This window comes from Euphorbia lathyris, chromosome 7, assembly GCF_963576675.1.
Source record: "Euphorbia lathyris chromosome 7, ddEupLath1.1, whole genome shotgun sequence".
Lineage (NCBI taxonomy): Eukaryota > Viridiplantae > Streptophyta > Magnoliopsida > Malpighiales > Euphorbiaceae > Euphorbia > Euphorbia lathyris.
Genome location: NC_088916.1, coordinates 13214710 through 13358888, shown reverse-complemented (window position 1 = coordinate 13358888; position 144179 = coordinate 13214710). Strand labels below are relative to the sequence as shown.

The window sequence follows — 144179 nt, the reverse complement described above, 5'->3', positions numbered from 1 at the left end:
GGACCTGAAGTGCCTTAGGGACTACACGAAAAGCCGGTGTTAATTGGGAATGCCATAAGCAATTGTTACTCTAGTTCCAAATTTCCCATGCGACAATGCAAAACCTCTCCTATTCAATACACAATGGCAACTGCTTAAACTGAACTGTAACTAAATCTGTAAAATCCTAAAGGTTTGTCTGAACTAGAGACATCCTAATAGTGCGCCAGCAGTCCATCACGAACCGACACTCCACGAATAGATGGAACCAATGTTCGCCAAGCAAACCACATGTAACACACGTATCAGGCACCATCAATCCCCGAACCAGTAATCGATCTCACACAAGGATGTAATTTGAGCACAAACGCCACATGAATACCTTAACCTTTGACAAAAGTTGCATTTTCCATATTACGGCCCAATCCACCTTATCTTCGACCGACTGTAAGTTTCGCCATTAATCAAAGGCAAGGTGATACCATGACCAGACTAAGTACATTCCTTTTTTTCTTATAATGCCAAATCAACTTATCCTCCGACCCCCCCCATAGGCCATAGGTAATTTGAGTATATTCTCTACATCTCTTGGGCTAAACACTCCTTCCCCTAGCTCCAAATTCTAGCCACCATCCTCCCCATCAAGTAACTCGGCTACTGATTGCTCCTCAAAGCATGGGGCAACATAAGATCCAGGTCGAAAATCCATTTAATTCGGGATCCAGGGGTCCTTCCACACACGGAACGAACTTCCATCTCCAATGCGCTAGTGACACCCCCACGTAAGAATATACCTTGATTCCAAAATACTCCTCCATACAAGGCTGGAGTTACAACCTAATTGAGCCTACTAAAAAGTCCCACCATGGAAATATTTTGCTTTGATGACCTGACTTGCTAGAGCATTTGGTTTGGTAATCAAGTTCCACACTTGCTTCCTAAGGAACACTAGATTAAAGATTCCAGATGTCTAAAACCGAGACCATCATACTATTTCTTCACACGTAAAGTGTCCCATGAGGCCCAGTGTATACGCTTCCTCGATGTAGAAGAGCCCCACCAGAACAAATTCATCATCCACTAGAGCTCATCACACAACGCGACCGAGAGACAATAAATTCATACAATACGAGGGGATTACTTATGCCACCGACTAGAGAAGAATTTCCTTACCCTCTTGTGATAAGCACTTACTACTCCAACTAGATAGCCTCTTCCACATCCTATCCATCAGATACCTAAATACAACTCGTTTCTTCCTACCAATTAGAGAGGGTAGCCCCATACATATGACAGTATTAATCGGCACAAACATACCAAGTAGGGCTCAAACTTCATCCTAGGCCCAAATCACCATATTAGAGCTAGACATAATGCCGAATTTCTATAGATTCACTAACTGGCCAGAGTTGCTTCATACTGCTGGAGAACATCTTGTACCACAAAACACTCGCTCGTAGATGATCTAAAGAACAAGAAACTTTCATAAGCAAATGGCATATATGAGATCCTCAGACCTGAGATGTTTGCCCGTACACCATGAAGAGACCCTAAACTCTCGGGCTATCAGCCCTTCTGCACACAAAATAAACAAGTAAGGTGAGAGAGGGTCACCTTGCCAAATTCCTTTGTGTGGTTGCATAGGGCCCATCTTCTCATCGTTAATGAGAACTTGATACTTGACGGATGAAACACACTACATAATCCAATTAAGAAAAGTCATATAAAGCCCGTGTTACACATCATAGCTCTTAGGTATTCCCACTTGACCCTATCATAAGCCTTACTAATATCAATTTTAAGGACCATTCCCCACTCTTCCCTTTAATCTTACGCTTCATTGAGTGAACAAATTCAAATGATACAATGATATTATCTGAAATGGCTCTACCCGATATAAAAGTCGATTGCTCTTCGAAGATGACCTCAAGCAAGACCCCTTAAAGTTGATTAACAAGTACATTAGCCATAATCTTATACACGATATTACGTAGGGAGATCTATCGTAACTCCTTCATCGAGCTAGAGGACTCCACTCAGTATAAGATGTAAAAAGACCAGGACCATTTTGGGCCCAAAACTTTTGGTAGAATTCAGGATTTAAGCCGTTAGGACCCAAAGCCTTATCGGGGTGCATCGAAAATGTCGCAGTGTGGAACTCCTCGAGGGAAAATGGAGTAGTTAATTCAGTATTCATTACATCACTAACTCGAGACCCAATAACTGGAACCACCACGGGCTCTGATGTCTACAATCAGCTGCTGGAAATACCGCTGGACCACCTCCGCTAATTCACCATACGACTCAGCCCAAGACCCATCCTTACGTTGCAATCGAGCCACCTAGTTCACCCGCTTCCGCCTTATTGCTTGCCTGTGAAAATAGGCATTACTTCTGTCCCCTTTCCGTAGCTAGAACCCCTTAGCGCATTGATTCTAATAGTCCTATTCCTGCTACAATACTACATTAAGCTCCCTTTTATTCGCCTTTACCACTTCAGAGCCAATCAGGTTGGTCTTTATCATTAACTGAGCTAGTTCCCATTGAAGCTGGTGAAATTTATCAGTGAATTACTGATGATACCCGCCACTCCACTATTGCATTAACTTCTTACTATCCACAAGACGATCACATAAATTCAAATAAGAGTTCGAAATCCCTCTAAGTTGAACCCCTTCCACAAACTCCTTCTTCTTGAACCACCCATTCTCCACCTGAAAATGCCTTTTAACACGAGACCGAGAAGGGACCTTAATACGCAACTCGATAGGATGGTGGTCCGACATGGCAGCAAATAGACATCTGAGGGATGCCCCAGGGAATAAGGCCGACCAGTGAGGGTTAATCAGGTACCGATCTAGTCTTTCCTCCATAAACTTATCAGAACTGTGCCCCCGCTCTCATATAAATCTGTAGCCTGGTATTGGGAGGTCATTTAACTCACAAAAAATAACTACTTCCCTAAACCCTTGGAATAACCACTTTGGGTGAGGAGCTCCACCTTGTTTATTCGACGTAAAAAGTAAGTCATTGCAGTCCCCAATCAGACACTAAAGGAGTGGGGAACGACATTTAAGACCTCTCAACAGGTCCTATGACGCTTTCCGATTAATGCGATCCGATTACCCATAAAAATCCGTACATCTCAACTCGGGCAATAAGCCATCCACAACAGAAAAATCAATATGTGATTGAGAATACGATAAAACAGAAATTTGAATTTTATTACTCCAAAACAATGCTAGGCCTCCACTATGACCAATATAATCTACTACAAAACATGAAAACTCATCACCAATAAAACATTTAACAGAATCAATCTTATTCTAGCTAACAAGAGTTTCAATAAGAAAAATAAACGACAGCCTACGAGCTCTAACAATATTCTTTAGAGTATTAACTATGCGGGGGTTGCCCAGGCCCTGATAGTTCCAGTGTATACAAATCATTCCTGCCGACGAGGATATTCATCTAGCCCGATCGATGTAGAGTTGTCAGTGTAAGCACCATCTAATGATAGGCCTCCACTATGACCAATATAATCTACTACAAAACATGAAAACTCATCACCAATAAAACATTTAACAGAATCAATCTTATTCTAGCTAACAAGAGTTTCAATAAGAAAAATAAACGACAGCTTACGAGCTCTAACAATATTCTTTAGAGTATTAACTATGCGGGGGTTGCCCAGGCCTTGACAGTTCCAGTGTATACAAATCATTCCTGCCGACGAGGATATTCATCTAGCCCGATCGATGTAGAGTTATCAGTGTAAGCACCATCTAATGAGGTATGGGAATTAGTGCAATTGTCTGTTGAAACATGTGGAGGATAACTTATGTTTGTTGTGGAGCCGACAAACTCTCAACCCTCTCCCGCTTCTTTTCTTCATATAGCTCAATCTCATGTAAGTTAGGACTAGAGCCTTTCCAACAGTTTCCGACATAAAACCCACTGATATGTCATACACACGAACCCACATCGGCACATGGAATAATGGTATTTGAGACGGAACCAGCTCCGTAGCAAGGTGATGCACTACCAAAATCCGGTTTTCGAACGTCCATGGTCCCCCCACAATCACCTTCACCATATCGACCTCTGTAAAAAAAAATGAAACAAATATCGCTGCTCAACAATCTCTTTAATACGAATCCCGTGTTATGGGTTCTATAGAATGACAAGTTGCTTCATCATACTGATGAAATTCACTAAATGTTCCGAGACAAATCTTCTTACGAGACTAAGTTCAACTAGCGTCGCACTCAGATCACCTTCAGGCTGTTCAAACTCGAGCTCTGCCTCCTCATCATCGTGAAGCGAGAGGTCGGTGAAGCTCCGATCAACAGTAGTCATGTGAGATTGAAACTGTCAACAAGGAGAGGTAGTGTAGAGCTGGAGAGGTACTTTTTTACATCTTTCTAAAATGCGTAGAAATAATTAACAAAAAAAAATACGAAACTATTTTATTAACAAATTTATTTAAAATGTCTGGTATGACAGTTAAATAACCACCAAACTAACATTTAAAATTGATCTTATGTACATAAATGCAAATCTACACTTTCTAAAAAAAAAAATATATCATAATTTTGAAAAATTATTCGATAAAAAAGTTGTATCTAAGAAGTTTATAAAGGAGAACAACTTTATAATTAAAACGAAAAATGCTAACAATAAACGTGTAAAATAAATAAAATAAAAAATGTCACCCATCACATGTTTGGAAGTGGTTGGGCTGTTATTGTAGCACATATCTCTTCCATACTTTGATCTTAATTTTATAAAAAATATCGTTATGTAAAGATTTATTATCCCCCACATATAAATGCATAACAATTATGAAACTATTATTGTTAATAAAATAAAAAAATAAATAATTAAACTAATAATTTTATCTCCACTTTTGACCTTTACATAGAATCCATGTGGAAATCTCTCGGTATTAAAAGGCCGTCTGTCTTTCTTTCTCCATCCTCCGTTTCTCCCCCCATTTACTCTATCTATCTCCATGCCAAACAGCTGAGTTTGTCCCCTTCTTCCATACCTCACTTTCATATTTGTCTTCATCTCTTATTTAATTCCTCGCTTTTCCGCGGCTTTTTGACTGCTGATCTAGCGACCTAATCTCTGCTACAATCTGCAACTTCTCTTCCATTTCTGCTGCTCATGCTGTAAGTGCTTTTTTGAATCTATTTTCTTCTCTAATGTTCAAATCAAGATGAGATCCTCTGTTTTTCGATAATATTGTGTGATTGATCATTGCTGATATGGATTATTCAATTCGTTTTGTTTCTGATTTGCTGAATTTCGAATTGGAACGAACTCCTTACTCGAGATCTTATGTGACATTTGATTTTGTGAATTAAATGATTGAAACTGTTGTTAGACTTCACTAGATAGTCGATTGAGAAACCGAGAGATTCATTTTTGTTTTCTTCGTCTTAATATGAGGAAGAAAAGGATCCGGAATTTTTTTTTTTCTTTTTTAAAATTAATATTTGCTTGGATTTATTAGGAAAAAGATGATGTTGATTAGAGAGGGAGGGAGGAGAGGGGAAGAACCGTGTGGTAGAGTGTGGACAGTTGTAAAATTTTTTTAGTCAATTTCCCGCTGATTCTAGATTTTGATATTTTCAATACCCGCACTTTTGTGCGCGTGTATTTGCACATCCCAATTTCCGTATGGAAATTTTGTAATCTCTTCTTATCATGGGTCCCAATAAGATAGGTCCATGTTTATGCGATTCTGATTCTTCCTTAATTAATAGCAAACTGCAATGGCACATGCTCTGCCAGAATTAATGATAATAATATATTCATCCATTTCTTTATTAATATAAATAGTCAATCTCTCAACTAATTGTGGTATAATGATAATGTAAGCTAAGTTTATAGTAAGTTTGTATAATGATCTCAATTAATTGTGGTTTAGGGCTCAATTAATTTATTGGTAGGTAGTTGTAAATTTGACTCTAACTAAACCCTAATCGAGGTTAGAAATTTGTCCTGACCTTATAAGATTGAGTTTGATGTACCTTTAAACTTTTTGTAACATAAAAAAATAATAGCCTAGGGAAACTTTATCTATTTATTTTTATCACTTCTTATCGGAAGTGGATGTATCTCCATATGTAATTGCATGGTGGTTTTTAATGTCACATCATCAAAATTTTAATCTCACTTTTTAATAAATTTTTATCCTTCTAACTGTTTTATAATTGGCAATAATTTCAATTTATAAACGTAATTGATCTTTTAATATATGATATTTATATTGTTAAACTTAATTTATATTATTTTTATGCTCCATCATTAAATAGAATATATGAAATAATAGTAAAAAAATAAAGTAACCATAAGCTCGTTTCTATCAACAATCCTCTTTTCTTGTAAAAAAACAATGAAAACAATCCTATCTTCTTATAAATAAGTAAATTTACAATTTGGTGAATTATATTATGTCACATAAATATTTACATCTGACTTGCAATTTATTTTGCAATCCAATCAGTGAAAGCTTCAGTTTTAACATGTTTCACGATTTCATTACCAAAAATCATTTTCTTCTTTTTTCTTTTTTTCTTTTATTATTATTATTATTATTATTAACTTTTTAGAAAAAGCAAAACTTTTTTTTAATCTCAAATAATAATGTACAAATGAACCTTTTATTTCAAATAAATAATTACTTTTAAATAATAATATACACGCGTCCTTATATCAGGGTCACATGGACGATTTCCAATTCACATTTTGATATGCATGTTGTGATCCCATTTAAAAAAAATATAATAATGGAGATGTATAAGTCCGCACTATATATATCAAAATGTGCATGTTCTCCATTTGTCATGGAAATTTATCCATACCTAGTCCGCCTTATCGTTAAACCTACATTTCAAACTATGTAATAATAATATCATCAATTTATTATCATCATCATCATCAAATATAGAAAATTCAAAGTTTCCTATTAAAAAAAGTTAGTTAGGTTGAGTTTAGGAATAAATATGGGAAATTTATATAGAAACTCACTTTCTAAAAATTATCTACAATTATGTTAAATAATAATTTTGAATTATATTAAACTAAGTAAATCATTATTTTTAATACATTTTAAGGATAAAATTTATAAATTATGAGTCTAGAATATATTTTTCAAGGTTTAGAATTTATGAATTGGGTCTAGAATTTTCAAATTAGACTATAAAACCATACTTTATTTGTGATATATAGAAAAGAGTGACATATTTAGAATTAATTTTGGTAGCATAATTTAGTTGTAATTTTATACCTAATTATGATTTTTATATGTCATAATTAGGTATGAAATTACAACTAAATCATAATACCAAAATTAATTTTAACTATGTCACTCTTTTTTGTATATATTACAAATAAAGTATGATTTTATAGTCTAATTTAAAAATTCCAATGACCCCACTTTATAAATCTTAAACCTTAAAAAATATATTTTAGACCCATAATTTATAAACTTTAGTCTTTAAAATATAATAAAAATAATAATTTATTTAGTTTGATATAATTAAAATTATTATTTGATATAATTATAAATAATTTAAAAAAATCAATTTCTGTCTAAATTTCCTCCAGGTAGGTCTGGTCTGAGAGCCTGAATGGGTTGTGCTTAGACAAGATTCTTATGAGCAGGCCAGCCCAACAGAGTCAGTTAACAAGTCTATTCTAATTGCACATGGACTCCCTCACAAGTTGCAGAATTTAGTAGTTTATGATATTTGATGATTTCGATAGTTTTTTCAAGGCATAATACCTATTTGGATACCCAAACTAAAACTTGTAAGCCAATTAGGACATTAAACTATCAAAATCATCATTCAGTTGAACAATTTTAGACGCTTTTCTCCAAATTCATTTTGAGCCAACACATAGATCATTACAGTCCATGTCAAATAGTTACAGTTTTTTATTTTATGATAGCATAAGGACTCAATTGATGATTTTTGCTTAGTTTATAGACTTAATTGATGATTTTGATAGTTTAAGGTCCTAATTAACTTTGAAGTTTTAATTTAGGGGTTAAAATGAGTGTTATGCCTTTTCTCAATGCTTAAAGTATTATTTAGCCTTGACTTATTCACAATTTTTTCATTTGGTCCTTTATTTATTATTCGGTCTTATTTGGCCCCTAAACTATTCCAATTGGTGATATTTCATCAATTTGAAGTGAAATTTCACCAACTAAGATAGATCATGGTCAAATATGATCAAATAATAAATCATGAGGTTAATTAAAAAAATTTGGATAGATTGAGTGACAAATAATGATTTATTTATTTTTTTTCAATCCATTAACGCGCAAAAATATGTTCCAGAAAGTAATATTGCAAGTTTCCAGAAAGCTTTTCTTTTTTTAGAAGTCTTTTGTTAAATTATATAAATGTTCACCTTCGGGTCATGAGTTCGAATCACATCCGGATCTTGTGCGCATTTTTCTTTCTTCTTTAATGTAAGCTCATTTTACGCAAATTTTTTCTTAAAAAAATTATATAAATGTTCACAGAATAATGTATTCTTTGACTAGTGATATTTTGAAGTTGACGTTTAAGTGCATGTGGCAGGTTAGCATTTCAAAGTTGATTTAGTTCATCCTTTGGACCCATATTTTCAGACATTCAACGCTTCAGTTATACCAGCTTATCAAATGGCTTCTTCAGCGGTAAGAGATGAATCTTCAATTAAACCATCTAGTTGCTTTACTTTATTTTATTTCACAAATTTTATAAAAATCTCCAACTATCTGGACCTTCTATGCTTTAAGTATACTACAACTACAATGCATGATAAAACATTGTGTATGAATGAAGCCACAGACTCCGTATGGAGGAGTACTTAGCTTCCACCTAAACTAACAGTGCAAACTTAATTTTATGTTATATAATCACGTCCTATGATATAAGTACTAATTTAATTATCTTATGAGCTATTCGGGGCTAAACCACTATTCCTCGGGGTGGTGCCGGAGACTGGGAGGCTGCAGCCTTCTAGGCTCCAAGCTGTCTCCGCCCCTGGTTATATGAGAAGTTTTATCCAATGTTTAGTTTTCTTGTCAATCGCAAAAAATTTAATATTCTGAGCTATTTTACTTGTTTTAGGTTCAGTCAAATAAGAATATTAAGAGGTTGCATTCAAAGAAATCACATTCTTGGTGGTGGGATAGTCACGTAAGTCCCAAAAATTCAAGGTGGCTTGCTGAGAATCTTGAAGGTAAGCAATCATGTTGTGATTTTCATCCAAATTGGTATAGATTGTTAATATTATTACATGCAGTCAAAAAGAACTAGTTAGTGGTATTTTTCGTCCTTAAATTCTATAGTAATAGAACTGTACATGGCTCCTTGTTTGTGGTTGGATCCAATGAACGAGGAGGCTCGTAATAGAACTTTTTGTTGAAAAAAATTGAATAAAATATAATTAATTTAAATAATAACAAACATCTCATTCCATGAACAGTCGTGTTCATCCGTGAACAAACATGTACTTTGAGTTCTATTTATATAGAATGAAATTGTCAAATTGAGAGACTGGAGTCTTGACTGTTGTTGAAAAAATTATTCTAATACATTATGCTGCAATCTAGGTTGGCATCCCTTAATTTGATAATATGTAATTCTGTGACCGTTTTGTTTCTATTTTGTTGATTTTTCAAATGGGGAACACAAAAATGACAAAACTATCATTGACAGAAATGGACAGTAGTGTGAGACGCATGCTGAAGCTAATTGAAGAGGATGGAGATTCATTGGCTAAAAAGGCTCAGATGTATTATCTGAAGAGGCCGGAATTGATTTCTCTTGTGGAAGAGTTCTACCGCATGTACCGGTCTCTAGCTGAAAGATATGATCATGTGACCGGAGAACTAAAAAGGAATATACCATCAGACCTCTTATCCCAGGGCTCTGACAATGTTTCTGAAACATCTTCATTAGCTTCTCCAGTTCCGGAACAAAGGGGATCTCGTCGTAGATCCGGCCGCCGAGCTGCTGGCTTTGATTACTTTCTCGGGTCTCGTGGAAGTAGCTCAGATCTCCACAAGGAAGATGAATCATCCACTCTCACAGATTCTGAGACTGAATCCGATAATTCCTCTCTCCACAATTTTGCTCTGTTCGGAAATGGTGGCGATCATGCGCACAACACGAGAATAAATGAACTAGAAACTGAAGTGCGTGATATGAAGGAGAGAATCCAGGTGCAGCAGGAGGAGAATGGAGATTACGCACTTAGGCACGCGAGGCATGAACATTCTGAAGATCTTCTTGCTAGAATTTCAGAATATGAGCAAGATCTGAAGACTAGTAATCAGAGAATACGCGATTCTGAAGAAGAGGTGGCTAGATTGAAAGTTGAGCTCCAAAAGTATAAATCAATAGGTGAAAATGATAATAACATGGAGGAAAAACCCGAATCTGAAACTGAAACTGAAACTGAAACTGGAGAATCCGACAGAAAGATTCAGGCAATTGCAGAAGAACTCAGAATGACAAAAGAGAAGCTGCAAAATTCTGAAAAAGAAATTGTTAGTCTGAAACATCAGTTGGAAAGTGATGAAAGAATCTCTAGTTTGCAGGAGCAGCTTGCTTCGGCTCATAAAGACGTAAACACATGGAAAACGAAGTTGAATGCGGAAAAAAAGGAGGTTACCAAGCTACAGGAAAGAATTTCAAGGCTGAAATCAAGTTTAGCAGACAGGGATCATGAGGCCCGAGACTTGAAAATAGCAATATCTGATGCTGAGGAGAAGATATTTCCTGAAAAAGCTCAAATAAAGGCTGAAATATCCAAACTATTGGAAGAACGTTCTATCTTGCAGGAGCAGGTCAGAGAATTAGAGTCGCGCAACCGGTCTTTGGAGGATGAAATGAGAGTATTACAGGTTGAAAAGTCCGAAAAAGAAGAACGACACAGCTCTGAAATCAATAAGTTGAAGGAAGAAATCGCGGAACGAAATGGTCTTATAGTAAGTTTAAACAAAAGTATTGATGGTCTCAAGTTAGAGAGAGATGAAACTAATGTACAAGTAATTTCAATGGAAAAGCATCTGGAACAGCTGCACATGGAGCATGTCGAGCTGATAGCGCGAGCAGAAGAGGCGCGGAAATTGGCGGGGAAGTTACGAGCAAAGGCAAACGAGCTAGAGGAAGAGGTAGAAAGGCAACGGGGAATGATCGAAGAAGCAGCAGAGGAGAAAAGAGAGGCAATAAGGCAATTGTGTTTTTCACTAGAGCATTACAGGAATGGATATCAAAGGCTGAGGGCAGCGTTTATAGGACACAAGAGAGTTCCAGTTTTAGCAGTATGAGTAAGTATTGTATTTGTTTGCTGAGTTTACACAGTTCAGGTATTCTACTAGTTTACTTGAGAATGATAATAATATTATTATTATTATGAATAGAGAGAAAGAGAGTATTTATTATTTTTTGGCAAATTGAACTTCACTCTAGCAGGAATAATTTTATGTCTGTCTGAGGTTCTTCCTAATTTGTAAGGTTTGACATAAGTTATAAAACTTTAATTTTATTGCATAATATCACTAGAATTTAGCCTTAAATTTTTAAATCCATTATTACTTCTAATAATCAAATGTGTTATCTGGCCTTCAGGGGTCAAACGTTTCTAAGTAGAAACCAATATTATTTTTTTTTTAATAGATTGGTTTACCGCAATTTAACTCATTATTAACCATCAATTATTTCTAAAATGTTTACCGTGTTTAAATAGTTAAAAAAAACTCAGCCAAAATGTCAAAACCTAATCTGTCACCAGTAGTCCCTGCCAGTTTGGATGTTTGGCTTGGTCATGATGAGGTTGACTGCCTCTAGTGAGTTCGACGCTAGCACCAATTGTAGCCTGCCTCCCAAGTCAATTTGATGATGAGGAGAACCGGCGTTAAATTCCCCGTGTGTAACAGAGAGGGAATATCCTAGAGGACCTCCTCCTGCCATTAAGACGAATCCCTGATAGTCTCTAACTATGAACCTGAACGAGGTTGTATTGTCAATTGGTCTTAATGAAGCATCACAGTTCACTTTTATTTCTCCGGTAAGTGGGGGACCATTTTTCACGGGTAAATTACATATGTGGTGTACAACCTTTATCTATTTTCACATTTTGGTGTACAACCTTCAATTTTGCACACTAAAGTGTACAACCTTTTGGTGACCTCACACTAAAGTGTACATCAGGTAATTGTGACCGGTCAACCCGAAGTCAACGCGCCACATCACCATTTTTTACTCCTCTAGAAGTCAAAAAATGACCCATTTAATATGAAATTATTTTTATACCCTTTATTTTTTATATAATTACCAAAAAACACCATTTCTTTTTACTCCATTTTTTTTTTTGGCAATTTCTCTCTCAAAAGCTTCACTCTTTTTACCTTTTCTCTCTTTAAGTCCTATTGTACTTTGAAATTTACCCATCTCTCTTCATCTTCTTCGCTCTTCAAAATTATTTCTTTCTCTCTCTCCAAGTTTCTTTCCCTCTTAAATTTCTCTCTCTAACCTCTCTCTAGTTAAATCATAGCAATACCATTTTTGTCTCTTCAAAAAATCTCAGGTTCATATATCAAAACCATAATCAATTTGGTACTCCAACTAGAATTATCCTCCATTGTTACTGTAATAATCAAATATTTGGGTTCCATGAAGTTCACTCTTCTTCTTCCGTTTCTCCGTCTTCAATTGGCGGCCTTTCCATTTCTCATACTGTTCTGAACAATGGAGTTTTCAAGCACAATACTAACTCGATTCTCGCTAATGGCTCCCAGCGCCGTAACCAGGTAACCGCCCACTTCCCCTTTAGCTATTTTTGCGGTCTTTTCCAGATTTTTTTGTTTGTCTGTTTCAAAGCTGTAATCTCCGCTTTAGGTGTCCTATTTTTAGTCATCTAGCCACTAGCTGTACAGTTTATGAATATGGGTATTACCGTATACCGCCCTTTTTACAGCCTCCGTCCCCTACATACCCATTATGCCCTTTTCATTATTTTTCAAAAAAAATTGAAATCACCATCCTCTCTCCCGAACAAAGCACATAACAAAAAATTATGGCTCCGAGAACGTCGGAACACGAAAACTCCGAAGACGAGGTAATAATCTAATGTATTTTTAAATTTTTTAAATTTAATGTACTTTAATTTCTGTTTTTTTTAAATTTTGTCAGGGGCGGGTCACGGACCCGCCCTCTTACATGTGAAGACGGGTCCAGTGACCCGTCTATACTAAACTAGGGCGGGTCCTGGACCCGCCCTAGTCTTAAGCGGGGCGGGTCCGTGACCCGCCCCTGTCTAAAGGGAGGCGGGTTCTGGACCCGCCTCCCTTTACATGTTGGCGGGTCCTGGACCCGCCTGCCTATGTGCAGGAGGTTCGAGGACCCGTTTTGAGACTAATCTAAATGTAGTCCTTTTTTGCATGATAAAATTAAAAAAAACAATATGCTAACTATTAAATTTTTTTTTTTTTTAGTTTTTCGTTGTCTGTCCCGAAAATCGGGACAAAACACCAAATTTCATAACGGGACGGGTCTAGGACCCGCCGTCATTCAGACCATGGCGGGTCCAGGACCCGCCGGCCATTACAGCATGGCGGGTCCAGGACCCGCCATGAGTAAAAGCATGGACTCATGGCGGGTCCTGGACCCGCCATTCTATTACTCATGGCGGGTCCACGACCCGCCATGAGTAAATTCAACCAAAAATCTGTCTCGATTTTCGGGACAAAAAACTAAAAAAAAAAAAATTTAAAAACACATTTAAGTTAATTCACATACCGGAATGAGCCCTACTGTTTTTCCTTTACCTCCACGTCCAGCCATAATTAGTTCGGGTTCTTTTTCGGGTTTGAATTAATGTGTTTGGGAGTTAGAATGTGTATTTGAACTTAATTTTTCAAATGTAAAGGGGAAGGGTAAAAGTGTAATTTGGGGGCGGTATTTCTTGCTCCATTTAATTGTATTTCTTTTATCAATTTTTAAAAAATGATAATCTTATATATCTGCACCATATATATTTGTACTTTTAAAAATCAACTCCTTTATAACAGTAACAATGGAGGATAATTCTAGTTGGAGTACGAAATTGATTATGGTTTTGATGTATGAACCTGAGATTTTTTTGAAGAGATAAAAATGGTGTTGCTATGATTTAACTAGAGAGAGGTTAGAGAGAGAGAAATTTAAGAGAGAGAAAGAAATTTGGAGAGAGAGAAACAAATAAATTTGAAGAGTGAAGAAGATGAAGAGAAATGGGTAAATTTCAAAATCCCTTTAGAGAGAGATAGGACTTAGAGAGAGAAAAGGTAAAAAGAGTGGAAGCTTTAGAGAGAGAAATTGCAAAAAAAATGGAGGAAGAAGAAATGGTGTTTTTTTATAATTATATAAAGAATAAAGGGTACAAAAATAATTTCATATTAAATGGGTCATTTTTTGACTTTTAGAGAAGTCAAAATGGTGATGTGGCGCGTTGACTTCGGGTTGACCGGTCACAATTACCTGATGTACACTTTAGTGTGAGGTCACTAAAAGGTTGTACACTTTAATGTGCAAAATTAAAGGTTGTACACCAAAATGTGAAAATGGATAAAAGTTATACACCACGTATGTAATTTACCCTATTTTTCACCTAACTTTCATACAATTCCAACACACCAACTAACTTGCTGTACCATTCACACACTTATATTTTTAAATACGTGATACATTCTCACACTTAATCAACAATTCAATCAAATTGGATTCGTTTTGCTTTCTTTTTCTTCCAACCCTATGCTAGCAAACTCCGCGACACTCCTCCCATCCCATTTTCTCTTTTCTTCTTTCTCTCAAGTGCGGATTTGAAGCCTCTGATTACTAATCATTAATAAAAGTAACTAAATCTACTTGGATGAAGGAGAAAGAAGATTTTCTTCATTTTTTCTCCTTCCATTTATATTTCTGTTCCTACATTTTTAGTGTTTTAATATCCATACTTTTCATAGGATTATTTGCATTTGCCAGCTATAACTCTTTCATTTACATTTTTTTTTTCGGATTTAGTAAGAGTGGAAGCCTATTATCTTATACGTAGATCCATAGATCCGCGAGATTGCATTAATAGAAAAGATTCAAATTCGATTGGCTGAAAGAAACTAAATGATGACGATAAGTATGCAACTCCTTCCATGCGGATTTGGATTCAAAAGAAGTATGTGATTTGTCGTCTTTTTTATTTTAGTTGTACTTTTAATTCGTATATTATTTTAAACAAGTTCAGACCGTTAATAAATATTTTTAACCACTTTATGGAGCTAATATATTATATTTAAGCAAGTTGAGCATCTCCAATAGGGTGACATAGCTCTCTAAATTGTCAAATTTAACTAGCCATTTAGAGAGTGACCACTCCAACAAGGTGACGTGGCTCTGTAAACTAAATAACTAGCCATTTTCACTAGCTAAATTTTGCTAGTTTCTTTGGCTAGCTGTTTCTATTTTTTTTATTAATTCTTTCTCTTTTCTCTTTATATCTTTTTTCTACTTTTTCTTTTTTTCTTTAAATTTAATCACTTTTAATGATAAAATAATCAAATAGAGAGTCAAATAGCTAGCATAGTTGGAGCAAAACTTAAATTTGACTAGCTAAATTTGGCTAAACTAATATTTTATATTATTTTAGAGAGCCAAATAGCTAGTTAGTGTTGGAGATACTCAGCAAAATAGCTTTTCTTACCAAATTTAGGCCTCTAATTTTTAGCCTTTTCTAATTAATTAAGGATTAAACTCCTATTTGGTTGTGGTATTCAAAATTTTACCATTTGGCTCTTGTGATATTATTTTATAGTATTTTGCATCTTGTAGTATTCTCATAGGTGAAATTTAACCCATTTTATTTGGAAAACTAACCGGTTTATTAAAAAAAAAAATTCCACATTATGTAGATAAATAAGAAAAAAAAATTAATTCCTTATTTATCAATATATTAAATCTACATGGAAATTTTTTTAAATCAATTGTCACGTGTATATGTCATGTGTCAAAAATTATGTAATGTGATAAAAACATTTAACAAATTGGTTAGTTTTCTATCCAAATTGGGTTAAATGTCAGCGATATTTTGTGAAAAATACCCCCATTTTCAACATTGGCTCGTGTGGGATGTGCGCGGCGTGCTAAAGAATTGAATTCCAAAAATATGTTTATGAAAACGAATGAAATATGCGCCTTATAACTTGATTTCTAAAGGATCACGATGATTGGACGGGAAATTCAAAGATTGAGAAAATAATTTCCCTTGGGTTCCTAGTTACACTAAATGTAAGTTTAACTAGATTAAACCATTTGCTGGAGCTTGAATGAAAAACCACATAAAGAATTTTTTTTAATTTTTCCTTTATATGTATAATGTGTTTGGTTACAATAGGAAAGAAATGGAAGTGATTACAAACCAAAATAATTTATCAACTGCAAAAGGATTATCATTGGGTCGATTGAATCAGGTACCCCTAGAAAGGGGATGTCACCCGCAAAAAGATTATCAATTGCCAAGTCTTTCGGTAAAGAGTCCAGAATTGGAGGGTTTGCCTCGAGAGGATACCTCTAATATGTTCAAATCTACCCTCTTAGGAGGTCTCGGGATGAGGTCCTTCAACTTCAAGTGCTTGAGTGGAAACCTCCTTTAGATCCGAAGCTTTTTTACTCCTTTTCCCTAAAGGCATGAAGTTGAGCTATCATTAGTTCACAAATAGACATATTAGTAGAAGTACATGCGCGCAAAAAAAAAGGCAATATTAAAAAGTGAAATCACCTTTTTTTCAACTTTTGGAGGCCCTTATCCCCCTGTAAATGATCTTTCCCTCCCGATTTAAAAGGGGATTAGGGAGTAGGGAGGTTAGACCGAATCATATCTAGCATATCTAGATAAAACCACTGCCTTGAATACTCATGGAGCAACGCTAGCCCTGATTCTCCTCATCGGCCAGCTCCCGAATGGGCTCCTAAGTTTCGACACTATAATGAGCCTCATTCCACTTTGTTTCAAAAGGAAAGATTTCAAAATAAAGGCCTATGGGAACCTAAGGATTTTTTTCGGCCATAACCACTTCGGCTTGAAATCCTTTATGCTCTAAACCATTTTAGTAAAAACACCCTTCCATTGCTGTTCATCAGCCAATGGATCATATCATCCAAACCTTTCTTTATAGGTTTCTAACATGCTAGGAATAAGGCGCCAATCAAAGAGATGCCTAAATTCAAACACACTTTGCAAAAAGAAATGAGCTCCAGCCAGGCGTTAGGAGAAATATGGCAAGGATAGAGATCAGGGGCGGAACTAGGAGGGTTGGGGTGGGCTCGAGCTCCGACAGGCCGCCCGAAAATTGAGAATTTTTTTTTTTTAGTAATGGTGTCTGATAATATTTTGGAGAGAATTATATTGACTCTATGTAGTATTATTTCAATCTTTAAAGGTAGATGATATGATTAAGGATACTTATTTTTATTTGAGAGGTCCTATGTTCAACTCCCTCCAACCTCTCTCTGATTAACATTTGTAGCATCATTCACCACACCCCTGGCCAAAAGGAAGCGCATGTCCCATTTTAGAAATTGGAGGAACATTCCAATGCCTCTTGAAGTGGATTAAAAGCCCTTTGGTTTTCTGTGGGATGTTGAACAATGCATCTTTTTAGCCCTCATAAAGACAAGGTGGAGGGTACTCATAAACATCAAGGTGGAGGATACTCTTCAAGGTTACTATATATACGAGGTATAATGTTTATAAACCTTCTTTTTCTGAGTATCATCACTGCCTCAAGTTATTTATTTATTTTTGGTGGAAAAAAACTACCTTAATTTATTAACAGTTCTGCAAGTAACATTATGGGCAGACTCAGGAATATAGTATTCAATTTGTAGCAAAAATGGATTTTGATACTTGATGAAGATTTGATCATCCATCTCCTCTTTTGCATTATCATCTTTTAATAAATTAAACCTTTCTTGTTTGACAAGACCAGTATTAGCCCTTTATTGACCTGTTTTTATTGGAATTGACTTCAAAAACATCTCCTTTAGCCGTCATTCTGCTTATCTATATATGTTCATCAATACTGATTCAAGCAAACATCAAAAACATAAAATGGAGGTCCAAATCATTTCCAAGGAATGCATAAAACCTTGTTCATCAACACCTTCTCATCTCAAAACCTTCAAAATCTCTCTTTTGGATCAATTCATGCCTCCAATCTTCTATTCCACTGCTCTTTTCTATCCCAATTCAATCTCCCAAACATCACTTGTTCTAAAGCAATCCTTATCCAAAACATTAACTCAATTTTATCTACTTGCAGGAAAGATCAAAGACTATCTCTCCATTGATTGTAACGACGAAGGTGCACTTTACATTGAAGCCAAATCCAACATTCCTCTTTCTTCATATCTCACTCAACCTGACCTCACACTTCTCCCTAAACTCGTCCCTGATCTCTCCCCTTTCCTCCAAAACCCTATCGGAGCATTCCTCCTAATGATTCAACAAACAACATTTACTTGCGGAGCCTTAGCCCTAGGCCTTTCTGTTTCTCACATGGCTCTTGATGGAACTGCATTTGCTTCCTTCATCAAAGCTTGGGCTTTAACAGCTTCCTCCGCAGCTAAACAACTCACAAACCCTAATCTTGATGCCCCGATTACTTTCCCTCAGCGCAATTCCTTCCCGAAAGAAGCACTCTTTTCAGCTCTATGGAGTCCTTATTTGAAGAAAGGAAAGGTTATTGCAACGAGACTTATGTTCGTTGCATCTGCCTTAGATAAACTCAAGGCGGATGCTGCATCAAGTAGCGTGGAAAAGCCTTCGCGAGTGGAGGTTGTTTCAGCTGTTATATGTAAGAGTGTAATGGCTGCTTTCAATGCTCCACTTTCAATCACTCATGCTGTTAATGTTCGGGGAAAGGCTACACCGCCTTTCCCCAATTGTTCGCTGGGGAACTTCGTGTGGCTCGTGCCTGTAACATTCAGAGAAACGGATGGAGAAGTGAGTAGCCTTGTGTGGAAGATAAGGAATGCAGTAAGGAAAGTAGACAGTGATTTTGTGAAGAGAATTGGGGGTTTGGAGGTGTTTGAAGAGGTGAAAGTGATTGAAAGTGAAGTGTCTGAAGGGAAAGAAGTAATGTTGGTAACGAGTTGGTGTAATTTTGGTGTGTATAAGAATTCAGATTTTGGATGGGGGAATCCAACTTGGATAGCTCCATGTAGTAGAATTGATTCAGAAGAAATAGAGTTTAATAATGCGTGTATTCTGAATGATACTAAAATTGGGAATGGAATAGAAGCATGGGTTTATCTGCCTCAAGATGTTGCTGCTATTGTGGAGAAAGATGCTCATCTTCTTCAATATGCTTCCATTAATCCAACCCCCTTGTAAGCATCACCCATACTTACAAGTGGAGTGGAGGTTAAGTTCGGATCGTGTATTGTGTCAATTATTGGATTAGTATCAAATGAGTTAAATCTAATCCAATCTATAAACTTTCGTGTTATTATTGTGTTAATCTAATCGGGTTACTTTCGATTGCATGTCGATTGCATGTCGTGTTTTCAACTCGCATGTAATTTTACTATGGGAAAAGTACGAAAAAAATACATGTGGTTTGCCCATTTTGCAAACAGATGTACGTGCTTTAAAAGTTTACAAATAAAGATCTTTGTATGTTTTATTTACAAAACAAAGTATTGCAATTACACAGTTAAGTTCTGATTATAACTAAAGACATTTTTATTTTATAAAAAATTATTATTATATATCAGCAAAACATAACCTCCGAAAAAAACTTCCTAAATCGAAATAATAAATAATATGGTGGAATTTGACGTTTTTTACTAATCTGACAGTTTATGAACTAAATTGATATTTAAATTCATTTTACACCGTTTCAATTTGATTTTGGGATCTTTGTTTTGTCAATATATAATTATAATTGAAAAAAAAAACTAAAAAATGCTCTTATTGTCATCAATTACTTAAAAGTTTAATTTTAAATACTTTGTTTTATAAAAAAAAATATACCACATACCTCTATTTGCAAACTTTTAAACCACGGACCTCTATTTGCAAATAAGGTAAACCACAAGTATTTTTTTCATACTTTGCCCTTTTACTATTTATCGTGATATTTTACAGTGAGCTGCTAAATACCGCCATCAAATTCCTTTTCACCGCCACTTTTGGACTTTTTTGCCCTTCTCATAATTTTGATCAAAAACTGAAAATTCTGTCTCCAAAATCATAAACCAGAACAACAATAATTGAAATTATGAAAATAATTGATGTGTGACAATCCGAATCCCGAAAATGGATGATTACGATTCGGAAACATTAAGATTTACATCTTTTTATCAAAGAACTCATGAAAATAATACATCTGTTTCCATCATGGTGGGAATGGTATGCTGCATCCGTTCCCACCATGGCTGGAACCAGTGGCGGAACCAGGACCCCGGATGACCAGGGGCTCAAACATATCAGTAAAAAAAATTTCAAAACGTCAAAAAAATTTCAAATCAAAATTAACAGGGCGGTTGACGGTAAATTTTCAAAGTCCAGCTCGTTAGGGTTGGGCAAAAATTTTTAGCCTCCAACGCATTAAAACTGTACAAATATTATCATTTTTTTTAGAAACTAGCATTGAACTAATAGAAAATTAAACATGTTTACTTTTTTTAATGGTAAAGACATAATAAAATGAATATTAAATATATCTATTTTTTTAATGGTAAACGCATATTAAAAATGAATTCAAAAGTGTTATCAAAATAAAAATAAAGAGTGCATTTAAATTAATTAATAATGGTAACATGTTTTTATAATTATTGAAAAATAAAATAAAAATAAATAAAAACTTTTTAAAAGAAAATGAGGTTGTAGGGAGTTGAAAATATGACCTCTCAAATATAGATAAGCATCTTTAACTATCTCATCTATCTTTAAACATTGGAATAATACTACATAGAGTCAATATAATTCTCTCCAAAATATTACCGGACACCATTACTAAATTTTTTTTTTCTCAATTCGCCGGCCGCCTGCCGGGGCTCGAGCCCCCCTTAACCCCCCTTAGTTCCTCCCCTGGCTGGAACGGATGCGGCATACCGTTCCCGTCATGGTGGGAACAGATGCGGCATACCATTCCCACCATGGCGGGAACGGATGCGGCATCCGTTCCCACCATGGTGGGAATGGTATGCCGCATCCGTTTAGGCTAAATTTTAAATTTTCTCTCATTTTTTTTTCCAATTTTGACAAAAAAAATTTATGCCAAGGGCAAAATGGTCCAATGGATGCGATGATAAGGAATTTGGATGCGGTATATAGCAATACCCTATTTTATATCATATTTAGATTAAACGTATAACCATCTAAATGTCTGCTAGTATTAGGATTGTGCAATGTGTTTGCAAGTCATATGTAGTATCTCTACTAAGGACTATTTATAAAAAATATGAGAGGTTGGTATTCATAGGTTGGATTTTTAATTACTATAGTTATTGGTGAAATTTACCAAATTTGATATAAGATATAAATTTACTGATCAACTGTTTTGTGCCGATCACAAAATAATGTGATGGAAGCTACACTACATTTTTTTAAGGCAGTTGTTTTAGTCTTACAAAAAAAATAGTATATATCTCAACTTAACAAGTTACAATGGAGAAGTAATTTAGAAAAACTTGAATCTGGATCTTCAATATCATAGAGTAATAGTAGATAGTGATTGAAACTGTTTTTAGCACATTGAGAAAAACAATCCATCCAAAATTAACTTCACAGTTTTTTTTTCCAAGAATGCCTTTGTGATTTTTTGATGAGTCATATCTATGTGTGATAGCAGACAAAGTTCTTTTTCATTTCTATGAAAAAAACATGATGACACCAATATATGGAGACTAAGCACAATCACATATAGATAAGGAGAAATACAAGAAAGAATAAAAAAAAATTTCAAATAAAGTAACCATATAGTTATAGATTCATAAAAAAAATTATTTGATAAAGAAAAAGCAAAACAAGGTAAGGGGGTTACCATACAACTAAGGATAAAAAAAAAAGTTTTATTGGCGCTTAAGGCTTTGCTCTTTGTGAATGGGCTCCTTCAAGTCTCTAATCAACATTTACTTTCTTAATTTTCGTTTATTGATTTTTTTAGTGTTAAACATATTGAGATTGTTGATGAAATTTTATTAATGACCTCCATATTTTGTAAGGAAAAGTCTAAAAATAAATTTTGTATTTTGACCGATTTGTAAAAATAATTCATGTAGTTTAAAAGTTTGCAAATAGAGATCTGTTTTTTTTGCGGTTTACAAACTTAGTCATCTCTTTAAATATTGTTGTTATGACTATTTATTTCAAAAGGAGCAATTTGGAGCAATTAAAAAGATTCAAGGTCTGACATTGGGAGTGTGTAGACTGATAGACCACCGATTTCTAGGGAGAATGACGGCGAAGACGGCGAGGAGGAACCGCCGGATGCTAGCAGCGTTAGACGTTCGAGGAGGGAGAGGAAGATCCCAGTTTGGCAGAAAGACTATGTTTAGTTGGACTAGGATTTCTTTATTTATGAGTTATTAGTTTTCCCTATTTCTATTTAGTTAATTTAGCTTTCCTAATTATAGTAGCATTAGGATTATCTTGGCTATTTAAAGGCCTCGTAGGTAATGTTTTGAAGACAATGAATTCATTAATAAAATTTCAGTTTGCTCTTTGCTAGAAAAAGAGTTTGGTGTTTTGTTCGTTTCACCCCAAACGATCCCCGATTGATCGATTCCAAAAGTTAGGATCATATCACCTGGTGCTTTCATCGTGTTCTTTCTCTCCGCATTAATTCGCACTACTTTACGTCACCATGTCTAAAGGCGATGAGGGTAGGGCTATCACCTATGCCGAGTTTTCCGAATTAAAAACCGCACTCCTGGTTACCATTCAACACACCCTCGCTTCCTGTGTTGAGGATCTCAAACAACACAAGCCGCAACCAACCCACCACATCACCGGCGATAACAGCAACACCGGCGGACAGCTGTTCCGCTCCCTGAAGCTCGAACCACCCAGATTCATGGGCACCGACCCTCACGGGTGGTGTTTTCAGATTGAGGAGTTCTTTGACTTTCACAACACCTCGGCCGAGAATCGTCTTCGCGTTATCGCTCTCCATCTGGACGGCGAAGCATTGGAATGGTATAGGTGGATGAAAGCTAATAACATGTTCCACAGCTGGCGGGGCTTAATTGAAAAAATAAAGAAACGCTTCGGATCATCCCAATTCGAAGATTTTCAGGGCCAGCTTTACAAGCTCATGCAAACCAGCTCCTTCCAGGACTATCTCGCTCAGTTCGAAAAACTTATGAACAAAGTAACAGGTCTGACAGAACCTCAGCTTTTATCATGCTTTCTTTCAGGTTTGAAACCTTATCTCAGCCGACCGGTGCGTATTGCCCGACCGACATCCTTGCTAGAAGCTATTGATTTGGCCAAAGAGTATGAAGCTCGTGAAATTGAAAACAGATTCGACCGTACGGCCAGACCAGTGCCACGGCCTACTGCTCCGACTTCGGTTTTTTCCACCCCGGCAACCGAACCTATAAAAACAGTCGCTCCACCGGTGAAAACAAGTGACGGAAAAATACCGTTCCGACGAATATCATACAAAGAGATGAGGGATCGACGAGAAAAGGGTCTCTGTTTTAATTGTGACGAGCGTTTTACGCCAAACAATAAATGCAACGGACGATTTTTAATGCTCATCGGAGAAGAAACTGACACCCCTATACCTGAACCGGTTTATAACTTCGAAGAAGTTCCCCAAGAGGTCATACTTACAAGCGATATATCCAGTTTAACCTCACTCCAGGGCCATAATAATACACGCTCTATCCGCATCCGAGGGAAGTGCCGAAACCAGGACGTGATTATCCTTATTGATAGTGGAAGTACCCACAATTTCCTCAAACCGTCGGTGGCATCTCTCTTACGACTGCCCACTCAACCGTCGACCCCGTTCCATGTTTACGTGGGAAACGGAGATGCTTTAACATGCTCCACTCTCTGTCCCAAAGTGAAGCTTGACCTCCAAGGCACGGAATTCATCACGGATTTATTCGTCTTACCTATTAAAGGACCATACATAGTGTTCGACATTCAATGGTTACAACAATTGGGGAAAGTTTCCCATGATTATGTCCAGTTCACCATGGACTTTACCTGGCAAGGTAAGGAAGTACGCTTGTCCGGCGATACCGGCATTGAACCACAGGCCGTCTCTTTTTCGCAATTACAAGCGTGTATGCGGTCTAACAACATCAGCGGGATTTATGAATTGTATCAGCTCGATTCATCCACCTCTGTTACTGAAGAATTACCTGAGCTACAGATTGAGACATCAGTCACCCCTGAAATCCGCACTGTCTTACAGGAATTTTCATTACTATTTCGGCCACCAACCAAGCTGCCCCTTCCGCGACGTTTTGATCACCGAATACATCTACTGCCTGCTACAAATCCAGTCAATGTTCGACCTTTTCGTTACCCACACTTTCAGAAAAATGAAATAGAAAAAATGGTACGAGAGAACAAGGTTTATCCGAATCAGCCACAACCCTTTTTCGTCTCCCGTTTTACTCGTCAAAAAGAAAGACGGGACCTATCGCTTTTGCGTGGATTATCGGGCCTTAAATGCAGTAACGGTAAAGGATCATTTTCCTATTCCTACCATTGATGAACTATTTGACGAGTTGGGACATGCTACTATTTTTACCAAACTGGATCTCCGTGTGGGTTACTTCCAAATTCGAATGAAAGAAAGAGATGTATACAAAACTGCTTTCCGGACCCATGAAGGGCACTACGAGTTCTTGGTTATGCCTTTTGGCCTTTCCAATGCACCCTCCACCTTCCAGGCAACAATGAATACAATCCTAGCTCCGTTCCTGCGTAAATTTGTTACGCTGTTCTTTGATGACATCTTAATCTACAGTCGGACAGCGACGGAACATACAGAGCATCTGCGCGCAGTCCTCCAATGCTTGGAAGCTAATGAGTTTTACCTTAAACCCTCAAAATGTTTGATCGGAAGAGACACCATTGAGTACTTGGGCCATCTGATCACCAAAGATGGCGTTAAAGCTGACCCCGTCAAGATCGCTGATATGCTCGCCTGGCCAATTCCACTTAATATTAAACAGTTGAGAGGATTTCTGGGGCTCACAGGATACTATCGTCATTTCATTATTCATTACGCGACTATCGCAACTCCTTTGACAGATTTACTGAAAAAAGACGCCTTCCATTGGACCCCGGAAGCCGATGCCGCCTTCGTCGCTCTCAAAGCAGCAGTCATGACTACTCCCGTACTACGTCTGCCCGATTTTTCAGAGGTCTTTATTATTGAAACGGACGCCTCCAACGTAGGGATCGGGGCCGTATTACTTCAAAACGGGCATCCACTCGCTTTTTATAGCAAGAAGTTGGGTTTCCGGATGCAAGGTAGCTCCGCCTACTTGAAAGAGTTATATGCTCTCACAGAAGCCGTTAAGAAGTGGCGGCAGTATTTGCTTGGCAGATTCTTTATCATCCGTACCGATCATCGCAGCCTCAAAGACTTATTCAGTCAGGTTATTCAAACCCCCAACCAACAATTTTATGTTCGAAAATTACTAGGCTATGATATTCGAATTGAGTATAAAACAAGGGCAACTAATCTGGCAGCTAATGCTTTGTCACGGGTCAGCGAAGACGGAAGTGCAGAATCAATTCCCGGTTGTCTTCTATTGCTCAGCGGTCCGATTTCGCAATTTCACATTGAATTGCAACGAGAGAACACCACCTTACCTGATTTACAAGATCTCCATGCCAAATTCTTACTAAATAAATTGGGGCAGGGCTGGTCGATTAACAATGGCATCTTATGCTACAAAGGGCGCATGTACATCAGTCTATATTCGTCCCTACGCCTTACTCTTCTCGAGGAATTCCATTCTAGCAACTCCGCGGGCCATGTCGGGCAAAATCGCACCCTTGTGCGCCTATCCTCTCTGTTCTTTTGGCCCAATATGCGGAAGGATGTGTGTACTTTTGTGGAAAATTGCGTCATCTGTCAGAAAACAAAATATTCCACTCAGGCTCCGGCTGGTCTTTTGCAACCTCTCCCAATTCCGGAATTAGTACGGCAAGATGTTACTATGGACTTCATTGTCGGGCTTCCTAGTTCTCGGGGATTTACAATTTTGATGGTCGTCGTAGACCGTTTAACTAAATATGCGCATTTTGGTGCTCTAGGGGCTAGTTTCACGGCAACAATGGCAGCCCAATTATTTTTGGATATCGTAATCCGACACCATGGTTTCCCAGCGTCTATTATCTCAGATCGCGATCCCATATTTTTAAGCAATTTCTGGAAAAAGTTGTTTGAATTGAGTGGAACTAAGCTCAAATACAGCACTGCTTATCATCCGCAAACGGACGGACAAACGGAGGTAGTAAATCGAGGACTTGAGTAATACTTGCGGGCGTTTTGCTCACTCAAACCAAATTCTTGGTACTCTTTTTTAAGTTGGGCGGAATTTTCTTACAACTCTAATTTCAACCATAATGCCCGAACCAGTCCATTTCAGGCCTTGTATGGGCGGCATCCTCCTGTTATTCCGTCCTATACTCCGAACAGCTCTAACATACATGCTGTCAATGATGATTTACTAACTCGTGATCAGCTTTTGCGTGATCTCAAGGAAACATTGCGCGTATCCCAGCAGCGCATGAAGCAATTGGCCGACGGGCATAGAAGGGAACTTGAATTTAAAATCGGTGAACTCATCTTGGTAAAATTGCAGCCGTATAAGCAGAAATCTCTAGCTCGACGAATGAGTCATAAACTGCCCCCCCCCCCCCCCCCCCCGGTATTATGGACCCTATGAGGTCTTAGAACGGATTGGAGCTGTCGCTTACCGATTGAAACTACCGTCCGATTCAAAAATTCACGACGTCTTTCACGTCTCTCGCCTCAAACTTTTTCATGGTGATTCTTCTTATCCTGCTGACTCTGTACCTCTACCAGCAGACACAGTACAGTCAGAGTTAACTTCGGTGGGAATTATTGGAGTTTGGCCTGCAATGGGTCTAGGGGAAGGCGATAAAGAGCTGTTAATCCAATGGAAAGGGCAAGATCTTGAAGATGCAACTTGGGTATCTGTTTCCACCTTTAAACAAGACTTTCCAGAATTCAACCTTGAGGACAAGGTGCTTGTTGAAGCAGCGGCAAATGATAGACCACCGATTTCTAGGGAGAATGACGGCGAAGACGGCGAGGAGGAACCGCCGGATGCTAGCAGCGTTAGATGTTCGAGGAGGGAGAGGAAGATCCCAGTTTGGCAGAAAGACTATGTTTAGTTGGACTAGGATTTCTTTATTTATGAGTTATTAGTTTTCCCTATTTCTATTTAGTTAATTTAGCTTTCCTAATTATAGTAGCATTAGGATTATCTTGGCTATTTAAAGGCCTCGTAGGTAATGTTTTGAAGAGAAGGAATTCATTAATAAAATTTCAGTTTGCTCTTTGCTAGAAAAAGAGTTTGGTGTTTTTTTCGTTTCACCCCAAACGATCCCCGATTGATCGATTCCAAAAGTTAGAGTCGTATCATAGACCTACCCTTACCTAAACCTTTTCCTACCAAAAATAAGATTCAAGGTCTAACTTTGTAAAACTAAAAACAAATTAAAAAGATTCAAGGTCTAACTTTGCAAAACTAAAAACAAAGACGAAATCTAGAAATATATGAAGGGTATTAATGTAATTTCAAAACTTTAATTATTCTAAAAAATGAAAAAACCAAGATCTTGTTCAGCTATAAATCTATGGGAAGTATTCATTCAGTAATGAAAAATGGATTCAAAGGCTCCCAAAATTGTAGTCTCAGAAAGTGAAGGCTCTTCTGATGTTGGGATAATAGGAAATGAGCAACAACTAACATCTGCCTCTAACAACACCATGCCATCGCAGCAGATACCTTCCTTCAGATCATATCTTAGTATGCTCTTTGGTCATAACATCGACGAACAAAACTTATCCGCGCTGTTTCAACCACCACCTCCTTCCGATAAGACCATAGGTACGTCTTACATCATTTTCTGAATGTCCTTTCAGATGAGAAATTCTTTGATTTGTAACATTTAAACGCGGACACAGTCTATTTTTTGGGCTCCATAGCTTCAAAAGGTGTTTACACGTACTGAAAACACACTTTACTATAATACAATTATAGCAGAATCAATTTATTCATGCTTCCACCGCTATACTCTAGGACTACTCCTTCCTTATAACTCTGGATTGTTACAATCCTAATAATATCCTCATTTTATAGTAAGAAATTGTTATTTGGTTCATATTTGGTATGTTTTCATTCATAATATGGTAATTACAATCCTAATAATATCCTCATTTTATTTATAAGTTGTATTGTACTACCTTAAATTAATTAAAATGAGACATGTTATATTTGGTATATTTGGTTGATATCTGGTATATATTTTCATTCATAAAATGTTAATCACAATCCTATAATAATATCCTGATTTTATTTATAAGTTGTATTACCTTAAATTGAGACAGGTTATATTTAGTATATTTGGTATATTTTCATTCATAAAATGCTAATTACAATCCTAATAATATCCTCATTTTATTTAAAAGTTTTACTATATTAAATTAATTTAAAATGGTAATTACACAATATTAGAGATGTTTCAGACTTTGATTGATCTAATAAACTTCTTGTACAATTTGCAGTAAAATAGGACAGTCCCCTTAACATCCAGGACAATTTATCCGCACCATTTCAACCAAATGTGAGCTCCCATGATACGAAAGGGGCTGCAGTTGAGGACCGGATTGAAGCGGAAACCGTTGGTGGGGACGTTGCTGCTGTTAATGACGTTGCTGCTGTGAATGATGACAGGATTATTAACCCCGGCTCAGCAATACAGCGACCGGCAAGGAGCATTAAACCATCTCGCTATCTGAGATCTGATTACATTAACTAGGCTCAACTAGTTAGGATTAAGTTTTTTTTTCCTAATCTGTTTAGGAGTGGATTTATATTGATCCTTGTCTATTTAAACTCGTGCTTTGCTTAACTTTATATTATAGAATTTATCAATCTATTTTGCTATTCTCCGAAAGTTGTGAAAAGTTTGGTGTTTCGTTTCCTTTCACCCAAAAGGAAACAATCTGATAAGACGTATCATCCCACAATTTTACTAACCTAGGTACAACCATTTCAGGTGAGAAATTCTATCTCATCTCAACTGTATTGTATTGGTAGTTAAGAGTTTTTAAACATGATCTTTCAGGTGAGAAATTCTTTAATTGTAAAGTTTTAAAGTTATAATGCAATAAATTAATTTAAAAAGAGATGTTATATTTGATATATTATCTAATTAGTAATTGAGATGCTTAACCTTGCAGATTGAGCGATTTGAAGAAAGAATAGAATATTTAAAGGGTGTTGTTATTTACCGCCTCCATTTAGATAATTTTACCTTTTTCATAAAAATTTCAAAACTGAAAAATTTGAATTTAAAAATAAAAACTGAAATTTGGCCTAAGCGGGCGCCGGATCCGTCCAACCTATTGGTTTGGTTGGGTGGGTGTTGGATCCGCTCAGCCCATCGTTCCATTTTTAGCGATGAAAATGTAAAATTTTTTACATTTTTGTGACGAAAATTACAAATTCGTCACAAAAAACATACATTATTTTCATAATTATTTTTTACTAAAATACATAAATTCTAATGTTTACAACTTGTAATCATCCATTCTTGGGATTTAGGTTGTCATACATTAATTATTTTCATAATTTCAATTATTATTATTTGAGTTTGTGATTTCGGAGAAAGAATTTTTAGCTTTTAATCAAAATTATGATAAGAGTAAAAATGTTCAAATAGAGACGGTAACTTTGGATGGTATTTAATAATTCACTATTTAAATCACGTGAGTTTATGAAAAGAGTATGATTTGAAGGCAATTCGATAAATTGCCATTTTTGGACCCATTGCATGGAAATGGCCCCGCCAGCAAAACACACGAAACGGTTGGGTCATTTTAGCAAAATTCGGCTTTTAAAAACTTTCAATTTCCTATTTTTTCTTTTCAGATTTCATGATTTTCTTTCCTATTTTACTATTTTTTTTTTGCTTTTGACTTTAGAATTTCTTTTCCCATTTTCTAATCAGGATTGATTTTTCGGGGTTTTATAGATAAAAATATATATATATTTCTTTTTTTGGTAGACAAGGAAGGCTCAAGGCCCGAAAAAGAAAAGCAAAAAAAATAGGGTAAAGTTCAAATAAAACCCCTGTGGTTTCATTAATTTTCAGATAAAGGACCGTGGTTTACTTTTTGTCAAAACAAGGATTGAGGTTTCAAACTTGGATTAATGGTACTAAAACCATCTTTAACGACCTGAAAATGAAAATTTTCAAGAATTAAAGTTGTTCAATGTCATATTTTCTATGGAACTACATTTTCGATTTTCGAAAATCATCTTTTTTGGAACTTTCTCTCTCTAAACACTAACTTTCTCTCTCTTTACCAAACATCATCTAAACAATCTCAAAATAAAAAAGTTGAAGAATTAAAGTTGCTTAGAATATCAGTAGTTCTTAAAATATGTCATTTTTGAAGTCGTCAAAGGTGATTTTAATAGTATCAATCGAAAAAATCCTTATTTTGTTAAAGTTAAAAACTCCAATCCTCGTTTTGACAAAAAGTAAACCACAGTCCTTTATCTGAAAATTAGTGAAACCATAGGGGTTTTATTTGAACTTTACCCAAAAAAATATATATTTTTAATGTTTATGGTGAGAAGTAATTTTATCTCTAATATTTAAAATAGTGTAATTTTATCTTTTAATATTGGTACCAAGAGTAATTTTATTTTTAATGTTGTCCAATTTTAGAAATAATTCATCAAATTCTCTTCTCGATCACGAATCTTGTCATCTACATTTCACATATGAGTCATTTTCATCACTTATTAGTGACAGATCATATAATTAGATTTTGAAAAAAATTTATAAAATATACTTTCTATTTTACAAATTGGACAAAAAAAAAATTCAAAATTTGTCGCCGAATGATAAATATTAACATCCAATTCTATCATTAAATCACATAAAATATGAATTTTTTTTTAAATGAACCGATATGTAATTGGTGCAGAATAAACAACAAAATACATGTGTTTTATAATAATGTCTGGAATTGACCAAATTTGTCAATGTTAGGGGCAAAATTGCTCTTTACTACCAACGTTAGGGGTAAAATTACATATTTTTAGACATTAATGATAAAATTGTTTCTGGCTGTAAATGTTAGAGGTATTTTTACACATTTATCCATTTTACCTATTTAAAGTAGGGCTATAAATGAGTTGAGCCGCTCATGAGCGGTTTGGTGGTCGGCTCGATAAAAGCTCGGCTCGCCTCGACTCGATTTATAAACGAGCCGCTCGTGAGCACGATTTACTGGCTCGGTTCGTAAATGAACCGAGCTTGAACAAGCCATGTTTGGGAATTAGCTATTAGCTGTTAGCTGCTAGCTGATTACATTAGTTGTTAACTGATTACATTAGCTGATTTAACTAGCTGATTTGACTAGCTGTTTGTGTAAAAATTAGCTGATTGATAATAGCGGTTTGTGCAAAAAGACGAATAAGGGCATTTTTTTTAATACATAAAAATATATTTAAAATAATTAGGGTTAAAGAAATCCATTAATTTTAATATTGCAAAATGCTAATTGAAAAAGCTCCTAAAAGGAGCTTTTTCTAAATTAGCGTTTTCATCCCAAAACTCTCTCCCAAACCTCTCTCCACCAAACACTCCAATCAACGGTTTTAGTGGTTAAAACCACACTTTTTATCCCAAAACGCTCTTTACCAAACATGTTCTTTATAATTATTTACCCTAAATTATAATGGAGTAGGAGTGAGGAGAAAAGCAACCAATTAAAAATAGAAAACAATAACTAATTAGGAATAAAGAATGGGAAAATCAAAATATCCTACAGGAGAAGCGAAATTAGGTGTTAATTAAATTAAAATAAGAATTTATAATTGGTAAAGCTTGTATTTAGGAAATGGAAATTAGGTAAATGAATAAAGTGAATAGATACTCCTAAAAGTTCAAAATCTTTCCAGATTGAACGAGGAAGAATATTATTATTATATATACATACATACTCCTACTTCCATATTTCCAACACACTCCGACGATCGATCCCCTGCCTGAACAACAACACAGCTTCAGTTGTTTCTCCGATCCAATCGGGTAATAATAGAGACATCATAATACTCCTATCTATCTTGATGAAATCAAATCTAGTTGATTTCAGACATGATTTAGATTATTTCACTGTCTGTTCTTCCTGCTAAATCATGATTTTGATATACATATCCATTTATTTTTTTGACTGGAACGATATAATTAAATTGAAGAACATGACTCAAGAAGTAATAAATTTATGCAATTGGTTTCTAAAATTGTTAATTTTTGGGTACTTTTTCCAAATTTGAAAATCCTTTTATTTGTGGTAGACCAAAGAGAAGAGATGGAGCAAGTTAGGAAGACTGAGAAGACGAAATTAAGAATTCCTGAAAAAGGTGAAATGAATAGTGAAAATGTTGGATGAACGTTCTATTTTGCAGGAGAAGGTGAGAGAATTAGAGTCACAAAACCAATCTTTAAAGAATGAAATTAAAGTATTACAGATTGAAAAGTCTGATAAGGAAGAAAGACACAGTTTAAGGAAATAGTGATAAAATGCCCTTAATATTAAGGATTAAGAACAATTTTATCCTTAACGTCTAAAATGATATAATGAGTGATAAAATAACGTACATATCAAGTATAAATGACAAAATTCACAATTAAGGAAATAGTTTGATAAATTAATTTTCAACTTGCAAACTTTAAAGATAAAATTGTTTTTTACGGCTAAATTTAAAGATAAAATTGCATCATTTTAGACGTGAGGGGTAAAATTAATATTAGTATATCAGACGAATTTATTAGAATGGCAAAAATGACTTAAAAAAGATGAAATCTAGAAATATATCAAGGGTATTATTGTAATTTCAAAATTTTAATTATTCTAAAAAAATATGAAAAAACCAAGATCTTGTTCTCCTATAAATCTTGGAAAATATATGTTAGTATTCAGTAATAAAAAAAAAAAAAAAATGGATTCTAAGGCTCCCAAATTTGTTGTGTCCGAAACTAAAGCCTCTTCTCATGTGGGATAGGCAATGAGAAAGAAGTAAAATCCGGGTCTAACAACACCATGCCATTGCGACAGTGTTTTTTTAACGAACCTTCATTCAGATCATATTTTAATATGCTCGTTGGTCATAACATCGAGGAACTACAAATGTTCAACTTATCGACACCTCTTTCCCATAAGAGTATAGGTACGTCTTAGATCATTTTCCGAGTCTCATTTTTTGGAACTCGTGGCTTTAAAACGTATTTACATGTACTGAAATCACACTTTACTGTAATACAACCATAGCAGAATAAATTTATTCATACTTCCACCACTATACTCTAGGACTACTTTTTTCTTATAGCTCATAATTGTTACAATCCTAATAATATCCTGAATTTATGGCAAGAAATTGTTATTTGGTTGATATTTGGTATGTTTTCATTCATAATATGGTAATTACAATCCTAATAATATCCTGAATTTATGGCAAGAAATTGTTATTTGGTTGATATTTGGTATGTTTTCATTCATAATATGGTAATTACAATCCTAATAATATCCTGATTTTACTTAAAAGTTGTACTACCTTAAATTAATTTAAAATAAGACCGGTCATATTTAGTATATTTGGTATATTTTCATTCATAAAATGGTAATTACAATCCTAATGATATCCCAGTGAGATTACAATTTTTAATTACAGAGTATTAGAGATATTTGAGAGTTTGATTGATCTAATTAACTTGTTGTATGATTTGCAGTGAAACGGGACAGTCCCCTTAACATCCAGGGCAACTTATCCACACCATTTCAACCAAAGGTGAGCTCTCGTGATGCGGAAGGGGCTGCAGTTGAGTCCCGGACTGAAGCAGAAACCGTCGGTGGGGATGTGGCTGCTGTTAATGCCACTGCTGATCTGAATGATGACGGGATTACTAACGCCGGCTCAGCAATACAGCGATCTGCAAGGAGCATTAAACCGTCTCGCTATCTGGGGCCCGATTATATTAACTAGGCCCAATTAGTTAGGATTAATCTCTTTTTTCCTTTGTCTAGTTAGTTTACATTTATCCGACTTATTTAAACTCTTGCTTTGTTTAACTTTAGATTATCGAATTTATCAATCTGTTTTGCTATTCTCTAAAAGTTGAGAAAAGTTTGGTGTATGGTCCTTCCATCCAAAAAGAAACAATCTGACACTCCGTAAGGTTTATCATCCCACAATTTTACTAGCCTGGGTACAGCCATTTCAGGTGAGAAATTCTATCTCAACTGTTTTGTATTGAATTCTGAATTACATTATTATATCTCAACCATTTTATATTGGTTGTTAAGAGTTATTAAACATGACCTTTCAAATGAGAAATTTTTTAATTTGTAACGTTTAAAATTGATCCAAATTCATTCTTTGTACCTCACGGCTTTAAAACAAGTTTACACATATCGAAATCAGAGTTTACTATAACACAGTCATAACAAAATCACTATGTGATCTCCATTTTAAACGTGAGATTCAATTTACTTATGCTTCCATCCACGGCTGTACTCTACGACTAGTCCTTCCTTATAATTGGATTTTTACAATCCTAATAATATCTTGATTTTATAGCAAGAAATTATTATTTGATTTATAATTAATATATTTTCAGACATAAAATGGTATTTGAATCTTAACAAAATTCTAATAATATCCTGATTTTATTTAAAAGTTGTAGTGCAATAAATTAATTTAAAAAGATATGTTATATTTGATATATTATATGATTAGTAATTGAAATGTTTAACTATTGTAGATTGAGTCAGAACTTACCGAGCTGCCATTTGAAGAAAGAACAGAATATTTGAAATCACTTGGAGTGTACAGAAAAGTATGATTTGATGGCAATTCGATAAATTTTGACAAGTTGCATAGTTGCGGGCAGGGGCGGAGCCAGGGGGGTAAGGGAGGGTCTCCCGGCCCTCTGGAACACCCTTGACGATCAGTGGTTCAGTCCCGAGCAGCCCCCAAAATAGTTAAAATTAGTACTTATAATGTAGAATGTGATTACATGACATAGAACTAAATTTGCATAGTTGGTTGTAGTGATAATTAAAGGAATCTCTACATCCAATTAGTCTTATGTTCGAATCTCCCTCGTCATCCAATGGTAGAAAAAACAAAGTAAAGCTTACTTTGTAAAAAACAAAGTATGGAAGGCACCGTAAGTATCATTTTTAATCATTATTAATCTCATTCTCCTTTATTATTTTTAATTGTATTTTTTTAGTTACAAAATTCATGACCGAGAAGACAATTTGATGAATAATTTCTCCAATTGACCAAACTTGTCAACGTTAGGGATAAAATTGCTCTTGGCTGCCAACGTTAAGGGTAAAATTGCACCATCTTAGACGTTAGGGGTAAAATTGTTCTTAGGTGTAAACATTAGAGTATTTTTGCACCTTATCCTTACTTTATATTGAATCTCAGTTGTTTTGTACCTTAATGTTTCCAATTATGATCAAATTTACCCTTATATTATAAAAAAATTGAAAATTTTGATTTGACTATTATGAATCAAAGCCTTAAGTCGTTATTAAGAAGAAGAAAAAATCTTCATGTAATAGAGCCCCTTCGGACTTTGAGCTCTGGCTCCGCCACTGATTGCGGGTTTTTTTTACGGTTTTTAAACCCTATTTTGAATGGAAATGGACCCGCGAGCAATACACACCGATTCGCTGTGATGGTTGGGTCTTTTTAGCAAACTTCGACCTTTAAAGCTTTCAATTTCCTGTTTTGTGTTTTGAGCGATTTTAGAGTTTTCTTTCCAATTTTACTATTTTACTTGCCTTAGATATGACAATAAAATTGACCTCGTTTGATGAAAAATTGTTTAACCGAATTGGGGGATTCAATTTCATTTTATACGAGTAGTTTTTTTCGGTTTTCGGTTTCGATTCGGTTTTAAATAAAAAAAAAAAATTTGAAAGTTCCGATTAACCGAGCGGTTTATATATATTTATATTATATACTTCATTTTTATTATTGTCAAATATTTTTCCCTTCCCGCCCTATTTTATCACTATCATTTTTTTGTTTTGTTAAATCAAAATTATCAATTTATTTATGTATTCAATAAGAGAAATAACCATTTAATCTTTTCTAAAAAAATTTATTATCTCATTTCAATTTTTTTTCTTAAATTTAATTGTCAATATACATACTACTTTGTAAAAAAAACAAATTACCTGAAAAATAATATATTTATAGCAAATAGCATATTAAACTCTGAACTTTGGCTGCTTTAAGGATTAAGCTCCTGATCATTTATTTTTCCACATTGAATCTTTGATCATTGATTTTATTATGGATAGACTCTTATTTAACTTTAGAATCATCAAATCGATATTCTCATCTCCTAAACTCGACGGAAAAATTAAATAAGGGCCAAATCCATAACAAAATCAATGATAAAGGGCTCAATGTGAAAAAATAATCGATCGGGAGTTTAATCCTTAAAACAGCCGAAGTTTAATTATATTGTTTGCCTATATTTATTTACTTTTTCAATTTTACATGACATAAATGCGTGTTATTTTAGTACATAAATAATTCTACTTAGTATATAGTCGCTACTACTGCACTACCAACTTAGCTTTTATGTAGAAAATATTGCAATTTTAAATAACCTTTACGAGTTGGTGCAATTTCAAACCTAGTTGATTAAAAATGAGTTCTTTTCATTGACACGAAATGTGCAACTTCAACCATATTGAGTGGCCAGAACAGTGGAGGTTGGAGCGAGGATAGAACAAGAAATTACATATAAAAAACCTCATTTCTGTCAATTAAGCTCGAAACTATACCAATTGATAAACGTTAGGTTTAAAATTGCACTATTTTATGCATAAACGCGGATTGCTCTCTCCTAATAACCATATGACTAAATTTGTACCTTATCCTTTATAATAATAATAAAAATCATCTGACCTGCAACTTAAAAAAAAAAGTAGAATGAATATATGGGGGCCCAAATTATCATCTCGCCCCGGGCCTCTAAAAGGTCAGGAGCGGCCCTGGCTTCCACGGTTGTACTCTAGGACTAGTCCTTCTTATAATTGGATTTTTACAATCCTAATAATATCTTGATTTTATAGCAAGAAATTATTATTTGATTTATAATTAATATATTTTCAGACATAAAATGGTATTTGAATCTTAACAAAATTCTAATAATATCCTGATTTTATTTAAAAGTTGTAGTGCAATAAATTAATTTAAAAAGATATGTTATATTTGATATATTATATGATTAGTAATTGAAATGTTTAACTATTGTAGATTGAGTCAGAACTTACCGAGCTGCCATTTGAAGAAAGAACAGAATATTTGAAATCACTTGGAGTGTACAGAAAAGTATGATTTGATGGCAATTCGATAAATTTTGACAAGTTGCATAGTTGCGGGCAAGGGCGGAGCCATGGGGGTAAGGGAGGGTCTCCCGACCCTCCGGAACACCCTTGACGATCAGTGGTTCAGTCCTGAGCAGCCCCCAAAATAGTTAAAATTAGTACTTATAATGTAGAATGTGATTACATGACATAGAACTAAATTTGCATAGTTGGTTGTAGTGATAATTAAAGGAATCTCTACATCCAATTAGGGATAAAATTGCTCTTGGCTGCCAACGTTAAGGGTAAAATTGAACAATCCATATGACTATTTTGAATGGAAATGGACCCGCGAGCAATACACACCGATTTGTTTAGCAAACTTGGACCTTTAAAGCTTTCAATCTCTACTTAGGAATAATAATATTAGTAAAGTAATTGAGAGGAATAAAAGTTAAAATTCCTTCCTGATTCAATATACATAATACTCCTACTTGCATATTTTGCAGTACATCCAATTCAATCCAATCCAATTCAATCCAATCCAATCGGGTAATAATAGAGACATACAACTATCAAAGGTGCTGAAATTGGCAAGCAAAAGGGATTGAAGAAGGAGCAGAGGAGCATTTATAGGGAGGCAATAAGGCAATTAAAGGGATGGATATCAAAGGCTCAGGGGAGCATCTGCCAGTATATGACTATTGTGTTTGTGTTGCTGTTTTCTGAGTTTGCATAGTTTCTATTAGTTTCTTTGAGAACGATAATTACTATTATGATTTTGGTGTGTCAATGTCCATATGAATGAATAGAGAGCACTAATAGGTCTTTTCGTAGCCTAAACATGTGTTCAATATCACTACAAATTAATTAGTATCAACTTCACATTTTGACTCAGAACATCTTTGCCTTTAACCACCAAGCTCAAACTACATCTCTTTCATCAGTTAGTATAAATATATGCGTAATTATAAAACCAACAACTCTGCTGCAACCCGAGTTATGAGTTGTTTATCTTCTCCATCTTCCTAGATGAATTTTCAGCAATGAAATTGAGTTGCCACCGCTGTTAAAAAGTGTAAAGTTTAATGGTCAATACCGTTAAGAATTGACAATGTTAAAATGGGCAAACCTCAGTGGCCATGGGTATAATTTACCCAATTTTGTTCCATTTCACTGTCTATTTTCTAGGTGTATTAAATTATTAATTCCTAGCTGCAATTAGTGGTGAATATAGGATTTACATGTATGTGTGTAATTTTTTTTTTTTTCTAAATCGAACTTGTTTATATTTTTTCAGTATATATACGTGTTATACTTTGAGTGGTCAAGAACCATTTTGAAGTACTAATATAAAACTTGTCAAAATTAAGCTACATTTGTTTAAGATTCTTAACATGTAACAAAATTTGATCTAATAGAAAAACTGGAATTTATGGAGGACTAATAGACCAAAAAATTAGAAATTTGGATTTAAAAATTACCTAACAGGCCAAAATATTTACAAATTTGGATTTAACTAGGGTTAACAGGCCAAAGAAAAATTAGAATTTTGGATTTAGAGATGATCTAACAAAAATCCAGTCAATGTTCGACCTTTTCGTTACCCACACCTTCCGCGGCGTTTTGATCACCGAATACATCTACTGCCTGCTACAAATCCAGTCAATGTTCGACCTTTTCGTTACCCACACTTTCAGAAAAATGAAATAGAAAAAATGGTACGAGAGATGCTTGAAGAAGGTATTATCCGAATCAGCCACAGCCCTTTTTCGTCTCCCGTTTTACTCGTCAAAAAGAAAGACGAGACCTATCGCTTTTGCGTGGATTATCGGGCCTTAAATGCAGTAACGGTAAAGGATAATTTTCCTATTCCTACCATTGATGAACTATTTGACGAGTTGGGACATGCTACTATTTTTACCAAACTGGATCTCCGTGCGGGTTACTTCCAAATTCGAATGAAAGAAAGAGATGTATACAAAACTGCTTTCCGGACCCATGAAGGGTACTACGAGTTCTTGGTTATGCCTTTTGGCCTTTCCAATGCACCCTCCACCTTCCAGGCAACAATGAATACAATCCTAGCTCCGTTCCTGCGTAAATTTGTTACGCTGTTCTTTGATGACATCTTAATCTACAATCGGACAGCGACGGAACATACAGAGCATCTGCGCGCAGTCCTCCAATGCTTGAAAGCTAATGAGTTTTACCTTAAACCCTCAAAATGTTTGATCGGAAGAGACACCATTGAGTACTTGGGCCATCTGATCACCAAAGATGGCGTTAAAGCTGACCCCGTCAAGATCGCTGATATGCTCACCTGGCCAATTCCACTTAATATTAAACAGTTGAGAGGATTTATGGGGCTCACAGGATACTATCGTCGTTTCATTATTCATTACGCGACTATCGCAGCTCCTTTGACAGATTTACTGAAAAAAGACGCCTTCCATTGGACCCCGGAAGCCGATGCCGCCTTCGTCGCTCTCAAAGCAACAGTCACGACTACTCCCGTACTACGTCTGCCCGATTTTTCAGAGGTCTTTATTATTGAAACGGACGCCTCCAACATAGGGATCGGGGCCGTATTACTTCAAAACGGGCATCCACTCGCTTTTTATAGCAAGAAGTTGGGTTTCCGGATGCAAGGTAGCTCCGCCTACTTGAAAGAGTTATATGCTCTCACAGAAGCCGTTAAGAAGTGGCGGCAGTATTTGCTTGGCAGATTCTTTATCATCCGTACCGATCATCGCAGCCTCAAAGACTTATTCAGTCAGGTTATTCAAACCCCCGACCAACAAATTTATGTTCGAAAATTACTAGGCTATGATTTTCGAATTGAGTATAAAATAGGGGCAACTAATCTGGCGGCTGATGCTTTGTCACGGGTCAGCGAAGACGGAAGCGCAGAATCAATTCCCGGTTGTCTTCTATTGCTCAGCGGTCCGATTTCGCAATTTCACATTGAATTGCAACGAGAGAACACCACCTTACCTGATTTACAAGATCTCCATGCCAAATTCTTACTAAATAAATTGGGGCAGGGCTGGTCGATTAACAACGACATCTTATGCTACAAAGGGCGCATGTACATCAGTCCATATCCGTCCCTACTCTTCTCGAGGAATTCCATTCCAGCAACTCCGCGGGCCATGTCGGGCAAAAACGCACCCTTGTGCGCCTATCCTATCTGTTCTTTTGGCCCAATATGTGGAAGGATGTGTGTACTTTTGTGGAAAATTGCGTCATCTGTCAGAAAACAAAATATTCCACTCAGGCTTCGGCTGGTCTTTTGCAACCTCTCCCAATTCCGGAATTAGTATGGCAAGATGTTACTATGGACTTCATTGTCGGGCTTCCTAGTTCTCGGGGATTTACAGTTTTGATGGTCGTCGTAGACCGTTTAACTAAATATGCGCATTTTGGTGCTCTAGGGGCTAGTTTCACGGCAACAATGGCAGCCCAATTATTTGTGGATATCGTAATCCGACACCATGGTTTCCCAGCGTCTATTATCTTAGATCGCGATCCCATATTTTTAAGCAATTTCTGGAAAAAGTTGTTTGAATTGAGTGGAACTAAGCTCAAATACAGCACTGCTTATCATCCGCAAACGGACGGACAAACGGAGGTAGTAAATCGAGGACTTGAGCAATACTTGCGGGCGTTTTGCTCACTCAAACCAAATTCTTGGTACTCTTTTTTAAGTTGGGCGGAATTTTCTTACAACTCTAATTTCAACCATAATACCCGAACCAGTCCATTTCAGGCCTTGTATGGGCGACATCCTCCTGTTATTCTGTCCTATACTCCGAACAGCTCTAACATACATGCTGTCATTGATGATTTACTAACTCGAGATCAGCTTTTGCGTGATCTCAAGGAAACATTGCGCGTATCCTAGTAGCGCATGAAGCAATTGGCCGACGGGCATAGAAGGGAACTTGAATTTAAAATCGGTGAACTCGTCTTGGTAAAATTGCAGCCGTATAAGCAGAAATCTCTAGCTCGACGAATGAGTCATAAACTGCCCCCCCCCCCGGTATTATGGACCCTATGAGGTCTTAGAATGGATTGGAGCTGTCGCTTACCGATTGAAACTACCGTCCGATTCAAAAATTCACGACGTCTTTCATGTCTCTCGCCTCAAACTTTTTCATGGTGATTCTTCTTATCCTGCTGACTCTGTACCTCTACCAGCAGACACAGTACAGTCAGTTAACTCCGGTGGGAATTATTGGATTTCGGGCTGCAATGGGTCTAGGGGAAGGCGAGAAAGAGCTGTTAATCCAATGGAAAGGGCAAGGTCTTGAAGATGCAACTTGGGTATCTGTTTCCACCTTTAAACAAGACTTTCCAGAATTCAACCTTGAGGACAAGGTGCTTGTTGAAGCAGCGGCAAATGATACACCACCGATTTCTAGGGAGAATGACGGCGAAGACGGCGAGGAGGAACCGTCGGATGCTAGCAGCGTTAGACGTTTGAGGAGGGAGAGGAAGATCCCAGTTTGGCAGAAAGACTATGTTTAGTTGGATTAGGATTAGGATTTCTTTATTTACGAGTTATTAGTTTTCCCTATTTCTATTTAGTTAATTTAGCTTTCCTAATTATAGTAGCATTAGGATTATCTTGGCTATTTAAAGGCCTCGTAGGTAATGTTTTGAAGACAAAGAATTCATTAATAAAATTTCAGTTTGCTCTTTGCTAGAAAAAGAGTTTGGTGTTTTGTTCGTTTCACCCCAAATGATCCCCGATTGATCGATTCCAAAAGTTAAGGTCGTATCATAGACCTGCCCTTACCTAAACCTTTTCCTACCAAAAAAAAAGATTCAAGGTCTAACTTTGAAAAACTAAAAACAAATTAAAAAGATTCAAGGTCTAACTTTGCAAAACTAAAAACAAAGACGAAATCTAGAAATATATGAAGGGTATTGATGTAATTTCAAAACTTTAATTATTCTAAAAAATGAAAAAACCAAGATCTTGTTCATCTATAAATCTATGGGAAGTATTCATTCAGTAATGAAAAATGGATTCAAAGTCTCCCAAAACTGTAGTCTCAGAAAGTGAAGGCTCTTCTGATGTTGGGATAATAGGAAATGAGCAACAACTAACATCTGCCTCTAACAACACCATGCCATCGCAGCAGATACCTTCCTTCAGATCATATCTTAGTATGCTCTTTGGTCATAACATCGACGAACAAAACTTATCCGCGCTGTTTCAACCACCACCTCCTTCCGATAAGACCATAGGTACGTCTTACATCATTTTCTGAATGTCCTTTCAGATGAGAAATTCTTTGATTTGTAACATTTAAAAGCGGACGCAGTCTATTTTTTGGGCTTCATAGCTTCAAAAGGTGTTTACACGTACTGAAAACACACTTTACTGTAATACAACCATAGCAGAATCAATTTATTCATGCTTTCACCGCTATACTCTAGGACTACTCCTTCCTTATAACTCTGGATTGTTACAATCCTAATATATAATATCCTCATTTTATACTAAGGAATTGTTATTTGGTGGTATGTTTTCATTCATAATATGGTAATTGCAATCCTAATAATATCCTTATTTTATTTAAAAGTTGCACTACCTTAAATTAATTTAAAATGAGATAGGTTATATTTGGTATATTTTCATTCATAAAATGGTAATTACAATCCTAATAATATGCTCGTGACATTTCAACTTTTAATTACAGAATATTAGAGATATTTCAGACTTTCATTGATCTAATTAACTTCTTGTACGATTTGTAGTGAAATGGGACAGTCCCCTTAACATCCAGGGCAACTTATCCACACCATTTCAACCAAATTTGAGCTCTCGTGATGCGGAAAGGGCTGCAGTTGACAACCGGGCTGAAGCAGAAACCGTTGGTGGGGACGTGGCTGCTGTTAATGACGTTGCTGCTGTGAATGATGACCGGATTACTAACGCTGGCTCAGCAATACGGCGATCGGCAAGGAGTATTAAACCGTCTCGCTATCTCGGCCCCGATTATATTAACTAGGCTGAACTAGTTAAGATTAATCTCTTTTTTACTTATGTTTAGGAGTACGAAGTTTATTTTCCTTTGTCTAGTTAGTTTACATTTATTCCGCTATTTAAACTTTTACTTTGTTTAACTTTAATTATCGAATTTATCAATCCTTTTTGCTATTCTGTAAAAGTTGAGATAAGGTGTATCATCCGAAAATTTCACTAGCCTTGGTACAACCATTTCAGCTGAGAAATTCTATCTCAACTGTTTTGTATTGAATTGTGAATTACATTATTATATCTCAACTGCTTTGTATTGGTTGTTAAGAGTTATAAAACATGACATTTCAGGTGGGAAATTCTTTAATTTATAACATTCAAAAGTCGATCCAATTTCATTTTTAGACATCACAGTTTTAAAACATGTTTACACATATTATGATACAACAGTAAAATCACTATCTAATCTCCATTTCAAATGTGAAATTCAATTTATTCATACTTCCACTCTAGGACTAGTCCTTCCTCAGAACTGGATTTTTACAATCCTAATAATATCCTGATTTTATCGCAAGAAATTATTACTTGGTTTATATTTAATATATTTTCAAGCATAATATGGTATTTGAATCTTAACAATATCCTAATAATATAGTGCAATAAATTAATTTAAAAAGAGATGTTATATTTGATATATTATCTTATTAGTAATTGAGATATTTAACTATTGCAGATTGAGTCAGAACTTACAAAGCTGCCATTTGAAGATGAAAGAACAGAATATTTGAAATCATTTGGAGTGTACGGAAAAGTATGATGGCAATTTGATAAATTCTGACAAGTTCCATAGTTGCGGGTTTTTTGCAATTTTTAAACCCTATTTTGCATGAAAATAGACCCGCAAGCAATACACACCGATTCGCTGTGACGGTTGGGTCTTTTTAGCAAATTTCGACCTTTAAAACTTTCAATTTCCTGTTTTGTTTTCAGCGATTTTACGATTTTCTTTCCTATTTTACTTATCTTGGACATAATAAATCTTGTTTGTAAATGTTAGGTAAAATTTTATACTGAAAAAATTGTTTACCGAACTGAGGGATTCAATTTCATTTTATATAAGTAGATTTTTCGGTTTTCGGTCTCGATTCGGTTTTAAATATTAAAAAAAAAATTGAAAGCTTCGATTAACCAGCCGTTTATATATATTTATATTACATACTTCATTTGTTTCATTATAATATTACAGTTGAGTGGGAGTGAGTAGGAAGCAAGTAATTAGAAATAGAAAACAATAACTAATTAGGAATAAAGAATTAATTAACCAAATACTGGGAAAATCAAAACATCCTACATGAGAAGCGAAATTAGCTCATAATTAAATTAAAATAACAATTTCTAATTGGTAAAGTGACTAAGTAGGAAATAAAAATTACCTAAATGAATAAAGTGAATAGATATTATTAATTCCTAATTGATAGAGTGCCTATTTAGGAACAAAAAAGGTTAAAATCCCGTCCAGATTCAACATACTCCTATTATTCCATATGTTGCAGATCCAACAGACAGACGGTCCCCTGAATAACACAGCTTCAGTTGTTTCTCCAATCCAATCGGGTAATAATAGAGACATACAAACTATCAAAATATTCCTATATTTTGTCTGTTCTTCCTGCTAAATCATGGCTTGCTATACGATCCATTTTTCTTTAATTACTACTTGACTGGAACGATATAATAATTAAGTAATTTAAGCAATTGGTTTCTAAAATTGTACATGGACTCAAATTGGATTCCCTCAGAATAATCGTGATCATTTATTTCATATTTTTTGACTTATTATCTTTTGCTCTTATTTTAATTAATTCTTTAAAAATTCAGTTGATTTTCTAAAAAGTTCAGAGAGTTCAAAGAGTTTTTTTTTTTTTTTTACTTTTTCCTATTTTTAATTTCCTTTTACCTTTTGGGTTTTGGTAGGTACACCACAGAACATCAAAAAGATGGAGCAAGTTGTATCATTTAGAGTAACATCACGAGAACTGCAAAGGAATATTCAATCTCAAGGCTCAAGTGCTTCTGTTTCTGTTTCTGATAGTTCGTCTGCCCCCAATTATGCAGTTCTATTAGGGCATGGTGGCAATCATACACTCAAGACCAAAGTAACTGAAGTATCTGATGCTGCTGAGAAGATAATATTTCCTCAAAAAGCTCAAATTAGGGCTCGAATTCTCAAAATATTGGATGAACGTTCTATTTTACAGGAGCAGGTCAGAGAATTAGAGTCGCAAAACCAATTTTTAAAGAATGAGAATAGAGTATTACAGATTGAGAAGTCGGAAAAGGAAGAAAGACACAGTTTCCAAATCAATCAGCTGAAGGAAGAAATCGTAGGTTTAAACAAAAGTAATGATGGTCTCAAGTTGAAGATAGACGAGATGAATGGACTAGTTATTTCACTGAATAAAATGAATAAGCATATGCAACAACTGCACATGGAGCGTGTTCAGCTGATATCCGGAGCAAAAGAGGCGCTGAAATTGGTGGGCAAATTACGATCAAAAGCGAAAGAGCTAGAGGAAGAGGTAGAAAGGCAACGAGTAGTGATCGAAGAAGGAGCAGAGGAGAAAAGGGAGGCAATAAGGCAATTGTGTTTCTCAATAGAGCATTACAGGGATGGATATCACAGGCTTCAGGGAGCATTTATAGAGCACAATAGAGTTTAGTTTAGGTTTTGGCAGTATGACTATTGTGTTTGTGTTGCTGTTTTCTGAGTTTGCATAGTTCGGTCGGGTCTTCTATTAGTTTCTTTGAGAACGATAATTACTATCATGATTTTGGTGTGTCAAGTCCATATGAATAGAAAGAGCAGTAATAGGTGTTTCGTAGCCTAAACATGTGTTCTTCCTAATTTGTAAGATAAAGGGCAACCCGGTGCACTACACGCCCCCACTAAGCGAGATTCCGGGGAGGGGTCCCACCACAAAAGGTATAATACTTCAATTTGTTATAAGAAAATCAATAGACTCTAATTTTATTGGAATTAAGGGTCAATTTGGCCCACATATTCAGTTTAATCCAAATTGAAATTTAGGTATCAGCACGTAGTACTGAAGTTGGCAATATTTGACAAATTAATCCAAATACAATCAATTTCAATGCTTAAATTGTCAAATCTTAGGGTAATTTGTCAAATATTACAACTTCAGGACTGAGTTGATGCTTAAACTTTGATTTAACTAAACTGAACCTATCTTAGAGGCCAAATTGACCCTTAATTCAATTATTGCATAAAAACTCAATATCACTAGAAATTAGTATTAAGCCCACATTTCAACCAAAAAATTGATAGCAGTTAAGCTGATTTTTGTGAAACTGTTTCTAAGTTTAAAAAGGGGCAAAACTTTGTTTGATTAAAATCAAGGTACTCAACTTAAAATGACTAGTAGTATGAACAATAGAGCTCAAAATGAAAAAGTTGCAACTAAAACGAACATCCATCCCTACGATACAATATGCACAAACTATGAGCAATCCTAGAAGCTCTGAGTAACTGAACCAAGATGTATTCAAGCAAATACCCGTGGAGATGACTCAGTAGAATATTCAGAACATCTTTGCCTTTAACCACCAAGCTCAAACTATCATCTGCATAGACATCTCTTTCATCAGTATAAATATGCGTAGTTACAAAACAAACAACTCTGCTGCAACCCGAGTTATGAGGTAACTCGGCTGCGAGCCGAGTTGTTTATCTTCTCCATCTTCCTAGATGAATTTTCAGCAATGAAAATACCTATTACTGACCTTAATTTCTTGCAAATCTTAAGCATGCATCAGCAATGTGCTTCAAAATGTAAGGAAAGGAAGGTTTTTTATTTAATCATCCCAAGCACTATCTGCTACACCGATTTTGATGTTTGACGAGGCCATCATGAACCTGTACTTATCTTCAATGTTTATGGGAGTGGATGCTACCAACTTCGATACACCATTCCGGGCTTCCTTTTGTAAAATTGCTGCTTCTCTCTCTTTCTTTCTTGCAATCTGAACATCAAAAGCATTTATTTTGAATAATAATACAAAGAACAAATGCGACTCAAAAGTCAAAACACTTTGAACATAAAACTCAATATGATCGATTAAATGTAATTTGTAAGAATGTATCTCTGCATAAACAATCTTTATACCTTCCCAGTTGCAAATGTCATTGTGCTTCCAGATTCTACATCTGCTATTGCTTTCTTTATTTGTGCCACTAAGATCTAAAAATATCAAGTCCACATTTAAATGAAATATACATATATATATTCATTTATGCAATAATATTAGGGAGAATTAGAAACAAATAGAAAGGAAAACAAAAGATACCATATCACGATCAGTATAAAATGAAGTGGCTTGGCCTGCTGATCCTGCCCGACCTGTCCTTCCAACCCGATGTACATAATCTTCCATTGTCTATAATCGAGGTAGCCATTAACTGAAGCTTCAGGTTTGCTATTTCGGAATGATATTAACAGTGACTCAAATATACAAGCATTTAAGATGCTAACAAAATAGTGGCAAGAAGCACAACCACAAAGTTAGCAATGATGTAAATCCCAACAAAATGGTTCTGGCTAGTCATTAAATGCTGAGTTCAAATGCAGGACACTTCTAAGACTATGCACTGGTTGATAGGCAGTCCATAAACCAAATACATTTTCCAAACATGTGTATGTGCAAAAACTTTGTCTCAAGTGTAACTATACTTCAGCTATTAAACAAATTTCTGCCCGAAATACCTTTGGAAGATCAAGATTAATCACATGAGCAACACCTGTGACATCCAATCCACGAGATGCAACATCAGTGGCAACCTGCGAAAAAAAACAAGGGTCACTCAGCAAAAAAAAAAAGACCATAGCTTGATCTGTGACGCATTATGCCACGATGAAATTCCAAATCAAAACCACATTGCAAAACAATCACGAGAGAGGGAGAGAGGGGGACATAGGGAGGGAAAGAGGGAGGACAAAACTAAAAAGACATGCTTTTGAGCCCATGTAAGCACACAAAGAAAGCATGTAATAAGCCAGGTACAAATTCTTTCAAGTAGAATAATTTCCAATAGATAGCTACTAAATAGAGGGCGAGCCTTGGCGCAACGGTAAATGTTGTTGTCGTGTGACTGAGAGGTCACGGGTTCGAGTCTTAGGAGTGGCCTCTTGCCAAAAAAAATGGTAGGGGAAGGCTTGCCCCCAGTACTCCCTTGTGGTGGGACCCCTCCTCGGCTCTCGCTTAGCGGGGACGCGTAGTGTACCGGGCTGCCCTTTTAGATAGCTACTAAATCTAAATATAAACATTGCAGGTGAAAAGATGGGTGAAATACCAATCACACATAAGATAGTAATAGTGCAAGAGACTGAAACCATGGAATTTATCTATTCCACATCATATGCGTTATACATGACAATCACTTGCATGGACTATATCAGAGCAAACATTAAAAAAAAAAAACAGAACATAAAATTGACGTTACCAAAATATTAGTAGAGCCACTCCTAAAATTGTTCAAAGCAGCCTCTCTCTCACTTTGACTACGGCCACCATGAAGAGCGACAGCAAGTAAACCTTGAGCCACCAGACATTCAGCAACTTCATCACATCTTGCCTACATGCACTCCATTTCAAAGATTAGGACTTTACAAAAGAAACTTGCATAAGTTATCTCATAAGCATAATAGATCATTAGGAAAATGAAGATCAAGTAGAAACAGAAAATGCAAACAAAATATGCCAGGTGCACTCATCATACTATGTCAGCCTCTAGAAAAAAAAAAAAAAAGGAGCAAGGAACTATCAGTTGTGCTGCCAATAGTTTTATATTCACTCAAATAACTGAGGAGTTGAAATTATATAGACCATTGGATCTAAACTTTTAGCACGAGCATACCAATTTAATATTACTTTTTCTGTGGGTGGGTGGGAGTGAGTGATGAACATAACAGTTATAATTAGGGTAAATTACAACCATGGCCACTGAACTTTACCAATTTTCACGGTATGGCTACTGAACTTCAAAATGTAACATAAAAGTCACTGAACTTTACACTTTGTTACATCAGTGGCCACTAAACTTCAATCAATTCCTCAAAGTGATAGTTTACGGCCCCAAAATAAAAGATTCCAAGAATTAATGATATTCTAAGCAACCTTCATTCTTGAAATTTTTTATTTTGAGGTCATTTAGGTGTTGTTTGGAGAAGAGAGAAAGTGGATTTTTAGAGAGAGAGAGCTCCAAAACTGGTGATTTTAGAAAATAAAAAATGTGGTTTCATGGTAAATGTTGTTCTGAACAACTTTAACTCTTGAATATTTTCATTTTGAGGTCATTAAGGGTCATTTTGAGGAGTTAGTTAAAGTTTAGTGGCCACACAGTGAAAATTGGTAAAGTTCAGTAGTTTTTATGTTACATTTTGAAGTTCAGTGGCCATACAGTGAAAATTGGTAAAGTTCAGTAGCCATGGGTGTAATTTACCCATTATAATTAGATTGTCCTGCATTTTAAAGAGAATTGATTGATGGAATGCATGCAAGGAAACAAAGTCTACATGAAAATAAGTAAATAACTCACGTACCTTCCTTTCCACAAACACTACAGTTAAGGGCAAGGGAACACCAGATTCTTCAGCCTGAGATGCGTGATCAACGAGCAAGGCGAGAAGGCAATCAATCTACACCATGTTAAATGCTGTCACAACTCTACTACCAACTCCATAAGTGTAATAGTAGCATGGATGGAAATTATAACTGAATGAATCAGACAAATTAACAGGAAAAAGGAAATAGCCTATAAATATTTATTTGACTATGGGCTAGCAATTTAAACATTCTACATTTAACTCAAATTACAAGTTCACAAGCAACATCACTTTCTATCTGATGCATCTAATCTAGCATCATTATCCTTTTGTTTTTATCCAAAGTTGTCTAAATCTAAAACACTAATAAGGTGTAAAAACAAATGAGGTAGTAATACCATAATACAAGATTCAACAAATAATAAAGAAATCCAGCTTCTCACTTTAATATAACAAAGAATAACTAACAATACGTAAAGGGGCTAATCACAAAAAAAATCATGAACTCAAACCTTTTTTTTCTAAATTTAGCACATACCAGAACATCTTTATCATAAGAAACAATGTACTTTCAGATTGACTTCAGTGTTAACAGAAACAAAAAGTTTCACTTCAATTTTTGAAATTTTAACATTCAGCCATTTAAATGAAAAATAGTATGAAACATGAGTATATTTCTATGTTCGTTTTGTGTCTAAAAATTCACTCATTCAACTAATATTTTCTATGTTTCTGACTCATAAAATCAATTTGAAAAGATGAGAATTTATTTTATATTTTAAAAAAGAAAAGAAAAGAAAGAAAGATCATTGTTTTAGAAAGACCAATCATTCCTTCAACACTACCAAATCACAAAATTATTTTCTATCAGTTTGTTTCAAAACTTCTCTAACAAAATCATGTCATTTCTTATTTCACCAAGTTCTTTTATTTTACATTTTCCAAATGTTAAACATGAAATGAATTTTTCGTTTGTTCATACATAAAATTGTTGAAATTTTTTATAAAACGTTTTGTTTGTGCAAAAGTGAATCTAAAACTACATTGTGTTTCATGATAAAGTCTTTTTCTTTATGGTAAATTCATGATTTTAGTAATTAGTCCTATATAAAAAGATAACTGAACTGTGAACTTTAAACACCACATGCACAGGAAAATATATTTCTTCTGTAATATAAGAAACTTACTTTCTCACTATCAGAAACTTTTCTGAGAGTTTGAGATACATTTGCTGTTGGGCTGCTTACTTTTCCAACCTTAACTTGCACAGGGGAAGTTAAGTACTCCTGAAGTTGGGAATAAAAATCAGCAAATATACTTCCATGGATTCTTCATGACAAAATGAGCTTAATGAAGTGCCAAGAAATATCAGTGTATATTGCATCTAGGGAACTCCCAAACACCCACCAGAAAAGATTCGGAAAAATAGGATCATAATTGTCAACCAATGTTCAAAAAATTGAGCCAATCAGGTAAACCTCAAAATAGAAAGAAAAAAATTGTTTAAACTATAAAGCTGTTGCGAATAATATATTGCAACACAAGCAGAAACACAAGGCACCAAAGTTCAAAGCTCTGCTAATATATACACACACATGTATGTATATATATATATATATATATATATATAGAGAGAGAGAGAGAGAGATGAACATGATTCAAACCAGAGGTTGAGACAACTTGAAGTTAAATTGGCACACATGGAATTGAAAGATGAACCTATTTGACAAGACTGTTCATTGGACATCAGATGTTCTGATACGTGACAATGCAGCAAACATGCATCTTCCTTGTATCTTTTATGATATTCAATTTCCTCTTTCATGCATACTGTGTCATAATAATGCGACAGATACAGGAAGCTAACCTGGGCTAGTATCTCAATCTCTGTAGGCATAGTTGCACTAAAAAGCAGAGTTTGATGCTTTTGGGGAAGATTATGCAGAACCTGAAACAGCAAACCATTATCAAGTCCTCACCTAGCCTTACAGATACGTAATCCAAGAACTTGAAACTTACAGCTAAAATATCCAGTTACACCAAAAAAAGGCACATTGATAAACATGAAAACTAGGAAAGAGCAATGATCTTTTTTCTAAACTATTAGGAGGGAAACGGAAAAAAGCGAAAAACAAAATCAGCATATTTGAACTGCAGTTTACAGGACAACCTAAACTCGATGATGCCCTTGTCCAGATGATCCCAAAGAGAAGTTTGTTGTTCATCTTGGCATTTTCAGTTGCAATATTTTATTTCCTTATACAAAGACTTTACCTGGTTTTTATCTTATCTTCTTTTTTTATCTCTATTGGCCCCACACAATAAAAAGCTGCCCATTCTTATGAAGACTGTTTATCCCTAGGGTAATCGTTTTAAGTCTACACATGTCAAATATGGTAACAACAACAACAACAATAAGCTGCATGATTAAGTTAATCAACCAATAGAAATGGACATCAAAACTAGAAATTTATGTTGTTCATCTTGGCATTTTCAGTTCCAATATTTTATTTCCTTATACAAAGACTTTACCTGGCTTTTATCCTATCTTATTTTTTTTATCTCCATTGCCCCCACACAATAAAAAGTTGCCCATTCTTATGAAGACAGTTTATCCCTATCGTAATCGTTTTAAGTCTACACGTGTCAAATATGATAACAACAACAACAATAAGCTGCATCATTAATTTAATCAACCAATAGAAATGGACATCAAAACTAGAAATTTATGTTTCAGAATAAAATTTTGGTTTCATTTACCTCTCTAATTTGTGGTTCAAACCCCATATCAAGCATTCTGTCAGCTTCATCCAGAACAATAAATGAAATTCTAGAAAGGGAAGTGTTTCCTTGTTGTAAATGATCAATAAATCTTCCTGGAGTAGCAACGATTATATCCACTCCTGCTCGTAGCTCCGACCTCTATAATTGCACCCAGAGAGAGAAGCCAAGAAAGGAAAATTTGAAACTATTATACATTTGAATAATAAACCAGAAAATAGAACGTCAAGCACTGATCCCTACTGAAATGCAGATGGAAAAAAGTTGTTTCAGCATCCAAATTATAACATGAATAGGTTTCACTAAAACTGAACAAGTGCTCTCCTATTCTACTGCTTCCAGCAAGACAGTTTTTCGAGCAAGATAACATGGATACAACTACTTTCTTGTATCACATTACTTGTCAAGAATGAATTCAATCAGTCACTGAAAGAAAAAAGTAATCATCACTGTTATTTACCTGGTCAGCTATGTTTGTTCCACCAACAACTATTGCAGTTCTGAAGGAATCTAGAGATCTGCTAAAACATTTGACCTGTACACGTGATAATGTTACTCAACATGGCATTAATTGATTATCTATATACATAAGAGAATAGATATCACACCTCTTTTTCTATCTGCTGGGCTAATTCCCTTGTAGGAGCCAATACCAAAGCCAGTGGTCCATCACCACGCTGAATGGCGGGTTGAGCCAAGCAATGCTGCAGCTCGACACAATAAAGCCATTTAAGAATGGAAAGCAAGCATAATATCAACGTCAGCATTAAAAATTCATGACACTATACCTGTATCATTGGAATGGTGAATGCAGCAGTTTTGCCACTACCAGTTTCAGCACAAGCCAAAAGATCTATTCCACTAAGAGCCACTGTCATGGCTTGGGCTTGAATTGAAGTTGGGGAAGCATATCCATGATCTTTAATATCCTTCATGATGCTTTGGTGCAAACACTAACACAAGTATAATACATTCTTAGTTCCATAAAATAGTACGCCATAATCAGTCATAGCAACAGAAACAGTAATAAAAATGCAATTTATCAGCGATAAGAAAACAAAAGTTACCATGTCCTCAAACGATTCAATTGGTGCGGGTGCAGGAGACGAGCCTGAAGCAACGGTAACTTCGACATTAAGCCTTTCACGAACATCTTCAATCTACAGGTAAATTCAGCGAAGCAAAATTATTCAAGCACAAACGAAAGCATTTGAAAATATCACAGATCAACTGAAACTTCCATTCGACGAATAAAATATAAATCAAAATAAACAAAAATTGAAATCGCATGCAAATGAGACGCGATAATAAGAAAAGAAAAAATGTAAAACAATGATCAGAAGCAATCGGAGAAAACTGAAAAAGGAAGTTGAAATCAAGCCTAAAAACAGGTAAACTGAAATGAACCTGCAATTCATTCAATCGAAGAACGCGGTCCGAGGGTGTCCACTGAGGGATAACGGCATCAGGAACAGAGGAGGTTCTGGGAGAGAAAGCGGAGGAGGAGGAACGGCGAGATAGAGAGTTCCAAGTGGAAGTACTAGAGGTGGTTTTAGAGTGGCCATTTGAAGAGGCGGAACGGGAGAGCTTTCCAGTGTGATCACTGTCCAGCGTTACTGTGGTGGTGGCGGCGGCGGCGGCGGCGGTGGCGGAGCTTGAGTTTCTGAGGTGCGGAGGTACATACGACATCGTCAGGTTTGTTTTTCACAGGAGTTGAGAGCAACAGAGTGAAACTGAGATGGCTGATCGATGGTTTCAGATATGATATGATGTGAGATACGAAGCTTGAATATGTGGTGGCACCTACTGACTTGCACAATTACCATTTCCACTTGGATTGGGCCAGGTTCTTATGGTTTTAAAACCAATAAATTTTTTATAAAAAATTACTAAATATGTCATATTTGTTATGAAATATTTATTAATTAGGTTATAAATATTTAATGAAGGTTGGTTAAAAAAAAAAATATTTAATGAATGTCCATCAAATTAAATGGATGTTTACCAACTATTAAACATGTATTAAATATATATATGTTATGGTTAAAGATAAATGTAATTAAAACTATTTATTTCGTAAGTCTAACACTATAAATAGGTTTATCTCATCGTTTGTAATACACACTAATATTAAGGTTTTTATACACTTATTATTTTTTTCTCAATCTAAGTTCTTCATTATAATATATTAATATCCATATATATTTTTACACATATTTATTAATCTATATATAAGTATAGTTATAATAACACTATAATTCGGTCATTTTATTACAATATTTTAAATTTTATTTCAACCAATACCTCAATTTTTTTTATAGTAAATACCATTTTGTTTATATATATTGAGGTGTGACAATAGTAGTGTGCTTCTTAGGATTGTATATAAAACAAAAAAAATTATAAATGAGGGGTTGGGGATTAATGACCCTACTCTGATGCTTAAATTAGTAGAAAGAGAATAATATTGAAAAGTATGCAACTTAAATGAACAGAATAATGTTACCTTTTAGTGTATTGTCTACCTTTTATTTATAGAAGAATTGGATTATGTGTCCTGAATGAGCTATAGCCTCCACATGACAGCTGCTTAATGGTGAGAGTCTGATGTCAACCTAAAACAATTGTACCGACCTTAATTGTGGTTCCTAAATTGAGGCGTACAATCCAGATAGAATGTGTGTGACTTTTAGTCTTTCTTGACTAGTCCACGTGGTGTTTAAAGATTACAACAATTGAGGGAGGAAATTTCTCATTAGACAAAGTGTAGTATGATTAATTATGTATGATATATATATATATATATATATATATATATATATATTTCAAAATAACAAAACCTCTCTTTTGTTTTTTCCTTTTGTATTTCAAAATACTTTTTTTTATCACTAAATGAATCGGGAAATTTTTATTCCTGTTATGTGATTCGGGTGCTACTGGTAACATTATGTCTTTAACAATTTTCTAAAATGAGACTTTCAGACATAGAACCAGCAATAATTCCCTAAAACTTTTAGTAAAATATTTAATTGAAGTTATAGAAGATTTCTATATAAGAAATTGGTAGAGGTGAGATGAACTATTATCATTACGAAGGTGCTAGTATGAGCTACCAAGGAAAACTTAACTTGTGGATGTGGATAAGGAAAATTCTCCCCCATGTGTATGGCATAGAGTAACAAGTAATCTTTGATCATCTCAAAAATTTCAGATGACATTATCTCTCCTTCTAAAGCTTGGAAGACATCTCCAGTTCTGGCACCAACTATAATGGTTGGGGCAGTTGTATAGACGATATTCCCAAGTCCATTATATCGTGAAATCATCTTAGGGAGGAAGTTCACAAAGGCATTCGAGTCTTTTAGACTCAAGATTCTTGTGATTCTGCTTATAAGTTGATCATTTATCCACTAGTATGAGGAATGTAAGAAGTCCTTGTAATAGTGTAAGGAATTTGAGATGTTTGGGTAATGATGAAAGTGTTGGTTACTGTTGCTGAGGTAATGGCTCTAGTCACACCAGTATTTATACATATTGAACTCATGATGACTTCTCAGGTCCACATTCACCTCACCCATGATAACATAAGAAAATGTTTTCCAAAGATTTGGATGACTTCTTGGATGGTCCAATTCTGTGCTCCATTGATGTTCCTGTAAGATAAAGATTTTCGGGTCCAGATGAGGGATTCTACGACTCTCAAGTCAACTCTAATCTAGTTAAGTGAAATAGTAATAGTGCATAAAGAGTAAAGTTGTATATAACATGTAAATTTTGAGGAAGTCAGACCTTTTATATAGGAGTATGAGTCATATTCAGAATAGAAACAAATTGACATTATCTATTTATTTAGGAAATAATACTCAAAAAGGCAGGTGTATTTAGCAGATAATTGTGACCGTCAAAAACTCCTAATCTATCTATCTATACTATATATAATTACGGAAGCAGAGAGAAATGAGAAGAAGTGTTTTAGAGGTCTTTTTGATAGTTGTCAACGTAGTAAAAAATCAGATTAAAAATATTTAATTAATTAAAAATAACAAATTTATATTTATAATATATTAAATAATTACTAGCCTATTAATTAAAATAATAAAAGAAAACAAAAGTTACGGGAAGTTGAAAAAACACAAAGTAAAGAAAATCCAAAAGTCACAAATAAACTTCTATATAAAGCATGATAGATAGTATTCCACCATTATATTCATTAGTTTACAATAGATAGTATTATATTTTTGAAGGTAAATATTCGATTTTTTTTCATATGTTGTAGTTATTTTGTTCTCAATTATGTTGTTGTTTTATTTTTATTAAACAATAGTTGTTATAATTTCATCTTTCAGATTCATTTCTGTTGTTACCCAGGTTCTATACATCTCGCTATCTTATCCATGTTTTCTTTTTTATTTGTCTTTTTTTTCCAAATTGATAGCTTCAATTGAAGAAATCCGATAGAAATAGAAGATGCATGAACTAAAACCGGAAAACACAAAAGTGTCAAAAATTACAAGAAATTCTTATGTTTCTCAAGGTAATTATTCGATTTTTTTTCATATGTTGTAGTTATTTTTGTTCTCAATTGTGTTGTTGTTTTCTTTTTATTAAACAATGGTTGTTATAGTTTCATTTTTCAGAGATGAAATTCCATTTCTGTCGTTACCCAGGTTCCATACCTCTCGCTACCTTATCCATGTTTTCTTTTTTATTTGTCTTTTTTTTTCAAAATGACTAAAATAAAGATTTTGTAAATTTGTATTCTTTTTTAGTATATGTTGCTAGGTGTTATCGTTTCGATTGCTAACTCTTAACTAAAATTTAGATTTTCGGTTTTATATGAACTCAATTTTTGGCTTTCTCAATTGTGCTGTTGTTTTATTTTTATTAAACAATTGTTGTTATAGTTTCATCTTTCAGAGATGAAATTTCATTTCTGTCGTTATCTAGATTCCATACCTCTCGCTACCTTATCTATGTTTTCTTTTTTATTTATTTATTTTTCAAAATGACTAAAATAAAGATTTTGTATATTTGCATTCTTTTTTAGTATATGTTCCTAGGTGTTATCGTTTTGATTGTTAACTCTAACTAAAATTTAGATTTTCGGCTTTTTATGAACTCAATTTTTAGTTTTAATTGAAGTTAGATTAATTTTTCTAATTCGGAACATGTTGAAATCCACTCATTTTTTTAGTTTGAGTTTAGCTAATTGATATGGATTGTATTTTTTATTTTTATGCATTTTGGTACAAATAGATATAAAGTTTCACACGATAGTTGTTCATTGAAGTTTGAGACATATTAAATAAAATATTAAAGAGATATTGGAATATTATACTTACAATGAAGTTTATTTCAATATAAATTATGTTATATTATTATTATTATCAAGAAGTTATTTTTTCCCAATTTTCTAGACAATGAGATTGTAAGCGTCTAATACGCTTGATAAGATGATTATTCTTGAAGAATGTGGATTATGCTAGATACGAATTCAAAATCAAGGTAAATAAAAATAAATTTTGATGCTCAAAATCCTAAAAATGTACATTAATTATGGATATTGAGATAATTGCTTTTGCAACATTGGCTTATATAATTTTTAACTATTATATTATGGTTCGTACAAAATTGTTAGTATTTCAAGAGTTTTTAACAGATGAAAATGAAATATGATCATAGGAAAAATTATTGAAAAATATTAATTAAGAAAACATTATCATTTGAATCTCTTCAAATTCTCAAATGTTGAGCATAATGATTCTAATTAATATAATTAATTTCACATATTAATTATAAAATATATTTTTTTTGTACTGAGTGGTTACAATTTAACTAAAATTAATTTATGGATTTAATACTTCATTAAGAAAAAATAAAATGTTTAATTAATGGGTAAAAAATATTTTCACTCTCCTCTTTATACGCTTATGTCTCGATATTCTCTCTTATTTTCAAAAAAAAACCCCCGAGAGGAACATGGTTCTCTCCTAATTATCTTTTTCGTCCTTCATTTTTTTTTCAATTCTTTTGTTTTTTTTCTTACTTACAAAATTCAAGAATATATAATTATTAGAAAATATTAATAAAGACAAATAAGTGATATCTACGAGTATGGCTGATATTCTATATAGTGAAAGAATGAAGAACAATTGATTGAATGTCTTGATGAGATATTACGAGATGAAAATATGAGAAATCATCATCTTAAACTGATTCAATTAGATATATTGGTTTATTGTAGCAGAATGAATAATTAAATTCGAATACTTGGTGATCATGAAATTCCATCAACCAAAATAATTATCATCAAGATGAATTTGTGACTAATTCTTACGAATTTTATTTTTTTATATGTAACATATTGAATTGATAAAGTTTCTTCATATGCAACATTAGAAATGTATTGATTGTAATAGTTTATAGAATAATATATTGATGTTGCTTTCATTTTAATATAGATTGTAATTCTTTTGTATCGTAGATATAATATTTAATTTTAATTGTAGTTTAATTCAATTTTTGTTTAACCTATATTGTAATTCTTTTGTATCGTAATTATAATATTTAATTTTAATTATAGTTTAATTCAATTTTTGGTTTTTTATTATATTCTAATATATTTCTTAATTAATCTACTATTTTATTATTATTGTTTCACAGAATATTTGGAATATGAAAATGTATTAAAATTCCTAAAAAGTACAAATCATTGAATTTTGTAAAAATAAATAAATTATTCATCTTTAGTTTAAATTCTATAAAAAAAAGTAGTCAATTATTTTTAAAATTAATTTAATTTGAATTATCATTAAAAAAATATATATTAATTTCAAATATATATAATATAAATTTTTTTCATAGCATGATATAAAATTATTTAAAAGTAAATATGTCAAATTATTTATTTCTAAATTATATAAAAGTTTCATACCTCGTGCATCGCACGGGTTTTCGACTAGTTAGAATAAGATTGAAATATCATAATCAGGAAGAAACACGTTTCTAGAAGAACCAATTGAATATTCGGATTAGACAAGAAGGACTTAATTAACTATTAAGATGGATCACCATATATGGATCCGAATCTAAAACATTCACCTTTTTTCTATCAGTGTTTAATATTTTGCATTCTGCTACAATACCTTTTTAGAAGCTGAAGATGCAATTTCAGAGGGCCTAGGTGATAAAGATTCAGATGAAGATGAAGATTTTTTAGATGATATAAATAGTGGCTCGGATGGAAGTGAGGACCTCTAGGGGTTGATAAAGGTGTACATTTGGGTGGTGATGAGGATCGAGAAGGTCTTCTAGGTGGTGATGAGGACTATATTGGGTCATCAAATTTAGACAGTATTAATGAAGATTCTGAAGATGAAGACGAAGATGGAGTACCAAGGAGTAGAAGGAGGGTGAATTATGATCCAGAGTGTGAAGAGCCTATGTTTGAGATCGGATGATATTCAAGAGTGTGTATAAGTTTAGAGAAGCAGTGGGTAAGTATTTAGTACAAAGGGGTGCAAAACTGAAGCTGAAACGCAATGACTGGTTTAAGGTTTTGGCTAAGTGTGTTGGGAAAAAAGATTGTCTTTGGAAACTGTTTGCCAGTTTGGACACAGAGACAAATGATTTCAAGGTGAAGACTTATTATCCGAAACATACTTGTAGTAGGACAAATAGGAACAAACGTTGTGACTCTAAGTTTATACCAAATTACTTTAAGGATAAAATTGTTGATACTCCAAACATCAGGCTTTGGAAACTATAAGAGCTGGTGAAGGAAAAACTTGAAGTGTATGTTGGGAAGACCATGTATAGTAGAGCGAAGTACATTGTCATGAAGCAGTTCGTGGGTGATTATAGAGAAGAATACAAGCGATTATATGACTATAGAGATGAGATCTTGAGGTCTAATCCTGGTTCAACACGTGTGGTTCTTGCTGACACTAAAGATATACCTATTAGGCACATATTTAGAGGTTTTTATGTGTGCTTCAAAGCTATGAAGGAAGGGTTCAAGCAAGGTTGCAAAAGATGTATAGGCATGGATGGTTGCTTTCTTAAAGGTATTTGTAAGGGTCAACTATTGTCTGTAGTTTGTAAAGATGCAAACAATCAAATGTTTCCCATAGCATAGGCAGTGGTTGATGGGTGTGAGATAAAAGAAATATGGACATGGTTTATCAAGCTTATACAAGCAGATTTAGAGTTGGGTGATGGGGCAAAATTTATACTAATGACTGATATGCAGAAGGTACATACTTATACCCTATTTATGACTTATTATTATGTATGTTACTTGGAATATTAATGTGGTATATTGATGTGAATATTGATGTGCTATATTGATGTGTGTATATTGATGTGTTATATTGATGTATGTATATTGTTGTGATATACTAATAGGGTTTGATTCCAGCAATAACAGAAGTGTTGCCTGAAGCTACACATGGGATGTGTGCTAGACATGTCTTGTCTAATTGGGGTAAGGAGTGGATGGGACTTGAGAGGAGAACATATTTTTGGAAGATTTATAAGTTTACTTTTAAGGCTTAATTAAGAGACAATATGGCTGAACTTTTTAAGTTAGGTGGGAAACCAGCTGTGACAGATTTGTTGAATTATGACAAGGAAAATAGTGCAGTGTATACTTCCCATTTGACACATCTGATTCTATAGATAACAATATTTGTGAAACTTTCAATGGTTGGATTCTAGGTGCTAGGCATAAGAGTATAATTTCTATGTTAGAGGAAATAAGAATCCAATGTATGGATAGACATGTAGACTTAAGGGTATTTCTAAATAACAAATGGATAACTAACATATCCCCAATGGCCTTAAAATGTCTAACAAAAAACACAAGTGCATCTATGAGGTGTCAAATTGAGTGGAATGGGGATTCAGTGTTTGAGGTGATTGATAGGGAGTATATGCACGTAGTTGATTTGAGGAAAATGATATGCTCATGTAGATACTGGGGAGTGAAGGGCATTCCATGTCCCCATGCCATTGCTGCCATGCATAAGGCCGAGATAGAACACATTAAACATATGAGTAACTAGTATGGAGGGAAAAATATACTCAGATATATGCCCATTTCATTCAACCAGTTTGGAACATGAAGATGTGGCCAGAGAGCACGCATCCACCAACCGAGCCTATAGAAATAAAGAAAATGTCGGGGAGACCTAAGAAGAATAGAAAAAGGACAAAGATGAAGTTAAGAAGGTAGGGAAGCTGCCTAGGACATGATCTATCATGACATGCTCTCACTACAAAATGAAAGGCCATAATAAAAAGGGTTGTGCATTAAGAAAGCAACAAGCAGCATCTTAGGTAATGTCAGATAACTTGTATTTATAGGAGATAGTACAATACAATTATTTAGTTTGTTAGTTTGTGATGCAGGGCGATTCTGTTGATTTAATGCAAGGTCCATGGTCTCTTATTTTTTTCTGGATTGAAATTTTATTACCAATGCAATACTAATTTAGACAAAAACCGTATATAAAACAATTCAAACCAGGTGCTAGAATTTTCAATTTCAATAGGAAGTATCCAAACATTCTTTCACTCAATATCAGTCCATTTTTCGACTTTAACTTAATCTCACTCTTAAGAGCATAAGGATAAAGCTTCTATATATGATTTTTGGAAGAAAATTGATCTTCTTCGAGTTCTCTATCCTCATGTATACATTAAATAATCAATATACAAGCCATATATACCATGTTTGTTGCTTACGCAACAACAAATCAATTTTCACTAAATAATCCATGATGTGCTTACTAAACAGAACCATAAGAAATGTAGATTTTTGCAAAGATCATGACAAATCCATTAAAAACCAAACAAATTACATATTTCTATTCCCAAATTTCATATGAAATACAACTAAGTGCTCTTTAACCAATTACAAATTGCAAATGACAAATTAAAAATCTATTTCAACTACTCTTTAACCACATTCCTACTAGCAATCCCAAGATGAACACAAATAAGAACTTCTTCCATTCTCTTCTAATATTGTGACATTCCTCATCGTTGCTTTGCCTTTTAACCATCCTATCTTCCCCCCATCTTTCTCTTTCACCCGGTTCAACAGCCCACCAATGACGTTTCTATTATGTGGAGTAACTGCTGTATCAAACCATCTAAAATATCCACAACACCTTTCAGACTGCAATTCATCAATTAAAAATAAGCTAATCAATTATACAGGTAATTAGTCAAGAATCAATTGATTAAACCCCAATCAATAACAAGATAATTGATTATACAATGTAATTCATCAAGAACCAATTAATCAATAAACCCATTCAATAACAACTAACCTCGTAATTTGGGCATCCGTGAAATCGTCTCCCTAGATTTTCAGGTTTCCAACACACTTTCAGTACTGCGAATTCACCACCATAACAAATATAAGGATTTGTCTCCATAAAATCGGTAAGAAGAAGAGTAAGAAGTCAGAAGTCGAAGAAGAAGAAGAAGAAGAAGAAGAAGAAGAAGAAGAAGAAGAATAAGAAACGTGTAAACTAATGAGGGAGAAGAAGAAATAATTGTTGAAGTTCAGGGGATGTGAATTTTTCAATGATGAGGAAGAGGAATAAAAAAAGAGAAATTAGGGATTTATTCCCGTTTTTTTTACCGTTGAAGGAGGAGCCTATTTTCCTCTTCTTCACGCGCCTTAAAATGTTGGAGTCTCCAACATCTGCCATGTCAGTGCCATGTTATATTATTGTGGCTAGATGTAGGTGAAAAAGGGACTTGAAGTGGCTAAGTGAAACACCATTAAGTTTGAGTGGTCAAGTGATAGAAATGTCTAAGTTCAGGGGGTTGGGGAGGGGTTAAGCCATTAAAAAAATACTATTTCTTTAAATTAAAGGAGTGATTGATATAAAAGGATCTATTGTGTGACTTTATCTCTACAATGGTAATCTTTTCTTCATCTTCAATAGTATTTTTTATTTGAGTACCTCCATACAACCATTGTTGGTTTGTATATGCTTTTGGGCCAGTTTCTTATATGAACAAAAGAGAAAAAATATGTACATAAAAAAATGGGGACGATTGAGGTAAGGGACTCGAGACAAGGCATTCACCATTGTTTTTGCATCAGATTCAACGAGCCGAAGATTCACACATTGCATATGTTACATAATACAATGTAATCAATTTTTCATTGTTAGTTTAAAATATTGTGTTATTGTTAATTTTTTGTTACTTGATATGTTGGTTTATGAATAATCTATATATAATATAAAACAGTAATGATGGAGCTGAGGTGTCACTTCCTCCTTTTTTACTGATAAAAAATAGAATATCATATATAATATATAGATTTTAATTATATAGTTATATTTATCTATAAAAAGATTATTTTATTCGTACTATATCTAAGAGTTCTACAGAATTTAGATTAATCCCTAAAATCTCTTTAATTCTCTGCATATCTATCTATATATAATATCTATTACTACTATTAAAGCAGAAACCTCACTTGCCATGTGTCACTCTAATAGTAATTGAACTGATGTGTCAATTTCATACCATTTTTTGATTAATTATTATTTAATTTATATTCTCTCCGTTCTCTCTCCCATTTCTCTGTTTCGCCCACTTCGCCCACTTCTTCACCCTCATGTCCATCCTCACTCAACTGCCTATGCTTCCACTTCCCTTCTGGCTCCACCAAATGTTCCTATGCTTCCACTTCCCTTCTGGCTCCACCAAATGTTTCAATAGCTTCTCTGCTCTCTTTGTAACTGCTGGTAAGATTCTTCCTCAAACAAAAACCTCTCTTTCTTTCTTTATTTTTATATGCATTTTTTCAGATTGTCTTTCCATCTTCTTTTCAATTTCGCTGCTATTTTCTCTCATCAATTTCTTCCTGTGTTCTTCAATGATATTACCAAACACCCGACTCAATTCATCTCTGATATACTCTAATTTACCTTTCGTTCCACTGATCACCTGAAATAACTCTACCGACGGAAACAAATCAGCGATCCCAAAACCTCCGGTGATCACCGAAGCTTCTTTCATCAAAGCAATAACCAGATCCTGATCCTCACATTTGTCGCCAAAAGCAGCCTTACAAATTACATCGTTAATTAGCTCGAAAACTCTTTCCGTCAAATTGATAGGTTTTCCGACAGATAATCGGATCGATTGAATGAATTTCTCAACTTCATCTTCACGAAGTTGTCTGAATGATTCAACTCTTTTAGGCCCTAAAAGTTCAACCAAACAGACTCTTTTCATCTTCTTTTCTACTATTTTGTTGCTTGAGGACATCATGTCTAAGGTATTTCTCCTCTCTCCTCTTTCTTCTCCGTCATTTTAGATTACAGATTGATCTTTCTTCTGCACATGCATTTCTGTTTGCGATTGCGGTGTGGAATTGGGGAAAAACCTGTAGATTTATATGTTAGGAGTCTCACTTTTTGATTATGCTACTTCACTGGTGTTCGTTTGCAGGTTTTATTTTGAATTATTCTTGATGTGTTTTCTTCTCAATTGTTCTTCATCTGTGTTTTCTAACTCTTCATTTTGCAGCTTTCGACTGGAACTCCACTCCTGATGCTCGCAAAGCTGCTGTCAGTTTTCTCAAATCGGTACGTACTTACCCTCACCTCTCTTATTCTCGCTTTTCCCTTGCTCTTTCGATCGTCTCATGGGAAGTTTTAAATATTTATTCTCTACGGTGATGAGAACTGGTTCAAAGTAGTTAATTGACTTCTGGTTAGTACCGATGATTTTGTAGAGTTTCGGGGGTTAGGTTGTTTTAACTATCTATTCAAACCTTGCTGCGAAGTTTCATGTTAGTGTTAAAAGCATGTACGCCCAATTTTTTTTGTGGGTGTTCTATCAATTGTATTTGAATTTTAATTGTTCTTTGTGGATTGAACTTGATTGATGTTTTACCTTTGTCAGCAGGGAGTAAGCCATGGGCTGCTTCGTCAAAGAAGCTCTGATCTTATCTCATTCAGTCCCAATTTCAGGTGCCTTTTCTTCTATTTCACTGCAAATTGCTATATTCTAAAGGTTTAAAATCATGAATATCTTTAAGCATTTGAGTTGGATGGACATTTTAATTAATGAGTATATGAGCTTTAAGTATTTTGATCTTTAATTACACATGTTTTGGTCTTTTGATATTTGTGCAGAACAGCTTTATGTTTTGGTCTTTTGATATTTGTGCAGAACAGCTTTATTAATTATACATTTATATGATGGTTTGTTGAGTCTCAATTGGATGAAATGGAAGGTCTTTATCTTTTAATTCTTAAAGTAGGTCCTTGATACAAGTTAAAGCAAAGTTTGTTTTGCAAAAATTAACACCAAAATTTATCTTTTGAGGCTAAATACATACACCACAGTAAGTAACTTACTGTGAATGCTCATTTTGCGACTGATTCTGCAAAAAAAAAGTTATTTGACTTCAGTTTCCCAAATGTATGCATGAAGGATGTTATGAACAAGTGAATTAGATGTTTGTATGGATTTTTTTGTTTCTTTCACAGTAGAGTTTGCTCAATCGGAAAGAGCCTGCAGTTTTGCTAGGTTGCTGGAAAGATGATTGAAGTTAGTGGAGTCTACTTTAATGTTTCTAAATCAATTAACATACTTTTTGGCTTATCAAATATAAGTCATGCAGCCTCATATTTCTAGGATGAATGTGCTTTCTTACAAGCACTAGGAACTACTCTTCATATTCATATTTATCACATCTATTATCTAAGGAGCTACTCTTCATATACATACACCTACTACATTTATTTGTTTTTCCTAAAAATAAATGATTAGTCATTGCTTATAAAGTTATTTATGATTAGTCATTGCTGAGACATGAGGATGAGATGAAAGACCTAGAGAGTTTATGCAATCATATTGTTGCCAAAATGTACCAGGGTGGAGCTGGTCCTGACATGGGTGGTGGCATAGACTATGATGGTACCTCTGCTGGTAGCAGTTGTGCAGGTCCTAAGATTGAAGAAGTTGAGGTCCTAAGATTGAAGAAGTTGATTAAGCTGCAGTGTTTTTGAGGTCCTAAGATTGAAGAAGTTGATTAAGCTACAGTGTTTTTTTGGTCCTTAACTTGGATTTCATTAAGTCGTTAAGGATTTCATTAGTTTTAAGTTAAGGATTTCATTAGTTTTAAGATTCTGTTTTTGTATGTTACGAATTTTCATAATTGCTACTTAGGGTAGCTAAGTGGAAGATCCATTTCGGATTCTCAAGTAATGTTCACGTTTTATTAGTTTTTTTTATGCTTCTTATACTCTTTATATGTACAACATATTTGAACTCCAAATCCTAATTATCTTAAATGGCTATGTTGTGCATAGTGTTTATCATTGTTTGCACTTGAAATATACAAACTAAATAAATACTTTTTACTCAAGGGCATAGGAAATGGATCCATAATAAGTAGATTAAAAAAATATATGTTTTTAATGATCATTAGAATTAGAAAGGGTTCCAGCGGTGGTTTTAGGGGGAAGGGAATGGATGGAAGGGGAAAAAGAAACTCAGGTGCATAACAAAGATTTCTGCCTGTGGTTTCCAGGAAGGGGGGAAAGGACATAAAAAAATGATGTTTTATAATTTACTAAATAAAATTTAACTTAATACCATATGTTTTAATATATAACCATCATAGACATTTTTTTAATAATATGAAATATAATATGCTTGCAATAAAGGATAGACTATTGTATAATAGAATTTTTTTTACAGAAATTAGTCCATCTATATTTTTTACTAAACAAATTATAATAAAATCCATCGGGTTTATATATTTCTTAAATATTTTATAGGATAATTTTCATATGTTAGTAAGATATTAAGAAAAAAAATCCGTGTAAAATCCCGTGCATTGCGCGGGTGTAAAGCTATGAAGGTCTTCTGGGATTTGGTTGGTGCATATAGAGCAATACAATCTTTCATACCCAATAAATAGTTGGGATAATGTACCAAAATAAGTCTACGGATTTTAGGGTAGTATCAATTTAGGCTCAACGTACAAAATAGAATCAATATAGGTTTAACAATTTAAGTCACGATAACAGAACGAGACACGTAATATATTACTCCGTTAAGTTCTGCCAATTGTACGTGGAGGGAGAAATCAAAACTTAACGGAGTAATAGGAATGACGTGTCCAATCCGTTATCGAGGCCTAAATTGGTACTTTTTTTAAACGTTAAGCCTATATTGATGTTATTTTGTACGTGGAGCCTAAATTGATATTTCTCCAAAAATCATAGACTTATTTTGATACCTTATCCCTAAATATTTTAGACAACTTCACAACAATAATTTGTAATTAACTTATATATCTTAAACATAATCGATGTTTCGAAACTCTGATATTAGAAAGCAATTTTGGATGTGTAATGTGCTTATAGAAAAACTGTAAAAACGTTAATTCAAACTGTAAAAAATATATTTTTTTAATAATTTCAAATACAGGTGAAGTTAAAAACGTATTTTTAACCGAATTAGATGTTCAAAACTTACTAATTTGGTCATTAGTGGCTTAATGAAACCAAAAATAAATGATCAGGGGTGTAATGTATCCAAATAAAAGTTCAATGACTTAATGAACCAAAAAATAAAATATCAAGGGCCTAATGATATTTTTTACCTAAAAAAAAAAGCCATAACCGTCAATCTAGATAGATAATAAATTTAAATTTAAAAAAAAAAGATAAACATCAATATTCAAACATGTGATTAATATGGATTGAACTTGTGAATTAATAAAAACGTAGGAACTAACCATATAGTCTATCCAATAAGTTTAATCCAATAATCTCACCATAACCGTCAATGTAGATAGCTAATAAATTTAAATTAAAAATAAGATAAACATCAATCTATCTAAAAAACCATCCATATAAAATTTACCAATTTTAATTTTAAAATAACTCTTGAAATATAAATCTATATATACTATTTATGGGTTCATCATTTTATTACATTTTTTTTATATTCATTCCAAACATCTGTACTTTGAAGCTCAAAAAAAGTAATGGCTCCAAAATACGATTTCGTCTCTGACATTAATGCGACTAAAGAAAAATGGAGGTTCAAAGCTCGAATCATAAGACTATGGAACATCTCACAACAGAAAAATGAGGGATTAGGCATGGTATTTTTAGATGAACAGGTAATTTTTTCAAACTCTTAACATAATCATAATTTTAACCTGTTTATTTTGTGGTTATGCTTAAATAAATTTATTTTCATGAAAAATAGGATTCAACTATTGAAGCTCAATTGTATCAAAATTGTCTCAAAAAGTTTGTGGATGTTTTAGAAGAAGGAAATACATATGCCTTTGAGAGTTTCCAGTGATTGAGAATGGAGGAAAATATAGGGCGTCAACGCATAAATACAAGTTAAGGTTCATGTATAAAACATGTGTATAAGAAATAGATTGTCCACAAATTAAAAAGTCTTTTTTTTTGATTTTACATCAATAAATGACGTTCTCTCAAAAACAGTGGATCTTAATTTTTTTATTGGTAAGTTTGTGAATTTCAAACAATATTATTATTATCATTATTATTATTATTAATTATATTTAATTTTCTTATATCTTTTATTGGTTGTCAGATATAATAGCAGTGGTACTGTCTATTAGTGAAATGGTTAGTTATTCCAAAAATGGAAAAGAAACACAAAGACTGCATGCAATTTTGATGGACCATCAGTAAGAAACAATACAATTTTTTTTTTTATCATTTATCATTTTTTGAAATACGAATTAATTAAACTTGGATTGGTAGTTTGCCACTTGATTGGTAGTTTGCTACCACAACATGGATCACAACCAAAGTTTGCACAACTTTACATACATGATACAGAGAATGAGATTTCTAACAGAGCGGGATCTTTTTGGTACGTTATTATATGTTTTATCATTACTGTAGCAGAATTAATTTTTTTTATCTAATTGTTACCTTTTTCAATATATCAATCCAGTTCTCGAAATTCGAAGAAACGTTTTGATGAATCCATCATTAAGGACCTAAAAGTTATGCTGGACGAGTACAATGTTTTAGCACAGTCATTTAGAGTAGCCAGGGATAGATTGTCTGGTGATGAATATCTAGAGGTAAAATTAAGATTGATTGGAGGTAGGAAAACAGATGGGCGAAGGTACAACATGCCAAGTGCTTCGGAAGTTGCGGGTTTAATAGTGGGAGATGTTGATACTTCAGAAACATGTAGAGACATTATAATCGAGACTAAGAATGGTATGTTGAAGCGTATTAATGAGTTACATCCATCTTATCTGCCTATGCAGTATCCATTGCTTTTTCCATTAGGCCGGGATGGATTTCGAAAAGATATTTTGTTTAACAATAATAAGAATGGAAAAAGGGAAACAATTAGTATGCGGGAGTTTTTCTGTTATCGAATACAACAAAGAAACAATGAACGATCATCTATTTTGAATTCACGGAAGTTGTTTCAGCAATTTTTGGTTGATTCTTACACAATGATAGAGGCCGAAAGGTTGAGCTACATTAGGAACCATCAAAAAAAATTGAGAGCAGATTTATATAAAAGGCTATCAGATGCAATACTGAAAGGCGAAACCAACCCATCCTCAAGTGGGAAAAGAATCATTCTACCATCATCATACGTTGGTGGTGCAAGGTGCGTGTACTCTTAAATTATAAAAAAATTCAAAATTGAGTTAATGTTTTTCATTTAGTTGTTAAATTTCAAATATTACATATAACATTATCTAACAAAATCTTAACTAATATAAGTGTTTGATATTAACCTTAGGTACATGATGCAAAATTATCAAGATGTGATGGCAATGTCGTTGGACTGGATATCCTGATATTTTCATCACTTTCACATGCAACTCAAAATGGGTGGAAATACAAAGATTCATTGACAAAGAAGGCTTAAAAGCAGAAGATAGACCAGATATAATAACAAGAGTTTTCAAGATGAAGTTGGATAAGTTGGTTCATGACTTGAAAAATGATAAAGTATTTGGAAGGATAAAAGCTCGTAAGTCCTTATTTTTTATAATATTATAATTTAGAACATTTCAATAATGAGTATTCTTACACATGTTTGTACATGACAAATTTTCCAGTTATGTATACAATTGAATTCCAAAAATGTGGCCTGCCACATGCACATATGTTGTTGTTCTTGCATCCAAAAGATAAGCATCTGTCAGGAAAAGATATTGACAAGATCATTTCAGCAGAAATTCCAGAACCGGGTGAGAATCCTCAATTACATGAGTTGGTTAAAAAGTTCATGCTACATGGCCCTTGTGGTGTTTCAAATAACAAATCACCATGCATGAAAGATGGAAAATGTTCCAAGCGCTTTCCAAAGAAATTTAATAAGGAGACAAGTGTTGATGAAAATGGATATCCGTTGTACATGAGAAGAGATAATGGAAGAACAATATTGAAAAACAAAATTCTTCTCGACAATAGATATGTTGTGCCATACAATCAGCAGTTGTTATTGAAATATGATGCGCATATTAATGTGGAATGGTGCAATCAACATAGAGCAATCAAATATTTGTTCAAGTACATAAACAAGGGGAATGATCGAATAACTACTGCTTTTTACCAACAAAAGGGAAATGCTGGTGATGGCATCGAGGATGAAGTTAAAATGTATTATGATTGTAGATACATTTCTCCTTGTGAGGCAGCATGGAGAATATTTGCATTTCACATTAACTACCGTGAACCGGCTGTCGAAAGACTCAGTTTCCATCTTCCAAATGAACAAAGTATTGTGTTTAATGACGATGAGCCAATTGAGGATGTTGTTAGAAGAGGTAATGACGCTGGAACCATGTTTTTGCAATGGATGAGAGCAAATGAAGAATATACAAAAGCGCGAGAGTTAACTTATGTTGAATTTCCAAATAAGTTTGTGTGGAAAGAAGTGGAAGTAATTGACCCTACATCCAGTATAAAAAAGAAGATCAAGAAATGGTGTCCTAGAAAGCGTGGGCTAAGTGTTGGAAGAATATTTTACGTTCATCCAGGAGCAGGTGAGTTGTATTATCTCAGAATATTGTTGAATATTATGAAAGGCCCAACCAAATATGATGACATAAGAACTGTGAATAATATCTTATACCCTACTTTCAAAGAGGCTTGCTTTGCATTGGGTTTACTGGATGATGACAAAGAGTACGTATATGCAATTCAAGAAGCATCCTTCTGGGGAACATGCCATTTTCTTCGTTTATTGTTTACTTCTCTATTGTTCTCAAATTGCATTACAAGTCCGGAATCAGTTTGGAATCAAACATGGCATTTACTTTTCGATGACATCTTATATCGCCAACGAAGGCTCCTTAATAACCAAGGTAATACATTTATAATGCATTGCTTTAATTTATCTTTACTTATATTTAAATTCAAAAATTCCACATAAAAACATAGTAGGATTGATATCAACATTGCATTGTTTATTTAGAAAATCAAAATGAATCAAATATATGATAATAGAAATGAAAACCATGATCCGATAAATAACACTTTTATTTTCTGTATCATGTTTTGTTTTCTAGATTTGCAAATGGATGATGAGCAGTTAAAAAACTTCACACTTTCTGAGATAGAGAAAAATCTGAATAGAAATGGCAAAAGCTTAAGAGATTACCCTTCATTACCATTCCCAGATGCATGCCTAATTGAGGAAGGAAGAAATAGTCTCATTCAAGATGAACTTGGTTATGATAGAGAGTTGTTGGAAGAAGAAAGTGACCATCTTATGTTGTCTTTAAATAGTGATCAAAAAATGGTGTTCGAAACAATTATCAAGGAAATTGGATCGAAAAATGGTGGATTCTTTTTTGTTTATGGATTTGGAGGAACTGGGAAGACATTCATATGAAGGACTTTGTCATCTTTCCTTAGAGCTAAAGGTGATATTGTCCTAACAGTAGCATCAAGTGGAATTGCGCCTCTCCTTATGCCTGGTGGTCGAACTGCACATTCTCGATTTGGTATACCCATACTAATCACTGAAGATTCTACTTGCAACATCAAATAAGGAAGCCCATTAGCTGAACTACTCATTAAAGCACAACTCCTATGGTTCATAAACATTGTTTTGAAGCATTTGATAGGACTTTACGTGATATCATGCGATTCCAAAATAGTAATAGCATGGCTTTGCCTTTTGGTGGAAAGGTTGTTGTTTTGGGTGGAGATTTTAGACAAATATTGCCTGTTATTCCAAAAGCTAGCAGACAGAACATAGTATCATCTACAATAAATTCATCTTACTTGTGGAGATATTGTAAAGTACTTCAGTTAACCGAGAACATGAGGCTTCAAAGTCGAGATTCAAATACTGATACAGAAGAATTAAGATCTTTTTCTGAATGGATCTTAAGCATTGGTGATGGAAAAATTGGTGGGGAAAATGACGGAGAAGCTACATTCGATATACCCAAAGAATTACTCATCAAAGATGTTGATGATCCTATTGGAGCCATTGTCAAAAGTACATATCCAGGTATCATTGAAAACATTCAAGATCCAATATACTTACAAGAACGTGCCATTCTTGCACCTACATTGGATATTGTTAACAAGGTGAATGAGTATATGTTGTCTGGATGGCCAGGAGAAGAAATATGTTACTCGAGTTCAGATTCTATCTGCAAAGTTGAAAGTCATTCAAATAGTCATGAAGATGTGTATACTCCTGAATTTTTTAATACTATTAATTCTTCAGGATTGCCTAATCACAAGTTGACATTAAAGATTGGAATACCTGTTATGCTACTTCGTAATATTGATCAGACTCTTGGGCTATGTAATGGTACCCGATTGGTGGTAACACAATTGGGAAAACATGTGATTGAAGCATCGAAAATTACAGGATGTAACATTGGTCAAAAGGTTTTCATACCTCGGCTTACTTTGACTCCATCAGACATCAAATTGCCATTTCGATTTCAACGAAGACAATATCCCTTAGTTGTTTGCTTTGCTATGACTATCAATAAAAGTCAAGGCCAATCACTTGCACATGTTGGATTATATCTTCCACGTCCTATTTTTAGCCATGGTCAAATGTATGTTGCGGTTTCAAGAGTCACAATAAAAAAAGGATTGAAAATTCTTATTTTTGACGAGGAAGATAATACATCTAATTGTACCCAAAATGTAGTGTTTAAAGAAGTACTTAATAATATAGACTGATTCTTAAAATACAATTTATTGAATTACTTTTATTTAGTGTACAAATAATTTTAAATTATTGTTTAAATAAATAAATTTAAAAAATTTATACATGAATAATTTTAATAGATAATACAATTGATTTTAGAATTTATTTTTTAAAAAATAAAATTCGTGCGTTGCACGGGTCTACAGCTAGTATAATATAAAACAGTAACGTTGGAGCTGAGGTGTCACTTCCTCCTTTTTTTACTGATAAAAAAATATAATATAATATATAATATATTAATTTTAATTATATTATTATATTTATCTATAAAAATATTATTTAATGTAAATGTGAAAATAAAATAATAATATTTAATTTTTGTTAATATTTATATGTTAGGATGAATCCGTGCATCGCACGGGCCAAAAACTAGTTCAATTATACTTCAAAAAAAATCGATTGAGAATTTTCAAATTATTTTATATCTATTTGATGAGCTATATCTTTTCTACCTCCATCAAATCAAAACTACATAAATAAATAAAAATAAAACAAAAGTTGCTACAACATACATGTATATAAATAGTTCATCATTTTAACAATTTTTATCGTTGCCAAACAATATATATATATATATATATATGTATATATATATATGGAGGAGTTTTCAATGGTGAGTCTCCACCCATGGTGAGTCAATAGGTGACCTGCTATAGCAGGTTACCAAGTTAGCTAAATACATATTTCTCTCTCCATGATAAATACCATTACGTTTTTTAATAAAGGTTATTACGTTTTTAAAAAAAAAGTTTCTCTCACCAAATTAAATTCTTCTTCTTCACCATCGCTATACCTCTGGTGTCTGGTTCTATAATAATTTTTGTATTAATCTTACTCATGGATACTAAATTCATATCTTTCTTTACGGTCTTTTTATGTTAATTTTTCTGATTGATTCGAGATCCATATCGTTATAATAAATACATATCATTCTTGTTAATTTTTTTCTGGCTGATTCGAAATATATATCGTTAACACCTCTGATTCGAAATATAATACATGGAAGGTATTTCGATTTCCTTTGATTCATAAATCGATTTTGGTTTCTGATTACGACCACCATTTTTATTAGTAACTTCATTCAAGTTCATGAAGTTGAAGATAAGCTTATGGATTTAAGTTGATTTATATAATTATGTATTCGGTTAATTTCTGATTTGGGATATACAATTAGAATTGGAAATTTGGGATTGGAGTATGATCAAGAAGATGTCTACATGGAAGTGATAAAACTATGGGTATATAAAGGTGTTGATGCTTCAATTATGAAAACTGCAACAATTTGTAACGAGGAATATGATCAAGAAGACGTATACATATTTTGCAGAAATTTGAAACATAAGTATGAAGAAGATGTCTTTTTATGCCATATATATCAGAATCGTATAACTATCAATAAAATCTATATACTATTTTAACGATGTAATCTCTTTATGTAATATGTCTCACTCAATTGTTCACAATTGTTTCTGATTTGAGTATGAGTTGCAAATTGTTTAATTAAATGAAACATATCCTTTTTTTTGTATTGTTTTTTTAAGTTACTAAAAAAATAACAACCATGAGATATAACATTGCTAAATTATGTTGTAGCTAATATTAAATGAGCAATGAAAAGGTACAACAAGTAAAGATTGACATTCGATGAACTAATCAATATTGCTATCAGAGTTCTCTTCCAAATCGTCATCCTTAAATTTATGACAATTCCTTGAATCATGACCAGTCCGACCACACGTTTTACAATGGTTAGGAGTATTTCTTTTTATTTTGGTCTGGCCTTTGTTTTGGGGTTTTGATGAAGAAGCAACCTGCTTTGATTTCAGCGTAGTAGCCACAGTAGGTCGACCCCTTGGTTTGCTAACAGTGGAGTCCAAAACAGGATCATGAAACGTTCCTTCAGCATTTTGACGATGTTGGGTCTCGTCCTCTGCGGGGTATTTGGACAATTCCACATTCAATGCAGATACAACTTGCATAGCCCTTTGAAAAGGTTTGTCTGATTTTGAAGCAAGGTATGAAGTTATACCACAATTCTTTGAAAGTGATCCGTACCTCAAATTTCTAGCTGATTCTGGATGAGGGTACTTTCTTTCCTCAGGGTTGGTTAAATAATCAAAATGTTTAGCATCTTTCAGCCAACGACGATTGACCAAACAATCAGGGAAATTCAGTATCTCCAAACTCTTCATAGATGCAAAAATATGTCTGCATGGAATTCCTTTCGTCTCAAATGAATAGCAATCGCATTGAATTGTTGCTCGATCATCGGAAATCGTAACCGTGCGCTTTGCCACTTTACCCCCGAATGGTTTTACATTACAAACAGCTTGATTCTCCTCACGGTCTATGATGGTAACATATTTTTCCGAGCATTGCATCTCCCGCTTTATCCTTTTATAAATTTCCCTGGTGAAAATTGAAGAAACATCATCCTCCACACTTGGCATCGAAGTTTGGTTGGGAAATGTTTCGGTCATATTGGTTCTATAGTGCTCTTCCATCTCGTTGAAGTGTAACATTGACAGAGAAAACTCAAAGTGTTTGAAAAACTTCCACAATGATACTTTGTTATCCAAGTCTTTTTTCAACAAAGAATTCATTGACTCGCATCGGCCCGTAGCTTTTGCACCGCCAAAATAATGACCACGAAGAAAAGTGTCTGCCCACTGCTTTCTAGTTGCATAATGTGCCTCTATCCATGCATTGGCTTCCAAATTGTATTCTTTTACCATCCCATTCCATTTAATCTCCCATTCGGCCTCTTCGTAGTATCTAGTGTGTTACAAAAAAATATAAACCGCGTTATCAGTATTGAAACCAGTAATGAAATTAGTATCAAAGGGATCGTAAACTTAAAACCATAAATATAATTTTTTTACCTGAAAATAAACTTTCTAAAATCTGTATTGAAACCTGAGGCTTTAATATGTGCAACTGCATTTTTCAATATGTGCCACGAGCAAATACGACGTGGAATTCCCGGCATTATAGCTTCTAGTGCTTTACTCATTGATCTGCAACCGTCCGTTAGTACTGTTTTCGGCATCTTGCCATCCATACACTCTAAAAATGTTTCCAATAGCCAAACATAATTTTCTGATGTCTCGTCTTAGAGGAGTGCAGATCCAAACACACATGTCTTGTCATGATTGTTTGATCCAAGTAGAATAACCAATGGTTTTCCGTACCTGTAAGGAGTATTATGAATCAGATACAAAGAAGAGATCCAATAGTAAAAACTTATTAGATTTTATTGTAACTAAGAAGGGGTTTATGAAAACATACCTGTTAGTCTTGTAAGTAGCATCAAAAGACAAACAATCGCCAAACAATTTGTAATCAATTTGGCAACTCCCGTCAGACCAGAATAAATTTCTTAGTCGTCTATCCTCATCTACCTCATACTTGTAGAAAAACTTATCATCTGCTCCTTTTTTCGATTCAAGTAAACACATCGCTCTTTTTGTGTCGGTATCATCCAAATTTGAATTATCTTTTGCAATTGCCCTGTACAGGTCTTTTTTCAGGAATCCTAAATCTTTCCAATTACCATTTACTTCTATAAAGTAATTGTAACATTGAAATGTATTAATTCCAGCTCTCTTCATCGAAAATGCTTGCTCCTTAGTAGGATCATCTATTTTTCTGTGAGACCTCAGAAATATTTTTTCGCTCGATACTGCTAGTTTGTGTGTATGGCTGGTATTGAAGCATTTAACTATCCAATTTTTATTTACCTTATCGATATTAATTCTGAATTTCGCTGCACACATCAATCTTGTTACAGGACGTACTTCCCGAATCCTATTTTTTGTATTACAATATTTTGGTTCTCGTTTACCTTCGCACGAGCAAACCCAACTTCTAACAACTATATCATTGTTTTTGTCTTTCCTTTTTAACTTTTTCCTAACACTAAACCCCACCAGCTTTGCATATAACATATAAAAAGACTCAGCTTGTTCAACACTTACAAGTCTCTTGTTATCGAAGTCCGATAACTGTATATCCATTGGATCTTTGTTGATTTCCAAAAAATCGAGCAGGCTATTCCACTCTTCAATATCTGGTTCGATCCATTTTCCGTCCGCCCCTGTTTCTACAACCAACTCATCTTCGTTGACATCGGTCGTCTCTTCCTCATGTCTTCCATCATTACTATTTTGGACATTGCGGTCTTCACAATCAGCATGCTGTTTTGAGCTCTCCATATCCTTTCCACAATTGTATTTGAAATGAAATTTGTTGATAAAATGTTTACAGTAATCCAATTTACTGTTTGTGTTTATTTTAAATTCAAATTTTCGCGAGCCCCAACGTTATTAATGGACAGTTGTGTCGACATTAATTACATATTGTAACCCCCCCAAAACACCTCTAATATTAGTATATGTAGAATGATTTCAATAATTTGAATTGGATGGGTTGGTTTGAGTTGTTTCAATTACAAGAGAGAGGTTGGGGTTTCGAACCCCCTGAATCTGAAATGTTAAATTGTGCTTTTATATAAAGACGACTTTTTAGAACGGTTTCTCTAATTTGCCTCCTATTTATGCAAATAAACTAAATTAAGACATACAAATTGATGTGGGTAAATTATTAATGTTATTAGTCTCACTAATATTTAATTAACATATTAAAAAGAACGGAGCGAGTCGTTACAATGTTTATGTTAAATATTTTTTATTTTCAAATAAGTGTATTTATTTTAACATAATTGAATTATTTAAGTAGTGGGGAAATAAGACTCAGCAATTTGTGATGCATTAAGAATAAATAGTAAAAAAAAAACATATATCAAAACGATTCCAATTATACATACTACCAATTAATTCACACGTTGTAATTCATGCACAATAGCTTACAAAAAAACACAATAACAATTGTAATTTAAATAAACGATTGTGCTTTTTCTAATAGTTCGGTTTTCCTCTTATTATAGTCCGACTTCGCAATCCACCAAGCTATTCGACATCTTTCTTTATTGGAGTTGAACTACAAAACAAACGGAAGAAAAATAGAATTAATAAAGTGTAGTGTATTTAAAAAAAAATGAATTCTCAATGACTATTATAAATATTACCTGAAAAGTACTTGAATCAACCTGACAATGCTTGATCATAAATAAAATCACAAAAACTCCACAGTCGAAATTATTTGGTTGTCTAGGAATATTTCTTCCACGGACAATTGCAAAGCTAGCGAAGTTGTAATTTGCGGGTTTGCTTTTTAGTTGTTCCTTGAAGCCCATGTCTAACGCGCGTAACTACATTTATTAATATACATTATTTCATAAGAAGATAATAATTGTTTTTTGAACTGAAGTAGTATTAAAAATCAAATAAAACTTACAATTCCAACAATCAACGTCTTATGATATATTGGTGTGTCGGGACGAGCAAACGAGTCCCAAACTTCTACTACTCCCTTGTCAATCATAATCCGGGATAGAATGAAGTGATTTTTATGTAAAATAGGGATATAAATCTGATAGACGTCTTCTACATTAGAATTTATATAAGAATTATATACAAAATTTGAACTTATATCTATGTAGGTGCTTACTTCATTGCACTCGTCAAGTAGACCCGTGTAGCGCTCGAAATATCTCATACGTTCCCAAGATTTGGACAATGGTAGATTATGTTGAGGCAAGTGCTCTTTCTGTGTTTGGAGAAATATAAAAGGTTGGTACCAACAATGACATGTAAGTGTATCACAACAAAAATAATAATAAAAAAAGCCTACCGTAATTCTTGCTGGTAGATACCAGTTTATTTTACCACCATTTTTTGAGGTTGACCTTGCATGTTTTGTTAATATTGATGACACCATTGTAACAACCTGTTAATATGTAAAAAGATCAGCATCATATCTTGTATGCAATATTTTAGATATTTATTTACAAATAATACCTCAACTTCCAATTCTTCATTTGGTCCGAGAAAACGAAAATCAAACCGACTTAGTAAACAAATATCGGTTTGAGCTATAATTTCGTTGTATTAGATGAAATTAAACCTTTTTTAGAAAACCATAACAACTCCAATGATTAATGTAAAAAGAAATTGCAAAAAGAGTTTTAAAATTATACCTGGAACTTGCATTTGAGAAGATGTATTCCAATAAAGGTATTTCTTTAGGAGATGTTTTGTGTTTTAAATTAAAATCTGAAAATGTCACAACTCTAGGAACTTCTGTCTGAAGTTTGTTGTTTACAGCTTCATTAGTAACTCCATCTATTTGAGAATCACATCTTTTACGGTTAACTGTTGCTTTGATTCGCCTACTCAAAGGTGACACCCTCCTTTCAACTGAACTTTGCCATTTCTTGTCATTAGCCATTTTCGAATTCTTACAAATAGGTATGTATGGATTATGTGGATGAATAGGTATGTATCTATATGTTTTGGTATTGTATATGGTTTGATTCCTTGTTATTTTAAAAATAAGAAAGTTTTAATTGCTAAAGTATTGATTGAATAAAAAAATGCACAACTTCCTATATATGAGTTATTTACAGCCTTTTTTTAATGTGACTCTTCGTTTTTCTTGGTTACATTTAGGTAAAAAATCGAATAGTATTTGAAAGTTGGTGGTTAATTTCACAATTATGATAAATGGAGTACATCTTTATAAATTTTCACATTTACCAATAAGAAGGCGTCTTCGAATTTATATTTATGGCACCACATAAAAAAACTGCACTCATAAAAGTATGTTCGGTCAAATTAAAAGATAATATTAGGAAAAAAAAGATTTGATAAACAAGCGACTCGAACATGTGATCTGACGCTTAGAATTGGTATGTATTAACAGCTGAACTGGGAACGATTATTGTCTAGGTTGCATTTAAGAAGTATAACATAAGATACACGAGTACATCTAAAACAGAATTACAACAAAATAATGGAATTAAGTTTAAGATAATATATATTTTTTTTTTTAATTTTGAGGTCATGAAACCTTATCGTAACCTAACACCGTCGTACTTAACGTATATTTGTGTGAATAATTAAGTAATAGTCATGATCTCCATACAAAAGTCCCTAGGGTTTCTCAGCTCGTTATTCGGACGATTGTGTTCTATATTTATTTTATCAATCATTTATCTAATAATATATATTTTATTTTAATTTTGAGGTCATGAAACCGTATCGTAACCTAACACCGTCGTACTTAACGTATCTTTGTGTGAATAATTAAGTAATAATCATGATCTCAATACAAAAGTCCCTAGGATTTCTCAGCTCGTTAATTGAACGATTGTGTTCTATATCCTACATTTATCAAACATTTTTTGTATCATGATTTATAAAAAAAAATTAATTGGAATTTAATCACTGTGAATGTAAAAAATAATCAAATGTATATTGTCCCCTCCTCATATTCAAAGTTAAAAAAATAAATCTAAAAAATATTAAGTCAAAGAGCTAGCATAGTTGGAGGAAAACATAATTATAGTAGTAGTATTTTATTTAGATTTTCTTAGCTTGGTTTGTTAATCAATTGGTGTTACTATTAATTAATTGCTCCCTTACTTCAAAATTCGAATGCATTAATTTCACAAATACATTAAATGCAAATCAGAACGCATCCATATGAAACGTGTTCATTAATTCATAAAGGAAGACGTCTTATACTAAAGAGTAAAATAATATAAGTGAACTTAGGAGAAAAAAATTTCCAACAAGGGGACTCGAAACAGTGACCTAAGGATTCATGAGGACGTGTTATACCAACAGATCTACGATTAATGACTATCGTAAAAAATAGCGCGGTATATAACAAGGAAAACCTTCATACGTACACTCACAAATATATGGAGATTGTTTCAATTGCAATTAATGTTCAAATCTTTTTTTTTCTATTAATATTTATTATTTCGGCATATGGAAAAAGTTGCATACATCTATATATAATATAAAACAGTAACGATGGAGCTGAGGTGTCACTTCCTCCTTTTTTACTGATAAAAAATATAATATAAAATATAATAATATATTAACTTTAGTTATATTATTATATTTATTTATAAAAAGATTATTTTATCCGTACTATATCTAAGAGTTCTACAGAATTTAAATTAATCCCTAAAATCTCTCTAATTCTCTGCATATCTATATCTAATAGTTCTACATAATTTAAATTAGTCCCTAAAATCTCTCTAATTCTCTGCATATATATATATTAAAACAGTAACGATGGAGCTGAGATGTCGTTTCCTCAATTTTTACTGATTAAAAATAATATTTTTTATTTATCTTTTTATCTTTTATTTTTTTATTTTCTTTTTCAAAAAAATTTGGCCGAAAATCTACTTCTTACAGTTATAAAAATTCAAATACTAAAAATAGAATCCCAACAATCCCAATAATAAACTTCCACCATCTTCCAAAAGATCAAGCTAACAATAATAAAAATAGTTCCAATAAACTTCCACCATCTTCCAAGGGATCAAGCTGACGTTAACTCCTTTTTTTTTTTTGTTGATTAGTATAAATTATATTCTTCATTTATCTTTTTCTTCTATTTTTGCTAATATTAATAATAAAAAAAAACAATTCCAATTTAATGAGAGTAATTACATGATCTCATTAATATCTATATAGATTTACGGATAACTAATAACTGGATCCTTCTCTTGGGTAATGGAGAGGTAATCAAATTAACTAAATTTGCTAATAAAGGAAGTGCTGCCCATGCTGATATTAAAATCGTTTCTTCCATTGATTTATTAGACAAAGCTAATGGATAAACCATGTGCCAACTTTTAATTAAATGGAGTTCAATACGAAACTGAACCAGCTGAAATTTCGGGGTATCTGTTTATTAATTTTATCATTCATAATATTTGATTTTTATTAGAATTGTAGAATTTTAATTTGAAGATAAGTTTATATTGGTGATAATATGAGATCTTATTAATCTCTTAATATCTTGATTAATGAAGTGAATATTATCTACAAATTTTGTCAACAGTTTATATTTCCCTGAAGACTTCTTCTCCGACTAAGACTCTAACTCCTCTTTTAATTTGTTTATGATGATGCTATAAAATTCTTTTCAATATCAAATTTATCTCGGCAAGCAGGTTATGCATCTTTCTTCCTTTTTTATTCTGTATTCAGTTTTTGTTCTTTTTCGTTTTAGATTCACTTTTTTTTGGTCCTTTTTTGTTTTCTATTTCAGTGAGAAGTTCAAAGTGGTTGGTTTCTATTAGCAAATCACCATTGTTGTTTTTTCAGCTTTATGTTTGTTTTCCTGTTTTTATGTTCAGGAACAACCCCCACATGTCTACAACAACCCCTCACATGTCTGCTCCTCAAGCCACTTCTAACCCACCTCATTCTTATCTTCTAAATCAATGTTTAATGTATAATTCAATTGTTTTAAATTTTTGGGTTATTTGGTTAATGGAGGTGGGTTTCCTGCGATTAAAAGTTTGAATGTTGGGGTTTGGATTTGCAGGTGAGATGGATTAGCTAAATGCTATGGCCAACGGACTCCATGTTTTCTCCTATGGTGATGATCCTGAAATTCGTTTAGAGTGCAGACCAACTGATTGAAGTAAGTTCACTAAGCAGATTTTCTATTTTGGTATGCATAGATCTTGCTTTTATAATGAACTACCGTTTTTAGGAGTACTAGATATATTATGCTTAGCCTTTGAACTGGTGGCATGCTTAATTCATTCCATTATTCAATCTTTCGCAGTTTTTTAGTGTTTTATTTAGCATTTTCAGGAGTTTAAATATTCTGCCACTAAACCTCTCTCTAATTTTTTTTTTCTTATAGTCTCTTTTTCCTGATTTTACAGAATCGAATCAATGTTGGTTCAATTAATTTGGGATTTTAGGTTTCGAAATGGATTCCAGCATTCTTCAGGTTAGATTAAAATCCATTATGCGTTTTAGATATAGCTTTCACAAGAAGTATATTACTAATTTGGTTTTATTTATTTTACGTGATGAGTCGCAATTCATATGAATTTCTTAATATCTCTTTTTATTTTCCTATTCTACCTTTTGAAAGGCTGCTCCCTATTTCACTTTTCAGTCTCTTTGAGTTCCTATTTATTAATTGATAGGGACCGTTAATTCTTATAGATTATTCACTTGAATGCTTTCATGATTGGTGAAGTTAGAATTTAATCTAAGTATTTCTTTTACTTACTGGTTGCATTAGTTTTAATTTTTACGACTACACTTTATAATTTGTTTTTGTTATTAGTTTAACAGAATGGATAAATAATCTAATTTTCTATTTTTTTTTTTTTTTTTTTTTTTGCAGATGAAGTTCAAGAGATGGGGGATAAGTAGAGTTCATGAGCTGAGAGAAAATATTTAAAACAAATCCAAGAGTATATTTCAAAGACATATTAATAGAGTTGTTCATTTTAAGTCTTATTTCAGAGTGATTCACTCAAAGTGAGTTCATCGTGTTTTTTTTTTCTTTTAGTGTTCTCACTTCCCTTTATTTTCAAGTAAGATGTTCTATTGAATTACTTTTAAAATTTTGAAAAACATTAAAGTAGTATGTGCAATTATGAAAGGAATTTTTGGTTATATATGGCGCAAATATAGGCAACAAAGTTGATCTTCTGGATGATGGTTATAGATGGCCCAAATATGAGTAGAAAGTTCTCAAAGCCAATTCGTATCCAATCGTAATGTTCAATAGTATTTTAGCAGCCATAATAAATTGAACAAAAACTATACTTTGATTTTTTTTTAACGTTCAACCTGTCACAGTTTAAAATTCTTTATTTAGTATCCTTATTGAAATTGGTTAGGTTTCTATGGCTTTTGATATACTTTTATTGTGTTTATGAAGGGTTCCAAATGACATTTAGCAAAAATATGCCTAAAAAATAGTTCATCAATTTATTTATATCCAATTTGTTTATTAATTGAATGCAAAGATATATATTTGCAAGAAGAGAAAATCAAATTAATTGTAATCAAGAGATAAACCAAATCCCTAATAGATTACTTTAAATATTGTTTATTTTAACTAATCACTTATATATTAATTAATCAATTGTCATTTATTTATTTTAAAATTTTAATTAACTATAGATATGTATATTATAAATTTAAATAACTCTTCAGTTTTTCAAAAAGTCAGTGATAAATACGTTTTGATATATTGAATTAATTCATTCTTGAGTTATTTGGATATATTTTTTCAAAAGAGTCCTTGAGATATTAATAATTTAATAGTTTGCTATTTAATCTTTGGAAAAAATTTAAATTTGATTTTTTCTGCTTTTACTTTCATATGTTTAAATTATAGTTAATAAATATATAATTATTTTAGAAAGTTATCTTAAAATCGTCTCAATTAAATGAGTTATATATATACATGGTTTTCATATATTTATTATATTTACATTGCTTCCGTTTTACTTGCAAATAGTATTTCACTACTATTTAAAATTTAACATATAATATTAATTATTTTAATAAATCAAATATATATTAATTGTTTTAATAAATTAAATATATAGAGTACATATACATAATTAATAGTAGAATACAAAATCTATCTATATATAATATAAAACAGTAACGATGGAACTGAGGTGTCACTTCGTCCTTTTTTACTGATAAAAAATATAATATAATATATAATATATTAATTTTAATTCTATTATTATATTTATCTATTAAAAAAATTATTTTATCCGTACTATATCTAAGAGTTCTATAGAATTTAAATTAATCCATAAAATCTCTCTAATTCTCTAATTCGCTACATATCTATATATTATATAAAACAGTAACGATGGAACTGAGGTGTCACTTCCTCATTTTTTACTGATAAAAAACATAATATAATATATAATATATTAATTTTAATTCTATTATTATATTTATCTATAAAAAGATTATTTAAAGTAAATGTGAAAATAAAATAATAATATTTAATTTATATAGTACCTTTATGTCATTAATTGTAATTATTACATTATATTTTTATTAATATTTATATATTAAAATGAATCCGTGCATCGCACGGGCCAAAAACTAGTTTTGACATTATGATTGTTCAAATCTAATTAAAATAAAAATTTATAAAATTTGCTGAAAAGGGGAATCGAACACATGACCTTAAGAATCAAGGGGAGTCACTATACCATCAGGACAATGAGTTATTTCTGTTTATGCTTACACCGATTTATCTAAGACGACTTTTTAATTCCTTTTGTTTTAATAATATTTTTTTTATTTCATGTGCAATTAAGGTCTTATTGCCTTCTATATTAAAAAAAGGTTTTATTGACTAGGCTTAAATAACGTATCATAACGTGAATAATTAAGTAATAATCACTATATCCATATAATAATATAGTTTTTTTTAACTTTTATTTGAAGTCATGAAACCTTATCGTAATAATCAAGTAATAATTAAGTAATAATCACTAGCTCCATAAAAAACTCCCTAGGGTTTCTCAGCTCGTTAATTAAACGATTATGTTCTATATTCATCTAATAATATTTTTATTTTTATTTTGAGGTCACGAAACCTTATCGTAACCTAACACCATCGGACTTGACAAATCTTGGTCTGACTAATTAAGTAATAATCACGATATCCATACAAAAGTCCCTAGGGTTTCTCAGCTCGTTATTCGGACGATTGTGTTCTATATTTATTTTATCAATCATTTATCTAATAATATATATATTTTTTAAAATTTTGAGGTCATGAAACCTTATCGTAACCTAACACCGTCGTACTTAACGTATCTTTGTTTGAATAATTAAGTAATAATCACGATATACATACAAAAGTCTCTAGGGTTTCTCAGCTCATTATTCGAACGATTGTGTTCTATATCCATATAATAATATAGCTTTTTTAACTTTTATTTGAAGTCATGAAACCTTATCGTAACAATCAAGTAATAATTAAGTAATAATCACTAGCTCCATAAAAAAACTCCCTAGGGTTTCTCAGCTCGTTAATTAAACGATTATGTTCTATATTCATCTAATAATATTTTTATTTTAATTTTAAGGTCACGAAACCTTATCGTAACCTAACACCATCGGGCTTGACAAATCTTGATCTGACTAATTAAGTAATAATCACGATATCCATACAAAAGTCCCTAGGGTTTCTCAGCTCATTATTCGGACGATTGTGTTCTATATTTATTTTATCAATCATTTATCTAATAATATATATATTTTTTAAAATTTTGAGGTCATGAAACCTTATCGTAACCTAACACCGTCGTACTTATCGTATCTTTGTTTGAATAATTAAGTAATAATCACGATATACATACAAAAGTCCCTAGGGTTTCTCAGCTCATTATTCGAACGATTGTGTTCTATATCCATATAATAATATAGCTTTTTTAACTTTTATTTGAAGTCATGAAACCTTATCGTAATAATCAAGTAATAATTAAGTAATAATCACTAGCTCCATAAAAAACTCCCTAGGGTTTCTTAGCTCGTTAATTAAACGATTATGTTCTATATTCATCTAACAATATTTTTATTTTTATTTTGAGGTCATGAAACCTTATCGTAACCTAACACCATCGGGCTTGACATATCTTGGTCTGACTAATTAAGTAATAATCACGATATCCATACAAAACTCCCTAGGGTTTCTCAGATCGTTATTCGAACGATTGTGTTCTATATTTATTTTATCAATCATTTATCTAATAATATTTTTTTTAATATCGAGGTCATGAAACCTTATCGTAACCTAACACCGTCGTACTTAACGTATCTTTGTTTGAATAATTAAGTAATAATCACGATCTACATACAAAAGTCCCTAGGGTTTCTCAGCTCATTATTCGAACGATTGTGTTCTATATCCATATAATAATATAGTTTTTTTAACTTTTATTTGAAGTCATGAAACCTTATCGTAATAATCAAGTAATAATTAAGTAATAATCACTAGCTCCATAAAAAACTCCCTATGGTTTCTCAGCTCGTTAATTAAACGATTATGTTCTATATTCATCTAATAATATTTTTATTTTTATTTTGAGGTCATGAAACCTTATCGTAACCTAACACCATCGGGCTTGACATATCTTGGTCTGACTAATTAAGTAATAATCACGATATCCATACAAAACTCCCTAGGGTTTCTCAGATCGTTATTCGAACGATTATGTTCTATATTCATCTAATAATATTTTTATTTTAATTTTGAGGTCACGAAACCTTATCGTAACCTAAAACCGTCTAACGTAATTAATTAATAATCATGATCTACTTACAAAAGTCATTATGGTTTCTCAGCTCGTTATTTGAATGATTATGTTCTGTAATTATTTTCTCAATCCTTTTGTTTAATAATATTTTATTTAACATAATAATTATAATAACAATTTATAAATCATAAGGGTTTTTTTTAACTTATAAATATAAATTAATTGGTGTGAATAATTGCTCCCTTACCTCAATTTCGAATTCACATTATATATAAAAATATACTGCTTGGATTTCAGAAATACATTTAATGCAACATGGATCGCATTTACATTTATAACTGGAAAACTAAAACACATATGAAGGCGTCTTCTAATTGGCGAACGCTTACCATATTAAATTAGCAATTCATTTATTTTAACGCCACATTAATGACATTCATAAATAGCACGGTATATAACAAGGAAAACCTTCATACGTACACTCACAAATATATTAGATTGTTTCGATTGCAATTAATGTTCAAATCTTTTTTTTTCTATTAATATTTATTATTTCGGCATATGGAAAAAGTTGCATACATTTTGACATTATGGTTGTTCAAATTTAATTAAAATAAAAATTTATAAAATTTGCTGAAAAAGGGAATCAAACACATGACCTTAAGATTCAAGGGGAGTCACTATACCATCAGGACAATGAGCTATTTCTGTTTATGCTTACACCGATTTATCTAAGACGACTTTTTAATTCCTTTTGTTTTAATAATATTTTCTTTATTTCATGTGCAATTAAGGTCTTATTGCCTTCTATATTAAAAAAAGGTTTTATTGCCTTGCGTAGGGTTAAATAACGTACCATAACGTGAATAATTAAGTAATAATCACGATATCCATATAATATAGTTTTTTTTAACTTTTATTTGAAGTCATGAAACCTTATCGTAACAATCAAGTAATAATTAAGTAATAATCACTAGCTCCATAAAAAGCTCCCTAGGGTTTCTCAGCTCGTTAATTAAACGATTATGTTCTATATTCATCTAATAATATTTTTATTTTAATTTTGAGGTCACGAAACCTTATCGTAACCTAACACCATCGGGCTTGACAAATCTTGGTCTGACTAATTAAGTAATAATCACGATATCCATACAAAAGTCCCTAGGGTTTCTCAGCTCGTTATTCGGACGATTGTGTTCTATATTTATTTTATCAATCATTTATCTAATAATATATATATTTTTTAAAATTTTGAGGTCATGAAACCTTATCGTAACCTAACACCGTCGTACTTAACGTATCTTTGTTTGAATAATTAAGTAATAATCACGATATACATACAAAAGTCCCTAGGGTTTCTCAGCTCATTATTCGAACGATTGTGTTCTATATCCATATAATAATATAGCTTTTTTAACTTTTATTTGAAGTCATGAAACCTTATCGTAATAATCAAGTAATAATTAAGTAATAATCACTAGCTCCATAAAAAACTCCCTAGGGTTTCTCAGCTCGTTAATTAAACGATTATGTTCTATATTCATCTAATAATATTTTTATTTTTATTTTAAGGTCACGAAACCTTATCGTAACCTAACACCATCGGGCTTGACAAATCTTGGTCTGACTAATTAAGTAATAATCACGATATCCATACAAAAGTCCCTAGGGTTTCTCAGCTCGTTATTCAGACGATTGTGTTCTATATTTATTTTATCAATCATTTATCTAATAATATATATATATTTTAAAATTTTGAGGTCATGAAACCTTATCGTAACCTAACACCGTCGTACTTAACGTATCTTTGTTTGAATAATTAAGTAATAATCACGATATACATACAAAAGTCTCTAGGGTTTCTCAGCTCATTATTCGAACGATTGTGTTCTATATCCATATAATAATATAGCTTTTTTAACTTTTATTTGAAGTCATGAAACCTTATCGTAACAATCAAGTAATAATTAAGTAATAATCACTAGCTCCATAAAAAAACTCCCTAGGGTTTCTCAGCTCGTTAATTAAACGATTATGTTCTATATTCATCTAATAATATTTTTATTTTAATTTTAAGGTCACGAAACCTTATCGTAACCTAACACCATCGGGCTTGACAAATCTTGATCTGACTAATTAAGTAATAATCACGATATCCATACAAAAGTCCCTAGGGTTTCTCAGCTCATTATTCGGACGATTGTGTTCTATATTTATTTTATCAATCATTTATCTAATAATATATATATTTTTTAAAATTTTGAGGTCATGAAACCTTATCGTAACCTAACACCGTCGTACTTATCGTATCTTTGTTTGAATAATTAAGTAATAATCACGATATACATACAAAAGTCCCTAGGGTTTCTCAGCTCATTATTCGAACGATTGTGTTCTATATCCATATAATAATATAGCTTTTTTAACTTTTATTTGAAGTCATGAAACCTTATCGTAATAATCAAGTAATAATTAAGTAATAATCACTAGCTCCATAAAAAACTCCCTAGGGTTTCTTAGCTCGTTAATTAAACGATTATGTTCTATATTCATCTAACAATATTTTTATTTTTATTTTGAGGTCATGAAACCTTATCGTAACCTAACACCATCGGGCTTGACATATCTTGGTCTGACTAATTAAGTAATAATCACGATATCCATACAAAACTCCCTAGGGTTTCTCAGATCGTTATTCGAACGATTGTGTTCTATATTTATTTTATCAATCATTTATCTAATAATATTTTTTTTAATATCGAGGTCATGAAACCTTATCGTAACCTAACACCGTCGTACTTAACGTATCTTTGTTTGAATAATTAAGTAATAATCACGATCTACATACAAAAGTCCCTAGGGTTTCTCAGCTCATTATTCGAACGATTGTGTTCTATATCCATATAATAATATAGTTTTTTTAACTTTTATTTGAAGTCATGAAACCTTATCGTAATAATCAAGTAATAATTAAGTAATAATCACTAGCTCCATAAAAAACTCCCTATGGTTTCTCAGCTCGTTAATTAAACGATTATGTTCTATATTCATCTAATAATATTTTTATTTTTATTTTGAGGTCATGAAACCTTATCGTAACCTAACACCATCGGGCTTGACATATCTTGGTCTGACTAATTAAGTAATAATCACGATATCCATACAAAACTCCCTAGGGTTTCTCAGATCGTTATTCGAACGATTATGTTCTATATTCATCTAATAATATTTTTATTTTAATTTTGAGGTCACGAAACCTTATCGTAACCTAAAACCGTCTAACGTAATTAATTAATAATCATGATCTACTTACAAAAGTCATTATGGTTTCTCAGCTCGTTATTTGAATGATTATGTTCTGTAATTATTTTCTCAATCCTTTTGTTTAATAATATTTTATTTAACATAATAATTATAATAACAATTTATAAATCATAAGGGTTTTTTTTAACTTATAAATATAAATTAATTGGTGTGAATAATTGCTCCCTTACCTCAATTTCGAATTCACATTATATATAAAAATATACTGCTTGGATTTCAGAAATACATTTAATGCAACATGGATCGCATTTACATTTATAACTGGAAAACTAAAACACATATGAAGGCGTCTTCTAATTGGCGAACGCTTACCATATTAAATTAGCAATTCATTTATTTTAACGCCACATTAATGACATTCATAAATAGCACGGTATATAACAAGGAAAACCTTCATACGTACACTCACAAATATATTAGATTGTTTCAATTGCAATTAATGTTCAAATCTTTTTTTTTCTATTAATATTTATTATTTCGGCATATGGAAAAAGTTGCATACATTTTGACATTATGGTTGTTCAAATTTAATTAAAATAAAAATTTATAAAATTTGCTGAAAAAGGGAATCAAACACATGACCTTAAGATTCAAGGGGAGTCACTATACCATCAGGACAATGAGCTATTTCTGTTTATGCTTACACCGATTTATCTAAGACGACTTTTTAATTCCTTTTGTTTTAATAATATTTTCTTTATTTCATGTGCAATTAAGGTCTTATTGCCTTCTATATTAAAAAAAGGTTTTATTGCCTTGCGTAGGGTTAAATAACGTACCATAACGTGAATAATTAAGTAATAATCACGATATCCATATAATATAGTTTTTTTTAACTTTTATTTGAAGTCATGAAACCTTATCGTAACAATCAAGTAATAATTAAGTAATAATCACTAGCTCCATAAAAAGCTCCCTAGGGTTTCTCAGCTCGTTAATTAAACGATTATGTTCTATATTCATCTAATAATATTTTTATTTTAATTTTGAGGTCACGAAACCTTATCGTAACCTAACACCATCGGGCTTGACAAATCTTGGTCTGACTAATTAAGTAATAATCACGATATCCATACAAAAGTCCCTAGGGTTTCTCAGCTCGTTATTCGGACGATTGTGTTCTATATTTATTTTATCAATCATTTATCTAATAATATATATATTTTTTAAAATTTTGAGGTCATGAAACCTTATCGTAACCTAACACCGTCGTACTTAACGTATCTTTGTTTGAATAATTAAGTAATAATCACGATATACATACAAAAGTCCCTAGGGTTTCTCAGCTCATTATTCGAACGATTGTGTTCTATATCCATATAATAATATAGCTTTTTTAACTTTTATTTGAAGTCATGAAACCTTATCGTAATAATCAAGTAATAATTAAGTAATAATCACTAGCTCCATAAAAAACTCCCTAGGGTTTCTCAGCTCGTTAATTAAACGATTATGTTCTATATTCATCTAATAATATTTTTATTTTTATTTTAAGGTCACGAAACCTTATCGTAACCTAACACCATCGGGCTTGACAAATCTTGGTCTGACTAATTAAGTAATAATCACGATATCCATACAAAAGTCCCTAGGGTTTCTCAGCTCGTTATTCAGACGATTGTGTTCTATATTTATTTTATCAATCATTTATCTAATAATATATATATATTTTAAAATTTTGTGGTCATGAAACCTTATCGTAACCTAACACCGTCGTACTTAACGTATCTTTGTTTCAATAATTAAGTAATAATCACGATATACATACAAAAGTCCCTATGGTTTCTGAGCTCATTATTCGAACGATTGTGTTCTATATCCATATAATAATATAGCTTTTTTAACTTTTATTTGAAGTCATGAAACCTTATCGTAATAATCAAGTAATAATTAAGTAATAATCACTAGCTCCATAAAAAAACTCCCTAGGGTTTCTCAGCTCGTTAATTAAACGATTATGTTCTATATTCATCTAACAATATTTTTATTTTAATTTTGAGGTCATGAAACCTTATCGTAACCTAACACCATCGGGCTTGACATATCTTGGTCTGACTAATTAAGTAATAATCACGATATCCATACAAAACTCCCTAGGATTTCTCAGATCGTTATTCGAACGATTGTGTTCTATATTTATTTTATCAATCATTTATCTAATTATATATATATTTTTTAAAATTTTGAGGTCATGAAACCTTATCGTAACCTAACACCGTCGTACTTATCGTATCTTTGTTTGAATAATTAAGTAATAATCACGATATACATACAAAAGTCCCTAGGGTTTCTCAGCTCATTATTCGAACGATTGTGTTCTATATCCATATAATAATATAGCTTTTTTAACTTTTATTTGAAGTCATGAAACCTTATCGTAATAATCAAGTAATAATTAAGTAATAATCACTAGCTCCATAAAAAACTCCCTAGGGTTTCTTAGCTCGTTAATTAAACGATTATGTTCTATATTCATCTAACAATATTTTTATTTTTATTTTGAGGTCATGAAACCTTATCGTAACCTAACACCATCGGGCTTGACATATCTTGGTCTGACTAATTAAGTAATAATCACGATATCCATACAAAACTCCCTAGGGTTTCTCAGATCGTTATTCGAACGATTGTGTTCTATATTTATTTTATCAATCATTTATCTAATAATATTTTTTTTAATATCGAGGTCATGAAACCTTATCGTAACCTAACACCGTCGTACTTAACGTATCTTTGTTTGAATAATTAAGTAATAATCACGATCTACATACAAAAGTCCCTAGGGTTTCTCAGCTCATTATTCGAACGATTGTGTTCTATATCCATATAATAATATAGTTTTTTTAACTTTTATTTGAAGTCATGAAACCTTATCGTAATAATCAAGTAATAATTAAGTAATAATCACTAGCTCCATAAAAAACTCCCTATGGTTTCTCAGCTCGTTAATTAAACGATTATGTTCTATATTCATCTAATAATATTTTTATTTTTATTTTGAGGTCATGAAACCTTATCGTAACCTAACACCATCGGGCTTGACATATCTTGGTCTGACTAATTAAGTAATAATCACGATATCCATACAAAACTCCCTAGGGTTTCTCAGATCGTTATTCGAACGATTATGTTCTATATTCATCTAATAATATTTTTATTTTAATTTTGAGGTCACGAAACCTTATCGTAACCTAAAACCGTCTAACGTAATTAATTAATAATCATGATCTACTTACAAAAGTCATTATGGTTTCTCAGCTCGTTATTTGAATGATTATGTTCTGTAATTATTTTCTCAATCCTTTTGTTTAATAATATTTTATTTAACATAATAATTATAATAACAATTTATAAATCATAAGGGTTTTTTTTAACTTATAAATATAAATTAATTGGTGTGAATAATTGCTCCCTTACCTCAATTTCGAATTCACATTATATATAAAAATATACTGCTTGGATTTCAGAAATACATTTAATGCAACATGGATCGCATTTACATTTATAACTGGAAAACTAAAACACATATGAAGGCGTCTTCTAATTGGCGAACGCTTACCATATTAAATTAGCAATTCATTTATTTTAACGCCACATTAATGACATTCATAAATAGCACGGTATATAACAAGGAAAACCTTCATACGTACACTCACAAATATATTAGATTGTTTCAATTGCAATTAATGTTCAAATCTTTTTTTTTCTATTAATATTTATTATTTCGGCATATGGAAAAAGTTGCATACATTTTGACATTATGGTTGTTCAAATTTAATTAAAATAAAAATTTATAAAATTTGCTGAAAAAGGGAATCAAACACATGACCTTAAGATTCAAGGGGAGTCACTATACCATCAGGACAATGAGCTATTTCTGTTTATGCTTACACCGATTTATCTAAGACGACTTTTTAATTCCTTTTGTTTTAATAATATTTTCTTTATTTCATGTGCAATTAAGGTCTTATTGCCTTCTATATTAAAAAAAGGTTTTATTGCCTTGCGTAGGGTTAAATAACGTACCATAACGTGAATAATTAAGTAATAATCACGATATCCATATAATATAGTTTTTTTTAACTTTTATTTGAAGTCATGAAACCTTATCGTAACAATCAAGTAATAATTAAGTAATAATCACTAGCTCCATAAAAAGCTCCCTAGGGTTTCTCAGCTCGTTAATTAAACGATTATGTTCTATATTCATCTAATAATATTTTTATTTTAATTTTGAGGTCACGAAACCTTATCGTAACCTAACACCATCGGGCTTGACAAATCTTGGTCTGACTAATTAAGTAATAATCACGATATCCATACAAAAGTCCCTAGGGTTTCTCAGCTCGTTATTCGGACGATTGTGTTCTATATTTATTTTATCAATCATTTATCTAATAATATATATATTTTTTAAAATTTTGAGGTCATGAAACCTTATCGTAACCTAACACCGTCGTACTTAACGTATCTTTGTTTGAATAATTAAGTAATAATCACGATATACATACAAAAGTCCCTAGGGTTTCTCAGCTCATTATTCGAACGATTGTGTTCTATATCCATATAATAATATAGCTTTTTTAACTTTTATTTGAAGTCATGAAACCTTATCGTAATAATCAAGTAATAATTAAGTAATAATCACTAGCTCCATAAAAAACTCCCTAGGGTTTCTCAGCTCGTTAATTAAACGATTATGTTCTATATTCATCTAATAATATTTTTATTTTTATTTTAAGGTCACGAAACCTTATCGTAACCTAACACCATCGGGCTTGACAAATCTTGGTCTGACTAATTAAGTAATAATCACGATATCCATACAAAAGTCCCTAGGGTTTCTCAGCTCGTTATTCAGACGATTGTGTTCTATATTTATTTTATCAATCATTTATCTAATAATATATATATATTTTAAAATTTTGTGGTCATGAAACCTTATCGTAACCTAACACCGTCGTACTTAACGTATCTTTGTTTCAATAATTAAGTAATAATCACGATATACATACAAAAGTCCCTATGGTTTCTGAGCTCATTATTCGAACGATTGTGTTCTATATCCATATAATAATATAGCTTTTTTAACTTTTATTTGAAGTCATGAAACCTTATCGTAATAATCAAGTAATAATTAAGTAATAATCACTAGCTCCATAAAAAAACTCCCTAGGGTTTCTCAGCTCGTTAATTAAACGATTATGTTCTATATTCATCTAACAATATTTTTATTTTAATTTTGAGGTCATGAAACCTTATCGTAACCTAACACCATCGGGCTTGACATATCTTGGTCTGACTAATTAAGTAATAATCACGATATCCATACAAAACTCCCTAGGATTTCTCAGATCGTTATTCGAACGATTGTGTTCTATATTTATTTTATCAATCATTTATCTAATTATATATTTTTTTTTAATATCGAGGTCATGCAACCTTATCGTAACCTAACACCATCGTACTTAACGTATCTTTGTTTGAATAATTAAGTAATAATCATGATCTACATACAAAAGTCCCTAGGGTTTCTCAGCTCATTATTCGAACGATTGTGTTCTATATCCATATAATAATATAGTTTTTTTTAACTTTTATTTGAAGTCATGAAACCTTATCGTAATAATCAAGTAATAATTAAGTAATAATCACTAGCTCCATAAAAAAACTCCATAGGGTTTCTCAGCTCGTTAATTAAACGATTATGTTCTATATTCATCTAACAATATTTTTATTTTTATTTTGAGGTCATGAAACCTTTTCGTAACCTAACACCATCGGGCTTGACATATCTTGGTCTGACTAATTAAGTAATAATCACGATATCCATACAAAACTCCCTAGGGTTTCTCAGATCGTTATTCGAACGATTGTGTTATATATTTATTTTATCAATCATTTATCTAATAATATATTTTTTTTAATATCGAGGTCATGAAACCTTATCGTAACCTAACACCGTCGTACTTAACGTATCTTTGTTTGAATAATTAAGTAATAATCACGATCTACATACAAAAGTCCCTAGGGTTTCTCAGCTCATTATTCGAACGATTGTGTTCTATATCCATATAATAATATAGTTTTTTTAACTTTTATTTGAAGTCATGAAACCTTATCGTAATAATCAAGTAATAATTAAGTAATAATCACTAGCTCCATAAAAAACTCCCTATGGTTTCTCAGCTCGTTAATTAAACGATTATGTTCTATATTCATCTAATAATATTTTTATTTTTATTTTGAGGTCATGAAACCTTATCGTAACCTAACACCATCGGGCTTGACATATCTTGGTCTGACTAATTAAGTAATAATCACGATATCCATACAAAACTCCCTAGGGTTTCTCAGATCGTTATTCGAACGATTATGTTCTATATTCATCTAATAATATTTTTATTTTAATTTTGAGGTCACGAAACCTTATCGTAACCTAAAACCGTCTAACGTAATTAATTAATAATCATGATCTACTTACAAAAGTCATTATGGTTTCTCAGCTCGTTATTTGAATGATTATGTTCTGTAATTATTTTCTCAATCCTTTTGTTTAATAATATTTTATTTAACATAATAATTATAATAACAATTTATAAATCATAAGGGTTTTTATTTAACTTATAAATATAAATTAATTGGTGTGAATAATTGCTCCCTTACCTCAATTTCGAATTCACATTATATATAAAAATATACTGCTTGGATTTCAGAAATACATTTAATGCAACACGGATCGCATTTACATTTATAACTGGAAAACTAAAACACATATGAAGGCGTCTTCTAATTGACGAACGCTTACCATATTAAATTAGCAATTCATTTATTTTAACGCCACATTAATGACATTCATAAATAGCGCGGTATATAACAAGGAAAACCTTCATACGTACACTCACAAATATATTAGATTGTTTCAATTGCAATTAATGTTCAAATCTTTTTTTTTCTATTAATATTTATTATTTCGGCATATGGAAAAAGTTGCATACATTTTGACATTATGGTTGTTCAAATTTAATTAAAATAAAAATTTATAAAATTTGCTGAAAAGGGGAATCGAACACGTGACATTAAGATTCAAAGGGAGTCACTATACCATCAGGACAATGAGCTATTTCTGTTTATGCTTACACCGATTTATCTAAGGCGACTTTTAATTCCTTTTGTTTTAATAATATTTTCTTTATTTCATGTGCAATTAAGGTCTTATTGCCTTCTATATAAAAAAAAGGTTTTATTGCCTTGCGTAGGCTTAAATAACGTACCATAACGTGAATAATTAAGTAATAATCACGATATCCATATAATAATATAGCTTTTTTTAACTTTTATTTGAAGTCATGAAACCTTATCGTAATAATCAAGTAATAACCACTAGCTCCATAAAAAAACTCCCTAGGGTTTCTCAGCTCGTTAATTAAACGATTATGTTCTATATTCATCTAATAATATTTTTATTTTAATTTTGAGGTCACGAAACCTTATCGTAACCTAACACCATCGGGCTTGACAAATCTTGGTCTGACTAATTAAGTAATAATCACGATATCCATACAAAACTCCCTAGGGTTTCTCAGATCGTTATTCGAACGATTGTGTTCTATATTTATTTTATCAATCATTTATCTAATAATATTTTTTTTAATATCGAGGTCATGAAACCTTATCGTAACCTAACACCGTCGTACTTAACGTATCTTTGTTTGAATAATTAAGTAATAATCACGATATACATACAAAAGTCCCTAGGGTTTCTCAGCTCATTATTCGAACGATTGTGTTCTATATCCATATAATAATATAGCTTTTTTAACTTTTATTTGAAGTCATGAAACCTTATCGTAATAATCAAGTAATAATTAAGTAATAATCACTAGCTCCATAAAAAATCCCTAGGGTTTCTCAGCTCGTTAATTAAACGATTATGTTCTATATTCATCTAATAATATTTTTATTTTTATTTTGAGGTCACGAAACCTTATCGTAACCTAAAACCATCGGGCTTGACATATCTTGGTCTGACTAATTAAGTAATAATCACGATATCCATACAAAAGTCCCTAGGGTTTCTCAGCTCGTTTTTCGGACGATTGTGTTCTATATTTATTTTATCAGTCATTTATCTAATAATATATATATATATATATATATATATTTTAATTTTGAGGTCATGAAACCTTATCGTAACCTAACACCGTCGTACTTAACGTATCTTTGTGTGAATAATTAAGTAATAATCATGATATCCATACAAAAGTCCCTAGGGCTTCTCAGCTCGTTATTCAGACGATTGTGTTCTATATTTATTTTATCAATCATTTATCGAATAATATATATTTTTTTAAAATTTTGAGGTCATGAAACCTTATCGTAACCTAACACCGTCGTACTTAACGTATCTTTGTTTGAATAATTAAGTAATACTCATGATCTCCATACAAAAGTCCCTAGGGTTTCTCAGCTCGTTAATTGAACGATTGTATTCTATATTCTACATTTATCAAACATTTTTTTGTATCATTATTTATAAAAAAAATTTAATTGGAATTTAATCATTGTGAATGTAAAAAATAATCAAATGTGTATTGTCCCCTCCTCATATTCGAAGTTAAAAAAATAAATCTAAAAATATTATAGTAGTAGTATTTTATTTAGGTTTTCTTAGCTTGGTTTGTTAATCAATTGGTGTTACTATTAATGAATTGCTCCCTTACCTCAAATTTCGAATGCATTAATTTCACAAATACATTAAATGCAAATCAGAACGCACCCATATGAAACGTGTTCATTAATTCATAAAGGAAGACGTCTTATACTAAAGAGTAAAATAATATAAGTGAACTTTTGAGAAAAAAATTGCCAACAAGGGGACTCGAAACAGTGACCTAAGGATTCATGAGGACATGTTATACCAACAGATCTACGATTAATGACTGTTATAAAAAATAGCGCGGTATATAACAAGGAAAACCTTCATACGTACACACACAAATATATTAGATTGTTTCAATTGCAATTAATGTTCAAATCTTTTTTTTTCTATTAATATTTATTATTTCGGCATATGGAAAAAGTTGCATACATTATGGTTGTTCAAATTTAATTAAAATAAAAATTTATAAAATTTGCTGAAAAGGAGAATCGAACACATGACCTTAAGATTCAAGGGGAGTCACTATACCATCAGGACAATGAGCTATTTTTGTTTATGCTTACACCGATTTATCTAAGTCGACTTTTTAATTCCTTTTGTTTTAATAATATTTTCTTTATTTCATGTGCAATTAAGGTCGTATTGCCTTCTATATAAAAAAAGGTTTTATTGCCTTCTAAATATATTACATTAATTCAATTACAATTAAGGTTCCTTTTTTTATTATTATTACTAATATTATTATTTCAGAGTATCTTATATTAAAAAAGTTGCATACAACTTTGACAATATGGTTGTCCAAATTTAATCAAAATCAATAAACAAAGAAATTTGCTGAAAATGGGAATCGAACACATGACCATAAGATTCAAGGGGAACATGACAATATGGTTGTCATATTTAATCAATAATTTATTTAATAATTATTATTTTTTTACCTCACGTAACCTTAGCCTAAACTAATAATAATAGTAGTAAATTAGTTAGATTTTGTTATATTATTGGTTTGTTAATCAATTAGTTTAGTAGTAATTAATAGCTCTATTTTCGAATGCATTGACTTCACAAATACATTAAATGCAATTCGGAACTCATTCATATCAAACGTGCATATTTACGGACATAGGAAGACGTCTTCTCATATATTGATTCAACTATAATTAAGGTTTCAATAATAATAATAATAATAAATACATACTTGTTCGAATTAAAATAATACTTGCCAAAATAAGGTGACTCGAACACATGATCATTTATTTCAAGGGAAATTTGTTTTACCAACTGGACAAGGGGCTATTACTACTAAGATTAACAACAAATTATTTGAGATTATTGTGTTGTACATAAAAATACCTAAAATGGGAACCTTGGTTATGAGGGGAATTGAAGTAGCATGTTCAACTGCTAACATGGAATCAAAGTGGTAGAAGACATCCAGAATACGTCGGCACCCCTTTCGACCAGATAAACAAAACCCAAATGAATAAATAATCAATAACCCGAAACAAAACCCAAATGAATAAATAATCAATCACCCAAATAAGAACATAAGCAAATTAAAAGAAAACATGTTTAAATGCTAACATGGAATCAAAGTGGAAGAAGACATCCAGAATACGTCGGCACCCCTTTCGACCAGATAAACAAAACCCAAATGAATAAATAATCAATAACCCGAAACAAAACCCAAATGAATAAATAATCAATCACCCAAATAAGAAAATAAGCAAATTAAAAGAAAAGAAAAGATGAAATCAACTGATGTCAAAGCTCCCTGATGAAATCAACCGATACATAAATGTTTGCTCAACTGATGTCAAAGCTCCCTGGGGTACAATTATACAAATGAGTAACTATTGCAGCCCAGGAAGTTTAGACATTAGTTCTTCAAACATTTTTTCTTCTCTTGAAGGTATATATGTCTCGCCTAATTTGTGGATTCTCCACAAGTAGTTTAATAGTTTTTTTTTTTAGAATACATAACACAGAAAAGAGTTTCATTTCAGTTATTTATATGTAAATGTCAATGCAGTTGGAGACTCTTCAGTTTTCCATCATCAATGAAAGGAATATCAAAAAAAGGCTGCAACTCTTTACGTATAAAAGTGGTAAAATAATTGAGGATGACCAGTTACATCAGTCATCTCCCATTCTCCATTATTGAATATACTAGTAATAACTTAAACAAGTAATATAGTAATAATAATTTAACTAGAAGATATGATTACACGATATCCATAATGAATCTATATTCAATAATTCAGACAGATGCATCATATAAAGACAGAAAATAATTAAAAGACGTCTTCCAGTATTCTTTCGTTTCAAATTTTTAACTTATCATGCATTTATTATACTGTCACATTAATGGCATAAAATCGACCTTGCATTTATTATTGTATGCAAGAAATTTGAAAAGAATTTTTAGTAGTAGTATAAATAAGCTTGAATCGATGGAAATCATTTAAAGTATAACATTGGCTATCAAAGTTTATCAATCATTTATCATTTCATCTTCAAATATAATTCATATTATATGGATAAGTCTGAAAAGCAGATTGGAAACTGATGATTCACGAAGCCAACTGGACCGAATCCAAAACACGGGCCCAACCCACGATAACTTAAGCCCACGGTTCAAGTTGAATGGGCTCCTAATAAAGGAAAGGGCTAACCGCCCGAAATCCTAATAAGACACTAAACCACCCACTCAGAGAAACGGTTATAAAGGACCACGTATATGACCACGTGGGGGACGTGGCACAGGAGGAGTAACCGCCGAAGGCGGTTACCTGGAGGTGCTTATAAAAGAGATAAGGAAGCTAGGAGAGAGGCAGCTTCGCATTTTTTAATCCTCTATACGATTATCGATCTACTAAATTCCATATAAAACTGACTTGATCGTCGGAGAGTTTTCCCGGAGATCCTGTCTCCGGTTTTGTTTTGCAGGTAATTACAACGAGGATCATCCAATCAAATTCGGCAAGTTATCAATTGGTGCAGTGAACGTGGACCTTTTTTTACCAATATCTGGTTAAAGGTACACCAAGAACATGTCAGAACCATCACGTACAACCGGAGTTACAACCAGATCAACTAATATGAACTCAAGAGGTCCACGGACTGTGAGTTCGCAGCCTACGAGTACACAGCCTGTGATACCCAGCTCGTCGAATCCTTCAGGACAGTTGAGTCCATTATTGGAGGTCCAAGTGCAAACTGAGATGGAGATGTCGAATAGTGAGTTCGTACAAATGGCAGGACAGGTCTTGGCTGCGAATATGAGCCAAGCGGTGGGAGATCGAATGATTAGTTTATTAACTGCAGTCGCTGATCACAATACCGCCGTAACGGCTGCCCCTCAAGAACCCGTTGTCACCTCGACACAACCATCAACTATTCCTGCCATATCTACGCTTTCGCAGTTGTCTCGAGAGACAAATCGGGTGGGTCAGAGTAGTCGCATGACACCATATGGAAATCCAGGCGACTACTCGCACCAAGATCCTAATATGACGATCCATCCGACCTGGCAAGCATCCCAACCGATGTCAGGAATGCAAGGAATTTTTCCGCTACAACAAACGGAGCCCTTTGTTCACAGACATTCAGAGTTGGTGACATCTGGAGCGAATATGTCTGGGCGGGAGCACACTTGGAATTTTGATCCTATAACTGGACAACGGTTAGACCCACAATGAGAACAAGTGTCAACACAGTATGGTAGGTGGATATCACCCAGAATTCACCAGCAGCGGATGGAAGAAGTTCGGCGGGAACCCAATGCTGAATTGGAAGATCAACTGTGAAACATGATGGAGCGAATGGGGTACACCCCTAGGGCGAGAGCAGTAGTGCAGAGTGATTCGCCTTTTGCCCCATCGTTGCGGGAATTTATTCCAGATCACAGAATAAAAGCACCGGCGATACCTAAATATTATGGAGATCCAAATTCTGACCCTGAGGCGCATGTCAGGAACTATAGAGAGTTAATGGATGTTGCAGGAGCAAGCGAAAGCATAATTTGTCGATTGTTCTCGACCACTTTGGGTGGAGCAGCATCCGATTGGTTCCGATCTCTACCCACCGAATCTATTCACAACTGGACTCAGTACAGTCGTGATTTCTGTGCAAAGTTTGTGGGTTGTAAAGCAGCGGACGTGACGGACAGACAGCTAAAAGAGATCAAACAGAGAAATTACACTTCGCTGAGGGAATTTGTCGTGGAATTTAATGATATCCTGGTGCGGTTGCAGAATCCAGATATCGTGAGCATTCGCAACATAATGGCAGATGGAACCACAGACTGGAGCATGCGGGAGGAAATCATTCGCAATAAGCCACGTACTGTGGCTGAACTAATGAAAATAGCAAAGGAATTCATGGAGGTGGATGATGTTAACAGGGAGCATAGAGCTCAAACCAGGCGAGAGAGAGATGCGGCTAGATCCACTTCAGACAATCGGCGCCATCAAAATCAAACCCAATCCAAGGGTAATTTTGTCCGAAAAGGTGAACACTCCTTTCAAGGGGGACATCAAACACCATTGAACACGACTCGCCATGAAGTGTTACTTTGGATTGAAAAGAACCCCCTAAAGAAAGATGTCCAATTTCCCGAGGCGAAAGTTCGAACCAGTTTGGGGCGGTATCCTAATAAATACTGTAGATTCCACAGGTTGAATGGCCATGACACGAATGATTGCTACGAATTGAAAAAGGAGATCGAAAAGTTGATCGAGAGAGGCAAGCTAAGTCAATTTGTTAGAAAAGAAGCGACTGATGACAAAACAATAGTCCCACATGAAACAGAAGCAAGACCAGAGAAGAAGCAGAAAAATGGGGTGATTAATGTAATAGCTGGCGGAATCTATGAGCCCCCAACAAAAAAATCTCGCCGTGAACAGCGAAAAAGCAACACAAGTAGGGGGGATGCCCTCAATTATCTATTTGTGCGAATCACGGAGCCGCATGCGGATGCGTTGGTGATCACGGTGGCCATTGAAGGATGGGACATCAGGCGAGTCCTTATAGACACGGGCAGTTCTTGCAATGTTATTACTCAAACTGCGTTCAACCAGTTGGGAATTCATGACGAGCGAGTAGAACGTACTTTCATGGATGTAACTGGTTTTGGAGGTCAATCATCTCAAACAAATGGACAGGTTGTGCTGGAAACAGAAATGGGTGATAAGAACCTAAAGTGGAGAGGTGATCTGGAATTCGCAATTGTTGATCTTCAGTTGGCCTATAATATAATTCTGGGGCGTCCGTTCCTATCGGAAACGGAGTCGCTCATTTCAATGAAGCATTTGACATTGCATCTGCCAACACACCAAGGGCGAGTCATTGTTGAGGGTGATCAGCTTATATCTCAACAAGCTTATACATTGTCACTTGAAACAAAGCCAGACGAAGAAGATAAAGTTGACGAGAAGTTGCCGGCTGAGGCGTTAGGAGAAACAGAGCTATTTTCCATTTCAAATGACAAGAAGGTAAGAATAGCGGCAGGACTTCCAGAAGAAATGAAGAAGGCCATTACTGAAGTGTTGATCCAATGCGAGTCGGCATTCGCCGCTCCAGATGAAGTACTGAAGGGGATAAGTCCAGAAATAGCAACACATCGATTGAATGTGGATAAAAGTGCAACCCCGGTGCGGCAGAAAAAGAGGGGACACGCTCCAGAGCGGCAGAAGGCGATTGAAAAAGCAGTGGCGGATTTGCTGAAATCAGATGCAATCCGAGAGGTTACTTATCCAGAATGGCTAGCTAATGTAGTGCTGGTTAAAAAGCCAAATGGAACCTACAGAATGTGTGTAGACTTCAAAGATTTGAATAAAGCCTGTCCGAAGGATATGTATCCGCTACCTAACATTGATATATTGGTAGATGGGACTGCGGGATTTGAAGCTTTGTCATTCACCGATGTGAAATCCAGTTACCACCAGATACCAATGGAGAAAGCGGATGAGATCAAGACGTCATTCATAACTCATCAGGCGACTTATTGCTTCAAGGTGATGCCCTTTGGACTGAAAAATGCGGGAGCAACATATCAACGGATGATGAACAAGATATTTTCAGACAAATCAGGTGAGAACTTCTCGATCTATGTAGATGACATGATCATTAAAAGCAAAAAAATGCAAGATCATCCGCAGGATATTAAAGAAATTCTGGAAGTACTGATCAAATATGGCCTCAAATTAAACCCGGAGAAATGCACGTTTGGGGCGAGAGTAGGAAAATTCCTGGGTTTTATTGTTAGTGGCAAGGGAGTTGAGGCGAATCCTGAGAAGGTTAAAGCGGTGATGGAGATGAAGACTCCAAGGAGCATAAGGGACGTACAACGACTCAATGGGCGGTTGGTGGCATTAGGGCGATTCATATCATGCTCTGCTAGAAGATGTCTACCTTTCTACAATGCCATCAAAAAATCTAAGTCCTTCGAGTGGACGCCAGATTGTCAAGAAGCATTCGAGGGGATAAAATGATTACTATGTTATCCGCCCTTGATGAGCAGGCCAGTGGATGGAGAAGATTTATTTCTTTATATATCTGTCACCAGCACGGCGATATGCACCATAATGGTGCGAGAAGAAGAAGAGCAACAGTATCCGGTGTACTATGTGAGTAAAGTCTTGAAGGATGCAGAACTTCGATATTCGAGGTTAGATAAAATGGCCCTCGCGGTGATAACCACGGCGGCTAGGTTGAAGCCATACTTCCAGGCGCATACTATTATTGTGAGAACTGGAATTCCAATGTGAAAGGTATTGCAGAAACCTGACGCATCCGGACGATTAATGGAATGGTCAATTCGCTTGGGAGAATTCGACATTCGTTATGAAGGAAGACCAGCTTTAAAAAGTCAAGTACTTGCCGATTTCGTGAATGAGTTCACGTGGGATGAAAACGAATGTCCAAAAACACAAAAAGAAGAGTGGAGTATGTTCACAGATGGGGCATTATCCGCAGATGGGGCTGGACTAGGAGTCGTTATCAAAGGTCCGGACGTTATTCGCCTATACTATGCAGCAAAGTTAACATTCAAAACTACTAACAATGCTGCAGAATATGCGGATTGAAATTGATTAACGAACTTATGCCAGAAAGAGTGGTAATCTACAGCGACTCTAAGCTTATGATAAATCAGATCACAAAGAATTATCTGGTGAAACAGGAAGATCTGGTCAAATATCATCAGGTTGTTAGTAGATTGACACAGGAGTTAACACATAAAGGAATCATCTGGGAGATGGTACATGTTCCAAGGGGCCAGAATAAGAAGGCTGACGAGTTGGCAAAAGCGGCGGCAAGTAGGGACCCATGGAGTCAAAAAGCATGTAATTTGGAAATAAGGTCGTCACCAGCATTCGAAGCCGATCAGATTATGGTCATCGAAGAGCTAGAAGATGATGAAGATTGGCGGATGCCCATCCGCCAATATCTGGAAAATGGAGATTTGCCGGTTGATAAAAGTTTGGCCAGAAAGCTAATTGGGCAGTCAGCGAGATACTCAATTCGAGATGGGACTTTGTACCGGAAATCATATACATGTCCATGGCTGAAATGTATTAGCCGCAACGAAGGAGATTACGTGCTGAGAGAACTTCATGAAGGAATTTGTGGTGCACATGAGGCATCCGCAACATTGGCAAGAAAAGTCAAGTTGATGGGCTATTATTGCCCAAAGGTGGTGGAGGATTCCCAGAAAATGGTAGCGGAATGTCACAGCTGTCAAATCCATACGAATGAAAAGCATGTCCCTGGAGCCGAACAAGTCACTATAATGACAGCGTGGCCATTCGCAACGTGGGGGATCGATATAGTGGGCCCGTTCCCAGAAGCAACAAGGAAAAGGAAGTACTTGGTAGTCGCGGTGGACCACTTCAGCAAATGGGTAGAAGCAGAGGCAGTAACCGCTCAAACGCCTGAGCGAATGATCGAGTTCTTACGAGAGAACATTATCATGCGGTTTGGAATCCCGCAAATGCTCATAACCGATAATGGTACCCAGTTCAACTGTGTCAAATTCAAAGCATATTGCGAAAGCATGGGGATCAAGAATCATTTTTCCTCCGTGAATCATCCCCAATCGAATGGTATGACAGAGGTTACCAACAGAGCCATGATTCAGGGCATCAAGAAGCGACTCGGTGATAAGAAAACGGGTTGGGTGGATGAGATACCGCATATGTTATGGGCATACAGAACTTCGGTGAAGGCAGTGACAGGCGAAACACCCTTCTCGCTGGTTTATGGGGCCGAAGCAGTTCTTCCTGTTGAAGTCAAGTCACCTACGGATAGGGTGATTTATTACTGCGCCACCCAAAATCCTATCAATGTTAAAGATGCATTGGATTCTATTGAAGAGTGAAGAGAAAAAGCTTACAAGCGAATGGCAGTATATCGCAATAGAATCAAAAAGTATCATGACAGAAGGGTGCGAAAGGTGATAATCAATGAGCGGGACTTGGTCTTGAAAAAAGCAGACAAAATACAATCCAGAGAAGGCAAAGGAAAATTAGGCATCAATTGGGTTGTGCCTTACAGGGTATCCAAGAAATTGGGACCGACAACCTTTGAAATTGAAGAAATGAGCGGGGAAAAGCTCCCGCGCACCTGGAATCTAGAGAACTTGCGCCAATACAAACAGGCTGAGTAGTTAAGGGAAATGACGAGTACTCTTTTTCCTTTTATGAGTTTTTTCCCACTGGGTTTTCTGATAAAAGGTTTTAATGAGGCTTTGATCCCGTACAGTTTATGTATCCATGTAACATGAAGTTTTTTATTTTTAGCAAAATAAAGATATTCAACGGTTACAATTATTCAATATGCAACAGCTGAATGCATGTCTTTCTCAACTGATAATAGAAACACATAAATGTGTTGCCTACAAAAAGAAAGGCGGATGCATGATTACGCATCATTCGCAAAACCTTATGATTAAACCTTATGATTGTTTAAGAATTACAAGGCAGGCATAAAATTAAGCGAATAAACGAATACTCAAAAATTGCGAAAAGGGTCTGGCCACCCTAACGAAAACAAAACTAACTACGAAAAATTACAAGTATGAAGTCGGCAAAAGGCAAGGGTCGCATACGAAAGTAACCGGCATTAAGGCAACAAGGAATAGAAACTCCACAGAAATTGCACATGTAAGTAAAACGGCAAGCGAAGAAAGTAAAGTCACTCGGTTAATATATGCTTAAAGTTTGTTACATACAAAAGTTCATATATGAATAAAACTATACTACAGTTTCTTCCTCTTCGCCTCTGTTGCCCCCCTTCGCCTCCAGCGGCTTCCCCATCTTCTTTAGGGTGATCTGCTTCAAACGAATCCCCAACAATAAGATCAGTAATCGCATCAGAGCGAGGTACCTCTGGCTCGACGTGAGAAACATTTTGCGGTGCACCTTCTTCTACATCCTGGTTTGGGATCTCGTGGCTGATTGGAAAGTCATTGGAACTCTGCCAGTCAAGGAGAAGTACCTCATCCATGTCAGCATCTTTCGACTCCAACTTGTCCCATTTTTCAGCTAAATCCTTTTCAGGAATGGAAACTTTGGGACGATTGAGTACGCGCTCTGGATGCCCATGTTCATAGGCCGCATGGATCCGCTCTCCATACTAGTAGATACGGGAGCTATCTTCAGCTACGATCTCCTTCGCCTTCCTTTTTTGCATCTCCAAAGCTTCGTTGGCCGAACTCAGCTTATCAACGGCCTTCTGAAGCTCATTGGACTTAGCCTGGAGTAATTTAAGAGCTTCCTCCCTCTCGCTGACAGCTTTCTGACAGGCATCCTCGAGGAACTTTACCTTGCCTTGGACATCATCAAGGAGCGACTTCTGAGTCGCCAATTCAGTACCAAGGTGTTCCAGCTCTCTCGCCCTTTCAGCATCCCTACAGAGGGCACCCTCCGCAAAATTGATAATCTACACGTAGGACGATACATGAATAAAAGAGTGAATGGAGACACGTATTTGAAAGATGGAACATGAGTAAAAAGCAATATACCTCTATGGCACGCTTCTCAATCCCCTCCATGGCAGTTGGAAGCGGCACTTGTTCGCGGACGCGAGAAGCAGATGGGAGTCGTCCAAGGACATTACATATGGAAGAAACAATGTCCTTACAGGAAAAGCTCACGGCTTTACCGAAGGTTCTAGTCCACCATCCGCTAATATCAGGAATCGGCTGCGAATACATAAGGAGAGGGATCAGGAGAATAGTAAGTGACTGATAAAATGTAAGGGAAAATAAAGAAAACGAGAAGAGAGAGCAAATTATGATACCTCATGAATGGGAGTACTGCCCTTTTCTTTGGATGGGGTGGATATGGGTGTGCCACCAACAGACAAGGATACAGAGGCATTTTTCTTCCTAGGGCGGGAAGACTCCACATCCGCATTATTCTTCCGTTTCCGATTTAAGGGAAGGTCCTCAAAAGCAGGGCCCAGTGAAACGGAAGCAATTATGGGGGAAGTCGCCTCAACAAAAGGAGTCGCCCCCACAAGAGAATTCACCCCTGCAATAGAAGTTGTTCCCGCCGACCGCCTTTTCCTCCTTGCCAAAGCTTTCGCCTCTCGATCTGCAGCGAGTTGGGATAAAGGGTCACCCCTGCAAAGGGTTAAAAGAAATCATCAACTAAGGAAATAAGCTAACAATACCTTGTACGAAAACGCGATAAGGGATATAGACAACATGATCTCCCTCGCGATAAGCAATCGCCACTCAGCTCCTTAACATATGGAATGCCTGATCATACGTCCATATGAAAGGGGGAGTGTTCTTCAAGAATTTTATAATGGCGGATTCTTCCTGGCTCGGATAACCAAAGTTCAAACTCTTTACATTAGGTCGACCCCAGCAGCGAAGAAAGTTTGGATTCTCTTCATTAAACTTGATGAAGAAATAAGACCTGTCCCACTCGCGGATTTTGTTCGACTTCTCATCAAAGCCGTAGTAACCGCTCTATCGGATGAAGGTAAAATACTCCCCCGAACTTTTGAAGTGGTGAAGCTTGGAGAAGATCTTGAGCGAGAAGGGGACCTCCAGACAATCTGCCAAAAACTTATCCAGGGTCAAGTCGGCCCATCCATTAGGATGCAGTTGTCCAGGTGCGATTCCATAACCATCAAGGATGGAAGCAATCTCATCCGCCAGCGGATACGTGAAACCGCAGATAATTTGGGCGACAAATATGGTAAAATACCCCTTTGGGAAGTCACCGGGACCTCTATTTTCCCCGGGAATGCTTGTTTCCAGGCCTTGAAGCCAGGGGTACTGCTCCCGCAAGTCGTCAATCGTCTCGCGGCAAACTAAGCTTCCTGACCTATCCTTCTTCGGTAATAAGCGGGGAGTTGGGATAGGTGGTGGAATCAACTTCCTAGGGTCGAAACTTAGGCCCTCATCAGTCGTATTCGCCAGATGGAGAAACTCGATGGGATGAGAGTCAGACCTAGGAGAGCTAGTTGAGACTTCATCAACCATCTCATCAACCTCGTGGGACACCTCGCGATTGTAATTTTCGTCGAAGGGTGTGAAATCAAGTTCAGGGTTCGACATATCGGTGAAGGAAATGAACAGAAATAAAAAATGGCTGAAGGAGTTACAGAAAGAGAAACTTACATGTGAGAAAGAACGCAGGGAAGAACGAAGACAAGAGGGTTGATGCTGGAGAGGAAATGACAGAAAACGAAAGAGCTACTGGTTAAAACCCCCAACTTTCCAAATACCCAGACGAATGTGAAGAGTTGCCTAAACGTATGAAAAGACCCTAAAAGGGCTCTTACCAGACCAGGGGGGGATGCATGTGATGATTCACGAAGCCAACTGGACCGAATCCAAAACACGGGTCCAACCCACGATAACTTAAGCCCACGGTTCAAGTTGAATGGGCTCCTAATAAAGGAAAGGGCTAACCGCTCGAAATCCTAATAAGACACTAAACCACCCACTCAGAGAAACGATTATAAAGGACCACGTATATGACCACGTGGGGGACGTGGCACAGGAGGAGTAACCGCCGAAGGCGGTTACCTGGAGGTGCTTATAAAAGAGATAAGGAAGCTAGGAGAGAGGCAGCTTCGCATTTTTTAATCCTCTATACGATTATCGATCTACTAAATTCCATATAAAACTGACTTGATCGTCGGAGAGTTTTCCCGGAGATCCTGTCTCCGGTTTTGTTTTGCAGGTAATTACAACGAGGATCATCCAATCAAATTCGGCAAGTTATCAGAAACATTATGGGAGAGAAGGATGATGTTACTGATACCGATGCCACAAAAGCATTGGCTAATTTTTCAAACATGATTACAAGTTTTAATGATTCATTCGTGGAAGGAGATGCAGATTCAATAATAGACTTCATGCAGGTGATTGCATCTGCCACAAAATTGATGTATGAGTCAGCGGCTAAATATATGAAATCCGAATTGGAAGAGATTGAGGAGTTGAAGGATGAAGTTGAGGAGGCGAAGGAGACGTTGAAGGCTTTTAACAAGATGAACAAAGTATTGGATAGGTTGGAATAGTCAACTACACATGTTATGTTTGCTTTGTTTAATATTGTTGTTTTGTGAGATACCGTAAACACAGTTTTTATTTTAATGCAAAATAATTTCTTATCTACTGAAGTTTATATTAATAATTGCATTTAAGAGTATATTTGATTTGAGTATATTTTATGGGACACTGCTAAATGGATAGAAAAAATGGGGATAGAATGGATAGAATGAGTTAAAATATCATAATTACCCTTCATAAAATAAAATTAGATTTTCGTTTATATATTTGTAGTCATGGGAACTCACAAACTAAAATAGTATTTAATGTACTAGTAGTATTGAATCATTAATAGAATATAAAAATAAACAAAATAAAAATATTTCAAAAGGGCATTTTGGTAGGATTTTTTTTTCTATCCCTTCTATCCGGATAAATTCTATCCGGATAGCTTTTCTTTATTTTATGTGTAGTGAGGCAATAAAATTTGTAAATACTTAAAATATCCGTTTTTTCATATTACATCTAAAAACTTGTAATTTTAAAGTACGATTTGCATAGGGATAATGAAAATGTGTTGGTGCTTAAATTGTTAAATTAATTGTGCAGTGAAACAAGTATAATTTGGAAATACCTAAAACATCTGTTACTTCATATTACATCTAAAAACTTGTAATTTTGAAGTACATTATAATCTCGTGATATAGTCAGTTTAACATGAAAAGTTTAATTATATTTAATTAAGATTTTTAATAATTAATATTTAATAAAGGATATCGTAGGTGTAATTTTATGAACTAATTTTTTTCCGTAGCTCAATTTTTTTTTTGGGTTGTCAAAATATTATTCTACTCAAATATAATTTGGAAATACCTAAAACATCAGTTTCTTCATATTACAATTCGTTATATAATCGGTTTAACATGAAAAGTTTAATTATATTTGATTGATTTAACATAATATAAACCTTAATTTTGACATCAATAATTTACAGTTAATAAATATAAAAAAAACATAATATTTCAATATTAGTGAGATTGTGATGATAGAGAAAACCATAGTACTATTATTGAAAATGAAAAAGAATTGTGTAAACATAAGTAAAACAACAACAAAAAAGATCCATAAAAAAAACAACAAAATAAAGTAAAAGACAAAAACATCACAGTTTATCTATTCTTAAATCCACATTCACATTATGTGCATCATTAATTTTTGCCTTCAGATCTTCCAGCTTCTTCACCAATTTCTCCTTCTCCTCCATTTTTGACTCAAAATAATCAGCCATTGAATCAGAGAGAAACACTAATGCAGATGAAACAACTTTCATGAATTTTAGGATTTCATCCTTGTCTCCACGCTTGAGTGCAACTTGTACTCCATTTAGAACACTTTCATAATAAACTCCCAATTGAGTATCATCACTACCCTCACTATCTTCGCACGTCTTTCTCTTTTTACCTGAGGACTCACCTGCCACGTTACCAAGATTCTCTCCTGACATATTTATCAGTGATTACAACACTTTGATAGTGCTATGTGAAATGGTATGCATGGTAAGAGACTATTTATATAGATTAACACACCTTTTCAAATGCACACTACATGTAACTGAAAACTGCTTTTATTTCACGAATACATTGAATCCAATACGATTTGTATTCAGTTACATTTACCATACCAACATAATGGCATTTAAAAAAGTATTAATACATTGAATACAAAACAGATACATCTAATGAAAAGACGTCTCTGTATTTAAGTGTGATTATGAATAGACTTTACAAATTAAGTACATTAATTCCGAAATTTTCTATATAAATAGGAGTACGAAATGTTATACTCGCTCTTAAAATATGGACTTGGTAATACTGGACGATTCAGCAGAGCCTTCCAAAGAGCCTTCCAAAAATGAAGACAATTTCCATCCATGCCTATTTGAAGATGATCCTAATGAAGGAATTTCTCCACTCAAAAAAATAAAAGTAGAAAAGTCTAAAAAAGAATCAGTGGGGCCTTCGTCGCAAAAGAAGAAAAAGGGTCAGCAAAAGTTGGGTGTGAAGGAAGGAATACATCCAGGAAGCTTATTATTGGGAAGACTGATGACGGTGTTAATCCGTTGGGTGCTACTCCATTTCCGATAAATCAAATTGAAGATGTTGTTCAAAAGTGTGTCAAGAAACATATGCGTCAACATACCGCTGAATTCTTAACATGCATCAAGTCCATCGCCGTATCCTTAGATATTTTGCATGATTCAATGCGTCTTTGTTTGGAGCCGGATTATCAGGAGATGGAAACTAATGATGAGAAGCTGGATAAAGGGAAAGACAAGAAGATGTAGATCCACAAAAGCATTTGATTGTGAAAAATGCTTTAATAAGTTTCATATTCTTAATTATGTGTGTCTTGACTTACTGTAAGACATTAAATTTCAATAATATATATGAAACATTGATTTTCACTATTTTATTTCTTAGTTTCATTATTGGATGATAACTTAGTTTTCAAGTAATACCTAGGTTACATATATTTCAATTTGTATTATAATGATAACAATTGCTAATTTTTACAAAAAATTAACCATTCATATAATACCAAATATTAATTCATAAAAAAAAATACATTTAATATCAAGGTGCCTTCTATGGTTACTTTGTTTTTGACAAAGTACCATTACTTGGTGTGTTTTCACCATTGGATGATGGATTAGAAAATTAATCCAATAGTGAAAACACACAAAGCAAGAGTTACCTTGTTAAAAACAAAGTAACAATAGACTTTACCTTAATTATCAAACTATAATTTGCAAGTAATACCTGAGTTGAATGAATTATAAATTAATGCATTAAAATAAACTGTATATAAACAAGACGTTTAATTAATTAACAAAATAATTTGAATATAAATACCCAATTCGAACGATTAAAAGTGATAATTTTCAAAAAGTAGCTAATTTGGATGCATTATAAATAAGTACAAATAAGAAGACGTCTTCTAATTGTTATTTCTTTTTAAAAATGCATTTAAAATAATTTTTAAAACCAATTAAAAAAAATACCACTGGCCGGTTTCGAACACAGGACCAAATGATTTTTACGGTAGTTCCTAACCAATTGATCTACGAACATTTACTGATGCGATTGCTAATTAATATGTTTTAACGTGTTTATATAATAATCTGCGAAAAAATACAAAAAGGAGCGCGACGTTGGGGTCGAAAACGGGTCGGCTTGTTTAGATCACCAAACTTACCGCTACAGTAGACCGTCTTAGTGATACTTCTCTCGAATTAAATTATAACACGTGTTATATGAGGTTTGTTTAATCCTGGAGAAATAGGAACGCCATTGTTTCCGATCAAAATCCTCGACAAATTCCCAATACCGAAACCTAACTTCATCACCGGCGGCATCGATTTTTCCTTACCACTACACAGATTTTCTTATCATCCTTCATTTCTAAATCTTCAAATTTCAAGCTCCAATGGCTAAGACAAGACAGAGTACAGCTGGTTCACGAAGCAAGGGGAAGCAGACATTGCAACCTAAGAGGAAGAACAAGGCTGTAAAAAGGCATAGAACTTGCAATGCCGGAACATCTAGTACCAGAGATAGAGTGGCGAAGCTGGATAGTATGCCTGTGCTCAAAGGTATGCCCGTTGATATTGAATCCCTGAAAAAAATCGATTTTGATGTTTCTCCTTACATTGAGCATTTAAAATTGAGGAAATTGTTGACTCTTAAAGTCAACACATACGATGAATTGGTTAAGGAATTCTATAGAAACCTTCATAGGAATAACAGGGGAACAGAGATATCTTCTAGTGTAAAAAATATTAAGATCAAAATAGACACTGCTTTGTTAAATGAACTTTTTGATATGCCTTCGGTTGAGGATGGGTTTTGCATTAAAAACCCAGCTGATAAAAAAAATAGAATGGGAGGGGTATAATGATACCCATTTCATAAAGGAAGTCCTACACGAGTCTGGTTTACCCCTTGCCACGATAAACATGACGGCTCATGCCCGATTTTTACATCAAGTGGTGATAAAGACACTGCTACCTAAGTATGGTAGCAGGGAAAAATGCTCATTAGCCGAAAGGATTATTTTATGGCATCTGTTAAAGGGGAAACAGATGAATTTTGCTCAACAGATTATCTATCACATACTGAACAGGTTCAGAGCGGTTAAGAAAGACCGTCAAAGGAAAATCCATCTACCTTATGGTAATCTTTTGACGGTAGTCTTTGAACATTACAATGTTCCTGTGACTGTAAGGGATAACCGGTCAGTCAATACAAATCTCATGGATGCTCTATACTTGTTAAGTATGGCAACTATGACGAGTAATAGAGGCTGGATCCTTTCAAAATTTGTCAGAGCTGAAGATGAAATTGTGTTTGATAAAAAAACATATTTAAGGAACGTGGGGAATGACGGAGAGGATGTTGAGGTTGAGCTGGAAGGTGATGGGCCTGTGGATGATGACATAGAAAGTCTGGATGTTGGGATGGATTGTTTTGATTTTGAAGATGAAGATGTTGGGATGGGTGGTGTGGAGATGGAGGGTTCAGAGGATACGTTAGAGGCTAATGAGCCAAGACCCGAAGAGTCTGACGAAGAAGAGGAGGATGAGTATGAGATTGTATTCCGGACGGTGGAGCAGCCAGAAAAGGAGAAAACAATGGAGGAAAAAGTTGATGATGACAGCAATGTTCTGATGCTGTTAACTTATCCTGAAGCTGAACTACCGACACCCTCTTGTACAATGAAGAAGCTTCTGATTTTAGACTTGAATGGGGTACTTATATGCTCGCGAACCGGTCGCCATCGCCCACATATCACTCCATTCATGAAATTCTATTTTGATAATTTTACGGTTGCAATTTGGTCATCAAAGATGAGGTATTTTTCACATTCTTATAAGGTTCATTGAATTCTAAACATTTGGTCCTCTTTTTACATTCTTCTTAAGTTCATTGAATACTTTATAATTATAGTGTCTTCTTATGTGTTTTCCAGGAAAAACATTGACAAGATTCTTCCAAAAATTAGAATGTCATTGGCTGATGAAGTTCAAATGTTGTGTGTTTGGGTTAGACAATTGTTTCCAACTTTTAGGATTCTTTTCCGTTCCAACATCAACTATTGAAATATTCATGTTTCCTATATAATAGTTTACTACACTGTTTGATTTTCAGGGTCAAGAGCATTGTGTTGTAACAAATGTCACATTTGGCCCCCGTGATAAAAAATATATAATGTTTAAAGATTTGAAGCATGTTTGGGATAGCTATCCACAATTCAATGCTTCAAATACTATGTTGATAGATGATTCACCATACAAGTCACTACTGAATTCTGTAAGTGTACCATCTTTATTACAATTACCCTGTATTATGATGCATTATAATTTCATTTGTTGGATTCTGTAGCCAAACAATTTCATCTACCCCACAACATTTGATTCAAAGAACAGATTGGACAATTATCTAGGTAAAGCTTTCTGTCAATATCTATGTACTTTATTTACCAAAATGTTCATCTAACTAAAATAATGCAATTTGTAGAGCCAAATGGAGGTTTTGTAACCTATTTGGAAAGACTATCATGCGCACAACACGTTGCAGAATTCATCCAGAGGGAACGAATCGGTCAAGATCCCATTCGAGAGGATGATGGGCGAATGGCTAAACTGCAACAAGCTATAGATTATGCTATGGCATATGGAAGATGGCAAAAAATACTTTGTCAAATGTAAATATATATTTTGACAAATAGTAACTAGATATTTTTGGCATACTATGTGAAAACAATTGTTTCGGCGATCAATCTGTGTTACAAATTTATGTTTGTTTAATTATCATTTGGTTGTGTCAATTTCCACAGGATGTGTTAAACACAAATTTATAACAGTTTGTATATATGAATTATTCCATAAAAGACATCTTTTTTTTAGTATTTAACACATAAGAAGACATCTTCGTTTGACAATATATTATATACGCTAAAAGGTAACACCAAATTATAATACATCATTTTTTTTTGTTTTACATTGTTTACTTATCACAAATATTTACTCATATCCAAATGACACAGATGACTGGAATTTCGGCTATGCTTCATATTTGATTGATAATAAGACAACCTCTTATGTATATTCTCTAATATGATATCGAAACAGCATTTTTTTACATTGCATTTTCAATCCATTTATTTATCAATGAGGATTGAAATAGAGTGGTAAACGATTAATCTAAAACTAAGATTAGTTCTGGTCGAATAGAGACTGCCTGAGATTAATTCCGATCACTTTGAGATTGCCTGAGATTAATTCCGATCATTTTGACACTGCCTGAGATTGATTCCGGTCGAAAAAAGTCTGCCTAAGGTTGATTTAGCATCGTCAATGGCTGCCATGAGAGAGAAATCGTATTCCTTTGGTTGCACAATTCAACGTTATGCATTAATTTGGAAAGAGAAAGAGAAGATGATATTAATTGATGAGAGAGAATTCGGTTTTTAAAATGCACAAGGTTTTAAATTACAACCTACATGTCAGCAGGTAAAACCATTTTAATATTAAATGCCAACTTAAATTATGGACCATTAGATCTTGATCCAATGGATATTAATTGCTCACCACACATGGAGATAATTTAGTGCTCACCATTAAAACCAACCTCATATATATATATATATATAGATTATTTTTCAATGGGTATTACCCATCCATGAGTACTATAAAAAAAATGTGTACATTTATCATTGATGACTTACAAGCAAATTAACAATAAGTTTATCAAGTTAATAAATTAACATTGGGTTAATAAAAAAGTTAACATTTCTTTTTGTTGGTTGTGCACTAAAAAACATGTTGGCCATTACAAATTCGCACCATCCATTAAAAATATAATACTAAGTATAATTTAGTTTGCAGCATGCTACATTTTCAACTCTTTCATTTTTACATGGTCATTTGCTAAAATCATTGTATTTTTTAGTTAGAAGCTTATCCAAAGATGTAATCCACATTTATTATTATTATTATTTTACTATATAACCCACATTTCAGACAACATGTATGGGGTAAATAGCAAAATAAATAAATTATCATATTAATAAAAGCAATTTATTTATTTTTAAACCAAAAGCAATTTATTCATATGCTTAGTTTTTAATTCTATTTTTATATATAATAAGACCCTTACTATATACTAACATGAAATCCACATTTTTCAACCATAAAAATGAAAAAGATAAGTTGATTTCTTACTCTTTAATTAAACAGTCTTAAAATTTGGGTCAATAATGTAATTCTTTTTAGAGAGTCAATAATATAATTACAATACGAGGGGAGGGAAGACTCAATATGCACATTAACTCAATCAAGTGAAATTGAAATAACCACAAAATCAAATATCTTGTTATGTAATTAAAGATTTGCGAGGAATTGAGGAAAGTCGAAAGAAACTAAAAAAACACATAAGAAGATATCTTCATTTATAGAATTATTAGTATTTAATATAGCATCAAATAAAATGCATTGCCGATTTATTAAAGTCATTAATCTTTCAATTATACACTTTAGGAGATGATATGGGCCGAACCCACCAGGCAGGGAACAAGGCCTATCAACCAAAGCAGTCACTAAAGTGAAGAGTCGGTGCAGACCTGGTCCACGTCAGAAGCCTTATATAAAGAGAATCAATCCCATTAGTAAAAGGTCTAACTTCTCTCTTAGTTTCTCTCTAATTATATTCTCACCCATTTACATATCTAACTTGAGCGTCAAAGTGTTCCTAGGGATTGTTCCCGGCATAGGAGGAGACATCAATAACAAAGTGACCCCTAGAAATCCCACGTCTCTATGATTTGGTGCGGTGAGTATAGAGTAGTAAGCAATCTTCATTTCCTTCCGGTTACAAAATCCATTCGATAACAAACTATGACGAATCATCAGCCCACACATATTAAAGAAATATTAGTTGCACCTGGTGGGGTGTCTTGCCCTGGGTCAGAGGAAACCTCATTAAGCCCTGTCAAGATGCCCTAAAATCCTGCCCCTTTTCTCACTTAGAGTCCATCGACTCATTTGACCTCCTAAATGATATTTTTCTATCCTGCTTTGCGACACAACTGAAGTATGAAAAATCAACTCGAACCTGAATAGCTCGCGATAAAGACTGATAAAGTCAAACAAAGATAGAAAGTAACAAAGATAGAAAGTCAAAATGCAAAGAACCCATGAAATTCAAGTAGCTCGATGAGCTGGGCATAACTGCTCGATGAGCTACGACATAAGAAAGAATTCAATTCTATCGAAACTCTACTTAAGAAGGTTCGGTTTATCCTACTTAGACTACTTTATTCCGATGAAAAGGAAGATAGAAGACCCACTAAAGATCAGAGGATGACTGATGCGCCTCCAAGCGGTCGCTCTAGAGATTCACTAAGGGATAAGTGTATCCCGTCGTTATCAAGTAATAATCTGGATAAATCCAGGTATCGGATCCATAAGATTTATACCGCAAGTACTAAACTACTAGGCTTCTAATGTTATCTAGGCTATGGAGGGTTTGAGATTGATGATTTTAAGTTAAACTACTCCTAATTAGATTAAAGCTACTCCTAATTAAGTTAAATATACTCCTAAGTGATCTTTAGCAAGGTAAATTAACCTGGAATGATATGGGGTGATACGATAATATCAATTCTAATTCTATTTTATCATTCAATTGTTAACCTAATCTGAGTCACTTGTGCCTAAGGCGATGAATCCTATTTATCCTTCTATGGTTCTTAGCTCGTGATTCCCTTGTAAGGTCGAAAGTAGCTCCAAGGATGAGAAATTTGGGCTTAATTTTCCATAAGGTTGTCAATCTTATAGGCTCTGACTTAGCTAGATTGAGCTTGCAATATGTGCCTAGACGATATTTGGACTTATGAATGAATTAACCTAGAAAGGCAAAGCGTAAGACTTAGAAAAGCAATAACAATCAATTAAACAAATAAAACTCAGATTAATATTAAAGATGGAAAATTATTTGTCACGATGATACAATCAGCATATGATTCATAGAATGAAGTATTTACACTAAGGTCTAACATAAAATTTATTATTATGGGTCTATAATGGTAATTATGATTTTGCAGAAGAATAATCTCAAATATGCCAACGTTTATATATTGAAGTATGCACATTTTCATACTAAAAAAATATGCAAATCCCTAGCATCCCTCATTCTAATTTAATTTACCATCTCATCTAATTAATTAATTCTCTTAAAGGTAAATAATTTATTAGTCTCCATCTTTTTACTTAGAACATTGTTTAGTTCTTTTATTTTTAAAAACACATAATAAGGTCACTTTTATTTGTCAATATTAACCATTTAGTCATTCTGTATAGTTTTTTTTTTTAGATTTTTAACCGAATATATTTTAGCTTTCATGACAACCATAGTAGATACAAAATAACTATTTGCTATTTTCTGTCTGTCTTTTTATGCTAAATATAACGGTTAAAAAATCTAACAAAAATAAACAAAATGACTAAAGAATTGATATTAACAAAAGATAGAGATCTTATGATATGTTTTTTTAAAAGGAGAACTAAACCTTATGTTAGGTAAAATAAGAGGACTAATGAATCATTTACACTTCTCTTAAATACTTTGTAAGTCCCAATATAATTTATGGTTGCACCTCATTCATTCCTTGAAATGAATGAAAATAATTTTGTTAAGGTTAAAGTAGACATCCGCAGGAAAAAAAATCTAACTAATTGGGAATGAGTATTTTATAATGCATTGGAAATGAAAGAATGTGAATTTTAATATTAATATTTTAATTATATTAATTAGTAAAGGATATGTCAACAAGTAACAATTTTAAAATTTTGCAAAAGTCAAATTTATCATTAATGAATAACTTTAAATTTAAACAATTTGATCTTAATTCAATGACTATTATTATAGTACCATGGATAGTGATAAATAGTAATACCCACTAAAAGTGAACCTCTATATATATATATATATGCAGGGTCGGCTTGTCTAGGGGTCCAAAAAAATGGAGGCCTTATGTATATATTTTAGTTTAATAGTTTATAAATAGAATTTGGAAAATATATATAAGGAATTAGAGTCCATCATGAAATTTAAATTTATAAAATATATAGAATATAAATTACAGGTATAAAAAATGCATTTGATGAAAATATAAATAATGTAGAAGTAATGAAAATATTTGAGGAATATTTTTGCGCTGATTATCATATATATATATATATATATATATATATATATATATATATATATATATATATATATATATATATATATATATATAGTTGATCAATAAATAGCCTTTACGAAACTAAGATTTGAACAATTTTCTTATTATGATAAAAAAAAATGGATTTTTATTTAGGAAAAAGTACAAAAATAAACCGTGTGATTACACCTGTTTTCAAACAACACCCATGTGGTTTAAAAGTTTGCAAAATGGTACCTCAGGGTTGATTCCGTTAGCAAACATATACCAAATTGACTAACGGTGTTAAAAGTCAAAGGGAAAAGAATTAATTTAGTCCTTTTATTTATTTATTTTATAAATTAACCCCCTTTATTATCTAATTATCACAAACAAACTCAAAAATAAAAAATAAAAATCAAATATACCATCTTCTCCATTTTTATTTAATTTCTTATTTTTCTTCTTCTCTTCTCTCTCTACTCTTTGTTAATTTCTCTCTCTAAAATCTCTCCTTAAAACAACTGACTATTCAATCTTCCATTAATTACAATCTTCCATTAACCCTTCCTGGAATCATCGTCCGCGTTTCCAGAACAAGCTGTCCACTCAGTATATCTTATATCAAGCCTGTAAGATCGCCAGCAAATTCATCCACTTGTAAATTGAGCTTGCAAACAAGAGTAGAACAATCCCTTGATGGAATGAACCCTGGAAACAAATCAGCTTCACCCACCACATTATCACTGTATAAGAGATAAGTCTTGCCTACTCCATGTCTGAAACTGGCGTAAATTGGGTTATGAACAGAAAGAGTTATGTTAAGGGTAATATTGAGTTCAATGTTGATTACCGGGAATGAAACCCTAGGAGAAACGCCTTGTAAGGAAGCCGAAACAGGCTGGCTCTTGGATTGTTTTTCCTTGAAAACTGTTAACGCAAGGATAAGAATGACAAGGAAAAGCAGCAGCACAATGAAGAGAATGAAACCCCCGATGATGAAGCTGCGACGGCGTCGTCTTGTTTGTTTTGGTTCCAATGTTTCGGTTTCCATTGTCATTTGCTTCAATCTAAGAGTGAATATATATATATATATATATATATATATATATATATATATATAGATTGGTTGAAGTTTAAAGGTTACTGTTGGGGTTGTTAAAGAGAGATTTTAGAGAGAGAAATTAACAAAGAGTAGAGAGAGAAGAGAAGAAGAAACATAAGAAATGAAAGAAAGATGGTGAAGATAATATATTTGATTTTTATTTTTTATTTTGGGGTTTATTTGTGATAATTAGATAATAAGGAGTGTTAATTTATAAAATAAATAAATATAAGGACTAAATTAAGTCTTTTCTCTTTGACTTTTAACACTGTTAGTCAATTTGGTATGTGTTTGCTAACGGAATGAAGTACATGTACCATTTTGCAAACTTTTAAACCACATGAGTGTTGTTCGAAAACAGGTGTAACCACAAGGTTTATTTTTATATTTTTCCCTTTTATTTACTTAAAAAAAAATTAAAATCCATAAATGACAATGATTTGGAGAAAAAATGTCTTTAAACTAAGTGATTTATTAGAGCATGATGAACACTTTGATATTGATGGTCATGATTTATTTTCAGAGTTAAAAGTATTGAAAGTAAAAATTATTATATTTTATGAAAAAAATAAACTTGTTTCCGAACTCTTTTATTATTTATCGGCTTTTGCTAACAATTAGGGGGTGTTAGATTGCTGCTTTTTTTTATCAATTATAAGGTATTTACTAATCTTACACCCGTGCGATGCACGGTATGTGTAATATTTTTAAATAATATTAAATATAAGTAAATTAATATAAAAAGTATATTAATATTGTTAGCGATATTTTTGAAATATGTTAATTTCAACCTTGTCACGTGTGGTTAGGGTGCGGGCGTACCAGAGAAATTATTTCTCAATTATTAAAGACGGTTAAGTTTATGGAATTACGCGCTAAAACTTGAAATCTTAAACGAAGCGATTGACGAGGGACGCAAGGATTGAAAAAGTCCCTCTTGGGTCTCTAGCGCCGTTATACAAACTTTGCTAGATAATTATTTTATTTAAGCTAAGCGTATAAATTGAAGACGGGTAAAATAAGGAAATTAAAAGTACGAAATTGACACAAGATTTGGTGAAAAATTGGTATTTTATTAATGAATCAAGGTTTGAATACACATGTTCAAAAAGCATTAAAATGAGATGAATTACAATTGAGAAATCTCTATATTAAACATATAGGTAATCAATTGAATCAGAATGAACAAATCAATACAAGAATTGAAATGCGATAAAATAAATTGGAATTCAACAACAAACTCGGAGCCACAATAGCTATCTCGGATTGACGTTGAATTTTGGTGTTGGTGCGAGGTTCTTGGAGAGCTGCAGCCGGTCGGGCCCATACGGTATGTGCTCTTTGCAATGACTAAACGTATGGTAGGCAAATGGGGCAGATTTAACCTTCAACTTCGGGAGGCTCGTTTGGATGCTTAAGAACTCGGAATCGGATGAGTAAGTAGGCTAAATTTAACTTCGGAATGTCAGGAACAAACTTCTATAGGGGATCGAAGGCTAAAACGGATGCTAAGTAGAGAAATTGGGAGTTGAAAATAACTGGACGGATCTGGAAAATTCTGGAAATAGAGTATCTAAAAGAATTTGGGCTGGAAAGATCGGCTTGTAAATAGAGTTTCTGAACACGGAATTGGGAAAATAAATACACTAGATCGAACTTCAGGATGTCAGGAACAACTTTGTTGAAGGGATTGAAAGCAAAAAATGACTTTAAATGGACGAAATCGGGCTTTGAAAGTAATTGGACGAATCTGGAAAATTAATTTGAAAACAGAATTCTAGCTATGAATTGAGTAAATTAAAGGCTTGTGAATGCTAAATCGAATTGAAAAAACTTGAAAAGAGGCTATTGGAACTTGAATTAAGGCTAAAGGAGAGCTAAAGAAGGAATCGAAGCTAAGAAAAACGAAGAACAAAAAGAAGAACTTGAAGAACTAAGAACTTGAAGAACTTGAAGAACTAAGAACTAAAAACTAAAGGGACTAGAGACTAAGCATTGGAGCTTTGAGAGGGGGTTTTGTGTGTTGAATTGAGTGAGTTTTTATGAAGGGGAGGGGGTCTATATATAGTTTTTTAGAGTGGCGTTTTGATAATTATTCAGTGGTATTTTGGTAATTATTTATCAACTAACTTACCACTAACTTGCCACATCATCAACTAACTCAACTTCCTCAACTTCCACTAACTGCTGCTAACTGCTTGCCGGAAGAGAGTACACGCCCCGCGTGTGTCGGGCTACGCCCTGCGTAAAGCGGCTCCTGAAGCTTGCACGTTTTGTTATGGTGTTTACGCGTGGCGTATAGGAAGGTATGTCCCGCGTAAACAAGTCTCTAAAGCGGAACATCTTCGGATGCGCGGTATACGCTCCGCGTATGGAAATGTACGCCTCGCGTAATGCGGCTCCTGAAGCTTGGAGCGCCTTATTGCTACAGCTTACGCGTGACGTCTCTGATGTTAAGTTCCGCGTAGGAAGGCACGCCCCGCATGTGAGGATGCACGCCCTGCGTGTTTGTGCTCCTGGTCTTGAAACGTCTTGTTGGTGCATTTTACGCGTGGCGTATAGGAAGGCACGCCCCGTGTAAAGGAGTCTCTGAAGCGGAACGCCTTCGGAGATGTGGTATACGCCCCGCGTATGGAAATACACATCCCGCGTGTTTGCGGTGAGTTTACGAATATTTTTATATTTTTTATTTTATTATTTTCCAGATAAAATGTAAACTATATCCTAAAATCTAAACCCGAGCATTATGTATATAAAATAAAATTTATTTTATTTTGGGCCAACAATTGCCCCCCTCTTTTGTGCATAAATGAATTAGCAAAAAATAAAATTTATGTACAAAAGAAGTTTTAATAAATATTTTCTCTTTTTAAGATAAAGAATCCTGTAGGATTTTTTAGAATTTGAATTGCTTAGAACTCTCCATCTTAATCTGTCTACAACTCTTCTTCCTCCTTTGTTATTCCCTTTTATTTTTGTTTCTATCATTTTCTTTCCCAAGGCTCAAGAACATTCAGAATCAAGCTCTCAGTCTTTCAAACATGGGTATGCAAACTATTTTTCTTCATTTTCTTTCTTTTTGATTTTTCTTTTTGCTTTTGTGTGTGTAGAATTACGTTTTGTAAAAAAGCTGATAAATTGAATTGGAATTAAATATAAGAATTTTAGAGCTACCACGTGTGAATGGAATTGTATTGCTGAAATTTTGTGTCTGTCTGTCTCAGCTGCGTGTTCATATTCTGACACCATTCGCGCTGATTCTCGCTTGGGCATAACACTTGGCTTGCAGGAGGTAATTTTCAATAAACTTTGCAATTTCCTGATCATGTATTTGAAGGTAGTATCCATATGCTTTAATTGATCGTGTTTATACTTCAATTTCAGGATAGTGTCTTTACTATTAGCCCTGTCGTTGTGAATAACTCCCCTTTGCCCCCTTATCCCATGAGTAGTCCTACCGAATTGGCCCTTCATAGGAAAACTTATCAATTCCCTGCAAGTAAGAAAGGGCTGATATTCCCTCGCTGTTACATTGGATGGAATGACCTTGTAGATCGCTTAGAACCGAGATATGCGAGTGTTTGGGACCAAGTTGGCATTAGGGATTTTGTTCGTTTGACCCGTCATGAAATCACTCCTTGTGTGAATGTGCTTGAGTGAGTGCTGAATTATTGGTCGCCGGTATGTAACTCGTTGATCCTTCCGTTGGGTCCCATGTCTATCACTTTACGTGATGTAGTTGCTTTGACGGGGTTGCCTATTATTGGAGAGGAAGTCCCGAGTTGTGTCGAGACAAATGCGTTCCCTGAAGTGAAGGCTATCTTATCCAAAGAGGCCGGGACGTATGTCCAAATGATCATAAGGAAATTGGACAAGAGAGAGTTAGATGATGAGGATCATGTGCATTTTCTGTGGATGCTGCTTAGCAATTATATCTTCGAACCGTTAGGCCTCAGACCTACTGAAGAGATATTGATCATCGCTAAGGCTCTGGCTTCGGGCCGCCGTTTGGCTCTTGGCACCATTTTGTTGGCCTCAACATTCCACCGCCTAGCTCTTACTGTTGAGGATAGACCATTCATAAAACCTAGAGGTGGTTTGTGGCTATTGCAGCTGTGGCTTTTTATCTATTTCCCTCATTTGGCCACCGTATCATCAATGGAGACTTCGGGGCATCTTGGCGTGGACCTTTGCTACAGCTCTTCGAGTTTGGATGTTAGTGTGGTTGTGAAATTTCTTCGTACTTTAGTGCCATCTACCCATAACAAGCTATTTCTTTTTTGGGAAAAAGATAACTCGTGTCTACCATCATGGGCTCTCTCTTACTTGTCTGCTGCCCCCCATGAAGGTGCTGAATGGTGGATGACAGTATGTGCGACACGTCGGTTACACCATGGGGTGAACCGAACCAGAATCTCTCGCTCATCAAACCCTGGTTTGACCTTATATGCACCCTGTCTTTGGGCACGTCAATTAGGCTTTTTCTAATCTATCCCGGGGCAACTCCCATTTCCTACCCCTTCTCAGCAGTGCGGGGCTAGTGATGAAGATATATGGATGCGGGATATGATCAGGGACCACTTCTTCTTGGATCGGATCAACCTTCGTTTGATGCTTGGTGGGAAACCATTTTTCAGCATTGTATCCCACCTGTTGGTAAGCTCTTTTTGTTTTATTTTTATTTTTTTATTACCCTTTTTTTTATTTTTTTTATTTATTCTTTTTTTAGATTCAAGCGGTAGCTCGGGGAAGGACAACAATTTGACTTTCCTAGCCCCGAATGTGCTTGACATTAACGACAAGGGAAAAGGAAAGGCAGTCATGATGGATGAGGGAGAGCGGGTGGCTACTGCTGCAGGGCCTTCCGTGAGACAAAGGGAAGAAGAAGAGGACTCCGACGAAGGCCTATACTTCGGTTTTGAGGACGAAACACTAGATCAACTGGGGGAACGTTGGAACTTGACGTCTTCGCTTGGCACCTTGTCCCTTGATGAGGACTCGACTGAGATGGCTATGACTCCATTGCAACTTCCGGCACGAAACCATCTTCCTTCCGCATCTTCCCTGAACCGACTGGTTCTTGCACCATTGTCTCAGGTTTGTATTATCTTGCTAATATGTTATTTATGAACCATGCTTGAGATAAATTGTTTAGATTGATTGATTGGGTTGCTGAAATATGGCAGGAATCAGCTCTTGTGCGTCCTTTGTTGGTCCTCGTCGGTCTTAAAGCTGATAATCCTTTTGCTGGCTTGGATTTTTCATTTTTGAAAGGACCGTCTACTGCCGCAGCTGATTCATCCTTGCCTAGTGATGACTCATTGAGTGACGCTCGTGCCAATCTTAGTAAGCTCGTCGCTTCTCCTCTTGACTCCTGGACTCCCACCCGTATTGAAAGGGCAATGACTGATTTTGATCTCATGATGGGTGCGTGTGCTCATTCTTTCAAGACTGAGCCGTTGAAATCCGCCAAGAACCATGTGTTGTTTTGCTATCAGTCCTACGTTACTGAGAAAAACGTGGCAGCGGGTCTTGCAGCTCGGGTTAGATCAAACATGGCGGAGCTTGAGTCCTATAGTAAGAAATTTAATGCTTTGGTTGACGCTGAAGAAGCGGATAGGCAACGGTTAGCCAAAATTGCGGCTGTAGAGGAGCGTCTTTTGGTATTAGAGAATGAGGTGGCTGAAGCTCGAGCGTCTAAAGAGGAAATGCTTAGAGCCAGTTCCAGGTTTAGAGCTTGTTTCCCGCGGATGGAGGAAGAGCTGGGTCGTGAGAAAGATCGATTGGCCAATCATTATGACGAGATGTTGGAATGGCACCGACAGAGCGAGCAACACAAAGAGGCTGCCTCCAAACTTTGTGAATCTTGGGCGAAATACCCAAAGCCTGATTTTTGTTTGTTTCCGTGAGGTACGTTCACGGGTCGCCTGTACTTTTCCTCTTTGTTTTGAGTTTGTGACCATGTACGCTCATTCTTTCATTTATTTATTTATGTAGCACAAATGGACATTATTTTATGAGCTAATTGCCGCCTGACTATTTGCTAATTTATCTATCTTTATGTCCTAAACATATGGTACATGTGAAATAATCGAAAATGTATAGGATACAAGGAGAAACGCAGGCATTAGTTGAAAATTGAAATGATTTATTGGTTAATTTCCTACGTTAATTACATCCCACATATTTCAAAAAAATATTTCTCCAAATACTTACCGTTAGTGCCGAGATAGACAGCACGCCCCGCGTGTTGGAGCCTCTGGTCCTGGAGCGTCTCGTTGATGATGACTACGCGTGGCGTATCTGGTGTTACGCCGCGCGTAGTCGAGCCTCTGGAGTATTATTTCCACGAGTGCTTGACCTACGCCCTGCGTACTTGAGCTCCTGAACCTGGAGCGTCTTATTGATGAGTTTTACGCGGGGCGTTTCTGGCGTTACATCGCGCGTATTTGAGCTTCTGATCCTGAAGCGTTTTATTGGTGAGTTTTACGCGTGGCGTCTCTGGTGTTACACCGCGTGTAGTTTGAGCTTCTGGCGTATGACTTCTATGTGTGTCTGATTTACGCCCTGCGTGTAGGAGGAGCGCCCCGCGTGTTTATAAGTTACACTCCGTGCGGTGCAAAACGTTCTCATCGGTTCCTGCGTTAATTACGTCCCACATACTTTGAAAATATTTCTTCAAATATTTGCCGTTAATGTATCTCCTATGTGGTTCTCCGTCTAAGCTCTTCAACCAATATGCGTTTCCGAGAAGCACCTTGTGGATTTGAAATGGACCTTCCCAGTTGGGCGACCACTTCCCAAGCTCACGGTCCTTCGTCCCGATTGGTAGGATTAGCTTCCATACTAGCTCGCCTTCTCTGAAGCTTTTCTTTTTCACTTTCTTGCTGTACACGTCTTCCACTTTCTTCTTTTGGATCATCATGCAATCGAGCGCTTTCTGCCTTTCGTAATCCAAATCTTCTAGTTCCATGGTCATGGCTTGCACATAATTGTCCGGCTCCAAGTCATTCTGACGCATTACTCGCAATGAAGGCACGATGACTTCTAATGGTATTACTGCATCATGACCAAACGTTAGGAAAAACGGGCTTACTCCAATCGCTCGTGTCTTAGATGTTCGCATGGCCCAAAGTGTTTCTGAGAGAACTTTATGCCACTCCCTAGGATTGTCTTCTAACATCTTCTCCAAGATTTGGATCAGGATCTTGTTGGATGCCTCGGCTTGACCATTTGCTTGTGCATAAAATGGAGTGGAATGAATCAATTTAATCCCGTACTCTTCTGCGAACTCATTCATATCTTCGCCTGTGAACATGGTTCCTTGGTCCGTGGTAATGGATTCTGGAATTCCGAATCTATGAATTAAGTTCTCTTTGATGAACTGGATTACTTGTGCTTGGCCGACTTGCTTCATTGGTGCTGCTTCTACCCACTTGGAAAAGTAATATGTGGCAACTATGATGAAGCAATGGCCTTTTGATGAAGCTGGAAATATTTTCCCAATTAGATCGATAGCCCATCCTCTAAAAGGCCATGGTTTCACAACTGAGTGTAATTCTTCTGAGGGCACCCGTTGGACTTGGCCATACAATTGGCACTTCTTGCAACCCTTCGCATATGTGATGCAATCTCGTAGGATCGTGGGCCAGAAGTACCCATGACGATTAATAAGCCACCGCATTCTCCTTCCCGATTGGTGAGCTCCGCATATGCCTTCATGGACTTGCTTCATGACCTCCATTGCTTTTGGGAAGCCGAGGCATTTAAGTAGCATTCCATCGTAGCTCTTACGGTACAAATCACCTGCCATCAACATGTAATTTCGAGATTGAATGCTTAGTGAATATTTCACTTTTTTGGATGGGTCATTGAGGTACTCGATGAACGGTTTCCTCCAATCCTGAGCTAAGTTGATATCGATGTCGAATGATTCGAACTGGACACCTCTATCCACCACGGAAGGATGACCCTATCTTCTGATGATGACGACTTTGTATGCTGTCTCTTTAGAGATCTTCATTCCAGAAGCGATTTGGGCTAACTCGTCAGCCTCCCAATTGTCATTTCTTGGAATATGCGCCAAACTGACCTCGTCAAACATTTCCAGAAGTTGGATTGCAAATGCGAAATAAGGTAACAGAGATAAACTTGAGCATTTGTATTCTCCTGTTAGGTGCCGGATGACCAATTGTGAATCTCCGAAAATCTTGACTTCTTTTGCTCCTAGGTCGATTAAGATTTCCAAACCAATGATCAGAGCTTCATACTCAGCTTGATTGTTCGTGCATTCGAAGTCCAAGTTTACAGCTAATATCGTCTTAGTCCCGGATGGGGCTGTGATGATTACTCCTGCTCCGTTGGAGCTGTCTGTGCTCGAACCATCGAAATTTAACTGCCAAGGCTCTTTATATGTCAGATAGATTGGAAGTTCCGCCTCCTCGGGATATTGGAAACTGGTTGGGTGATCGGCTACAAAATCTGCGATTGCTTTCCCCTTTACTGAGGATTGCGGGAGATATGTCAAGGTGAACTCGGCCAATGCTAGCGACCATTTCCCTATTCTTCCCGAGAGGATGGGCTGGTTTAGCATGTACTTGATCAAGTCTGTGCTGGCGATCACGTAAACTCTTGCTTTGAGCAAGTAATGCCTCAACTTCGTGCAAGCGAAATAGAGGGCTAAGCACGTTTTCTCAACTGGACTATATCTTGTCTCTGCTGATAACAACGTTCGGCTTAGGTAGTAGATGGCTTGTTCATGGTGGTTTGCATTATCTTGGGCGAGTAGACACCCAATTGACTCGTCGGTTGCTGATATATAGAGCTTGAGTGGAGTGCCCTCTCTTGGTGGCATCAAAACAGGTGGATTACTCAAGTAAGTTTTGATTTCCTCGAACGCCGCTTGATGCTTGTCGTCCCACTTGAAGCTTTCTTCGTCTTTGAGCCTCAACAGATTTGAGAATGCTCTGGACTTCCCAGCCAAGTTGGATATGAATCATCTCAAATAGTTTACTTGGCCCAAAAATCGTTGTAACTCTTTTTTATTCTTCGGAGGTTGTGCTTCTTTGATTGCTTTTGCCTTATGGTTGTCGATCTCGATCCCTCTTTGATGGACCAAGAATCCGAGGAAGTTTCCCGATTTGACTCCGAAGGTGCACTTTAGAGGATTGAGCTTCAAGTTATACTTCCGCATTCGTTCGAAGCTTTTCCTCAAATGACCTACATGTTCTGCTTCTCGCTTGGACTTAATAACGATGTCGTCTACGTATACTTCCATAGAGGCGCCAAGCAAATCGTGAAAAATTGCATTCATTGCTCTTTGGTATATGGCGCTGGCATTCTTTAAACCGAATGGCATGACGACCCATTCGAACGTGCCGATTGACCCTGGGCATCGAAATGCCGTTTTTGCAATGTCTTCTTCGGCGATGGGGATTTGGTTATATCCCACATAGCAATCACACATAGATATTAATTCATTCTTAGACACAGCATCTACTAACATGTCGGCTATAGGCATTACATAGATGTCTTTTGCCGTGGCCAAATTTAGATCACGGAAATCTACGCATACGCGTAGTTTACCGTTCTTTTTCACTACAGGCACGACGTTAGATAGCCATACAGCGTACTTTGCTGGTCTGATGAATTTAGCTTTGAAAAGTTTTTCTATCTCCTCCTTCACCTTGCCTTCCACTTCTTTGCTTATTCTCCTTGTTGGTTGCTTGAAGGGTTTGAATTCCGGTTTGATTGGCAATCTATGTTCCACAACGTCTTTGCTCAACCCGGGCATTTCATCATAATTCCAAGCGAAACAGTCTCTGAACTCCTGAAGCAAACTGATAATGGCCTCTTTCAATATTGGGCGTAGTAGGCTACTGACAAATGTAACCCGAGGTTCCTCTTCTGTTCCTAGATTTACTTTGTCCAAAGGATCGACTGCCATGGAACCTTCATCTTCTAACTTTGGGTTTGCCCTCTTCAGATCTTGTAGTTGGATTTCTTCTCCTTGAGGATTCAGTTCTGTTATTCCTTTGGGGGTTTCGACTTCTGAGACCCTCATGTCGTTTTCTTGGTACAGTTTCTCCGCTAGTTGTTGTGCATTCAGTTTTGATATAGCGGCTGAAGCTACCGCTTCTTTTCTCGATGTTGTCTTAATCATGGAATTTCTTCAATTACTGGTTCGTTATGGAATGGCCTTCGATGAGGCACAATTGCCGTTGGTTTCAGGATATTCTTAATCTCTTCGCCACATGATTGCTCTTTGTGATTGGCCCCAACTCGGATTGGGCCAACAGATTCCTCGTAGAGTCTGGCTTCGACCACATCGGAGTAAGTTTCGAACGGCTTCTCGTTTGCCCGAACAATTTCCACATCGTCTCCCTTCCAAAATAGAAGGAGTTGGTGTAATGATGAGGGGATGCATGAGTTGGAATGAATCCAATCTCTCCCCAAAAGCGCCTGATAGCTCGCAGTTGAATTTACTATGAAGAAAGCAGCCATGGCGGTGTGAGAACCAATAGTGAGCTCCAAAGGTAGGACACCGTAAGTCTTCGCAATTTCTCCCGTGAAAGCTGAAACCGACACTTCTGACGAGATTATATCTTCCTCCGATTTTCCTAAGGCTAGGACCATCTTCATAGGCATGATGTTAACGGTCGATCCATTATCGATGAGCACTCTGGAGATCGGTTTGCCATCTACATGAGCCTTGACGTATAGAGGTTTAATATGGCGAGTCATCCTTGGAGTGGGCTTGTCAAAGTAAACCCTCTTCATGCCCTCTTCATCTGATGCCTTCGGTACTGTGTCTTCTTGCTTTTTGTGCTCGAGTTTGGGGACTTCTTTCTTGGTGTCTTCACCTCTAAAATCCGAAGGTAAGATTAAAGAGGTAGCGGCACAATCTATCCGTATGATGAAATCTCCAACCCGGATCTGGAGGTTTTTCTCTTGGTTTTTTCCTCCTCCTTTCGCGTCATTAGAGTTAACGCTGGATGATTCCTTTCGATCATTCCTCTTTTCTGCCTCTCTCTTCCTTAATTTTCTTTTTGCATTTTTGGAGAGAGGTCTTGGGAACTTCTTGTGGCTATTCAATTGCCATTGATTGACGGGCGACATGCTTGAAGGTGTCACGAAACGTGGTCGTCGTTGTTGCACGTCTCTTTTCTTTGTATTTTGCGATTGCCTTGAGCTTTCCTCCAACTTAGATGGCGTCGCTTTTGGTACCCATATCTGCCGAGTCCTCAGGTCGCGATGTTGCTTTCCTTTGCCCCCCCCCCCCCACACTAGTGAAGTGGCATTGATCATGTTGGCTATCGGGAATGGGTCCTCATCGATCTGCATGCTTTCCTTCTTTTCTGGGAATTAGAGTATCCCGCGGTTAATCCTATCCTGCATGGCGTTTCTAAAACCAAAACAAGCTTGAGTGTTATGGCTCCAGTTGTCGTGATACTTACAGTAATCTCGTCCGCGTATTTCATCCTTGGATGGGATCACATGTCTAGGAGGCAATATGATGAACTGCTCTTTTAGCAAGTAATCGAAGATCTCTTCCGTCTTTTAGACGTCGAAAGTATATTGGGTGGTTGGAACCCTTTTGACTACCTCTGGGGTTTTGGGATTTTTTAACAACACGGGACATGTTCGAGATCCGGTGTTTGTTAAATCGGCGATGGCTACCTCATGTGTTTGTACATCCCCTTGATAGCTTCCCATCGAGTTCTTCTTGCGTCGATGATCTTCTCTCATCAGTTCCTCATACTCCGAAACTTTGGCCACTATCTCATAGTAATCATGAAAATCAATCCCCTGAAATTTCTTCCGGTTCTCGAATTCTAGTCCACGTTGGGCAATCTTTACGAATTCGACCTCGGTGATATTGATTCGACATCGATGTCGCATCTTTTTGAATCGATTGATAAAATTTTCAACCGGTTCCCCATGTCGCTGTATCATTCGGGACAGTTCCGCCACGCAAACTTCAGGCTCCGTCCGGTAGAATTGGTTGTGGAAAAGCCTTTCCATTTGCTCCCATACGTGAATGGACCCTGATGGCAGGGTGGCATACCAAGAGAACGCTGGTCCCGTTAGTGATCCTGGGAATAGTCGCAAGAGCAACATGTCGAAGTTCGTATCCATGCTCAAACCACTGCACTGAAAGGTGAAGCGTGCCACATGTTCCACAGTGGATTGCCCTTCCTCTCCTGAAAATAAAGTGAAATCAGGGACTCTAAAATTGTGAGGTAAGGGATAGAGTTGGTCATACTGCCGTGGGTACGATTTTTAGAATTCGGGCTGGTACACCTCCCTCACGGCTGGCCCATAAATCTCTTGGACGATGTTCTTTATGCGTTGGGCCTCTCCTACGTTGTTGGTGGGTTCCACGCGTGTATGCGTCGTCCGTTGTGGGTGAAAGCTGCTTCCTCTCCCATTGCCCCCCGAGTTATGAGTATAGCTCTCCTCGTAATGTTCGGCATGGTTACTAGGCCCGGTATGAGACCTAAACTGTTGTTGAGGTGGTGGGACTTGGACGTGTTCTGGGCCGATCCTATCGCCGCGCTCATTGAACCTGAGGTTTTCTTCCCGGATTGGTGGAGGGGTATATCTTTCACTGGCACCTGAGATCGGCGTTCCTTTTCCATTGCTTGCCGGTCCTTGGGATCTTGACTTTTGTGAGAAAAGCTCGGCGCATTTCTCTAGGATTTTGCCGATTTTTCCGGTTAAATCGACAATCCTCTCCTCGAGGGCCGGAACCTTGTTGGAATCGTTTATCGCCTCGCTGTTAGCTTTGAACATGGCCTCGTTGCTAGCTTGCATTGCGCTGTATATAGCTTCATTATTCTCTCTCATGGTTTGTGAAAACCCATGTAGAAATTGGTTGATTTGCTTCTCCATATTTGCTATAAATGGTGCCAAGTCGAATATGGGCGGGCCTTGAGGTGGTTGTTGGTTTGTATCGCGACTATGGCTCACAGTCTCGGCCACAAAGCCTTCGGGCATTCCGGGCTCATTGTTACGGTCTTGGTTTTGATTTTGACTCTCTTCGGAGTCCGATGGAATTGGATCTTTCCCGGTGTTCTTCCTAGGAGGCATCCTCCGTGAGTATTTATAAGTGAAAATGATGAAATTAAGTTAGTAAATCTAGTGTTGAAAAAAGAAAGAACAAAGAAATAAATAAATACTTATTAATGGAATTAAAGCAAAGCATGAAAAACAAGTGGTTTAAAAACTGACTGAAAAATTTGGACGTGTTAGAAAAAAAGGTATTGGAATTTTTGGCAAAAGCCTAAAACATAGGTCCCACTGGGCGTGCCAAAAATTATTAGCGTTAGCTAATAAATTTTGGTAAGGTAAAGTGGGGCGAGAGAAAAAAAATAAGTCGTGTTTATATGCAAAAGGGTATTGAAATTTTTGGCAAAGCTTAAATAAAGGTCCCACTGGGCGTGCCAAAAATTGTTAGCGTTAGCTAATAAATTTTGGTAAAGTAAAGTGGGATAATGAGTGTGGAAAAGATTAAGAACGTAAAAAACGAGTATAGACACAATTTTTGGCAAAAGCCTAAAACAAAAGGTCCCACTGAGCGTGCCAAAAATTGTTAGCGATATTTTTGAAATATGCTAATTTCAACCTTGTCACGTGTGGTTAGGGTGCGGGCGTGCCAGAGAAATTATTTCTCAATTGTTAAAGACGGTTAAGTTTATGGAATTGCGCGCTAAAACTTGAAATCTTAAACGAAGCGATTGGCGAGGGACGCAAGGATTAAAAAAGTCCCTCTTGGGTCTCTAGCGCCGTTATAAAAACTTTGCTAGATAATTATTTTATTTAAGCTAAGCGTATAAATTGAAGACGGGTAAAATAAGGAAATTAAAAGTACGAAATTGACACAAGATTTGGTGAAAAATTGGTATTTTATTGATGAATCAAGGTTTGAATACACATGTTCAAAAAGCATTAAAATGAGATGAATTACAATTGAGAAATCTCTATATTAAACATATAGGTAATCAATTGAATCAGAATGAACAAATCAATACAAGAATGGAAATGCGATAAAATAAATTGGAATTCAACAACAAACTCGGAGCCACAATAGCTATCTCGGATTGACGTTGAATTTTGGTGTTGGTGCGAGGTTCTTGGAGAGCTGCAGCCGGTCGGGCCCGTACGGTATGTGCTCTTTGCAATGACTAAACGTATGGTAGGCAAATGGGGCAGATTTAACCTTCAACTTCGGGAGGCTCGTTTGGATGCTTAAGGACTCGGAATCGGATGAGTAAGTAGGCTAAATTTAACTTCGGAATGTCAGGAACAAACTTCTATAGGGGATCGAAGGCTAAAACGGATGCTAAGTAGACGAAATTGGGAGTTGAAAATAACTGGACGGATCTAGAAAATTCTGGAAACAGAGTATCTAAAAGAATTTGGGCTGGAAAAATCGGCTTGTAAATAGAGTTTTTGAACACGGAATTGGGAAAATAAATACACTAGATCGAACTTCAGGATGTCAGGAACAACTTTGTTGAAGGGATTGAAAGCAAAAAATGACTTTAAATGGACGAAATCGGGCTTTGAAAGTAATTGGACGAATCTGGAAAATTAATTTGAAAACAGAATTCTAGCTATGAATTGAGTAAATTAAAGGCTTGGGAATGCTAAATCGAATTGAAAAAACTTGAAAAGAGGCTATTGGAACTTGAATTAAGGCTAAAGGAGAGCTAAAGAAGGAATCGAAGCTAAGAAAAACGAAGAACAAAAAGAAGAACTTGAAGAACTAAGAACTTGAAGAACTAAGAACTAAGAACTAAGAACTAAAGGGACTAGAGACTAAGCATTGGAGCTTTGAGAGGGGGTTTTGTGTGTTGAATTGAGTGATTTTTTATGAAGGGGAGGGGGTCTATTTATAGTTTTTTAGAGTGGCGTTTTGGTAATTATTCAGTGGTATTTTGGTAATTATTTATCAACTAACTTACCACTAACTTGCCACATCATCAACTAACTCAACTTCCTAAACTTCCACTAACTGCTGCTAACTGCTTGCCGGAAGAGAGTACACGCCCCGCGTGTGTCGGGCTACGCCCTGCGTAAATCGGCTCCTGAAGCTTGCGCGTTTTGTTATGGTGTTTACGCGTGGCGTATAGGAAGGTACGTCCTGCGTAAACAAGTCTCTAAAGCGGAACGTCTTCGGATGCGCGGTATACGCTCCGCGTATGGAAATGTACGCCTCGCGTAGTGCGACTCCTGAAGCTTGGAGCGCCTTATTGCTACGCGTGACGTCTCTGATGTTAAGTTCCGCGTAGGAAGGCACGCCCCGCGTGTGAGGATGCACGCCCCGCGTGTTTGTGCTCCTGATCCTGAAACGTCTTGTTGGTGCGTTTTACGTGTGGCGTATAGGAAGGCACGCCCCGCGTAAAGGAGTCTCTGAAGCGGAACGCCTTCGGAGATGTGGTATACGCCCCGCGTATGGAAATACACGTCCCGCGTGTTTGCGGTGAGTTTATGAATATTTTTATATTTTTTATTTTATTATTTTCCAAATAAAATGTAAACTATATCCTAAAATCTAAACCCGAGCATTATATATATAAAATAAAATTTATTTTATTTTATTTTGGGCCAACAAATATATAGTTTACAATCTAACTAATTTATTATAATAATTCACTATAAATTATTAAAAAAAAATTTCTTTGAATACTCCATTTTGAGTATAATTACATATCCTTTTTTATAATCGATATAAAAATCTTCAATCCACTTTTACTTTTGACTCTAAATACTGCAATATAATTCAAAATAATTATGGAATGAAATATTTTTAAGGGTAAATCCTCATTTTTATGTAACATTGTTTAGTCCCTTATTTTAAAAAATACATTATAAGATTTTGTCATTTGTTATTATTAATCATTTGGTTCTTCGGTCTAATTTTTTTTTTAGATTTTTAACCGTTATTTGGCATAAAAAGAATGACATAAAGCAACATAGTACGTAACATGATCATTTTGTATCGTACTATGACTGTCCTGAAAGCTAAGATATGTTCAGTTAAAAATCTAAAAAAAAAGACAAAAGACGAAAGGACCGATGTGTTAATATTGACAAAAGATAGGAACCTTATAATGTGTTTTTCAAAATAGGGGACTAAACATTATGTTACGTAAAAAGATAGGAACTAATAAATTATTTACCATATTTTTAATCAACAAACAATAGGAGTTGAATATTTTTATTACATTGAATAAAAAAATTGAAGAAAAAAATAATTCATTAATACTATTTTTAATCATAAATCAAATAGATTCTAATAAGTAAGTCAAGGGTAATTTCTCAAATCTTGAGAATTATTTATCGTATTTAAAGAACTTAATCTTTTTCACAATTGTGTTAATGTGTACAATAACCACAAACATTGAAGTAGAATTACAAACGGCAAAGAGAAAAAAGAAATAATTAAAGCAACCAATTTTAAAGATACAAACACACTACTAATCCTCCTAGCAATTAATTTCAAAGATAAAATTACACCACTAATCCTCCTGTAGAATTCATCCCACTAATCTTCACGTTCTTATTTTTGTGCAAGTCCAATATCAGCACCACAAACATTTTCGTCAGCTTTTCTTTCTCGAACCATTGAAATCATATTCCGATTATAGTTTGCTTGAACCAAATTAGTTAAGAAAAATCCAAAATAGGCTATCCAATTTGGTTCTATATTTGTTAACAAAAAGAAACTGTAATGGTATTAATTTACTTGTTTAGATCATCCGTCATTATTTAATGAATCTAAATAATATTGCAATATAAGATGAAACAATGATAAAATGGAAGAAACCATACTTATAGGTTGTTTACTTGAGGCCATTTTCTATTTATAGATTGAGTTTCTTTGAATGCACGCATAAATCAAAGTAATAGTTAAATCAGAAAGGAAAAATTCATTACGGACTCATACAAACCCAACTTGCAAAAGGGATGAGAAAAAATCAAAGAAAAAAATAGAGCAATTAAATAGGTTACGAAATATCAAGGCAATCGAAATTAAGAAAAAGTAGACACCAAACGGGGAGATCGACATGACCGATAATTTTTTTTTTAAAAAAAGTAAAACTATACCTTGACAGATAAAAAATAAAAAAGTAAAACTATATCTTTAAAATGACATCTCACAGCCCAATCCACTACCCTCTTCCAAAAACTGTAGAAAAACAAACACATTAGAGATGAGGAACTGAGGCAAAAAAGCAGTGGTTAAAAATAAAATTTTAATAGAGCTAACCTTAGATTTGACAAAAAAAAAGTGAAGAAGAAAAATAACAATCCTACTAATTAAAACAACAAATTAAACAATGATAAACTAAAACATTAATGCATCTCATCATTTTAAGTTGATAGTTGGCATCAAAATTCAATCTCCCCATCCCCTCCAGTATCTGCATATGATTCTGAAACTCATCAATAGAAACATCATTTAATATTTACCAAAAGAGAAAGAGGACTTCAATCTCGAACCATTGAATATTACGATACCACAACACACTGCCGGCCTGCAAACCAAAAAGTTGGCAAACAAAGAAAGCTGGAGAAAACACTTTGCGCTGATCAATAATCTACTAGAGTACTACAAGTCCATGTGTTTAAATATGTTCGGTCTCGGTTCGGCTCGAGTGCACTGTGCTTCTCTTTCTCCATTCCATTCTAGTTAACGAAAGGCAATCTCCAATGGAGCAGAGAAGTTTTTGTAAGTGGATAAAGGAATTAATTTGGCGGGAAAGGAAGGAGACCATCAGGAAGAGTACTAACATCTTTTACATTTTTTCCAAAATAAAGAACAACGAAAAAAGATCAAAGAAAGCAATGATTCAAAATTCTGAACTAAGGGCAAAAGCAGGATTATAAGTGAATAGAAGATTTAAGTATGAACGGATGGATGGAGTTGATGAGAAACATTATAACTCAGTCAATCTTTTACTCTTAGTCTTAGTCTTGGTCTTTCCTTTTTTTTAATCTTAAATCTTTGACTATTGGTCTTTTTATCTTTCGTTTTTTGAATCTTAAATCTTTGACTATTGGTCGTTTTTTTAATCTTAAATCTTTGGTAATCTATAAATAGGACCTCGTTCTCTCTCTAACTCTAATTTAAAATCAAAATCATAAAATGAAGATTTATGAGATTCTAACACTTTTTATATTCATGTCTTCTTTGCTCGTTCTAACCTACCAACTCTATCGCTTCCTACTCAATTGGTTCAATTCCAATGATAATCCCATAGAGAATACCAATCCTAATATGATTCTAATGCAAGTAAGTTTCAAAAAGAGAAGATTACACAAGAAATACAATGAACTATCTTTTTTTTTTTTTGATGCATTTATTCAAATGATTAACAAAATGGACAATTCCTACAAAACACCATACACCTTGTTTCATGATTTACTTATTTTAAGTTTTTTAACTTTCTAAATCGAAGCAATAAATAATATGGTAGAATTTTACGTTTTTTTACGAATCTAATAGTTTATGAACTAAATTGATATTTAAATTCATTTTACAACTTTGCTTTGATTTAGGATCTGTGTTTTGTCAATATTTAAATGTAATTGAAAAAAATTAAAAAAAAAAACTCTTGATTGTATCAATTACTTAAAATTTTAATTTTAAATACTTTTTTTTTAATAAAAAAAAAGCATACCTCTATTTACTAGATTTAATCCCGTGCAATGCACGGATTGTATGAATTTACTATATCAGATAAATATAATTTTGACAGTAAATATTAACCGAAGTTAAACATACACATGTCATCTATTATGTCATTTTTCGACTTGTGAGGAATTTTCCATAATCAATTAATTTTTGCTGTAATTTTTCAGATACGTTTTGTAGCACTAATTTCTTCAATATAGTCATATGTTGAAAACATGTTTTACTAATTTTTTGAGTGGTAAAAATAATAAAAATAAAAACTTATGGTGGAAATTTAGGTGATATTATACTTATTCTCGTTTTACTGCATGATATTTGAGTTTAACTCAAACCAAAATTAGATTGGTATTAACAACTCATTATTCTTATCTATTGTAATTATAATTGAATTAAGGGTTAATTTGTCCCCTAAAGTTAGCACAGGTTTAGTTTAGCCTAAATCGAAATTTAAATATCAACTCAACATTGAAGTTAGTAATATTTAACAAATTAGTCCAAATTTAATAAGTTTTTAGATATTAAAATTGATTGTATTTGACTAATTTGTCAAATATTACCAATTTCAAAACTAAATTGATACTTAAACTTCGACTAAATTGAACTTGTTAGACCAAATTAACCTTTTAACCCAATTATAATTTGAAAAGGAAATAAACTCATTAGTATTTTCATACAGATTTAATAAAATAGACATAATAAATTGTTTTCATATAGTTTAATAATTTGATATTTGAAAAAACCTATTTTTATTTACATCTATTCCAATTATAATTTAAAAATCAGATTAACTTCTCGTGATGATAATTATAACGTTTAGAAAAAAAAAATAATGGCCTTATGTTTGAAAAAAACAAAAAAACTCATTCTTATCTTCATGTGTATTTAATAAAATGGTTATAAAATTATCATTATATGATTTAATAAATTAAAATTATAAAAACTCTCTTTAAAATGGATAAAGAGACCATGAAAGAAGGATTCTCAAGTAGTTGAAAAGAGATGGATTAGAGTGAGTGAATGCTTGAAATATTTGAATGAGGTAAAATAGGAGAAAT

At 34.3% G+C, this 144179-nt stretch overlaps 3 protein-coding genes, 1 long non-coding RNA gene and 1 pseudogene across 4 annotated transcripts; 4 read left to right on the top strand and 1 right to left on the bottom strand.

The window, feature by feature from the left end:
• Positions 1-4942: 4942 nt before the first annotated feature.
• LOC136235220 (protein NETWORKED 4B-like) lies at positions 4943-11552 on the top strand. The gene is made up of 4 exons (XM_066024800.1): positions 4943-5156; positions 8586-8683; positions 9120-9231; positions 9711-11552. Exons 2-4 carry the CDS (start codon positions 8669-8671, stop codon positions 11324-11326), a joined length of 1743 nt encoding a protein of 580 aa, XP_065880872.1. The 5' UTR covers positions 4943-5156; positions 8586-8668; the 3' UTR covers positions 11327-11552.
• A 33706-nt stretch (positions 11553-45258) lies between these two features.
• LOC136201212 (protein NETWORKED 4B-like) lies at positions 45259-46610 on the top strand. Its single transcript, XM_065991828.1, has one exon. It carries the CDS (start codon positions 45677-45679, stop codon positions 46397-46399), a length of 723 nt encoding a protein of 240 aa, XP_065847900.1. The 5' UTR covers positions 45259-45676; the 3' UTR covers positions 46400-46610.
• A 441-nt stretch (positions 46611-47051) lies between these two features.
• Positions 47052-54891, bottom strand: LOC136201022 (DEAD-box ATP-dependent RNA helicase 20-like). Its single transcript, XM_065991549.1, has 15 exons — positions 54488-54891; positions 54148-54240; positions 53869-54033; positions 53689-53784; positions 53541-53615; positions 53060-53221; positions 52167-52247; positions 51487-51585; positions 50297-50392; positions 49198-49329; positions 48461-48535; positions 48045-48134; positions 47864-47938; positions 47481-47720; positions 47052-47321 (listed from the first exon to the last, which is right to left on the bottom strand). Exons 1-14 carry the CDS (start codon positions 54767-54769, stop codon positions 47553-47555), a joined length of 1689 nt encoding a protein of 562 aa, XP_065847621.1. The 5' UTR covers positions 54770-54891; the 3' UTR covers positions 47052-47321; positions 47481-47552.
• Positions 54892-69125: 14234 nt separating this feature from the next.
• On the top strand, positions 69126-74319 carry LOC136236013 (uncharacterized; annotated as a pseudogene).
• A 9167-nt stretch (positions 74320-83486) lies between these two features.
• On the top strand, positions 83487-84754 carry LOC136235294 (uncharacterized). The gene is made up of 3 exons (XR_010691749.1): positions 83487-83920; positions 84171-84238; positions 84644-84754. It is a non-coding gene; the product is annotated as an uncharacterized lncRNA (long non-coding RNA).
• Positions 84755-144179: the final 59425 nt, after the last annotated feature.

What these genes read in the sequence shown, in the direction of transcription:
- LOC136235220 (XM_066024800.1), top strand. An exon ending in GCTTGCTGAGAATCTTGAAG is followed by an intron (nt 9,232 to 9,710) that starts GTAAGCAATCAT and finishes TATCATTGACAG; the next exon opens with AAATGGACAGTAGTGTGAGA.
- LOC136201212 (XM_065991828.1), top strand. Translation starts at nt 45,677, where the DNA reads ATGGAGCAAGTTGTATCATTTAGAGTAACATCACGAGAACTGCAAAGG.
- LOC136201022 (XM_065991549.1), bottom strand. Translation starts at nt 54,769, where the DNA reads ATGTCGTATGTACCTCCGCACCTCAGAAACTCAAGCTCCGCCACCGCC. An exon ending in GAACAAACATAGCTGACCAG is followed by an intron (nt 53,222 to 53,540) that starts GTAAATAACAGT and finishes GTGCAATTATAG; the next exon opens with AGGTCGGAGCTACGAGCAGG. An exon ending in GTGGCTCTACTAATATTTTG is followed by an intron (nt 48,536 to 49,197) that starts GTAACGTCAATT and finishes TTTTTTTCGCAG; the next exon opens with GTTGCCACTGATGTTGCATC.